Source organism: Drosophila grimshawi, unplaced genomic scaffold (genome assembly GCF_018153295.1).
Source record: "Drosophila grimshawi isolate 15287-2541.00 unplaced genomic scaffold, ASM1815329v1 contig_44, whole genome shotgun sequence".
NCBI lineage: Eukaryota > Metazoa > Arthropoda > Insecta > Diptera > Drosophilidae > Drosophila > Drosophila grimshawi.
In genome coordinates this window covers 21,864,940-22,009,118 of record NW_025063240.1, presented here as the reverse complement: position 1 = coordinate 22,009,118, position 144,179 = coordinate 21,864,940, and the positions used below count along the sequence as shown (strand labels likewise).

The window sequence follows — 144,179 nt, the reverse complement described above, 5'->3', positions numbered from 1 at the left end:
TTTAAGGGGGATTTGTTGTATGTGTTTGTGTGAGTGTGTTGTGGTTGGCTGTGTTGTTGCCATCGCTTGTTGCTTCTGCTGCTGCTGCGGCTGCTGCTGCTTGCTGCTTGCTGCTTGCTTCTGTTTGTCGCACGTATTTTGTGATTTTGCGTGTGTTTGTGCGACTGTAAGTTGTGCCAGGATAACAGCTACAACAGCTGCTCCTTGCTGCCTGGCTGACTGGCTCCCTGCTAGCTGCTTGGCTGCTGACTGTATTCCCTTCTTGCTCCTTCTGCGTCTCCTGCTTCGTCGCCATCTTTGGCTACTTAAGCTTTTCTCTCTCTCTCTCTCTCTCTCTTTCGAGCTGGCTGCTGTCTGCTGTTTGCTGCTGCCTTGGTAAAATCTGTTTGCGTTGATTTCGGCATATTTTTGGCAATGTGTGCGTGTGCGTGTCTTCTTTTGCGCCTACTACGCAATGCACAGCAGCAGCAGCAGCAGCGACAACAACAACAACAACAACAACGGGGACAACCACAACAACAACAACAATAACACATAACAAATGGCAGCTGTTTGGGTTTTTGTTATTTTGGTTGTTGTTTGTGCCGCAAATATTTGTGGTTTCCGGCTTTTTGTGGCAAGCGCAACATGTTGCCGGACCTTTTTGGTCACACACCAACACACACACCAATACACACACTCCCACACACCAACACCAGCACACAGCATTCGCTTTGGCAACTTGTTGCTTGTCTCTGTGTGTGTCTGATTTTTTACTCCTCTCATTGCCAAATGCAATATTTTAATTTGTTGATTTACTGCTCCAACACTTCATTGACAAACACACACACACACACACCCATACACACCCACACACACACACACAAACATATGTTTTATAGGCCTTTTATTTAGCTCTATAAATATGTGTTTTTTTTGTGTGGTTTTTTTATTTTGGCCGTTTAAGTCGTGTTTTATGTTTTGCATTTTTAATGTTGTGTTTGTTTTTGTTGTTTTGTTTGTGCGTTTGTGCATTTTGTCACATTTGTGCGTTGCATGTGGCAAGTTGTTTGCATTGTTGCACGCACATAATCAAGTTTATTAATTTTGTAATCCAATGTTTTTGCGCATTTAGCTAATTGCTCTCACAATTCCAAATCTGTGTTTTTTTGTTGCCAACTCATTTTTTTTTCGATTTTGTTTTTTGTGTTGCATTTTGATTTTGTGGCGTTTTAATATTTTAAGGCCAATTTATCATAGATTGTGGCAGTTTTTAATGGAATTTGTTAAGCATTTGTGAAGTGTAATTAATTGAAACTGTTTACCGATTTTGATTAAGTACATTTTTGTAATTCATTTGGTTGCAGTAATTGGAATTTTTAATTAGTTGCATTAAAGGTGTTTACCAGCGTGTCAAACCGAAACGTATTTCGTTTCCGCTTCCGTTCTGTGAAGTGTTGTGAAGGATTGTGGTAAAGGTTACGAGTTGGTGTCATTCTATGAACTAATCATATAGATTGATGCATTTTGGATGCAGAGGCGTTTCTAAGAGGACTAGAAACTAGAATGCGACAGCAACTATCAAACGAAGAGAGAGAGTGGCAATTGAGGCGGGCAGAGGCAACAGGTTGCAAGATCTTAGGCAACTATAATCAAAAATGCTTTAAGCTAGCAATATTCTTGGGGAAGAGTATGATTAGAATAGACTAAGCAGTTTCATAATTAAACTAGGGCACAACAGATAAAACAGGTCGCAGTACAAGAAGCCTCGTCAATAATGACAATATTAACTGGTTCCTTAACCATATACGATTCTTCGGATACGATTCCGTTTCGTGAATTTCAATCGGTTCAGGTTTCGTTTTGACATCTCAGTGAAGAGTCATAGACTAAATAGTCAAATGAAATTTAGATACTCAAATCTTTTTCTTGCCTGACAATCCAATATTCTCAACAAAAGAAATGAGTAAAATATAACTCATGAGTAATTCAAGAAGTGGCAGCTGTTTTTATGGCTACAGGGTATCTCACATCAAGGAAAAACTCAGCTGGTGTGCCACCTAGCCGCCTTGCCACATTGTCTTTAATCAAAATGTGGCACTTAAGTTGGACGAAACTAACAATTGCTGGACCGTTAAAACAAAACCATTAATAATAAAAAAAGAGGCAGGAAATCAACGGAGGCTTTTTAAGAGCAGCAGCCCACAACTAAAACTATATTTTTGTATTTTGTATTATAATAATAAAGTGGCAATGTCGCAAGTGGCAAGCGGCAAGCGGCAAGCGGCGTCAAGTGTAGCAAGTGTGGCATAAGTGGCAAGTGGCAAGTGGCATAAATTGCAGCCTCATTCAAGCGACTGTGTGGCGGAAGCAGAAGTCGTAGGTAGGCCAAAGTGAATTGCGTAGAGGAGAGAGAGATACCCTCCCCCTCCTCGCAACCCCCTCTCCAGATATTTATCTGCATATATAAGTAAAGAGTACGAGTTTTACTATATATATAAATATATATACGTGTAGATCTGTAATCAGTAGCAGCAGCAGCAGCAGCAAAGCGCCAGGCGAGGAAAGCAACATGAAAAGCGAAAAAACAAAGAAAAAACAACTACAACTACAACATGTGTAATGTGCTCTGTGTTGCGGCAATAATCACTCCATGTTGTTGTTGCTGCTTGGTGTGCCACATATGAATGAATGCCTCTTTATTGTTGTTGTTGTTGCTGCTGCTGTTGTTGCTACACGCCACTATGTGTCGGCATTTAACTTCTCAACTTTTTTTCACTTTTTTTTATTTCTATTTTGCATTGTCCGTTTGACGTGGGTGTTGGCGGTGCGGAAAGGGAAGGGGAAGGGGAAGGGGGCAGGCGCTAGGGGTAGCGGCAGTGGTTGGGGAGAGGAGCTCGCTTGGCAAAGCAAGTGCAGGAAACTACTTTGCATTTAATTGTCTGTAATGACGTGCAATATAAAATGTTAAAATCTAAAAATGTAAAAATCCAACACACACACACACACAGACACACACACACAGAGTGGCAAAAAAACAATGTCGACACACACAGATACAAGTGGAAACGTGTTTTACAGTTTTCATTTTGCATCGGCCTTGCCGTTACACACAAACACACACACACTCAAATGTGTGCTGTTGTTTGATGTTTAATATGCATTAAAAGTCAGCTGCTTCACTTTTTTTATGCACATCCAAGATTGGCACTGCGAGATATTATTGCTTGGTCTCATTTTGAATGTAGCCAGAGAGAGATAGAAAGATTATAAGGAAATATATTCATATAATATTATTATGTGTTTCTTCTCCACCTGTAATTTGAGTTGGCTTTCTTCAACCTCAAAAAGCGAAAAGGTTTTGTCTGAATTTGAGCGTTTTTTATTTAGCGTAACTGACTACTATTTGTGAATTTAGGCTCAAAGATCTGTTATGGCTTTGATGTGTTAACTAAGGCCTTCATTCACTAACTAATTATGATTAATAAACTATTTATTCAACTAATTCCGTCACATCGTAACATTCAAATCCTAAAGTTTGTTACCCATAAGGCATATATATTCTCAGTCGAGTCGATATATTCATGTTTGTCTGTTCTGATTTCGTATACCCTTTTTCTCGACTTCGACGATTCCTTCTTGTTTATGTACAATGACTTGCTTTTTTTTGTATATTCTGTGTCCTTACACCTAAGCGATGCTTTTTGTAAGCTGCTGCTCCCTGTTCGTTGCTGCCACACTTGCTGCCACAGAGTTGCTGCTGCTTAAACTTAAACTAAAAACATTGTGACAGGTTGTGTTTCTTTTGGTGGTGCATGCCACACACACTTCTTGCTTTGGGGGGCTTCTTTACTGCGTCGTTTTTCCTTTGAGGTCCGTCCACAACTTATTTATTTGCTGACAGACTTTGGCGAGTTGTTCGAGGGTTTTTGCTGCTGCCTTTTGATTTATGGGTAACGACTTCTAGCTGGGTAAAATGTGAAATGTGCATTGATTGCTCCACATTTTGCAGCACTTAATTATGGCAACAAATTATCGTAAATTAGCTTCGCTTCTGGCCACTAAAACTGTGCATTTTATTAACTGGTCGTGAGTAAAGTAAAGGTTACTTTTTTACATCATATGCGAATTCTATGAATAATGCAAGCAAAACCGACCCAACCGAAAGCCTCAGCCTCAACCTCAACCACAGCCATTTCCAAAAGAGTTCAACTCAAGCCACAAGGCGTTGCGAGTCCCCGCCTCCCCCTGCAAACCCTGTCCACTCCCCACCCCGATTTACAGGGGCTTACGTGCGCAATTGTGCGCTAAAACCAAACATGCATATTTTCACTTATTATTTTCATACATCGAAAAAAGAAAATAAAGAACGTGAAGCAGATTTGAAGTATTCGACTATGCAGTTACCAAGTATTGGCACTTTTCTTAATGAACATGCATATTGGAAAAGTTGTTCAATTATAAAATAGACCTTCAGATGCTGTTATTCTTCGTTGCTTGTCAAATCAACATTTCAGAACCTCTTTAGCATCCTAGGAATGCATGTTGTGAGTTTCAAAGGATTGTTGGAGGAGCTATAGACCCAGTAAGAGGTACAACAGATCTAGTAAGTCGCAGTGCAGGCATCCCAATTATAATATAAACCTTTTTATTTTAATTCTTTAATAATATATTTAATTCACATTATGGTTTAAGCCCTCTAGTCTAGTTGCTATACCCTTTGGCCTTTATTTATGCAGGGCATTCGAGTTAGAAAAAAAAACACACACAGGAAATCGACGCACACACACTCATCAAGTTTTCCGCCTATATATATATATAAAAATATATATATATATATATGACGACTCTGGTCGATCTATTGAGCCGTGAATATGTTGGAATATATAATCAAGTGTAACGCAACACGCCCTCTGTCAGCAGTAGCAGCAGCAGCAGCAGCAGCAGCAGCAGCATCAGCAGCACCCCTCTGTCTGTCACGAGGGAAGCGGGTTAGGGGTTGGGGGGATGGGCATGACACCCTTTACTCGTGACGGGTCGCACATGACTGAGTCTCAAGTTGAGTCAATCACCGCAGCAGCAGCGAGAGTCGATTCGAGTCAACTCGAGTTGATTCACAAGGCAACATCACTTGCTTCGTTTGCCGCACAAGTGAATCATAATAATATTAAATTTGATTTTTAGCCGGCTGCTGTGGTAGGCAAAGGCAAAGGCAACAAAAAACCAGCTAGAATGTGCGTGTCGAGAGTGCTCGACCGGTAGATACCCTTGAGTACAGAGGATCAATTATATGTCTAGCTATATAATAAATATCAATTGGTAGGCTATATCCTTGCATTAACTCATATAGTCTCTGAGCTTGACTCGACATGACTAAATTGGTTATGTTGATGTCTGTTGATGCAGATCAAGAATATATATATAAATTTCTCGTGCATGTTACATGCATACGCACAACTTCATTATATCTTTTTGCACCATTTTTAATGGGCTTAGAGTATTAAAAGAAAGGACGATGTCGTCGCGTAGAAATTGCGCTGATTGCGCAAAAGTATCGATGGCTTCTTGAACGCGTCTCTTCCCCCACTCCATTCCCGCCACACGCCCCCTTCTTGTGGGCGTGTCGAGAGTGTAACTGAGTGCCTGCCTCTGCTGCTTAATCAAATTTGATGGGAGAGCGAGAGAGTAAAATGTTCGACTTGGGCATACAAATAATGCAATTTGCCAGCAAAGAAACAGAAGTGCCCAGCAACATTGTTGTTTAAAATAATTTTATACATCTATATATATATATATATATATATATGTTTGTATGTATGTATTATGCATGTAGCATACATACACACAAAATAGTTAAATAAATAAAAGGCAAAAAGCGTTGGCTGCCAACCATTTGGCGTCTGCATTTTTATGGTTACTGCTGCGTTCTTCGGGCGATGCATTTTATATAGTTGTGGCTGCCTTTTATGGCTACGCCGCCAGCACCTGCCCAGAACTTGATGCAGCTACCAGTTACAGCCAGCTACCACCATCACCACCAACGCCATCAACACCACCTGCACCACCCACAGTGGTTGTAAATTTTATTTGTCGGCTGCCTCTCCTTGGCCTTGGCAACATTCTCAGCCGCTTTGGCAACAATCTTGCCAACGTTAGTATTTTACGACTGATTCCCCAGAGTTTATCTAGCACTCATGTGTGTAAATTACACACTTTGCCAAATTCCTTTTCGAAACTAATACAATAGCTGCAACAAAGCTGCCAAATATTGCTTCACTATGTGTTGCCCACCTACAGGTGGTTTTCAACTAGCTGAAAGAAGAGAATGAAGCGAAGTGAGTCAAGTATTCCGCTGAGTGTACAAATGGAATCAGCTTCTGGTGTGTCAGACTTGCCAGACCTGGCAAGGTTTATGGCAAAGGCATTTCCCGAAAATGCGTATGTTTTCTGAGAAATGCGGAGTAATTGCTGAGTGGGTCTTGATACCATTTCTAATTTACTTCTTCCTCAAACGATGATAATATCGAACACAATCTTAATTTTATAAATATTTGTAAAGTGAAGATCTGTGAGAACTTTGAGATGAGTTGACAGATCAAGGTTAATTGCTGTTTAATTGATTAGACCAATAGCTATAACTGCTTATATCCTGTAGCTGTGGTTAGATATTTTTTATACTCTTACAGTTGGTATTGTCTACCTTTCTCTCCGAACATTTGAACCACAAATCATCAAAAGTGATCTACTAAATCATATAGCTTTCAATTCGAATTTTTCGAATTGTTTTTGAATTGACAGTTTGAATTCAATCTGTAAGAGTTGTAGTCCTCCTTCTGGTGCAACATCAGATTTATGCTGTCTGCCAAATAAACTTTAAATAGAATATTTTACATTTAAAGCAATTATATTCCTGCGTGCTGTTAAAATAAATCACAGCTTTTTACAGCTTTCTAAATGAAATCAAACTGACGCATACTAAACTGTCAGATGAGTGCGATTATTTATTGCTGGCACTGTCTGCCTTCTTGTGTCTTGTGTGTTGTGTCTTTTGGTTTTTTCCTACTGCTGCAGTTGCTCGGCATTTGAAAATTTGATTACTTAGCGGATGTTTAATTGCACCTATTTAATTTTCGCATGTGGTACGCGGGCTAATTAGTATTTCTATGTTTTCATTTTCATTTGCAATTGTCATTTGTCATGTGTATTTTATTGCAACAACAACAACAACTGCTTGTGCGCTCAGCACCGGAGAATAACAATTAAACTAAATTTAAATTATATATATGTGTAATACTTGCTGCTGCTGTCTGCTATCTGATGTTGCTGCTGCTGCTGCTGCTGTTCTCCCCGAAAACCTGTCTGCCTCCCCTTGGTGGTGCTGCCGCCATAATTATATCTACTACATATAAAAACTATAGCAGAGGAGGCGGCAATCGTCAGTCGCAACATTCGTCATCGTCAACGTTGCTGCTGCAGTTGTACTTATTGTTGCTGCTGTTGCATATTTATTTATTATTATTTTTGTAATGCGTTGCTTTGCCGCTTGTTCGTTTGTTCGCTTGTTCGTTCGGTCTTTTGTTGGCTTTTTATTGTTGCATTATAATTTCTACTTAGCAAAACTGAGGATGTGATGCAACAACTGTTGCTGCTGTGTTTCTGCTGCTGTTGCTGTGGCTGCTGCCTTAATTTCATTACAATTTTTTGCTGTTGCTGTTGCTGCTGCTGTTTGTAGTTATTTCTCAAATAAATCGCACACATTTTGTATGCAATTATTTATTTTTTTTTGCGCTGACAAAAGGCCGCCGTAAGTCAATGCAAAGAAAAGTTGTTGTTATTATTATTGTTGTTGTTGTTGTTGTTATACCCTGAACCCATTAAAAATGGTTAAAAGGTATGATGAAGTTGGGTAAGAGAATGTAACAGGCAGAAGAAAGCAGTTTCCTGAATATCGATGTGAGTCGAGACACAAAAGTTATGGGAAGTAAATTATTGATCTACTGTAAAACGCAGATCTTAATAATCAAAACGTATTTTCATATTGAACAAACTATCTATTATTATTTCCATATTGAACAAACTATCTATTATTATTATCCATTATTACCAGGGTATCTCCTATTCGAGCTGTCTCGTCTGGCGCATTCTAACTTTTTATTGTTACTGTTTGAGAAAAGTCATTTGCATTATGCAGCCCCGCCGGAAATTGTTATTAGTAGTTAAGTATTTTTTTTTCTATTTTTTTTTGGCCCATGAATTGGACTTTTAAATGCTGCCTTTGACTTGGCATATTTTTGCCATACAATCGTTTTTATGTGTGTTTTTTTTCATTGTAATCACATGAAATTTATTTATATGCAAATGGAATTTAGACAATCAAATGTGCCAGCAGATTGTTTCACATGTGATTACAAATACAATTAACAACGCGTATATATTGTATTCCATATTATATATATATATATTTAGATATTTATGCAAAACTATGCTGAGCAAAACTTAATGATACTTAATGGTTGACTTCCTGCACGTGTTTGAAAATAATCGACTCGAATGCAACAATATGCAAGTTTATCGCCAGCAACGCCACTTTGTCACATGCCACGGCCAACACGGCGTTAACAAAAGTTTAAATAAACTGCCAGCATAAAAATCTATACAGCCAGCCAGGCAGCCAGGCAGTCAACCAGTTAACCAGGCAGCCAGCCAGCCAGCCAGCCAGCCAGCCAGTCTGTTGGCCAAGTTAGCTGCGCCCTTGCCAATGGCGTCATTCTCGTCGTCGACGTCATGAAGTTCGCGGCAAAGACTTAACCAGGCACGAGCCAGCAGCCAGCCAAGAGCCAGCAGCGAACAGCCACGAGCCGGGTTAACGCAAAAAGAAGGAAAGAAAAATACAAAAAGTGGCTAAAGTAAAAAGCTGTGAACAAAGCTTTAACTTTACAGCTTTCAACTAAATTAATTTACTTTTATGGCTGGAGCCTTGTGGCCGAGGACAACGTGCTCTATGCTTACCGAGTGCATTGTGCCTGCCGTCTCTCTCTCTCCCCCTCTCCCTCTCTCTCTCTGGCTAACCATGGGTTAAGTATTGTTAGCCAAACACTCTACAAGTGGGCTTAGTTCATTTGCTGGCTACTTTAGATTCTGTTGCTGTTTTAAGTTGTACATGATCTAAACAAATATTTATAAAGCTCTAAGCTATAATTGGATAGATCTATAACTTTATCAGAAGAGATCCGATTTTGAAAAGAAAGAGCTTTTTGATCATTGCTGCATATTTAGAAAATGGGTCAAACTTCCTTAGCCATAACTCTTTCAAACTCATTTTGGTTATTGGTTGTTCTCCAGATTAATTCTACACTTAAAGTTGAAAACGTGAAGCTTTAGTTGCAACTATTTTCATTATTATTTGATTTACTACAGTCAAGAATATTTCAAACTAATCATGTTATCAATTGAACTCCTATCAAGCAAGGGTATTTCTACTGGCTGCACTTTACCAATTACGCCACACTTTCCCTTCAGTTGCTATTGAGGTGGTCAAGTTTGGTTCTTGTTGTTGATTTTGGCTTTGCACAAATTGTTATAAATGTAATACAATTAAATATTTTTTGGGTGGCAGTTTTGGAGTCTTCAATGCGCGATTACGTATACGCCTCGTTGAGCCGGCGCCAAATCAATGCTATATTGTGGCAGCTGCTGTAGCCGGCTGGCTAGCTGAGGCCACAACTAATTCAAGCCGGCAATAAGTCAGCGGGGCAAACAAACGCTGACCGCAACAAAAGCCGCAAAGTGTCCGCAGTCGACGACCAGCGGCAACAAGGGAAAAACCCAGTGGAGTAGGGGAAGGGGTGCGGGAAGGGGAAACAGGAGCAGGAGCAGCTAAGTGCGAACTGCAAGGACTGACTCCTATTTTTATTATTTACTAAATTGGCGACAAATGCAAAGCAACAAAAAAAAAGAAGAAACAACCAAACAATGCAAAGAGGAGAGAGCAAAAAAAAGTCCATTTAACTGTAGTTTCTCTAGGGGGTTTTTGCGGTAAGTGTGTGTGTGTGTGTGTGTGTCAATAAATACAAGCATAATAAAAAATGCCAAGGAAATTGCAGAGGAAAGCAAATAAAATTAATTGAATTCCAATCAACTAGAAATGCAAGCAAGCCAACAACAACTACAAAACCAGCAACAACATTGCAAACTTGTAAAGGTGACCGGAAGAAAAAATATTAAAAAAAACCCGGCTACCAGAATAAAAAAGAAAAGTATATAAAAAAAAATGTCAAATACGGCAGGGAGAACAAAACAAAAATAATTCCATTTAATTGTAAAGCAGAAGGCGGCAACAGCGACTCTCCAAGCAGACCTGATGGCTATTTATGGTATACCCTGTAAATAGAAAGTGGCATACATCTGGAGATACTCGATCACGATTCTAGCTGAGTACTGGGTATCTGCTCGGGCAGCATTGCCAGCCTACCGCCAAAATCTACTTGCTTATTATAATGTAATTTTATGATTTCGACGCCATTTTCTTGCTAAATTATAGCATAAATAGAAATAGAAAAAGAAAAAAAAATCATAATAAAAACGGGCCAAGAAAAGACGAGAGGTGTGGGCCAGAGGGGGAGGGTCTGCGGGCGCTACAAGCGAGAGGAGGGCGAGGGAGGGGGTTGTGGGGTCCGGGGGCAGAGTGTTGGGCAACGCGCAGTCAATTTGCATAAAACCGATCGATATTTTTGATTACATTTACAATACATAGAAAAAGAGACAGCGCACCGGTTTCTAGTCGAGGTCGAGCTTCGATTCGGCAGGGTATAGGACAAGGGAGGGGGCAGAGAGTATAGGAAGAGGGGAAGGGGGGGGGGGAGGGCAGCACTAAATATATAATTTTGTCATTTAAATTGCCCTGTCGTCGTCGTCGTCGTCATCGTCATTGTTGTTGCTGCTGCTGCTGCTGCTGCTGCTGCTTTTGCTGCTGGCTTTCAGCGTCTCTTCTTTAGATTTAAAATGCGCTTAAATTCAAAATAAATATAATTATGAGTACCTACAGTGAAATGCAAAATTAAAGGACAAAGCTGACGGCATATTAATTATTACACAAGGCACAATTTACCCGAGAGTAGGGAGAAAAAAACGCGGAACACAGAACTCTGTGCCACCCTGCCGCCTGGATGCTGGGCACAATTTTTTATATTTTCTTTTATTATAAATATACAATTATAATTTGATCCTTGGGCTCAGGAGTCAACGCCGGAGCCCAGCACGAGGAATACCCTCAAAAAACCCTCCTCAGCTCAGCGAAAGACAATAGAATGCGTAAGCAATCAAAAATTGACTAACAAAAGTTTTCAGGTTCAGTACTAAATGCGCTCCACTTCCTCTCTCTCTCTCTCTCTCTTTCTCTCTCGCACTTCTCCCTGTCTCTCTCACTCCCTTCATATTTGTGAAGGACGGGTCAACAATTGTCATAACTTTGTCAAAACTAAAGCAAAAGTTTGAGCTCTAGATTAATTCGACATTTTGATTCGAGTCGAAACTCATGTGAAAATTCTAGTTTAAAAAAAACCGAACTTTGTCAAAACTGATCCAATTTTCTTGGTCATGGCTTGCCCAGATTAATCCTACATATAGTCAGCCAAAAAGTCAGCTCGTGTGTTTATACAAATAATCATCCTTACGTCAGAGAGTATAATATGAATTTTATTTAATTTTGTGGCCTTTAACGAGGAGCAATCGAAGTAATTGTCATATGACGGAATGGGAATGGATTATGACCAAAAGTGCGTGTTGTGTGTTGTGTGTGCGACAAACATATAAATATCTTTGATTGTGTGTAACTCGTGTGTGTGTGTGTGTGTGTTGCGTGCTATAATTATACATATTTGTGTTTCCAATTACGTTCGGTGCAGCGAAACAATTTTAAAAATTCAATATAATGAAATTTACTTAATTGTATAACGCTCGTAATTAATTCACTTTGTATGCTAATTCGTGCCTAAGTGGCGTATTAAACTTTAAAATGTCTTCAATATTTATGTGCTATGCACGTGTCGATTATTACACGCAACAATCCCACTGACTGTGTGAGTGTGTGTGTGTGTGTGTGTGTGAGTGTGTGCAAGTTCAATTCAAGGTACATTTTGGCATACATCACTAGGATGAGTAGGGGTGGGTTGGTGCCATCTCAGAATATGCCATTGTTTCTTATAATGGTTATTGGTGAAATTATTCAACGCTTAATTGAGTCAATAAAGCTTCAAAAACATTTCGAGTCAACTTCATTGATAATGAAATGTGATAAGATTAAAATTGAATGCTCGTATTAAGTGGCAGCTTAGTCGAATCAACCGAAGAGCAAAACATCTGTTTATATAGAATCTTTACTGATTGCAATCAACTGCAATTGCAGTTGATACTCATTCGTAGATATGTTTAAGGATATGTGTGAGTACTGAGAGAAATTTTGTATATGTATTATCATTTTATAGTGGAGTTTGTAAGATATTAAAGGAGTCTTCTCTGAATCCATATTATCTCATCACAATCACTTAAGTAATAAATTCTTTTATAAACACCTGTTTGGTTTGCCAAGTTATGCAAGGCAAAGGCAACAGCAACAATTGAACGATAATTAAACAGCAACGGCTTACTATATCTAATAGCTCCCCTAAGAACAATCGGTTTCTTTATTAAATATAAAGCGCAATTGAAATGTTTGCAGTTTGACTCCGTTCTGCAAGGGTATCTTCTCTTCGGCGCATCTAATCTAATCGTTCTTTACTCTGTTCTAGTGCAGTTGTATATATATGTATATATATAGTCTATATATTTATATGGTATGTATTGGTATGCAGGCAGTTCATGTTCATGTCGCCGACTCCGAGTTGGAGGTGAGCACAATTCCAAGCACCGTAAAACAGTAAAATTTACAACAGAACTACTCAAGTCTGAAGCGTAATAAAATATTTGCGTTTTTGCCAACTGCACAGCACAGACACACACACACACACACACACACACACAGACACACACACACACAGTCACCCACACTTGAGCACACACACATACAAAGTCGCCGCACTGACATTTTAAGGACTCTGGCCACCTTTTGGCAGACAAGCCCAAGCCCAAGTCCAACTCCAAGACCAAGTCGTCGTCCAAGCCCATTGGCGACCAGGCTCGGCCCCGGCCAGGCTATGACTCAGGCCTGGTCCGTTTCCGTTGGGCGCTCCCCTTCACTACCCCCCTCGCCTGCCCCCAGCCCCTTTCACCCTCCTGCCATCGCTTGTCAGCCAGTTTACAATGTAAACGCGAAAATGCGACAGCAGTGCATAAAACTCCTTGGCCCTTTGGACGCTTGGCCATGGCAATGGTGATTTTTATGCGTTTAAACATTTTCATTACAAAAATTGCATTGACTGTTGTGCGAGGAATGGTGAGAGGGGGGTGCGAGGGGCTGGTGAGGGCTGATGGGTGGGGGTGGGGGTAAGCAAGTGTTTCGTTGTCATTAAATCTGCAGCGATAAAATCAATTTATGTCAATTTCCACTTTTGATTATAACAGCAATCCAAGCCCCCTCCCCCCAAAACCACCACCAATAACAGCAACAATGACAATAACAACAACAACAGCAACAACAATATCAGAAAGAAGAAGAAGCAGCAGCAGCAGCAGCAGCAGCAGAGCCAGTGTCATTGCTTTTTAATTAAAAGCGAAAAGCTCGAGTGTCCAAACAAAACATTGTCCAGATGCAACAAACAAACAAACAAGCACATAACGCTTACCCCTCCACTCCCCTAATCCCTCCAACAACCCCTCCTCTCTTCACTTGGTATTGCTGTGCCCTCATCTTTCATCAATTTATGCAATTTATAAAATAAATATAAAAATAAAATGAGAGCTCCTCGCCACTGCTCAGGCTCGAAAATTATATATATGTAGTCAAATGCACGGCAAGGAATTTATTAATAATGCAAATACATAAAAACACAGAAATCAACCCCTGATTATACAGATACGAGTATATACGAACCAACGCAGCAGTCTACCACCCGCCAGTAAAGCAGTATAACCCCCCTCCCCACACTTCTCTCTTCCCTCTCCTCTTCGCTGCTCGCACAACCCACAACCTACAAGCCAGCAAACACCCAGTGAGCACAGTATACAGTTCTCACAATGCCGAGTCCCGGCTGCCTGCCTTAATTTATTATTTAAATATGAAAAAAAAGACGTCGAAATATATGAAAATAAAATAAGTTATAAGACTTGATGGGCACCGCAGCCAATATACTCTATTGGCTGGAGACAATCACGAGATGAGCAACTGAATACTGATGATGATGAGATGATGAGTATGAAAAGGGCCAAGTTTCTTTTTGGTTTTTTAATATATTTTCTATATTTCTACTCGATACACCAAAGCTACGAAATACCATATAGCATTCAAAAGATTTGTAAATAATCAAAACGCCGAAATCAGAACTGGAACTGGATACGAAGGTGTGTCTAGCAATACAAAGCTGCAATCGGAATTGGTATTCAAACTCAACATTCTTTTATGAAGCAGTTATCGGAACTGATGGTCTCAAAAATACGCAAGAAGGTTTCTAATACGGAAACATACCATAATCTTCTCGATATTCTAATCGATATCTTTGCATTTTATCATCATCTTTGTTCCTTCAAAATATTCCTATCTATGCATTTTACAATAAAAGAGAAGAAATGACTACACAATTCCAGTAATACGATACTCTTTATGATTACTCTTAAAGGTTAAGGAATTATTTTATTTCAAAGATGGCAATCAAGTCAATTCAGACTGATTTTCGAGAAAAGGGTATGCGAAAAGGGAATACTTCTGGCAGCTACTTACTAACTGTGGCACCCGTTCAACGGAGGGCTTAACAATGAACAATTTTTGCGACTTTGGCATCATCTAATATTTATACTTATATATGTAATATAAATATAATGATGCTATATAACGATGGGAGGGGGAGTAGCTGCTGATGCTGGCAACGCGGCAAATATTCAATAATTTATAATTTAAATAATACCCACTAGAAAATGGGGCAAGCGCTTGCTGCATAGGACAAAAGCAGTTCAGTTCAGGTCAGAGTCAGAGTCAGACAGTTTTGTTGGGGAAAGGGGTGGGGCGGTGAGGGCCTCAAGGTGAACTATGCAGGCGAGCATTTGAATTTGAATATTAAACACGCAGACGCAAGCAGCGACGTCAGCGTCGCTGTCGATGCCAGCGTTGCCGCCTTTTATAATTTTTCATTAAACTTGGCAATAAAAGTTTTTTTCCAGCGCTTTCCCCAATGCGGGCGCCTTCAAAAAGAAAATGTATAAAAAAAATAAAAAACGTATATAATAAATGACATTATGGCATATTTATGACTGCTAATAATTTATATGCAGCCATTGCTCGCGACCTCTGCCGCTGCCGCTGCCGCTACCGCTGCCACTTCCACTGCCCCTCCCACTGCCGGCGTCGCTGTTACCGCACTCGCCACAGTTGCGAAAGTTTATTATTATTTTTTTTTGGTTTAGCTCAAAAAATGGCAGACGGGCCGAAAAAATGTAATTTTAGCACACATTGCAGATAGAAACCACTTTCAAAATATATATTTTGATTCGCAAGTAAATGCAAATTCCGTGATCGGGGTTGTAAAAAATTCAGGCAGCTGGCGAAGGGTGTCGTTAAGATTGGAAACACCCATTATAATCTATTTAAAATAAGAAGTGGAAGCCGAAAATACATCTATAGCTATATAATATTGGGGGTGATATGTGCTTAAAGTTGCTTGTGATGAAAATAGATAAAATAGTAGAAGACAGAAGAAAGCATTCCTGATTTCTGTATTTCTGTATACATATTCTTGATCAGCATCAACAGCAGAGTCAAGATAGCCTTGTCCATCTACCAATCTCAGAGGTCATTGGAGGTAAAGACTGACATTTGAAATATAAGTTTATATTGATATAAATCAATTGGTTATAGCAATAAATTGTTACACAATTGTTAAGATAAAGCCTTCTGCTTCATAGATGATATACCTATTTTTTATCAGCTGTAAGAATTTCATTAGGATTGAATAAGAAACGCAGATAAGAAACGTCAAGCAAGACGCATTTGCGTTTCACAATATTTCAAAGGGGTATCACCTCGTCGAGCTGTCTTAGCTAGAGTATTCTAATGTATTATTCCATTATTTATATTATTCTGGTTTTGTTTTATTATAAAAATTGTCTAACATGACTTTGAGTTGAGCCATTTTCCACTTTTGAGTTTTGAAACAATTTTTGATTGTACATGCAGCTTATGCTGATAATTGTTGGCTATCATTGCTTTGTTTGTCACCGCAATTTCTTTTAATATTTTATGGTATTCATTTTTATTTTTTATTGTTGTGTGCAATTCATATAAATGCCTTGTTGCCTGCCTGCCTGCCTTCCTGCCTGACTGTGTGTATTTAAATGCAAACATAAAATTTATGTCAAATGTCTGCTTGACACGAAATATTTAAGTCAAATGCGCGCTGCCAGCTCAGCCAGACAGCGCAAATACAATATTAAATATAGATAAAAACAACGACAACAAGTAGAGTAAACAGAAACAAAAAAGGACTTGATAAAAACGCGAAGGAAAATGCGATACGACGAGGAACACTCTGCTGCACAATCTGCTCGTAAATATAAATAATGATACAGCGCCGTGTGGCATGCTTAATAATTTATTGTAATTTGTGGCAAGCAATGAATAGAAAAAATATCACAATAAAATAAATATACAAATATATATATCTGTGTATATATATATATATATATATATATATATAGATATATATATATGTTTATATATAAAAGCGTTACCAGTTAATTAAGTCTTCCTCTTGTCGATCCAAAGTTTATTTGTATACCCTGTGACCATTAAATATGGTTAAATTAGTGGGTATGCCAGAAGTGTGTGATGGTATGTGACAGGCAGAGGAAGTCATCTCAAAAAGTTAATGGGTATGTTAATCAGAGATCATTTGAGAGATATATATATTATGCAGTATTTCAAACCGAATCGAATTTAAGTTCAAGCAGAGGAATTCTTCCTAATAAATAAGTGGGTATTTCAAACTAGTCGATCAGATCTCTGAAACTAGAATAGCTATGTTACCTCCAGTTAAGTTATGGTGTTTTTTGTGTCAATTCGGTTTCCTATTCCGATTGCGTTAGTGGATTGACAACTGATTCTACCTTATATAATTATTACATAAACCTTACTCTTTAAGTTGATCAAACTTATCTCTCTGCTCTTGAAATGCAATACATTACAATTATAAAGAAATAGAGATTGTTAGGTGCCACAGGGCATCTCTTAGTCGAGCATTTACAACCAATTTTTGGCTGCGCTTACTTGGCTTGATTGTCATTTAGTTGCTGTTCTTGTTGCTGCATTATAATTAACTCAAATATGTGTATAATGTTTATAGTTATGAGTCGCAGTTGAGCGTGAGGTTGATGAGGGGAAAGGGGAAAGCAGTTTGCCCTGCCCCCATATTTAAACTAAATGCACAAAAAAAAGAAACCATAACTTAACTGCTGGCTTTTTGTATTCCATCTTTTTCTATCATTGTCATTTCAGTTGAATATTTCCCTTAGTGATTGTGTGGCTTGTTGTTTTGTTGTATTTTTTTGAAAGGGGAGGGTTGCTTTTACTATATTCCATTTATTTTTCTATTTTCTGTGCTTTTCGGCTGTAATTGTTTGTTGTAATTAAGGCTGAGCAAATAAAGTGCTTCCGTTGATTTCTTTCAACGCAAATAGTTAATTGCTAGCCATAGGCAACGCCAAACTCATTTCGACAATGCAGCATTGATTATTGTTATTCTTGTTATTGTTTTATTGTTGTTACAATTTTTGTTGTTATTTTAGTTATGTTTGCTGCATGTACTTTTCGGCTGGGGGATGGGCCTGCAACGGCAGCTTAAACGAATAACAAATTCAAAGTGAAATTAAATGAAGTGTTGACTTGATAAAAGATCAGTTTGAAAACCTTCTTTGAACATTTTTGAGGCAGTTGGTTGTAAGTTAAATAGTTAAATATTAAGCGTGTCAAATCGAATCGTATTTTTTAGTTAATAGAAATCGAATAGAGTATCCTGATTCGATGTGTTTTTCAGCTTTGTTGCTATGGTTATTGTTGTCTAGGTATAAAAACTAAAAGACCAAATAAATGCAAACTTCAACTATAAAATAAACATTAAGCAAGCTAGAAATGCTTTTATGGCCGCCCAGACGAACACAGCGAGCGGTGAAGATGAAGATGCTGATGGAGCGGAGAAATAGAATTGAAGGATGAGGTGGCATGCAACTGAAGCAGGGTTAAGTGTAGGGGAGCAGGGTGAGGAGGGTGAGAAAGGGGTGTGCCTGATGCAGTATTTACAGTAGGAATATTTTGTTGCAAGCCTTAAAAAGAGTTGAGAGCCAAAAGCGGACGCCGAAAGCTGCAAGTGCAGCTGCAACAAACACGTACACACACACACACACACACACACACAAAGAGATAGAGTCACACACACAAACATAGCCCCAAACTACAATTACAACTTTTATAGTTTAATGAAGACGGCGGTGCAATAAAATTTAATTAAATATAATTCAGCAACAAAGTCAGTTTTATAGTTGCAACAACTCGGCAACAACAACGGCAACGGCAACGGCAACAGAAACGACGACGATGGCATTAGAAGTTGCAGAAAACCCATTCAATGCGCTGTAAAACTTTAATTGTCATGACTGTTGTGGAGCAGGGTGTATCCAGCCGATGGGGTGTGTTGAGGCACTTGTGGCAGGTGCATAGTCACAATAAAATATTTTGCTCCATTTGGATGAGCAAAAAGCACTCAAGCAACAATACATTGTAAACGACATTTCACATCGCACTGGAAAAGAGTCCAATAACTTAACAAATATATATGTATATATGTATATATATGTACATGCCCCCTACTTCCCCCTACCCTCATACAAGCCAGCATAATTAGATGCAGAGTCATCAGCAGTTGTTGTTGCTGCTGCTGCTGCTGCTGCCTTGAAATGAGAATTTATTTTAATATTGCTGCGCAATTTATTTTAATTGGAATAATTTTATTTGTCTTTATGTTTATTCATTATGCGGACTAATGAATTTTCCCAACCAATACCAACGCAGGCAATTCCACATGCGTTATCTATACATGGACACTCACACTCACACACGCACACACGCACATCTATATAGACATAGGGCTATGGATATTAGTGGGTCTGGGTAGGTTCGTGAATCCTGCTCCTGCGACTGGGGTGCCTGGCATTTGAATAATTAACGAGGGTGTCACTCAGCCCTTGCTGTGCATGTGTGTGTGTGTGTGTGTACACGCTCATAATATTATTATATGTTATTTACCAAGAAAATGCTTAGTCAGCCTTATACAAATGTCTATGAATGTTCAAAATATAATTATAATAATAATTGAATTAGATTTATTGATTATTTGTACAGGGCAATAGCAACACCAACAACAAAACAGACCTTGCAACACACGCACGACAACAACAGGAACAGCAACAACAGCAACAACAGCAACAACAACAGCGACAGCGACAACATTATTCATGAATAAATCCATTTACGAAGGGTAGTTGAGAGTCAAATAATAACGACAAAGAAACACAAGTCAAATTATGTTAAATTAGTGGGCAATATGGCAATAGACTAGAACATAACCTAGAAATGATTTGTAGGAGCTGGAAAAACAAAATTAAAAATACTACAAATTAATAATCAGCATAAATAACTATATGTTGTCAGTAAATAGTATAAATTTTGACAGTTTAAAATATGGATTATTTTTAAAATCGCGAATAACTTTTAGTTAACGGCAACTGCAAAAGTTCCTTACAGTTGAAGAATATTAGCCTCCAATTCGCAGCCTTGAAGGGAACGCTTACACTTTACACACGTACCGGAAGCGGAAACGAAATGCGATTCGGTTTGACACCCTGGCCACACAGGGTATATAAATTAACAAACCCATCTGATGGCAGCCACAAAACTGATGACGAAAGTCAACTAATTTAAGTATTGTCTGTAATAGTTGCTTTTGTTGTTGTTGTAATTGTTGTTGTTGTTGCAAGTGCGTCGCGAGCAAACGCAAGCAGCCCTCGAGCCAAAAACCGAAAGCCATTCAAAGAAACTAGAGACTGAAACTAGAGACGATGGCGTCATAAACTGTCTCAAACACACATACTGACACACACACACACACTGACACACTAATACCCTGCCACACTCACTAACACACACACACACACACAAATACAAGCGCTAAATTTTGCGCGCGCTTTTCTTAAGCGAACATCTTCGTCGGCGACTTTGAGTTCGACTTCGACTTCGAGTGCGACTGCGATTGCGTGAGAGTGGGAGAGGGATGGAGGGAGTGGAGGGTGGCAACGGCACTGGTGGGGGATTATGGGGCAACTGTAAGCTGCAAACTGAGACTTGTGACTGTGACTGCATTTTGCTGTTGGGTCGACCTCGACATCGGCAAAGATTTCAATGCTGCTCTGCTGCACATTGGCGGACGGTTGGCAGCTGAGTTTGCTGGTCGCCTGGTTTTGGCGCAATGTCTGCATTCAACTGCATTTTTGTGTTTGCGGCTGCTGCCTGCTCCACTAGAAAAAACTGCAGCGCCAAATGCAGCACGCACCAAAAATCTCGCGAGGGGGTTTGCAAAAGTAGCTATTTTCTTATTTTCGTGGCACGTTGCAGCAAGCTTGGCTGCCTCAAAAGTTCGATGCATTTTCGCATCGATTTTGTCAGCTGTTTTTTGGCCTTACTTGAGTAGCCATTTTTTCCCAGTACTAATCATTTGGGGGGGGTTGGGAATTCTTTTCCACATGGGAAATTTGCGCTCGCTGCAAAGTTTCGGTGTGCTGCAAGAAAAGAGCGCAACGTGCCACTTGCAACGTGCAACGTGTGAAAAAGTTTTGTGCAGTTGCTGAACGCAGTTTTCATCTTTTCTTTGTTTACTTTTTATATGCTTTTGGCGTGTCGTTGTTATTGTTGGAAAACAATTTCAGTTTGTTTTAGTTGAATTATTATATTTGTAAAAGTTCTGCTTATGAATTATGGTTTACTAGCTGTAAATGTGTGTGTGTGTGTTTGTGTATGTGTGTGTGTGTGTGTGTTACCGATGGCAATGCACTTGCTCATGGGTTCATTGCAGTTCAATGCTTTGTCTAAGTACAGATGTCGATAATATATCATTCTCTATAAGCATCGTAAAAACAACTTTTGTTTTATGTGTTTTCTGTATTTTCAAAATTTCAGATAGAGAAGGAGACATATCCAAAGCCATATCATATATATTATTTATGAAGGAAGCACCTCGCATCGCATAAAATTCAAATTGCCAGTTGATATGGTTATGTTCGTCTATCCCTCTGTATGAACAAGCCGATCTCTGAGATTATAAGAACTATACACTTTACAATTTTAACTAATCGGGAGAGAAAAGTAAATAAATTTTGCTGCATTGTGTTATCCTGAATATCTGAGATTTGTACACCTTGTGGATTGGTTGGTTTGAGAGTTGAGCTCTCTCGACTAGAGTTTCCTTACTGGCTTTCCTTTACAATAGATAAAATCAGAAATATGTAATAAATGTTGACAAACTTGAAACCCCTTCTGCATTCTATATGCTTTAATAACTGCCAACAAGTCAGCCTTTCTATTTATTCTTTTTGTGTAATCAGCAACTTTTCATCTCTTTATAATTATCAGTCGGCAACAATTGAGTGCAAACGAAATGTTGACCAACTGTGGCAAATGCTGGTTGAATTGGGTTGTTGTTGGTTTTTTTTTTTTCATTTTTTGTGGCACGCACTTTTCACTGATGAGATATGAAACACATTTAAATATATGAATATATGTAAATAGTGTGCGTGTGTGTGTGTGTGTAGTAGGGCATTGCTGCCCCAGTCCCTGGTTTTAAGTGCCGCCCTCGGTTTTTGCTGGGTGCGCATATCAACAGCAAATCTCACTCAGCCATCTGCATTCATCTTGCCTGCTTTGATGCCGATTATTATGTGCGTCATGAAATACTTTATTTGTTTAATGTGGATTTATATATATACCTAAAGATATATATATGTATATGTATATATGTACATTTATATATATTATATTTTTATGCTAAATACGTAGCTAAATCCCTCAAGGGCTTTGACAAGGGCAGTTTTTTATTATATTTTAAGGGTTGCACTTTTGCTTGAATAACTGTTGTGTCAACTTTTCTTTTTTGTTGTATTTTGTAACCAGTGTAACAGAGCCAAATGTGCTTGGCTTATTTGCGATTTGTGATTTGCATATTTCATGTGTTGCTCTTGTCCCTCTCCCTCTCTCTCTCCATCTCCCTCTCGCTCACTCTCTCTCTCTCTCTCTCTCGCTCTGTGTGAAACCCTTTTGACATGTAATCGCTGCCCCAAACACACAATTAGTTTTTTTTGTAGTGTTGTTGTAGTTGGCAACGTTGAAATGAGAATTACAAATTACAAATTGCATCTACATAGATTATGGATTTCTTAGAGTTTTGGTGTATAATCATCTACCGGATATGAATTAATTTCTCTCTCTCTCTTTCTCTCTCTCTCTCTCTTCACACTCTGTGTTTTTTATTATCATATTTCTCGCGCTTTTGGCTTTGCTTCCAGCTGTTATACTCTTTCGGAAAAGTAATTTAGTTTTTTTGGTTATGTAAATAAATAAAATAAATATTAGTTGGAAATTTGAATGCTGTCAGTTGGTTTACAGTAAGGTTAAGTTAAGGGCCTGCTCATCTGGCTAGTTTAAATCAGTTTTGGTTGAGGAATGCCATGCTTTAAAGTCTGTTATTTAGTTTGTTAACATTTAAAAGCACTTTTAAAAAGTTAGAGAAAATAGTACCTTATCTATAAGTATCTTAAAATGGAATGTTGAACTGTATCTTTGAATTTTATTTGGTCAAGCTTAGAGATAGTCAGAAGTTTCTGTTGTGTTGCAATAAATAAGGTATCTCATAAGGATTATTAGCTTTTGGCTTCACACTTAACTGAAAGGTTAATTATTAATTTTTTTGTTCTCTTAAAAGCTATAGAGTATTCGGTATTCGTTGTAATCTTTGCTTAGTCAGCTCAGCTGTGTTGCCTTTTTGCTTTGGCCATTTGTCGTAATTTGTTATTAGTTTTCTGTATTTTTTTCATTCCTTTCGCTTAGTTGGGTTCGTTGTGGCTGCTTTCCATTGAAATCATTTACATATTGCAAAAGTCAATTGTAGAATGCACAAGCACATATATATATATTCAGTTAAGAGGGGGTGGTGGGGTGAGGGGAGGGGTACAATCAGCTGACTTGTGTGCCCTGCATTATTTGCTTTGGCCATTACTTAAGACCTGGCCAACGATTTGTTATTATTATTATTGTTGCAAGTGTTGTACGTGTTACTGTTTTGTGCAGCTGCTGTTGCTGTTGTTGCTTTGTGCTCTGCAGCCAGTGTTGATTAATTTGCGCTGAAAACCCCCTTTTTTGAACACCTTGTATTCTTCATAATTGGACTGAGCCATATTTCATCAGAGTTGAGTTGTTGCACTTGCAGCCTTGGCAAATTGCGACTGAAAATTGTTTTTTGAAAAGTGACTCAAATGTCAATTAAAGTTGCTTGTGATTACAGTGTGTGCCTTGGCAAGGGGTGTGCGTGTGTGTGTTGTGGGTGCTGAGATTGTAAAAATGATTGCTGCATAGTTGGAGGCGCACATTCTGTGCAATTCTGCGTATACGCAATGCCAACTTGGCGCATACAGCCAAAATCAATGTGTGCGTGTGTGTGTGTGTGGGTGGGTATATATACTATTATACACTCCAGACAGAGACGACTCCACACACACTTCTGTTGCTCAACGATATCCATAACATTTTTGGGGCACCGTTTGCGCATTCTGCCGAAAGGCCAGGCTCGTCTGCTGGCTTCTAACGGTAAAACAACAGCGAGTCAAATGCATTTTCCCAACGTACGAGATATACATATATATATATATATATTTAGATATATATATATATATTATGTGGCAAATCTGTGTATATATGTCTGTGCAGATATAGAGAAAACGCGTTGCTAACGGCGACCGCAGCAGACACACGGCTCTCAATATGGTTTAGGCAGTGCCTGCCCCAACCTCGCTGCCCCTAACAGCACCTACCTCGAACCACAGCACACCGCACTCCCTCTCCTCTTTTGGCTGCGTCTGCGTCTGCTGTTTGCATATTAGGTGCTGCAAGCCTCATGCTGCATATGCAACTCGAGTCTCTGCTGCTGCTGCTGCTGCTGCTGGTGCTGCTGCTGCCATCGAAAGGAGTCGTAGGCTGGGCAATAGCTGTTGGTCATGTTCAAATACACACCAACACACACACACTTGCGTGCGTGGCAGTTGCCAATAACAGGCGCAACGTTATATCCGTTGAGCTTGCTTTTTTCCTTTGACCAGCACCCTGGCGCCCTACAACATACAGCTGCACATTTGTGGCAGATCTCTTTAGGCACCCAGCCAGCCAGACGCATTCATTTGTAAAGTTAAAATACATGGAGGGGTTTGGGGTCTGGAGGCAAACCTATTTGCTGCTCAGGCTTTTTAACGCACCTTTTGGGAACCGAGAACCCGAAAGTGTTAATGAATCACATTTGAGACCATAAAACGCACAACTCACTGTTGCACTTCAATAGCAATTTTATGGCCATAAGTTCTAACGGATAATGTATGCAATTCTAAATTAAACAAACCATCTTTGCGAGTGAAGGAGTCTATGCAAATATCTATTTGTAAGCTGCACACTACTTATTACTTATGCGCAAAAGTAATTTGAGCAGACTTGGAATAGACTAAGAAGTCACCCAACTAAACTGGTTATAGTCAGTTGGAGAATCTTGCTGATTTTGTGAGGATAATCCTCTTAGGCAGAAAAAGATGGAGTATCTCAACGAAACTTGTTATCAACTCGGAAGAGATAGAAAACCTCAGCTCCGAACAAAGTTTCTTGCATTGGTTAAAGAATTAGTATTGATGGAAGAACTATAGGCAATAATAACAACAACTAACAATAAAAGAACTAATAAAATATACCAAAATCTAGTCTTATATCTTATTTCTAATCTCGCCATTTTTCTTTTGTAAAAAGCTATCAGCCTTAAGAGGCATCTAGCCGATGAGGCAAGGTAAGTGGCAACAAATAGAAAGACATTGACTGAGATAATGACTCTTTTTTTTGTTGAATTTTTTAATTATAAAATATAGTAAAATATACAATTATTTAGAATCTATGTAGAAGGCATCTGGTGTCTATAATAATGCACAGTTATCGAAGAACATATCTTCATTAGTAAGTTTTATATCGGGATAATGTTAAATTGGCCATTAGCAGCAGTCTTAGGCTGAAGTATTGTATCTGCAAGTTGCAAGTATTCTTCGATTGTAATTGCCTTTTTTATATACATTTTTTCTTTATTTCAGTGAGATTTTGTAATTTCCCCGCTTAAAATGTTATTATTGGCACTTTTGCTTTGTCTGTCGAGTCTGGCCAGGATATATGCCGTACCCGCTGCCATATAATTTCATTAGTATTTATATTTCTAAATATAGCGCCAGGCGTCAGTTTGTCATATCTTTTTTTTTCCATTTTTTGTTTTTTTTTTTTTTGTTTCGTTGTTGTCGAAAGGCAGACAAGAAAAACGTTTGCGTCGTTCACATTTCTTCTTGGCCTACACACAGCCTGGCAGTTATTGCTTTTCCTATGCCAGTGTGTGTGTGTGTGTCTCTGTGTGTGTGCAACATTCCAGTGTCGTTTCCCGGTTCCCGACGTTCATTGGCAAAACGCGGCATAGAAATCGAATTAGATTTTTCCGATTGAATTTTCTACATTTTTAATTGCTTTCGACGTTTCAACTTGTCGACATACAGCCCTCTTCCCAACCCCTCCCGCCCCTCCTCCGGTTGCCACCTATTTCTACGCCCCCCAAAACTGACCCATGCATTTTCCAAACTCATTCCCATTCCCAGAGTTTCGCAGCTGGTTCGGCTTTTCAGCCAATTTGTGACGTCGCTGACATTTATGGCCATGTTGGCCAGTTATTCATGTGTTCGTCATTCATTCGAATATTAAATGCAAGCAAGTAAATCAAATATCTGCTCATCGGCTAATTTACTTTGGGCTCAGTTGCATTTTTGCCAGCTCTGATCAGTGACATTCATTCACAGACTAAGTCAGCTTAACTAAATAAATAAAATAATAATAAGAAAGAAATAGACTTAAAGACATATTAATCCGTCGATGCTGGAGACGTCTAAAGTTGAATGTATTTTTGATCTTAGTTAAGAGTTATTCGCATAAGTTTTTTGTGTTGCAAGCGTTGCCAATCCACAATGCCAATTTATTTGTTGAAACCCAAACAGAAATAACTGCCACAACTTTTGCCACTTGTACTTAATTTATTTTTTACTCGTGCACTGTGTGTATCTATATCTGCATCTGTATCCCAGTCTGACTGGCAAAATAAATAGTTAGCTGAAGGAGCACTCACTTATTCCCCAACAGAGATTTCTCATGCATTTAAAATGAATTCAACACAAAAAAAAAAAAACGAAACAAAATGCAAGAAAGAAATATAAAGTAAATAATTGCGGCTGGCTGCAATGGGAAATGAAATCGAAAGATATTTATCTAAAAATAATAAAGTTGCGTTCGAGGCCATCTGCAACTGTCCGACTGTCTCTCCGTCCATCCGTCCATCTGTCCATCTGTCGGTCTGTCCGTTTGTCTGGGAATACTACTCGGATACTGTGTTACTTCGCAATGAGGCAGCTGCCTTAATTTGTAAATCATTTTCGAAAACGAAACGAAGATGAAAAATTCATATTTACTTTTTAATATCAAAATCAGCTTATAAATACTTTTTGGCTTTCCCACTTTTTCCAGTCCATCTATCTATCTTTTATGGCTCCGAAGCAGCAGCAGCAGCAGCAGCATCTTCCGCATTTGTTTGTAATTTACTTTTATGCTTTACTTAATTGCATTTAGATGCATTTTTATAAATTACAGCACATGTTGCCGCCGTCTGTCCGTCCGTCCGTCCGTCCGTCCGCTGTCTGTCCGGCTCTGCTCCCATGAAAAATGTGTGTGTTTGTCCCCTTTTCCCCCATCTGCCTACATCAAAGTTGAAGTAAACATTAAAAACAGCATTCACATCAATTCGTTGCCGACACTGCACTTATGAATTTTATTATTATATTACCACAAAAAAAATGTATCTTTTTTTTTTTTGTAAAAGCGGCTTTTGAGAAAAAATTCAATTAAATATTACAACAATTTGAGTCGTTCTCTCTCTCTCTCTCTCTCTCACTCCACGCCAGCATTAATTACGCCAAATGTAACTTGCTGTATCTCTCTCGATTTATATATATATATATGTGTGTGCGTGTGCGTATCTGTATCTGTATCTGTATCTTTGCATCGCAGCAGCAAACATGCTGCATAATATTAGTTTGTAAGAAGGCCAACAGCGGGGCCATATAATAACCATATAATGAAGCAAATAAATGAGCTAAGAACAGCAACAACAACAACAACATTATGCTCTCCTCTTCTGCTTCTTCTTTCAGCACTTTTTTTTGAGTATGTTTGTACTTGCATCTACAAGATACAGATACACATGGCTCTCCTACAACAAAAACAATTAGCCTACTTTAGTTTCTTGCCTGACAAGTAGAAATAAAATTAAATACAATATGAAAACAGAAAAAAAAAAAACGGGAACGTGCGTGTGTGTGTGTGTGTGTGTGTGTGGTACTTAGTTAAATGCAGCTACAGCAACATATACTTTTATATCTGCAGATACATTATGTTTATACATGTATCTATGAGTCTATGAGTGTGTGTTTGTGTGTGAAGCAAACTGTGTTCCTGATATTTGTTTAAATGAAGCAACGGCAACAACAACAACTAGTAGGAATTCGTAGAAGAGCACGACTAGGAGATATCATGTACTGAAGTCTGCAGCTATCCATAAGCTTACAAGGATTAGATATTGTTTGTAATTAAATTTGAACAGGTTATCGATTGTAGAGAATTATCTTTCAGAAAGTGTCTATCGTTCATCGATTATCGATCACATTAAATACATTCCAGATGTGTGTGGTATAGAAGAACTTATATTCCAAATAGCCAGCTTTTATAGTCATCACTGATATCACTTTTTTGATAGGAATATGTATCATTTATTAAGATCTCCTGCTGTCTGTTACATACTCACACACAAGTGCATTATACCCAATTTGTACACGTTTTCATTGGGTTCAGGGTATAGCAAAACACACGAATTTAATTACAGCCTTTTGTCTGTAGTCGTCATATCTTTTTATCTGATGCGATGCATTTGTATCTGTATCTGTTGCTGTTGTTGCTGTTGCTGCTGTTGCTGTTGCTGCTGGTCGTCGTTGTTGCTGTTCGTCTGCTTCTTCTTCTCCATTTGTACTCAAGTAGTTTTTAGTTATTATTGTTATTATTTTTCCATTTCTACATACGTGTGTTGACGACGACGACGAGTGCTGCGAGATATTGAAATTTATCGCCGCTATTTTGTAGCAAATGCTCGTAATAATTGTCTACCCCACCTCCCCACCTCCCCCCCATTCGTACCCTGCACCACTCCCCCTGCCAATATGCCTGTTTGCTCTGTTTGCTTTCCTGCGAGTCATCGTTGTATAGTTCAATAGATAGATATATATATATACATATACATATACATTATACTTTTGTCTTTTCCATGAATTTATCTCACACTCGCACACACACACACTGGCACACACAGACACACAGATACACACTCACGTATCATCATTTGGCATGTTTTTATTTTTGCTTCATCTTTGGCAATGCATCTTATTATAATTTTAATTACACGCTGTTATGAGGAAATGTTAATTGCTTCCGTTTACGAAAGCCGATAGTTATAGACCCGCATATATATATATATATATATATTGAATACATGCCTAAGCGTATTGCCTTATATATATTTAAATACATTTTACTGCTCTGCGATTGTAAATTGTTAAGTGTAAAGTTTTAATGGGTGTTTTTTGTGTGAGCCCTTTGCCACTTAATATATATAAGTTATTGAATGGATAATAGCCAAAGCTGATCAAAGCAGATTAATGTGCATATATGTTCAAGAGAGTGTCTATAACAGGCTGAAGAAAGCATCTGCGATCCAGGAAAGAATATATACTCTCGATCGGGATCAGCAGCCGAGTCGACTTCATTTACTCGATTTAGCTAGGCTAAAAGCTATCTCAGGGATATCGATAGATATAGATATAACCACCTATCATATATAGTTCTTAGAAACCTTATTAGCCGCAGAGATTCCTGAGAAAACTTTACTATTATTCCACTGCTAATATAAAGATAAATTTAAACTATACTTTTATAATAATTTAAGTAACAAAAGATGTGTAAGGCTTACATCTGGATCGATTGTGATAAATATAAGATAAGATAAGATTTATAGATAGTTCAGGGTATCTGCCAGTCGATCTCATTCTCTCACGTGCCTTATTAAGTAGACAATAATTAAATCAAACAACATGCACATTATTTTATTTAATAGTTGTCATATTTACGATGCAATCACTCCATCCATCATACTGCGATATGGCGATTTGATGCAGTTAGTAATCAGCTGGAATTGCATTCATTATGAATTTCCTGTTTGTGGAACCCTTCTTTTCTTGGCCATTCGTCAATCTGTTGGCATTAAGATCTTTGGGTTTTTATCGTGGCTTTCTCAGTCAGCCATCCAGCCAGCCAGCCAGCTAATGCAGGCAGCATCATCAATTAGACAAATGCTAAGCTAAGCCCTCCTCGCACCCCCTCCGCGGCGCTCTTCGGCCCGCAACCTACTTCTCCCTTGCCACGACTATGTAGGCCAACTATTTGCCGCTTTCTCGCCCATTGCTATTGCTGTTGCAACACATAAAAATCAGCAACAAAGTTGCGGCTCATAAAAAATTGCGCACAAATAAAAAAAAATAAAAAAATAACAACAACAACAAGAACAAGAACAACATAAATGGCATGAAATAAAATTTATATGAATAACAAAAGCAACAAAAAGCAAGAACAACTACAAGAAGAAGAAGATGGAGAAGAAGAAGATGAAAAACAGTTTACTGCTCTGCACTCTCGGAGAATGCAATGCGAAACGTTCGTTGCAACAAACAACGTGCAACGTGCGTCCGGCATAAAAATTGTGTTTATGCGTGTTTGGTAATTTTATAAAAGTTAAATTAGTTTTAAGACCATAAATTGTGCTGTTGCCTTTGCTCTGTTTATGCTCTACCTACCCCCTCCCCCTCCCCCTCTCCATCCCCATCCATCAACCTTTGCTGCCCATTTTAACTTTTATTACTTTTAATATAAAAAAGCTGGCGCTGTTGCAAGCAAGAGGAGCCGCTAGCCAGCTGAGCTGTAAAACTGCACGCTGCCATAAAAAGTTGCAAGCAGCATTTTCACATGTTGCTCGGCAACATAGCCTACAACTACTACTACTTGCAACATTGCATCAAGAAGCAATTGCAGCAGCAGCAGCAGCAGCAATCGTAAAATGACTCAAATGCTCTGCGTTTTGTTCTGCAATTTTATTTTTTAATACTCTTGCCGAAGGTTCTATTGAGAAGTCTACGACTGCATAAGACATAAGACTATATATATATATATATAAATCATCTGATAGATTCTGCTGTGCATCTCAGAGCATCAACTTTGACTTGAAATTTCTCATCGATTTTTTGATTTCATTTTGGAATTAGCCTTGGCTGCAGAGTATCGCAAAGTCGACTTGCATTGAGTTGGACACTGTTAATTGTGATGATAGCCGCTTGCCACACAATGTTGCATCGCACACACTTGTGCAAATGATTATCACATTTTAATGATTAATTCTAATGATATGCGACATGAAAATGAAATGGCTATCAATAAAATCAGACATTTGCTTTAGTTTTTTTCTCCTTCTGCCATCTCACTTTGTTTTTTATTTTTTCTGTTCTTTTTTTCCATTCGTTGTTTGTGGCGCCACAGGCAGCGTTCGCCATTTGGGGGCCCAAGTTAATTGTGGTAGTTATTTCTGTTATTATTCCAAAGAGTTTTGCTCTACACACAGCGGGGCTGTGTGTGTGTGTGTGTGTGTGTGCAACAATGTTGCAAGTTGCATTTGACGCTTTTACGAGCCATTTTTATATGCTTACTTAGTTGATTAAGGGCGTGGCCCCAATGGGCAGATGTTTAGATTTCGCACACAGCTATTACTACAATAACAACAATATCAAAAGCAACAACAACAACAACAACAACAACTATGGCGTGCTAACGCCGCCAATGAGTTTTATGGCCAACAAATACAAATACAACAAAAGAAAAAAAAAACTTTATTTTCAAAATGTTGCAGCAGAAATATTTTTATTACACCTCCTCTAATACATTTCTCACTCACACATGTACATATTTATATATATATATATATATGTTTATATATATATATTCACATATCGTATACCTGGCCGTGACTTACACATTTGTAATTTATGAGTGAAGCCATCATAAACCGATATACAAAGAGAAACCATATAGGAAGGTACCAGAAGGGCAAAGAATTGATGTGCAACTAAAACGAATAAATAAAAAACTTGAGCAACAACTTAAAGGGGTAAAATACACTAAAAATTCAATTATAGAATAGATGCAACAAATAATAAAGTTTTTCTTGTAATTTGAAATAAGTAAATTTAATATATTCAGAAGAGGAACCTACCCCAAAAATATGTTAACTCTAGCTTGAAAATTGTGAGAGATACAATTGGTCTTATCGATTTGCACTTATCGATGTAATCAATTTCCCAGACCCACACATGTTAAAACTTTATCTGATCTGGACATAGTCGAATATATATTAAAAGTTTCAAGTTCTGTTTTACCTTCCATGGAAGAGTAATAAAAACAAAACAAAGCTTTCTTCAATATTTACTTAAGTTTCATATTAATTACCAAAGAATCACTTGGTCTTCGCATTGATTCAATATACGCTGCAGCTAACTATTCTAGGGTATGTTAAATGCCATTTGGGATTGTTTGTTTTATTGTGGCACGAAAATAAGACTCCTCATAAAGTGTTTGCAATAAAATATATGCATATATATTGTGAAATTTATATATATATATATATTATACATATATCTAAATAAATATTAGGCCAACTGTTTATTGCCATTGTGTAGATGTGTGTGTGTGTGTGTGTTTAAGTAGATATGGGAAATGAGAATGAGAATGTATCGTAATTTGTTTTTATGCGCAGTTTTGTTGACGACTTTGTCGCTGGCGAACTGAGCAATAAAACTTTATGCATTTAGTTATAAATATAAATAATTATTATCTACAGACTTGTATTGGATTTCTAAACACAGCTACAGATACAGATACAGATACAAAAGGGGTGGGGGAGAGAGAGAGAGGAGATAGCAAACAAATTCATTCATTGTATTTGCTTTTGCTTTTGCTTTTACGACTTGCCCCTGTGCGACAGCTAAAAGCCAAAACCGAACCGAAAGCCAAACCCAAACCCAAACTCAAACCCAAACTGAAACCGAAACCCAAACCAAACTAAAGCTAAAACCGAACCGAAACCAAGTCGAGTTCGGGCCATTATAATAATAACAACGTCAATAATGTTATTGTTATAATAATAATTTGAAATTCGTAACTTTTGTCGTTTTATTAATGGGTCGAACGTGTGCGAGACAATTCCACTCTATACATATACATAAATAAATATATACATATATATATATACTATAAGTGTTACCGTTACATGGCCAGACCATTGACGTTGACTTCCTCTACTCCAACTCCACCTCCAACTCCGCTTCCTCATCCTCCTCTGCTATAACCATTGCACTTACTTCAATATTTACATTTCACTCTATTTAAATAATAGCTTTAAAGTTTTAAACGCTTCAAGTCACAAATATTTACTCAGCCCCAAAGACTTAGGCAGCCAAGACAATGCACAAACACTTGCCAAAGACGGTTAACAGGCAGAGAGAGTGAGTGAGAGAGAGAGAGAGAGCGGAAGAGACACTTGCATTGCTTGCTCGACTTTGCATACCCTGTAACCATAAGATGGAACAGATAAGCAGTTGGAGCTGTACAATATGCCATGATAATGGCTAAGATGTGCGACTTAAAGTCATGTTAACTTCTTATACCCTGTAATCGCACGGCTACGAACGATAAGTTCAAGGGATATCAAATATCTGTGTAGATTCTTATGATTCATGACGATAACAAACCCACTCGAAAATCAAAAATTATAAATATTTTCCAACAAATTCTTTTTCCATGATCAAAGGGTATTTGCCAGTCGATCAAATGCACTACTCCATCAGCATTTTTACTTTGTTTTAGCACATTTTATTTGTATTTAAGTATATTTATTCGAACACAGGCCAAGCTGTTATGGACTTTATTTAGTTAAGTTCTGTTTTTCGTCTTTCAATGGAAATTTTTCATTGCTGTTGTCAATGTTGTCGAAGTTGTGAAGGGAAAAGCATAATGATTGACTTCTTTGAACTATTTTTGAAAATGTGGCATATTCAAAGCTAAATTCTTAAATAGTTAGTTAACCTTGTGGTTGTTGTTTTATCTTGGCTGCTTTTCGAATAAATTTTGAGCACTTCAGTGTCTATATGTATGAATTGCTTTGTTATTTCCTTGGTAAAATGGCGCCTGCCATAAATTGAGCTCATAATTTTTCATTGCATTTTCTGGCGTTCTCAATTTTTCCCATTGCAAAAACATAATAAATAAAATATAAGTATAAGTAAGTCGTAAAAAATCGCATATAAAATTTAATGCGCTTGAAAATTATGCGCAAACTATTTCAGGCATTACACACACACACCCCCTCCACCCCCTCCACCAGTACCAACACATTCTACCCATCTTCTACTTATTTGTAGAGTACACAGTTCCCCAAAAAAAAAAAAAGAAAAAAAAGTGCGCACGTTCAGCGTATGCGTAATTTATTTGATAAGCGCATAAATAAAAATTCTATCCAACGGCCTCACCCCCCTCAAAAACTAAATGCAATAAAAATGCGGAACGAAGAACCGAAAATACATATTTAAAATAACAAGCAATTGCGCAAAAGTAATAACTTATAAAATATTAAAAATGGAAAGAAGCGAGAAGAGCGAAGAAGAGCAACAGAGAAGTAGCAGCAGCAGCAGCCGCAGCAGCAGCAGCAGCAGCAACAGCAGCAGCCACAAAATTTATTGGCCCACGTATTTTGTTTGTATTTGGCCAGCAGGAAAAAAGGTAGCCGCGTTTCTAGTCAAAACTTTTGCGGCTCACAGCAACAAACCCAAAGCTGCAGCTACACTGAGCAAAAATCAAGAACATATCGCATCAAAAGTAAACAGAGGAATACAAATCTTTAAATATTTATTTCATTTTATAGATTACTTTAAGCATATCGAATTCTGATGGTAATCTAAAATATATATCTTTCTTTTCAAGAATATACATATCTTGATAAGGATATCGTATTGTCATATTCAATTACACAGTAGTAAAAGTTTCTGATATCTCTCAGTCGATCGCTCTCTCGACACATATTCATGACTTAAGATTATATAAATCTTAATTAAAGGCTCAGAGTTTTATCATTCTTCAAGCTTTGCAATTTGGTTTTTTCTCTCTGCATGCAGCTTCAGTTATAGCTACAGATACAGCTACAGCTACAGATACATTTGGAAAAAGTTGTATTCACAAAACAAATCGTACGGCATCGAAAATTGCCAGCCAACAACAGCAACAACAACAGCAGCAATAAGAATAACAACAGCAACAACAATAATATTGGCATCGTGTCCTGCACCTTGAATTGACTGGCTGCCTTCGCTTGGCGTATGGATAATAATTTCTGAATTCCTTCTCATTTTGATTGCGCCTAATAACTGAGTACTGGATGCCGCCTCTGCCTTTGCCTTCGTCTGTCTGCCAATTTGTGTGAGCCAACTCTGCCAGCTCGCCTCGATTCGACTCCACTCGATTCGTATTCGATTTCAACTCTAACGCCGCCTGGCCGCAAAAGGCCAAGACATCAGCAGAGAGGAGAGGGTGAGGGAGGAGTGAGGAGGGGGTGCGAGAGGAGGCAAGATTGCCGTCTGTCTTGGCCAAGTTTGCTGCGAGTCTGCCGCGCGTTATTTTTGTTACAAATATTTTATTCCAATGCCATATATTTTATTTACCGTGCCTCTCTCTCTCTCTCTCGCTCCCACTGCGTCGCTCTCTTTCGCTCCGACTATCTGTGGCCTGCCTGCTCGCATCGGTTCTTTTATTTTATTGCATTGTTTATGCAGCCGAAAGTAAATTATGTTTTGTCCGCGGCTTCGCGCTGCAAACTCGAAACAAAACTCGAAACTCTCAAAGTCGTCGTTGTCGCTGCAGCTTTTGTCTTCATTGTACAATGTCCGCCAAAAGGATAGATTGGCTAAGATGAGCGATTTGCCATCCTAGCGGAAGAAGCTACAAATCATATTTTACTTGGCAAATAATCATTGAAGTTATCAGAGATTGGAGCAACCTCTCCCATCTTAGAAACACAAATATAGCCTAAGCTTTATCCACTCGAATTTGTTTCGAGTTAGAGAAAATTCAACTTGGGACAGTTTTGAGCTAGTAAATAAACCAATAAAACTTTTGATATTAAGAATTAAGAATTTTGTTTGGTATTCGGTTTTATATTGGAGCCTTTTACCGGCTCTGATTCTGATTTAAGAATCCTGTTTGTACCAAGGCAATATTACAACTTGTAAAGCTTCTGTAAAGGTTTCTGCAAGTGTTTCTTAACTTTATTATATCTTTTACTTAGTTTTCTTCACTGTGCAACTGTGTTGCACTAAAGAGCATTTCAAGTGCGTTGTGGCACGACGCTAAATTGTTTTTGCAGCAGTTTGTTGGCTGTCATTTTGCACAAGTTATTGTGCCAGGTGGTTGTCGCTGTTGTTGCTGTTGTTGTCGCTGTTGTTGCTGTTGTTGTTAGTGTATTGCGTATGTTTTGTTGCTTTTTGTGGATAATACTTGTACAGACGTACTACAGTTAGTCGAGTTCTGTTTCTGTTTCTGTTTCAGTTTCAGTTGCTCCGTTGCGACTGTGCCACATTTCAGCAATTGCTTTGCATATTTTATTGCTAAATAATAAATGCCCATTAAGTTAATTGGCAAATTAGGCAACCACACACACACTCGCACACACACACACACACACACACACACACACTCACTCACACACACAATATGCAATGTGCACAAAGTTTTTTAATTGGATCGAAGACAGGGCATTATACACTCGAAAAAAACACACACAGAGAATAAACGATTAGTTGATCGAAGTTGTTAACCCATTTTTAAACGTTTTGCATATGAAAATTACAAATAAACAATAAATGAAAAAGTAAAAAAGAAAAAAATGAAATATTTAGGCGCCAACACACAACAAAATCGATAAACAGCGCCTTGGACAGGCGACCACGCCCCCTCCATCCCCCTCCATCCACACCTCCCACCATCAGTGCAATTTGATACAATTTGTGAAGTGCGCATGAAAAATGTTCATTTTTCTAAATGACAAGGCACAAAATGCGTTTTGCGTTTTGCAGCGAAAATGGGAAAATGGGAAAAACCGGCCGGGGGAAGAGTAGAGGGAAAATGGGGAAAATGCTAAATACGAAATACGAAATTCGAAATGTGCCCCGCTGCTGTCGTCTGACAAGCAAACACAATTAAATGTTATGCAGATGCAATCTAAAATGTCATTATATCAAATTCATTAATCCCCAATACAGAGCACAGCACAGCACCAAACCCCCAAAGGCAACTGACAACAGCAACAACAACAGCTTGAAGAAATGCAGCCAAAGGCAACAACAACAACAACGGCAACAGCAACAATGACAACAACAACGATAACAACAACAACTATGACAACGACAACGACAACGTTGTTGCGCCTGCATCTGCACTCATTTATATTTTCTTCTTCTTTTTCTTTTTTATGTTAAACTCACACTCATAGATACACTTACACACACACACTTACACACACACACACACATTTACACACGCACACTCATATGTTTTTAATAATAATTATTTCTTCTTTTCTTTTTTTTTTTGCATAGCGATTTTGAGAGCAGCAAAAATGAAAAAAAAATAATCAAGCAAAAATGCAATTGCTGAGAGGGATACGCACTTTAAAAATACCCTTTAAAATTGATTTTATAATAATAATATTAACAGTCACAAGAGTATTACTCCTTCTTGAAGAAAATAAGAAACTGGAAGTGGAAGTAGAATCAAAACATTTGGCTATTTTATCTCGTCGTTCCTATTTGTACCATACTTAAGAGTTGCGATTCACAGCTAATGATTTGTCTATATCCCAAAGTGTAAAATTATAAATATACTTCTTAAAAATGCATGCCAGACTTTAATATACCTCTTGCTTACAGGGTATATGGTAAAAAATGCACTGCGCCCCGCTTTTTGCTAGCGATTAAAATCGCTGCACGTGAATATTTTAACGTCAGTCAATCAAATGGCTTAAAAATGCTTTGTCATAGCTTCGCAGCGGTGCACTGCATGCACCACTCCCCTCCCATCTCCCCGCTCCACTCTCCCTCCTATCTTTGGCCCTGGGTCTGGCCCTGCCTCTGCCTCTGACTCTGACTTACAGATACTTCAGATACAAGCGGCGTGGAGCACTTCATATGGCGGTCTCCTCTGTGTGTGCAGCTAAATCGCCTTTGATTTGATTTCGTTTGATTTGATTAATCGCACAACGTCGACGTCGTCGGCGTCGGCGTCGTCGTCGTCGACGCTGACGCTGCCTGATAATGAGATACGAGGCTAAGGCAGCAACACCAACAGCAAACAGCAACAGCGGCTGAGGCAGCGACAGAGGCAGAGGCAGCGACTTGCACGCAATTAAGCCAAATTAAACTCAAAGCTAGCAACCTACAAGTAAATACGTGTTAAGATACTTATGTGTGTGTGTGTGTGTGTGTGTTTGAGGAAGTGTGTGTGTGTGTGCGTGTGTGTGTGTGTGTGTGTGTACAATACATGGGCAAAGTTCAATGCGCTTCGCCACAGAACTTAAGTTTACAGCTTTAAAATTATTGTTTACAATATTAATATAAATGATTGCATGTTAACACACACTCACAAACACACACAAACACACACACACACACTCGCACACACACACAAACGAGTGAATAAAAAAGAATTATTCCATTCATCGTCATAAACTTCAATTTTCGAAAATCATTTCCTTAACAGCTGCGTGTATAAAAATAAAAATATATATATATGTATATACAACGGCAAAACAAAAAAACCCCGAAAAAACAGAGAAAAAGTATAATAATAAATAATAAAAATAAGAATAATAAAAATGAATTAAGATTCACAGTGGAAATGAGTTGCCACAAAGTTGAGGCCCGAACTAGATTGCCGTTGCTGTCGTAAAAGCGATTAAAAATTAAATAAACCGGGTAATTTCAAAGTCAACGCGCATTAAGTTAATCATTTGATCAGTCATCACCTCAAACTAAATGAAGATTAATAGATTAGATACTTAGCAAAGTTACATCAGTAAGTATAATTAAATCTACATTTAACTACAGCTGCATTCATTTCCACATTGTATTCTATCTGTGGCGATAAAAGTATCTGTGTTTGATGCAGCTATTTTAATACCCTGAACCAATTCAATTCAACTAATAAAGTTAACCAAAAAGGAAGCGAATATTTTTATATATATTTCAATATATTCCATTCCATATCGGCAAAGATACACGAATAGGAAACTTGTATATACATTTATTCTTTACTTAAGGTTAGGGTTATCTTCTCGTCGGGTATTCTCTCTTGCTTACTTTGTCTTTTGTTATATATTTTTATGTGTATATTTTTCTTATCTTGTATCTTTTTCTGTATTTGGATACATATTAAAGTCTTATATCCATTGTCATAGCTACACTTCTCGCAGGCTATCTTTTTCCATTTCTATAATTGTATCTTATATAAATATATATATTTTTTATTACTCTACGACATTGTGTGTGCACTTGTGGGGCTAATGCCGAGTCGTCTTCTGCACTTTGCCGCTAGTTTTGCTAATCGGCCCCACTGTGCAACGTGTGCGCAGTTTGTGCCCTTTGCACATCGTTAAGGAATATTATAAATTACTACAACAGCAGCAACAAAGTTGTGTCGGGGGGTTCTTGAAATATTTATTTTATATTACGTTTTTCGTTTTCCCTTTTTTTATTTTTATTTATTTTTATTTCATTTTTGTTTTTATTTTTGTTTTGGTTTTTTTTTGTTTTGTTGACTCTCCTCCTTCTCCGCAGATGCGGGGCCCGGTCTAAATTAAAGAATATTTCTTTTCGCTGCTGCCTTTACTGCTTCATCTTCTTGAGTTTTGTATTTTATTCCGTTGCGTTATTTTATTTATTATTATTTTTTGTTGCCCCACCCCCCTCACTGCCTGCTGCCTGCTGCCCGCCCTTCTGCTGCGCTCTGCTTCTTGTTGGGCAAGAGTAGCCCCGTCTTTCGTTTAAAGTGCGGTTTCTTGTCTTTCTCCATATATATTCATTATTATTGCTGCGACTGCCGCTGCACATAACTTCAACTTTGTATCTGTATCTTTGTATCTGCCAAGCGCGGCTGTGTGTGTGTGTGTGTGTGTGTGTGTGTGTGTGTGTGTGTGTGTGTGTGCCATGTATTTAAGGAAAAAGAATGATGCAAAGACGATAAAATATAATTTCGGCTTTATATTTTATTTTAATGATGAAAAATGTTGAAACTTTATTACGAACTCATAAAAAATTTAAACGTAGGTACACACACACGCAACCCGGGAGACACTGAGGGAGATCAACACACACACACACACACACACACACACAACATTCTTCTTCTTGTGCTTCTTTGCTTTGTGCCCGCCTCATAAATAAGCAGAGAGAGAGAGGAGAAATGCGCTGTGTGTGCACAATGTTAAATGTTATAAAAATCCAAAAAGAAGTATTTATTTTTATTGCACAATGCTTGCAGCACAAACGTTGTATCTTATACAGATACAGATACAGATACAGCTGCCGCCGCGGCCGCTGCTGCCTTTGATGACTGCGCACAACAACTCGCAACAATTAAAGGTGTGAAAATTTATGTCATAAGATACAAAATGTATCTAATTGAATTGAATGAAAGCAGCAAGCGGCCACTCGAGCAGAGCAAAGCAAAACAAAGCAAAGCAAAGCAAAGCAAAGCACAGCAAAGTAAACCCAAGCAAAATAAAGCAAGGCGAAAGAATGATTTGTTCTTAACACGCAGACTGCCCCAACCTGCCCCTAACCGCCCACCTGCCGCCTCGCACCTCCCACTATCAGCACCACGCGCTACTAGTGGAGCGTGAGATTTGCACACCTCCCTTTCCATCATCTGCATCTCTCTCCCTCTCTTTCCCTCCCCCTCTCTCTATCCCTCTCTCGCTCGCGCTTTGGGGCCTGCCTGTCCATTTGGCAAGGCGTGCAGGCAACGCATCAAAGTCAAAGTCGACATCATTGAGAGCATTTTGCTGTTGTTGTTGTTGTTGCCGTTTTTCGCTGATTCATTAACTGCCTTTTTGGGGCACTTCAGCTATGCCTTGACATATAATATACATCTATAAATATCTGTAATGTATTATTATAATTATTTTATATATATTGCATCAGTACTAAGCGATCTGTAATAATCAGCTCAGCAACATCTTCACATCTATATCTTAGCTTAATAGTTTGCTTGCCACTTACACAGCTCACTGAAAGAGGTTTATTTTTGGTATGCCATCTATTTAAAGTAATAAATTATTTCAGATTCCTATTTTTGCTCATCTATTTTCTGCGTGCTGTATTTTCATCAGTTTAAAGGGCATTCAAAATTCGCTCTGTGATTTTTTTGTCTGCGGGTTTTTTCTCTTTATGCTGCTTGTTGCCACACGCGTTTTGTTCAATGTTGCGGCAGGTTATGGCTCGACACAGACAACAGCAACAACAGCAACAACAGCAATAACAACAAGAACAACACGCACACACAATAGCCCAAAGCTTGCGACAACAGACGTTTAAGGATGATGATGATGATAAAGTTAACAAAATGAGCACACAACTGTGAACTATAAACTGGAGTCGAGTATCTTTTGTCGTGCGATTTCGTATCTTTCGGCAGTGCATTTCTAATCTGCTAGAATTACGAAATAGTTTTTATTTTTTGGGTCGCGATAAGCAGTGCTAAACCATATCTGAAGGCCCCAATCAATTATTGGCTAATTTAAAGTTTGCTTTATGTTAACCTTTATTTTATATAACATTAATTTGTGTGCGTAGATTACGCCAATCGTCTTAAAGCAATCTTATCGCCTACAATAAATAAAAGAAAAATTATATTTCGCAAGCAACTTTGATCGATTTCTGATGGCTATCACGATTCTGTGTGTGTGTGTGTGTGCTCTGTAAAGAAATAATAACAATTAATACTGCGACAGCAATTGTATTGTAAATAAACAAACGTAATTACAAAAATTGCTGCTGCACTGACTCAGCTGACAGTGAAGAGTTCGTTGTAAAGCAAGAATGCTCGAGTCAAGAGAGCTCGACTGGGAAATACCCTCAACCCGAATCCTTATCGTTCATAAGTCTTAATCTGAATACAGAATATGCTTTATTTGCTAAAGATTATGCAATTTTTACTGACGATCAATGTTCCTGGTCAGACAGATCTATCTTTTTAAGTGTGGCTTTCAATTGGAAATCGATTAATATCGATAAAATTAAATACTTTACTTACTAAACTTTACTTTATGAGATCACCGATGCCTTCTTGCTCCTTCAACTCCATCATACCCTTTTTACTCAATGTTTTTAATGGGTGCAGTGTATAAAAATCTTACGTCATTCGCTTAACTCCCACTCTACCCCTGACCCCTGATCCCTCCCCCCTGCATCCCTCTGCTGGTGAGCCTTTGTCTGTCTTTCTTTGATTTGCTCGCCTGCATTTTTAATTAATTTATTTTTGTCGATATATGTTTTGCAGGCGCAGTCACAAAGCCAATGCACAAAGACAAAAGCCAACTCAAAACTTGCATCTTGAAGATACACACACACACACACACACACACTTATATCTTTTCTGTTGTTGTTTTTTATGTGCTGTTGTCGCTGTCCTCGTTACTTGCCATAGCTCTGCCATTAATTTATTTATTTAATACTCTCCTCCCCCTTCCGCCTGCTGGGTTGTTGTGCGTGTGTGTGATTAATCGGCTGCTCATTGTAAATATTTGTCTTTAGTTTGTTGCACTGTTGCATCGCGAACCTGCCTTTTTGTCTCTCTTCTCAGATAAACTCCCCGTGCCCATCTTTTTCTTGCTTTTGTTGTTGTTCTTGCTTCCTCAGCGACTGCCAGCGTCTTGAACGCATTTCAAATGCAAACTGATGCCAATCGAAAGCAGGCATTAACTAACAATCTGTCGGGGGATAATGTGCCAGTTATTATTGATACCCATTAAATCCATTGAATATGTTAAAGAGTTGAATGTGTCCAATGCAGATACGCCAAAGTATGTGCAACAGACAGAAAAAGGTGTCTGCAACCCTAAAAATTATATATCTACATCTATATCTATATCTATATCTATATCTATATCTATATCTATATCTATATCTAACTGGAGTCTCCCTCCTGAGAACTAACATAACTAAAGATGCAGCTAACCTAAAGATACAGTTCCGCCTTCAAATAGATAGACTAAATTGAGTTTTAGAGTTTTTTCAGAGTCGAAAGCTTTCTGGGATGCAAAGTTTATTTGATATTTATCGGTTTAGTTTGCTAGAATTTCAACAGGAAATAATGAACGAAATCACTTGCCACTTGGCTTGCATCCCGACCGCGCCCCAAAAATATCTATTTTGGGCCTGGACCGTAACTTAAGTTGCCCAAAACGCTGCTTATTGTGGTTTGTTTCTTTATTTTTTGTGGAGTTTTCAATTTTGTTGCGCTGAGACTTTGTTATATTTGTGAACCGTAATTTATAATAAGCTATTTTCTTTACGCACCTTTTTTGCCTGTGCCACAGTCTCAGCCTGTAACTGTGTGTGTGTGTGTGTGTCTGCAACTGAGACTGTTTGCTGTGGCAGTGGCTGTAGCTGTGGCTGTGGCTACCCCCTGCCCACGCTCACCAAAAAAAGACAGGCAACAATAACCGAAACAACAACAATCTCAAGACAAGCCAGAGAATTCTTGGCATGAGGCTGCGTTGGAGGCTGACTTACAACTAATGCAATATAATAAATTTATACAAAGTTACAAATAAATGCCTGCTTGTGTCTCTCTCAGTGTGTGTCTGTGTGTCTCTCTCTCTGTGTGTGTGTGTGTGGGTCGAAAAATAAATAAATAAATATTTTTAGAAGGATATACATACATTTGAGAGCGTAGACAAACTTACAACAAGGCAGACGTATGAAAAAAGATTTGATTGCCGCCCAACCCTTCTTCTTCTGATTTTCAAGCCTTCCCCTCCCCCACTCGTTGCTGCCCCCTTGCCCCTTGCTGGTCCCTGTCAGTTGGTTGCCTTTGCTTTATGATGGCTTTGCTTGGGTCTCTCTCTCTCCCCCTATCTCTCTCTCTCTCGCTCCGCAGTCAGAGTCGGAGTCGACTCTTGTAACTGTGGGGCGCCCCTTGGTGCTTTATTTTTTTTATTTTTCGGTTTTGGGTTATTTATCTGCATAAATTATTTATGCCGCATTACAAGCATAAAAATAAATAAAATAAATGAAGCCCGAACCAACTAAATCCGATTAGAATATACAGAAGAGGCAACAACAACAACAACAACTGGCAACTGGGAACTGGCAACAACAAGAGGTAACAGATACAAATGTATTTCTATAGATTAATCAATCTGTATTTACTTGCCACTTGCCACTTGCCGCTCGCCGCTTGCAGCTGCTGCTGCTGCAACTTTACCTACTTACAGATACACATATATAAATACAGGCATACATATAAAGATATAGATAGATAGACACATTATATACAACATTTATTTAGCTTAGCCATCAAATTTAAATTGCGCAAATATTCCAAGTTTTTCTTCTTCTCATTTTTGTTGTACAAATATAAACACAACCTATTTTTTTTATGGGATTTTCCTTTTAAATTAAATGTTTATAGAAATGGAAACTAAATTAATGTATCTGCAGCTGCTGCGGCTGCTGCTGCTGCTCTGTATCTGTATCTGTACCTCAGCTAAAAGGCGTAAAATGTAAAATTACTTCAATTTGAATTTGGGCGGCTCCTCCACCTTCCATCCATATGTGGCTTTTGAATATAAACATGGCAGAGACCAGCCAATGTTGGCAAGCCGAATTTGGAATACCCCTGCTGTTTTCTCCTAACTGTAGAGAGTAGCCAGAGTTTAGACTTATCAACTTAAAGTAAGTAAAACCGATATTAAAGTTTAGAAACTGCTTTACAAGGAATACTAATTATAAATGATATGTTTGGTCAGATGCAGCTAGAAACGGACCCAATTGGAAACCTTTATCTGTTATTAGTTTAGATTAAATTATGTTTTAAGAACGATCTTAAAGTAGTTTCGTGTTGAAATTTGTAATAAGGAATAAACAATACTATATATTTAATTATTATCATATTAACTTGATTAGTGTTTGTCAGAAATGAAATATGGAAATGATTTCTAGTCATTTATATTTATAGTTATTCAACTACTGTTCGTAACTACTAACTGGGTGCGATTAGTCAATGTTGAGTACAATATCAATCAAATCACAGACAATACATAGATTCAAATACTTGTATTGATTTATGCATAAATATACATATATAAATATATAAGAAAGCTGCAGCATTCGTTTGACTGGCTCTTTCTTCATATTTTTTAACATTTTTCACTTTTTTAGCCAATGTGTTTTTTAAGCTCTAGCGACTTTCGATGTTTACCTGTCTCAAGTATTGATTGCTCGTGTTTAAATAAATTGTTGATCATTTTTAACTATTATCCAAAACATATGTGTGTTACTATTATTCTAACCGCAGCTGTGCACACAGAAATATACACAATAACAGATACATATATATATATATATATATATATATATATATAAATACATTTGTGGCTTTGGCCAGATATTAATTATACCCGTGTCTCAGTTAGGGTATAGAATAAAATATGCCTGAATAATATAAAACAGAAGGCGATACATCAAAGCGGATTATACAATTTATATTTGCTCTTATTTTTATCCGTTGCTGTCGCCGTCGCCGTTGCCGTTGCCGCCGCCGTTGCTGTTGCCGCTGCCGTCGTGCCACAGATTGTTGCCTATTTCTTCTTCTTTGGCTGCTCCTTCTGCTGCTGCTTGTTTTGTGTGTATTGCTTTTCGTATTTTATTTTATTTATTTATTTTTCATTAAGCGGCAATGTGCAGCAAGAGCAACACGCTTGTATACAATAGCGCACAGCCAGCCAGCAGATGCAAGCACAGATACACAGATACACAGACACACAGATACTCAGATACTCAGATACATTAGTTAGATATAAAGGAGAAGAAGCAGCAGCAGCAGCAGAGAAGAAAAAAAACACACGCTGCGCTTGTAATAAATTATATTATTTATTATATTTTATTCAATACACACACACAGACACACAGACAGACAGACGGGAGAGGGGGGAGAAGCAGAGAATCGGGTCTTGAGTCTCGAGGTCTTTTCTGCCACTTGAGGCCAATTTAGTCAGCAAAGATCAGTTGCAGTCGGCGTCGCTGCCGACGCACAGCGGAAGCGTCGAGCAATGAGAAGCAAACAAAAAAAAAAAAAAAAAAGGGAAAGAAGCTGTGCAGCAGCAGAAGGAGAAGAAGCAGAGAAGGTGCAGGATGAGCAGGGGGCAGGCAGCAGCAGAGAATGACGAGTGTAATGACTTTTGTCGATTGGGTTAAGTGGCTTGTTGGCTTCCTTTGCGCACCTACACAGATACAGATGCAGATACACACACACACACACTCACACACACACACACACACACAGCTACAAATTCAAATGCACCGTGCGAGATTCCTTCAACTTGTTGTCTTACTTTTTTTTTTGTTGTATTTTTTATTTTTTGAGTTGCATCTTTTTCAATTTTTATGCATGCCACACATTTTGTTCTCTGCTGCTTTTGCCTTTTTGATTGCTGTCTTTTTGTTGTTTTTTTTTTCTTCACCTTTTTTTGCTGTTTGTTGCTGTTGAAGTAGTTTGAATGTGGCACGTTTGTCTCTTCTTCTTGTTTTACTTTTCTTTCTTTTTTTTGCTTTTTTTGCATTGTGTATCTTGCAGCTTGTATCTCAATGTATCCAGCTGAGGTAATTTGTCTACACAACTTTTTGTAAGCGACACTCGCTTATTATTATATGTTTTAGGTTCGGTGTTCGAGGTTCGATTTCCAGGGTGGATATGCGTGAGGCATTGGGGATGTGCCACATCAGCAAAATTGAGCAGCCAACCTCTTATTTCTTTTTTTTCTGCTTTTGGCTTGCTTGCCACTGCTTGGGAATTAAATGCGCTGCTTCTTCTTCTGAATGTTGAGCAATTAAAAATATGCGGGTTGTTTCCGAATTATTTTCAACTGAGGATTAAATTGTTAAACTTGCTTGAAGAACTTTTTATTCTTGCAAGCAAAAAGTGGCCTAGAAATGGCTTTAATTATCTGAAAAGTAGTTTTGCGGCAGTGTAAATGCTAAGTTGGCGAACTTTAGACTTAAAATTGAGAAAGATATAGCCTAATACATATATATATATACATATACTCGTATATTGGAATATCTATATACATATACGGACTATATAGCTATGCCGATCTGTGCTGTGTGTTCCCAGCAACCTATCAACAGAATTTTATGACTCTATCTTCAAAACTGTTCTATAAACTGTTTTTATGAATTTGCGATTATTGATTTTATTTTGCAATTTTTTCACTTTGTCTGACGCGTGCAGAGATCAATATATATTCCAATTTTCATATGGAAATACTCTTTCTACTCATTTTTTCTGCATTTCCCTGTATACTCTTACTTCATCAATCGGATTATAAAAAGTTTGTGTTTTTAAAGGCTTTGCTGATTACGTTCTTTTTAGACTCTTTACCTCAATGATGCTGCACTTTAAATAAATAAACAGTTGCCTCCTCAGCATATCTCTGGCCCAGCATTAATATTTATGTTTTTCTTTTTCAACATAAATCAATTAAAATTTAATTAACCCTCATCACCTACACCTCCAACCCCTGCTTCCCTCCTATTTCTCCTTGATCTGAGCGATCTCTGCTAGAAGTTCACTGAACTGAGAGAGAGAGAGAGAGAGAGATGGAAAATTGTGGAGAATAATAAAAATAAAATATTTACTCTAATGATGCACACACGAATAAAATGCAGCCGCAATAAAATATGAAAAAATAACAAGCCTAAGAAACCAAAAAAAAAAAAAAAAGAAAAAACAAAATAATAAAAAACAAAACTAACAAAAGAGGGAAAAATGAGAGAATATCATAAAAAGTGCAATTAATCACCAGAAACCGAAGCGGCTGCGAAAGATCATCAAAAGACATCGATGTGGGGAGAGATACAGGAGAGAGTGGTTGGGAAGGGGGCGAGGGGAGGTTTAAGGTAACTGGTGATGGAGACAAAGGCTGACACTTATCGCCTTTATCTGCTTATGTGTGGCAATGTGGCACAAGAAGAGCGAGCGAGGCAGAGAGAAGAGAAACAACTTATAAATAAATGGACATAAAGAATTAAAAGTATGGGAATTGATTATTTTGCATCTCGAACTGCGGATGCTGGCTGTCAATATTTGATTTTTATATATGGCAATGTCTGACAGGCGCACAGAGTGGTGAAAGGGAGGGGCAGGTTGCAGGGGTGGGGCAAGAAGCGATCGCAGCGAGAAATGCATCGATTTTTAATAATAAATGAAATGTGTAAATAAACGCCTCGGGCACAAAAGCAAGCAGAAGCTGGGAGCTGGAGGAATTGGGTAGGCAAACAGCAGGAAAGCATAAACATGGCCAACACACACACAACACACACACACACACACACACTAATACCGATGCAAACAAACAAAGATGCAGATGCATTTCCAAAGAATTTCTAAGCACATGAAAACAAAAACCAAAAAGAAAAAAATCGAAAAAAATCAAAGCCAGCGGTCAGCGTTGAAAAAATATTTAAAAATGCATAAAAACAAAATATTTATTGAACAAGAGCGCTGGAGTGGGTGAAAAGGGAGGGGGGAGTGCCAGTGGGAGTGGGAGAGAGAAAGGTAGATGCTAACAAGCAAACGTGAATGCACTGTGCGAAATGGGCAGTTCGAAATGATTTTAATGATTTTAATTCAATAAATATAAATATAAGAAATAAATATAAATATAAATATACAAATATCTTGTCATTATTAACACGAGAACGTGAAACATGAAGATGCCTTATAGCTTAAAATATATATATTCTTGATCCGGATGCACAGCGGCGTCCATCTGACTACATCTCAGAGTCTATGATAGCTATATACTTCAAATTTGGAAAATTATTTCTCGTCTACTTAAAGCAGCTCAAGTTTATTTCATTCAATCGATAACTGTCTACGCTTCGCGCTTATCGATACAAATCTATATCGGATAGCCTTCCAATTGATATATGATGAACCTAAATTTATGATTTATCAGCTGTAAATATGCCTTTAATATTGTATAATCACATCGAATTAAATATCAGATATTAGCAGACATATTTAATAGCTCAGCTTGGAGTATCTTTTCATCGAGGTCTCTTTATCTCAGCCTGCTTTAATAAATTTCTAGCTGTGTATGAGAAATATGAAATGCGCTGAGCAAACAACAAGCAACAAACAACAAACAACAACAAGAAAACAATTTGAAATGCGAACAGAGATGAGCACGCTAATGCGCCCAAAGAAAAAAGAAAGAAAAAACCAGTCAAGAGCAAGTCTCTGATCTTGGTGCTTGGAGCTTGGAGCTTGGAGCTCTTAGCCATGTCCCTTTTATTTGATTAATGCACTCGACAAGCGACAATAAACAAGAACAAACGCACATATCTAGCTGTGGCAACTCTGGATTGGGTTTGGGTTTCGGATGGCGATTGGAGTCGACTCGAGTTGAGGCGAGCCGAGTTGAGTTGAGTCGAGTCGAGTGGCAGATCGCGACAGACAAACAAATATCGCATTCCACACAACAAAATCGAATCTGAATGTTGAATGTTGAATGCTCAATTGGAAAGAGCCCTCTGCACTCGGGGCTCGAAGACGCAGATGATGATGATGATGATGATGCTGATGACGACGATGTCTATTAGATAAATAAATATAAATCGTCTTTTATTAAAGTGCGAATTCTGCGGTGCGCTTAATGTGTTGATGCAACTTGAGGCACTTGGGGCAAGGCATTAAGGCACCATGCAGCAGCAGCAGCATCAGCAGCAGCAGGCAGATGATAACCGGTTTGGGGCAACTGTCACTCCAAGATAGGGTTATGGGGCATCATCATCAAATTTGATAAACGCAAGGCAAACAAAATATTTTCTACAGAATATTTTCATAAAATCTGATTTGTTTTGCATCTTTCTTAATTTATCTAAAATATGTGCATTTTATTTCTAATTATGCTGTTCACAATTACAAACCATTAAAGCAACTATTGTTGCTCTGAGGCATTTTAAAATAATATTGAAACAGCCTCCAAGTGATTGTGGCATGGGAAAGCTTCTTCAAAACTGTTTTCTATTTAAATAATTCCTTGATTAATTTGCATTTTAATCTTTCTATTTGTGTCTCTAGCTTGAGAGGCAGATTAAAATGTAAATCATTAAAATGTAAATTTTTGAATTGATTTTTAAATTAATTTATCTATCAATTAATCTTATATCATTTTAGTGTTAAGATAAGCTGACTGCTTGCTCTTACTTGCATTGTTAATTATATATTAAATTATATTTTTTATATATTGTAAAAGTATTTCTAAAATATGTTTACTGATCTCTGGTTTGACCTGAAGTCAGTTGTTTTTTTGTTTTATATTTTATATAGAGTATAAATATATTCTTATATTTATCTATTAAAATATGTCAAGAAACAAAAATGTATTATAAATATAATAAATAAAGTTGTTGGTCATTTTTTCATTCTGACTCGATACTTTTAAATATATTTAAGTAATTTTATTTACATAAACAACACTTAATACGAATATAAACTTAGTTAACCGATCAAGGACATAGCTAGACTTAACTTTAAGCTGATTAAGAAATTATGATGTTAAAATGTGATTGACTATGCGTTCAATCAATCAATCAACAAAACATGAATACTTGCAGTTAATTTTTCGACTTGGTTTAAATCGCAACTGATTAACAAACTAGCAAGAAATAAATGATTATGTTCAATCAATCAATCAATCAAATTCTAAACAATTTTCAGTTAATTTTTCAATGCAAAGCATTTTTTAATAGCTTAATGCACATTTCTCAGTGGCCTATTTAAACTCAATTAATGTTGTGTGTGTGTGTGCCTGTCTGTCTGTTTGTGTGTGTAGAAATCCAGAACGGAACCTACGACAATAAAAAAATGTTTGAATGGGGTCCCCCCAAAGCAACAACAACAACAACAACAACGAATGATCGCGAGCCAAGCAGCAGCAGTAGCAGAAGCAGCATCGGCGGCAAACACGTCGCGACACGTTGCCAGCCACAACAAAGAGAAGCAGAAAGCAGACGACGTGAAGCACGTGAATGCTGTCAATCATTGGCGAGGCGAGGCGAAGCCAACGCAACATTCCATTCGAGCAACAGTCGCGATGACAAGCCTATTCTGTGACGTCACGCGGCGAAATGCCGACGGCAAAAAAAAGTAGCCAGCAGCAGCAGCGGGGCAAAGTCAATGCCGAAGCCGAAACAAAATGAAGATCGCAAACAGTTCGCGCGCGCCAAACGTAAATCATAACAAAGCAGAGAGCGCGCCAGAGAGCAAGAGAGCGTGCTAGCGAGAGAGCGCTGCTGCTGCTGCCGGTGCGTAGCAAGTGAGAGAGAGAGAGCGACGCGTTGATCGCGCTGCATGAATGAAACTTGCACAAGAGAAATGAGCTGCGCTAAAAAGAGAGCGCAGATATGAACGTCAAAGAGCGGGCAACTGATCCATAACAGAGAGACAATTAAAGAGAACAGTGATCGATGACAGTTGATCAGCGATCAATAAACGATTAAAGAGTAAGTCTCAATAAATAAAGAGCTAATTTAACTCACCCGTTCCTCTTCGCGTATCATTTCCGCAATGCCCGGCTTGATCTCCATGTCGTCCGCCAGCGACGCTGACGACGACGCCGCAGCGACGCTGTGATGATGATGATGATGATGTGGCGGCGGTGGCGGCAGCGGCAAACGTTGCTCTGCCGATGCAGCGGCGGCAGCGACGCTTAACTCCATGGCGGCAGCGGCGGCCATTGCGGCAGCAGAGCCCAAAGGAAAACGCGTCTCGGCAGCAGCAGCGCCGGAAGCGGAAGTAGCAGAGTGATGCTGTTGTTGTTGTTGTTGCAGGTGGTGCAAGTGTTGCTGTTGCTGTTGTTGTTGTTGCTGCTGCTGCTGCTGCGGACTGGGCAGCGAGCGTGGGCAGCGACTCGCCACTGCTGATGCTGCTGCTGATGTCGGCGTCGGCGTCGCTGCTGGCGATGGCATTGCGCTGCCGCCGCTGCCTGCGCTGGAGAGGGGCAGCGGCAGCGCCAACGTTTTCAACTCTCTGTCTCTGTCTCTGTCTCTATCTCTGTCTCGCTCTCGCTCCCGTTCGCGTTCTCTTTCGCGCTCCTTTTGCTCCTGCTCCAAGCGCTCGGCGGCAATTAAACTGCTTAACGGACTTGCGGGCGGATTAAAAATGGCGTCCGCCGATGGCCAGCGACGCTTGCGCACATTCCGATTTCGCTCCAGCGGCGACAAACGCAATTCGCCGCAATCCCAATCGCAGCGCAGCTTGGGCGAATTTGTCGCTGTCGCCGCTGCCGCAGCTGCTGACTCCGTCTCTGTATCTGCTGTTGACGCCTCAGCCTGCGCCTCTGCCGCTGCCGCCGCCGCCGCCTCTGCCGCCGCCGTATTTAACTCCTCCATTTGGGTGACATCCGCCAAGCCGCGCACCTTGAGCAGCTCAGCGATGCGCAGCAGCGGCCCAATTTGCTCCTGGCTCACATTGATCTCGCCGCGATACATAAACTCAACGATCGCCTTCAGATCGCACCAGCTGACGTCACGCATTATCACAATCGGATGCTGGCAGGGCGTCTCGGCGAGCAGCGTCTGAAAGTACGGCGAACAAGCCGATAAAACCATTTTGTGCGCTTTCATCGAGCGTCCGTCGCAGGCCAAGGTGACGTCGACGAAGGACTCGTTTTGCAGCAGCTGATCGAAAATTGTTGTCAGATTCGATTGATAATTGTTCCAGCGCAAGCAGAATTGTTGTTGTTGTTGCTGCTGCTGCTGCTGCTGTGTTTGTTGTTGTTGTTGCTGGTGCTGGTGCGGCGAATTGCTGCTGGGCGTTGTGTTTGGCGAACGGCCGCCAGGTGGCGTTGCTGCCGGCGTTACGTTCTTATCTTTGTCGTCGCTGTTATCCTGCTGCGTCGGCGTAGCAGCGCCGCAGCCGCCGCCACTGCGCTGTCGCTGCGCCGCCTGCGCCTGCTCCGTTTCGCCGCTGTCCGTTTGCAGTTCGGCAGCGGCAGTTGCTTCGCTGCTGGCGCTGCTGCTGCTGCGATCGTTGGCGCTGCTCGGCGGCTGCTGCTGCTGCTGCGACGTCTCCGCGGACGCCATTTTGTTGCCCAAGCAGCGAGTGTGCGAGTGAGAGAGAGAAGGAGATAGCGAGCACACACACGTTATCAAAGTCTATTGATCTTCTTGCTGTTCTTCTTCTGCTTCCTCTTCTTTTAACTTATGCATGTGTGCGTGTTTTTCTCTCTCGTTGTGTGTGTGTGTTTGGGTCAACGTAAACACTGCAATTTTAAGTCGCGTCGCGTAACGAGTTACGTATTAGAAATTAACGCTATACGTATGTGTGTGTGTGTGTGTGAGAGGAGTATTTAATTGAATTCGTGTCTTTGTGCATGTGTAGCTTGCGTTACGTTATGTTACATTACGTATGTGTGTGTTGCTTACGTTACGTTACGCGCACAACGTATGGATATGTGTAGCTTTTGTTACGTTACGTTAAGCTTAGTACGTAAGTGTGTGTTGCTTACGTTACGTTACGCGCACTACGTATGTGTGTAAGTGAGCGACTTACGTTCGTTTCGTTACGTCACGTTACGTTACGCGCACTAGGTGTCAGTGTATGTAGCTTACGTTACTTTACGCGCACTACGTATGTGTGTCTGTGTGTGTGTGTGTGTGTGTGTGTGTGTGTGTGTATGGCTTACGTTATGTTACGTTACGTTACTTGCACTACGTAGCGTGCATTTTTAGGCAAAACTGACAAAATTGACAAACATAAATTAATTTTTGTTGTTGTTGTAACTGGAGTCTGTTTGTTTGTTTATTGGCCCAAAACTCTCGTCTGTGTCTCTGTGTGTGTGTGTGTGTGTGTGTGTTTTGTGTGTGTGAATGTGTGTGTTTTGTTTTGTTTTGTTTTTGCTTGTGGGCAAACGGAACGTGCCACAAAAGTCTTTTCAGCACGAGTGTCTGAATTAGACTGAAAACGTTTTGCACATTTTGATACGGAAAAACTCAAAACAAACTTGACGATGACGACGACGACGACGACGACGACGGCGGCGATGGCGATGGCGACGACGTCGATTGGGGCTACGAAAACGCAGAGGCGCCGCTGCTGCTGCTTTTGCTGTTGCTGCTGCTTGTAGTTGCCGCGAGAGTTTGCGAATGCGAATTCGCTGAGTCGTCGTCGCCATCGTCGTCGTCGTCGTCGTCGTTGTCGCGGCAGCGACCATCGCAAGTCGTAAATAGTGCGCTGCCGACGCGTCGCCGCTCGCTGCTCGCAGCTGGCAAATTGCAGTTTGCATTGCAATGCAAAAGGCAAAGAAGGAGCGAAAAATAGTGCGGAGAGCGCAAAAGCAGCGACGGCGACGGCGACGGCAACAGCGACGACGGCGACGGCGACAGCATTCAAATGCCGGCAAAATTCCTTTACTCGGATAACGCAAAACGACGAAACGAAACGCAAAACGAAACGAAACACAAACGAAACGAGACGAAACGAAGCGAAACGAAGTTCGCACGCTCGCTCGCCAAAATGCGACTTCGTGTTTACGCTGCTGCTCTCTCTCCCACACACACACACTCACAGACAGCCGGCTGTCGCGACTGCAACCCCCCACCTCTCAACCAAAAAAAAAAAGTAACGGCAAATGCATTTGCCGAAAATGCTGCGTGCAAGTAGAGTTTGGGCAGGGGTGTGGGAAATGGACTGCCCACATAGATAGGCAATAGGTGCGTGTAATGCGCCTGTGTGTGTGTGTGTGTGTGTGTGTGTGAGGAAAGGCAAGGAAAGAGTAAAGCAAAACCTGAGCTAATTAACAAAAACGAAGAGCATAAAGATCATCATCAATAAATGCCTAGTCATTCACGCACAAACACACACACTAACACTCTCTTCACTCTTACGCGCGCTCTCTCGCATAAGAAAAAACTTGACAGCAGCAGCAGCAGCAGCAAAAAGATTGTTCATTAATTAGTTCCGTTTGTGTGTTGTCTGCTGCTTGCTGCTGGCTGCTCTCAGTTGCTCAGTTGTTTCGAACCCAATTCGCCGCAATCTTTGGCTGTGGCGCTCTTCTGTTTTTAAGAGATGCCAAATTCCAAATGCGCTCTCTCCTTGCTGCTTTGCTTGCTAGCTTGCTTGCTCTTCGTTCGCACAAAAGTGCCTTGTGCAAAGACAAAGCGGGGAGGGAAGAGAGGCTGCTGCTGCTGGTGGTGGTGTGGGAACAAACATTGCACCTGCAGTTTGGAGCGAGGTTTCGTTTCGTTTTGTTTTTTTTTTTTGTTATCGTTGTTTCTGCTGCTGCTGCTGCTGCTGCTTACAACTGTTGTTGTTTTTTTCTCACTCGTTCGTTTGCTGCTGCCTTTTGGAACTGCCCACATTGGAGACTGGCCAACGTGTGTCTGTCTGTGTGTGTGAGTGAATAGTTTCGTGTGTGTGTGTGTGTGTGCGCCTTGCAGTTGTACGGTGCTTATTTGGCATATTATATGCATAAAATAAAGAAATACAAATCTAGCAAAAATAAAATTGCCCACACGCCAGAGCGAGACAGTCGCTTGCGAGTGAAGAGCGCCAGCGAGAGCGAGACAGACTGAGTTAGCCAGGCAGCCAGCCAGTCATAAATTATGCACAAATATATTTTGTGACTGGCAAATGGCGGTTGACTACATTATTTTAAATACATGCAGAAAGAGAGCCAAGCAGCAGAAGCAGCAGCAGCAGCAGAAGAAGAAGAAGCAGCAGCAAAAACAGATAATTAATTGTGCAATAAAAATGATCGAATGAAAAGCTGAGAATAGATTTTTTCAGAGAAGAATTGGCAAATGATTTCAGCAGCAGCTGTTTGCATTCATTTTACGATGACAAAGAAAAAGTCGAAAAACTTGCCAAGAAATGTTAAATATATGTTTAATTTTTAAATGATTTTTTAATGATTCTTGCCAATAAAAAAAAATTGATTTGACAGCGCAACACTAAAAATATTACGACATCTTAAAGTCTATGGCATAATTATACAACACACATTTAACAACGGACAGAACACTTTTCCACATTTATTTAATATATTAATCTTATGCTTTTGACAGAGAAATAAACGTTTTTATACTTTTTTCTAATGATTTTTGTATGATTTTCAATAAATCAACTAGTGGATTATAAAACTTTGATTTGATAGCGAATCTTTTAAATACCATTCACTTTGGCAAAATTATTAAAACATATTTAATAAAACTTGTTTACATTTATTTAGTTTCATTTATCAATCTTAAGAATTTTCATATTTGGAATAAGAGATTTCATTTACAATCCTGTTGCTTTCTGATTCTTTTCTAATTTGCATTTTCTTATGTTTTTCTAAGTAATTTTTGAAACGATTTCAGTATTTATATATTTTTCGTTAGGTGTTTTCCCTTCCAAACCCATTTGACCAATAACAAAACTTCACTTTTATTATTTTCTTATTTGTTTATATATTTTAAATAATTTAAACTTTTTCTTTACTTATTCTGACAAAGGACTTTAGTTTTTTTTAATCATTTTTACCACTGTGCGCGATTGCAAATGCAACAAATTTGGTTGCCACACTAAAACGCAGTACGCACTTTGTTGCACTTGCAACGATGAACGATTGTTGCAGTTGTTGCTGCTGCTGCTGCTGCTGTTATTGTTGTTGTTGTTGCAATACGCAATTGTAGAGAAATGTGCAGTCGCCAAAAATGAAAATAGGTTTTCCTCTATATCCGTGTGTGTGTGTGTGTGTGTGTGTGTGGTGGAGAGGGGGTGTATGGGGGAGGGAGACTCAAAACGCGTTTATACGAAAATTTATGTATTTAACTGTTGACGACGACGACGACTGACGAGCAAAACGATGACGCGGATCTGGTCACACTGGACACAACTGGCCACTAGTCAAGTGGGCAGTGGATGAAGGGGGATGGGCAGGGGGAGGGGAAGAGAGGGAACTGTGTGTGTGCTGGCCAAAAAAGCGACGAAAGGCGAAATGCGACACAAGGCGACAGCCGCCGCAGCGATTCCTCGTTGATCAAGGGGTGGGGGTTGAAGGGGAGGCCTTTTGGGGGGATGATGATGCCTATGGGGGCGGTGGGTGGGGCAGGGGAGGGGTTGGTTAGATTTCGGGAGAAAGACGACAACATTTGAACAAACGACAACGTCGGCAAAGAGGCAAACAGACAACGCATCATCTCTGAAAAAGGGATGTATGAGGGAGGGGAGGGGCAGAGGAAGGGGTTTGTGGCACACATGACTGAACGAACAAGCAAACAAACAAATAAAACCGTGTGTCCGAGTGTGCGAAGGTGACCAAATGGCACAGTGGTCACTCAAAAATATTGAAATTATGAACATATATGAAAAGACAGCAGATTATTAATAGTTAGATAGATGGAGAGATAGATAAATGATAGATAGAAAGATAGATAGATAGATAGATAGATAGATGTACGGATTGATTGATTGGTAGTTGGTAGTTATGCAGATAGATGGATGGAAAATTAATTAGTGGATCAAACATATATTTTAAATAATAAATTCAGAGCTATATATATATAGATATATAGATAAATAGATGGATTGATTGATTAATCAACCTTAGTTATAGCTTAATAGGTAGATAGATAAATAGATAAATAGTTAGATATATGGGTAAATAGATCGATTGATCAATTGATTGATTAGATAGTTAGATAGATGCGTAAAAAGATAGTTGGATAGATAAGCGGACAGGACTATATCGACTCGACTAGCTATGCTGATCGAATATTGGTATACTATATACACTCACAGATGTCTTCTTCTTCAAAATGATCACTCTATTAAAATCAGACTTGCAGATTGAAAGCTTTCGAAATGCATTCAAAATTTAAAATTGCAAATATTACAACATTTTAATTTCTGAATAATATTAAAAATATATTAAGTGAATAAAAAAATGCAAGTAAAAAGTATGAAATAAATCATGCTAAGAGTAAAAATCGAACATTAAAGTGAAGTTCTTGCTTAGGGTCAACTATGAATTGGCGATCAGCCACTGTGCAGGCATCTGCTGGGCCTTCATGTTCGGGGGGATGGATGGATGGGGCAAGAGATGGTCAAGGGGGTGTGTGTGGCAGTTGCAGGGTAGTGAGAAAAAATGGCGCATATTAAAACGCCAAATAGAAGAGTGCAACAGCGAGGATAACGACAACGCCGACGACGACGACGACGATGGCGACGATGGCGATGGCGACTGCAGCTTAGAATGCAAAGGGAGCAGCGGCTTACAAGCAGCTGGGGCCAAACTGGAGCAGGGGTTGGGGCGGGAGAGAGGGAGGGGGAGGGGATGGGTATGTGTGGCACTGGCTGGAACGCGTCTAAAGTTAGCTTACGCGCAACACAAAAGCGATGAGCGATGATGCCTCAAATATGCAAAAATGACTAGCGCAATAAAACGAAAACGGGGCAAGTTGGGGTTGGGGTTGGGGTTGGGCTTGGGGTTGGCGATGAGGGGGATGAGGGGGTTGTTGTCGTAGCAGAGGGCGCTCTAGCAATGAAAAAGGGCTTAACGTGGACGACGCAATGCTGAGTGTGTGTGTCGGGTGTGTGTGGCTGCCACACACGACTGCAGCAGCAGCAGCAGCAGCAGCAACCGTCGAGTTTTCTATATAAATCCAAAAACGAAGTTCGAATGCAGGCACAAAAGTTGCTGCTAACGATGCTCCAGCAAGGATTGAATGGCATCCTGAGGGTGGTGAGGTGGCTTGTCCAGGCAGACAAACACATAGATTGAGGGGGGAAGCGATGGGGGTGCGATGGGGCAGTGGGCCCGCATTGATGGACAGTTAACGCGGCAGCAAACGAAACGAAACGCGACGCAGAATGCTAAAGGAAAGGGGCAAGCAGAGAGGCATGAGGCAAGAGGCAAGAGGAATGAGTTGCTCTGTTGGCCAGCTAGCCAGCTAGGCCAGGCAGGCTGCTGCTGCTGGTTTTGGCTTAGACGACGACGCAACTGTACTCGCTGTGCCTCCTCTCTCTCTCTCTCTCTCTCTCTCTCTCTCTCTCAGTGAGGCTGTCTCTGTTGTGGTGTCCATGTCGTGCGCCCCCGAGGCAAAGATTTTCCGCGTGCGTTGCAAGTTGTGTGTGCGTGTGTGTGTTGCACATGTGTGTGTTGCACGTGTGTGTGTGTGTGTGTGTGGCGAGTCCTCCAGCGAGTCCTGTCTGTGTCTGTGCAGTTTTTGTACATTTTGCGCCATTTGATTGCATTGCCTAACTCCCCATGCCACATGCCGCATGCCACATGCCCCAGGTGCCCCTTGCCCCTTGCCCTTGCCACCCTCAATTGTCGCTTCTTTGGCGGTTCAGTCTCCACTCGCATTTATATACAAATGAACGCCTCCGCAACTGCCACCCACTGCCCACTCCCCACACTGCCGCCCCCTTGCCACGCCTACAAGTGCCGTCAAGTGCAGACGCAGGCAAATACAATTCTATGTTGCGTTTAATTTCTCTTTTTTTTCTAAAGCCTGCCTCGGTTTTGTTGTAGTTGCTGCTGTTGTATTGTAACAACATCGACAGCAACTGTCGTTTGTTGTTGCACGTTGCACGTTGCACGTTGCGGGTCCAGCGTGTGTCTGTTGTTGTTAGTGGTCAATGCTGCAGATGGTGGGCTTTCAAGGGTGTCTACGGGGCAGACTTGTGCTTGGGGTCACATCCGTTTTGTTGCGGATTAGTTGCAAGCATCAGGGGGCATATGTGAGCAGCTGCTGCTGCTGCTGCTGCCTGCCACAGCCCCTGCCCCTGTCCCTTCTTTAGCCACGACTTTAAGCGTTCAAGAATAATTTAAAATAAGCAAGCATGCGTTAGGCGAGAGAGCCAGACTAGCAGATACCCTGTACGCAAGTCTCCAGCAAAGCAACACTGAGAAATCCTGTAAATAAAAATATAGAAATCGCTTCCCAGTTTCTTAAACGATCTTAATGATATATTTTTGAATATATGTATATATTATATATTTATTTCTAATTAGAAAGGAATTTCTTTAAGACTAGGGCTATCGATAATCGATATATATCGATTAAATGAAATAAATAAACGAGAAGTTGTATTCCAGACTTGAAATATTCACTCTAATAGTCTCAGACAGACAGAAATGGATAAATTGTATCGGCTTTTGATGCTGATTAGGAATATATATTTTATGGAATCAGAAATGCTTAATCTCAACTTGATGATACCCTTTCTAGCCACTTGAAATGGATTCAAGGTGAGCGCTTAGACTTCACAGAGTATTCACTTCTAAATTGGAATGCTTTAATTCCACAACTGATTATAAATAATTTTAATAAGGATAGATTCACATCTTATGTATTATATTTGTTTAATTGTTCTGCAAGAATCAAGGATCCGCAAAAATATCTATTCGCATTTGAAGCTTAACTGGCAATAATAATTCAGCATAATTTGGATATTGCAAAGGTAAAAATTAGAGAGGGGAAGGAGTGGAAGGAAGGTGGAACTTGGGGTAACTGCTCTGATTGAAGTTGTCAAGGAATATGGTGATAAAAGAAAAGACCACAAGAAAAAAGCCGCAGACTAATTAAAACATTCACAATGACTGCAAAATATAAAAAAAAAACAAACAAACAAAAACCAACAAGAAATGAAAACAAGACAAAAATTCTTTGAATGAGCTGCGCAAATCTTTTGGCATCTTTTCAAGGAGAAAGAGAAGGATTTATTTAGATGTGTGTGTGTGTGTGTGTGTGTGTTTGCAAGGAATTCCTTTTAATTGCTGAAGAAATAGTGAAGGAGGCATTTGTTGTTTGTTTGGCTGTCGTCACAAAGCGCGATTATAATAAGCAAGCCAAACAAGTAATCCCACAAGGGGGTTGGGAAAAGGGGGAGAGAGCAATTGCAGAGGGGAGGCAGGAGTGGCAAGAACTGTGGGGGGTAATTACTTTGAAGTCAAGCGAACATTCTTCAGGTTGCAAGGGATGAGCAATGAGGATTAAAACATATGCAACAATAGCTTTGATTGTGCAACATTTATAAAAATGCAACAAACGAGTCCAAAGGCTTTATTTATGCCACATATATTGGAAAATGTTTGTAGCTGTGGAAAAACTGGATTGTGGGAGAAGGGATTGTTTAGTTGCAAGTGAGTAGTATGAGAGAGATGCGGCAGTTGAGGCTGGAATGAATGCCGGGGGAGTTGGTGGCAAGGCTTAGACAAGGAATTTTAGAATGTCAATCTAATCAGTGGTAAATAGATATAAGTATTGATATAGACATATGTATAGGCATAGGTACATATATATATTTATAGATGAAGATAAAGATACAGACACTGATAAATAGATCGAATTTGAATGTGCTTGGCTTGCAATATTCTGACAAAACTATATCTAGAAGGGAACCTGGAAAGAAACTCTCTGTTAAAAGTATGATTCATATTTGGAATGCCTCTTTTATTCTTTCTCTACTGGCAATCTTATGAATCTATCTTAACTTTAAATATCAACAGAGATCTTTGCAGTTCATGCCAAAAACCCATTTAATTCTTCAGACAAATAAACTTATTGCTGAGTGCCTCGTTCTAAAAAGAACATTTACATCAACAAATATTTTTTATTTTTATGTAAACAAGTTAAGTCTGTCTTTCTAACACATCTTTAAGTAGTACTTAAGATATTTTGATTATTACTTTTCCACATTAGAAACAGTTCTGTGGACTAAATCAACTTTTACTTTTGTAGTTATAAATTGCACTTATCAATTGCATTTCCATTGAGAGTTCTCAATGTAAAAGTGAATTTTAGCTCAACGCCAACAACATATACGATCTCGTATCTCTGCCCACCTGCCCACCTGCCCACCTGCCCCCTTCCCCACCGATTTGTGCCACATTTCGAGTGCCACATTTTCACGCAACAACACAAAGCATAACACAGCATACAGGTCATCAAAGAAAAGCAACAAAAAAAGCCAAAAAGAGGAAAAATCACAAAACTGATAAGCGGCAGTTGTGGTTGTTGCTGTTGTTGCAGTCAGCATTGCGTTCGTTGCAAGTTGCATGAATGAGCCGCTTTTCACATGCACCGAATCTGAATTCGAAAAACTGAATGAATTTGCCACACACACACACACACACAGCCAACACACACACAGTGGAAACGCATGAATGAAAATGCGCGTTGCATGTGTGACGTCGCCGCGACGCGAACAGCGCTGCCAGCAGCGACGCGTTGCAACAGCTGACAACAACAACAACAACGGCAACAACAACGAAAAAAAGTCGCGTCCATTGACGAGGCACGCGGCGCGTTTGTTTAATGGGCCACGCACGCAACACTCGAAGCAACACTCTTGCCACTCCCACCAGCCACCGCCAGCCAGCCTGCCCCCAAAATGCCCCAAAGTTGCTGCAGTTTGTTGTTGCTGCCTGGTTGCTGCCTGGTTGCTGCCTGGTTGCCGGTTGTCAATGCCATCGAAAAAAGCTGCGTCTCTATACGTGAGCTGTTTTGTTGCAACCAGCCCCGCGTGGCAGCAAAGTGCATTTTGGGTTTCACCCACTTCACTAAAAAAAAACTGAAAAAACCAACAAAAAAAAAGAGAAAAAGTGCCTCCCGCGCACACATGATAATGATGATGATGTTGCAACTGCCACCGATTCGATTGTTCAGCATGCGGCACACGCGTCAAGGTCAGCTTCTCCTCCCCTCCCCACGACCCCACACGAATTATGCGCCCCATCCCCGCAAGCCTCCACACAACCTCCAACACCCAACTGCAACTCCTCCTGCAACCTGCAAACTGCAACCGTGTCGCTGCTGCTCGCGTGCAACAATTGCCTAGCGAAAAAATCATCACAGCCAACTTTGACACCTCGAATATGGCATACCCTTTGCAGAATCGGAAGAAGATATGTGTTCATGGAGTAAAAGCTTGAACCAGTCATAAATTTCGTAAAATATATTCGATTTATATAAAATATATTTAGATTTAAATCTGAGCTCGAACATTCCTAGCTCAAAAAATAGCACTTGGACATGGGTTTCTCCAAGCCATAAATTTATCAAAACTCAGCCAATGTCCAAAAGCAAAGGCTTTTTGATCATTGCTTGACTTACAGATTAATCCTATATACAAAGTTGAAAACGTGATTCTGACTCAAAACTCATGTAAAATTCCCAACCAAAAACATATGATTTATACAGTGATAATCTTCGCTTAGCTATAACTCTGTCAAAACTCAACCGATTTTCAGAAAGTGAGTTTTGATCATCAATTCACCTCTAGATCACTCCTACATTTAAAGTTGAGAACGTTTCGTACATTCGTTTCTTCGTCGAAAATCTTGTAAAATTCCCAACCCAAAAAATATTCTAAACTTAAGCTTCTCTTAGCCATAATTGTGGCAAAACTCAACCGATTTTTAAGAACCCGGCGATTTTTTTATCATCTCGATTAATATTGCATCAATAATTGAAAGCCCGGTTTTTGGCTGGAATCCATGCCCCAAATAATGTAATCAGCGCATGCCAGGGTATAGCACAAGCCCCCACCACACACACAGACACACGTAAAAAACGTATGCCTCATGCTGCAGCACACACACACACACAAACACACACAGACACACATACATCTCATTGCTTTTTTGTCGTCGTCGTTTGGCATTGCACTTTGATTGCACTGGCCGCGATTATCCGCATGTTGCATATCAATGTCCTGCGCTGCCTGCCTGGGCTGCCTGCGTTCTGACTGCCCCGCCAATGCCCCCGCTGAAGGTCATGTGTAGGTGTTTCGCCTGTTGCACTGCATCACATCGAGAGCAGCACTCTGCCTCCTGCCTCCTGCCGCCTGCCGCCCAACCCCCCTTGTCAATTACGTCCATTTTTGGCTGCGCTTCGTTGCGCATTTTTGCATTTTTTCCAAACATTTGTGGCGCCTTTTTTGTTGTTGTTGTTGTTGCGGCTGCCACTGCTGCTGCTGCTGCGGCTGCGGCTGCTGCTGGAGTTGGGCAAGTGCATTCAGTGCGCGATTATTAGGGATTTCAATCGACGCTGCACTTGACTATCAACACCCCCGTGCCACCGTGCCACCGTGCCCCACGTCCCCATTGTGGCGCTTGTTTGCGGTTGATGTTGCGTTTTTTTCCCACGCTTCGCGTTTTGTTTTTGTTTGCGCTTTTTTGTCGCTCGCACGTCGCCGATTTTTGCATGAATTTTTGCAGTAGGCACAACGGACACGCCTGCCACGCCCACCTTGGCCCCCCAGCCCAATTGGTCATTTGAATTGTTGCACTTTTTATGCAACGGCCTGTCGCCTCTCCTGATGGAGCCTGCCACCATTGAAGTGCGAAAATGCAGCGTAAAATGGGAAAATCGAAAAAAAAAACAGAAAAACTCAAAATGAAAATGCAAATAAAAATAAAGGGAAAAAAAATAGGAAACGATTTTCGATGCTGGCTTTGGCTTTGGGCCTTTTTTTGTGTGTGGTTCGATGCGTTGATGCATTTTTGTTGCATGTGCAACATTGTGGCACACACACTCTGAGTGTGTGTGTGTTTATGTGTGTTATGTTGTGTTGATTGTTGCGGCAACAGCCAAAACACAATTGACCGCAAATTTGCGGCTTTTGTGATCAGATTTTTATTGGCCCATCTGGAATGGGCTCTCGTTCGGTTGTGTGTGGCAAGTGTGGCACACTTTCCGCATGCCACAGCATCAATATGCATATGTGTGAGCACATTCTATTATGCTGCATATTTAATAGCCGCACATATTGTTGACAGCTCATAGAAAACAGCAACAGCAACAGCAACAGCATCAGCAACAATAAAAACAACGCTGCCGTTTTATGTTAAATGTTAAACACTTAATTGCCGTCAATTGCAACACATTTTTTTTTATTATGCTACACTTAAGGGGAAAATGTGCTCGTTGCAACATGCGGATTGTTAACACCTGCCTTGTCATTATTCTCTTGTCAACTGAGTTTCTATTGCAGAGATTTTTCTCATTCCACAAATAACCTAGCCAAAAAATGAACTTATTTTGTCTGACTTTGTTTCACTGGTTTATGAATAACAGATATCTGATTTTAACTACTTTTTTTTACGTCTGTGGCTCTTCTCATATGTCCATAAGACAATACGAATAGCTGGCAAACATCTTGATAAAAAGCTTGGTTTTATAGTCTCTGAGATCAGCTGAGATCGACTCGACCATTGATGCTGATCAAGAATGCATATACTTTATAAGGTTGGATGTGCAACCTTTTGTTTGTTACATACTTTCGCAGATTTTATTATATCATGTATAATTTTGCACATTTTTAACTTGAGTTAAGAGTTAATGTTGTCTGGCGTTGTCCAGATTATAAATCCTCTGTGTCAAATACTACTAAATTGCTCTAATTTCTTATCACATACTCTGCAGTAAATTAAAATACTCTTCAGATTCTTTTTTAAAATCTGTTTTTGTCAATTTTGTTGCTGATTTATATTGCATTTCGATTTGTGTTCAATTTGTAGGCCTTCCTAACTGGACCCTCTTTCTATTCCTCACAGAGATATTTATTATTATCTAAGCTAAATCGATTTAAAACATTTATTAAATTTATGATAATCTTTTATTTTATTTGCTGCTGCAACTCAACCATTAATAGTTTAAACTATTAAAATTGCTCATGGTATTTATGAATTTATTAAATATTGATTTATGGCTATGAAATCCCTTTATATCCAATTGCACAGTAAATAAAATATCGTTTAATCTTTTTTGTTTGCCAACCAGACTCAATTCACATTTATTGCTGCTGCTGCTGTTGCTGCTGCTGCTGCTGTTGCCTCTGTTGCTGCAGTTGCTGCTGCTGCTGCTGCTTTTATTGTTGTTGTTTTGGGCATATTTCTTTTTCATTGGAAATTGAAAAAGAAATCATAATGGCGCCAAATGGTTGCAGCAATGCACAAAAAGATTGCTGACTGCATTGGTTGGCAGCAGCAATATAGGAGCTGTTGCTGTTGGGTGTTGCTAGTGGCTGTTGCTGGTGGGTTGACCACCAGACACCCATCTGTATGCCCTTGAGAACTGTTTGCTGAACCAAAAACAGTTTTAGCGACTCAGATCTATTGCTGCTGCTGTCGGCACAGATCGGCAGCAACATGTTGCAGCTACGCAATGCGTCTGCAATTTTATGAATGAAAACGTGGCGGCACGTGACAACTATTAGCAGCTTGCGGCTATTAAATGTCAATGCAAAAGCCAGCAGCAGCAACAACAAAAGCAACAACAACAACAACGCCAGCAGCAATAGCATGCCACAGCTGCAACGTTGATGCTGCTGCTGCTGCTGCAATTGTATGCTGCTGACATTGCTGCTGCACAAATTGTGTGTGAAAAAGTTCATACATCAACGCACAAATACACACGCACACACACACACACACAGACACACACACACAGAAGCAGAAAAGCGCATAAAAAGTGTTGCTGTCATGCGGTTGCTGTTGTTGTTGCTGCTGCTGCTGCTGCTGCTGCTGCTGCTACTACTATTGCAGGCAACAGTGCGTTTTGCTGCAGCACACACACACACACACGCTCAGTTCACACACCTCGACACAGACACCTCGACACACACACACACTCAGTGCAATCACATGCTTTTTTCGTTGTTGTTGCTGCTGCGTTTTGTGCTGATTTTTTTTTGCGCAATTCACGCGAAATGCGTTTGAAAGCGAAAGTGTTGGCAGGCACCCACCCACACACACATACACACACACACTCACGCTTTGATTGTTGCTGGTTAACAGCATGTTGCACGTGTCAATAGTGCATGTTGCAGGTGGGGGTCGACAACTGCCAATTGCCAATGGCCAATGGCCAATTGTCCGCCTCCCGTTTCACTTTTATAGCATCAATGGACAAAAATCGACGCATTTGCTAACTTTATCACACGCGAGCGAATTGTTGTTGTTGCTGCTGCTGTTGCAATTGCAGTTGATATTGTTGCAGCTGTGAAAACGTTTTATTTGCTTTTCAGTTAGTCATTAAACTGTTGCTGATGCACCTTTTTTTTGAGTGTGTGCTGTGTGCGTGTGTGTGTGTGTGGCTGTGGTCGATTTTGGCTTTAATTGTTGCCCACAATGGGAACATCGACAACAGCAACAACAATAATTGCTACTGTTGTGCAGCCAGCAATTAATTAGTGCACTGTCGACGGCTGATTAAGTCAAATAACATTGATGATATTCCCCAATCCCCAATCCCCGCATCCCCTCCACTCCACAGCACTCTCTTTTAGACCAATGCTCATCTTTTGGCAGCTATATTATGTAAGGTGTATGTGTGTGTGTGTGTGTGTGTGTGTGTGTGGTGTGTTGTCAATTTAAATCTAAACAAATACACATTTGAATCGCTGAATCGTTGAATGGCATTCAAGTGTGGCTAACCACAAAAACATTCCAATAAATTTCACACTTAAATTTGGCTGCCCAACTGCAAACAGCAACAAGTCAGGAAATGCAATAACACCAACAGCAACAGCAGCAACAACAGTAATAACAACAGCCAACATATTGTCAAGGGTGTTAAATTGAAATTCAAAAGTAAAATAATTGAAATATGTTTTTGTGACAACGCTTTTGCTGTGCAAGCATAGACTTTCCACCAACCAGGTAGTTGATAATTAATAGTGTTGTTATTTAAATACAACAATTACAACTTGATGGTTATTTTTTAGATGATTTGTGTTGGCAAAAGTCTACTTGAGACTTAAGTTTTCTGTTAGTTGGAGCAGGACAAACAGAATGTCTTCAATCAGGGTGTCAAACTTGATTTGGAACTGGAAGAGTTACTGGAGTCGATATGCCAAATTCATAACCTACTAAGAAATCATTACATTTTAGGCTTGCTTGATTTAAATTGGATTATATTGATTTATCTAACGTGTTTCACACGTTTTTAACTCTACAAACTCAACTCAAACTCAAAGTGGTTCAAAAACTGAATGTATTTTTTTCTCTCAAACATGTACTTAATTTTTGAAGTAGGTTGGATCCATTACCGATCCATTTGTGTAGAAGTTGAGACATAAGTTGGTTGCATTTGCTACAAAAGTATTTTGCCGTCAAAGAGAAATCGTGCAATGTAACCATTTTGGTCAAAAAGCCTCTGCCTGCCTCTATAGCTTTTACTGTTTGAGCCAAAAGCCGGCAGAGCCCAAGTGCCTTTGGTGCAGTTGGAATATATCCCTTTCTCTAAATTGACAGCCCTTGGACTAAATGCGTTTTTTGCTTAGTCTTATTGGCTCAGCAGCCAGCGCCAACCTCCGCCAGTGTTGTGAAACGCAGTGCGACGCATGCGGGAAAATCGACAGGCAAAAAAATAAAAAACAAAATTGCAGACAGGCGCTGGAAGGATGCAAAAAAACAGGATGAGTTTGCTGGCTTCAAGCTGAGTGCAGTAAAAATCAAGCGACTATATAGACACACACACACACACACACACACATGCTCTACATGTGTCTCTGTATATATATTGTGTGTATTTTCTTTTTCTGTCCGACTTTTTTTGTCTATTGAGTTTCAAATTTCCCGGACAGCAGCCACGTACAATGCGTTGCCTGTCCTATCCTGTCCTGTCCTGTCGCTCCTGCTCAGGATTTCTGCTGCTGCTGCTGCTGAAGCTGAAGGCTTTGATAAAAAATTTTTTGGCAAATGTTTTCTGAAATCCTTCAACGTGCCCCGCCCCCATCTCCCCCTGTGCCACAACGTAACAAGCCATTGCAACAACAGCCTCTCGCATATAAATGGCATGTTTGACACACAACAAGGCAGCAGAGGGCGGCGAGTCAGGGGAGTGGGGGTGGTGGCAACTGCGCCACTGCGTTGCAAACAAAATAATATGCAAAATGTTAAAAAATTAAATGAGTGGAGTGGGCAGCGTGGAGGCAGATTGCCATAAAACGTTCTTGTTGTTCCTGTTGCTGTTGCTGTTGTCCAGCAGCGAAAAATTCGCGAATTTTTAGTTGATTTTCTACATGCTTGTTGTGCGGGGGCTGTGTGTGTGTGTAAGAGAGGGTGTGGGTGTGTGTATGGGTGTGGGTGTGCACATGCCACTCTGTGGAGTAGTTGGGTGTGTGGGGTGCTGCATGCGTTTTTCTGTTTGATTTGTTGGCGCCTTGCAAAAGGGCAACGGAGTCCAGACACAGAAAACGAGAGAGAGAGAGTAAGAGATATGTATATGCAGAGAGAGAGAGAGAGAGAGAGAGGGAAGAGAACTTGGGAGTAGCTTTGACAAAACATTAAAAATAAATCAAATAAAATGAACACAACTACGCAGCATACACTTTACCCCAACCCGTATCTCTTTCTCTCTCTGCCCCACCCCTGGTGGCACATCAATTATTATTTTTTTCGACAGGGTTGCAAAACTCACGTTTTCGTTTCGAACATAACCAAAAAATTAATGAGAATTTGTTGACTTTTTCGGAAATTATATTTGTTTTGATTATATATAGCCGAAACTCGATCTGAGTCTAGCTTAGCTTCCCAAAACAACCCCTAACTTTTTGTTTGAGTGACATTTATTTTTATTTTTTATTTATTTTATTTATATTTTTTTTAATTCTTTATTTTGGGGCGCATTTAAATGAAAGTCAGTCGGTTGCAAGGTTTGAGGCGGCGCGTTCTAAAAATTGAAAACAACCGCCCAGCAGCAACTCAAATATTATGCAGGCCTGTGGCAACAACAACAGCAACCACAACAGCAGCAACTTATTGGCTTGCCGAACAAAGGCTATGCAAATGTCGTTATGCGAAATACCAGTAATATATTGAGTATAAAGCACCGAGTATAATAAACATAAGCGATTAAGCCAACGTTGCACAGTTGCAACTACAAAATTGTACAACAGCACGAGGCTGCCCTCTCAAGATAAGATAGATACCCAGTAGTCCAGCTGTGAAATATCAAATAAGGATTTTTGAGTAACTTTTGCAATTATTTTACGAATGTGGAAATTTCAGCAAACAAATAAGCAGATGTTTATCTAGCAATGTTTAAGAAATTAAATTAATTTATTTATCTTTGGTAATTCTTTGACTTCAGAATTGATGAAGGTATGATCATCTATTAATCTTATATATATTTTAATAATAATAAAAGAAATTGAAATGCACACAAAAGAAGAGCTTCTAAATAACAGGGTATGTTATTATGATACCACAAGAAAAAGCCACATATGACGATGCCGATTTAAACTTTGAAGTTAAAGTTGAGGAAGAGCAAGGAGAAGAAGAAGATAAATGAAGATGATGGCAACGATGCCAACAATTACAGAGCCGTTTTCCATAATATGCGAAATATAAACAATAAATGCTGATGGTCGCTGCTGCTGCAAGCAGCCTCAGAGAGGGGGAGAGAGAGAGAGACAGATGGAGAGACAGAGAGAAGGACAGAGAGAAAGATTGAGAGACAGACGGAACAACAACAAATCATGCACAAGACAATGGGCCACATTTTGTGAGTCGCTTTGCTGCAACTTATAACAAACAATTACACATATTTTGCATGTTGCGAGTGGGTGAAGTGGGGCGGGGAGGGGGGCGGAGTTGGGGTAGGGATAGGTTATGATGCTGGGCGCCAGGCCACCGGTAGCTCGAATTTTTGCGAACAATTGTTGGTCTCTGCAACAAGTTGCAGCAATGCACGCACACATGCACACAGCGTCTTTAGATGAACTGCAACTGCAACTGAAGAAGTTGTTGCAACAACAGCAACAACAGCAACGGTAACAGCAACAGTGCCCAACGATGCATGCAAAGCAGTCACAACAACAACAACAACAACAAGAACAGCTTGAGCTTGGCTACAGATTCGGATTGCTGCCTCTACGGTTGCTGTTGCTGTTGCTGCTGATGTTGCTGCCACAGTAGCAGCCAAAATAGTTGTTGGCGGGGTGCTTGAGCTGTGGCATGAGCTCCAAGCTCTGCCGGGCCGCTGTCGGTGGCTTCACATCGCCCACGAAGAAACACGACGCGTCGGCGGCACTATGAGAAAACGTGCACCGCCAAAAACTACCAGGCGGCGGCAGCAGCAGAAGCACAGTTGCAGCAGTTTGCTGCGGCAGCTACTGATGCTCCACTCTAACTATACTTACTACAAGCGACTACTGTGGCCAGCAACAACAACAGCAACAGCAACAGCAATTGCAACTGCAACGCAGATTTTCTATTTCTCTATGCAATTTAAGATACTCTAAAAATGTGTTGACTACAGCAAGCAACTTGTCGGGCTGTGAATAGATAGTCAAACGGAATGTGGATCGAACTATATGTTCGAGATGAGACTGAGAGAAAGAGAGAAGGCGGAAGAGAGAGAGAGAGAGAGAGAGAGAGAGAGGGAAGAATGTTGGTAGCAGTCTTCTAAGATCAATTAAAACTCATGAACAGATATATGATAAGAAGCACTGTTTTTTAAATTAAGATATACCTAAATAAAATCAGAGAAATGCCACAAAACTTCAAGGATTCTCTATTTTATATCTAGTAAGCACTCCATTAAAATTTAACAACAAATGACTTACATTTATTATTTTTATTTATGCTTAGAAATTAGTGTAAGGCATAAGCTGCAAGTACTTGTAATAATATCAAGATCGCTGAGATCAGAGATCAGTGCATATAATTCTCATAACTGCTCTTCAAATACGGGGTATAATTCTTTCATCAATCGTTATTATCATTATTTCAGGGTGCTCTAAATGCTTTAGAGCATTTGAGATTCGTTTGGCTTCAGCTCTTTTCACTTGCGTTGGCTGACTGGCTATAATGTCTTTCTTATGCGATGGTCCAAACCCCTGCCAAGCCTTTGCCCCTACCTGCCCAACCCGCCTGCCTCCCTCTCACTTTGCCACGTCCCCCCCCATAGTTGAACATCATATGCTGCTGTTTTGCGGCAGCTAAACATTTTTGCAGTAGCAATTGGCTTCATTTGAAATTGTCTTCGCATTGTTACTGTTGCCTCTTAAGTATATTCCTATCTGTGTGTGTGTGTGTGTGTTTGTGTGTGTGTGTGTGTGTGTGTGTGTGCGAAGCATTTTCCCCTTGGACAGGTTTAATAAATATGTTCAAGGAAATGCTGTTTGGTAATTGTTCGTTGGCGTCTTTTCTTCTTCTTCTTCTCCCTCTTCTTGGCTGCTGCAATTTTTGGGCAAGTTTCTTTTGCTTGGCTGCATCTCTTTCGATTTTTCCCTCTCTTTCCCTGCCCTACTGTCTCCATCTCCGTCTCCGTCTCTGTGTCTGTGTCTGTGTCTCTGTCTCTTGTTTGGCAACCGGAAATATGGCGCCGCAATGAACCTTTACTATCATTTATGAGATCTGCTCGCTTTGGTAATTTTTAAACAATATTTAAAACAGTTTGTCAGTTACAGTTGCATTAACTTCTTATGTAAACATTTGCATAAGCAAACAAGCCAAATTCGTGGCTGCCAAACTAATAATAAATTGGATACACACACACACATACACAAACACACACACACACACACACACACACACACACACACACACACACACACACACACACACACACACACACATATGAAGAGCAGAAATTGAAAATGAGTTTACGCAGTTGACAACAGCAACAAAAAAATTGTTTTCTGGCTGACATGTCGTATGCGCAATGTTGCTATTGCTGCTGCTGCTGCCAGTTTGCATTGCTGTTCGCCGTTGGCGCAGGTCAGTAAACCGCCAATAAAATCAACGTTGCAGCCAGGACACTCGTCTCTGCCTGGCATCCTAGTCGCACCCATTCCTTTTGCACGTTGGCCCAAAATGAAAATTGAACTCATATTTATTTAACTTGGGCTTGGGCTCGTTATTGTCGTTGTTACTGTTGTTGCAAGCTGCCTGCCTGCCAGCAAGCCAGCCCGCCTAGGCCCAATTCATCAACAGCCATCCAAGCATTAGCCGTCAGTCCGTCAGTTCGTCAGACGAGTCATTGGAGTCCTACTGCGGCTACTCCTGGGCTACTCCTGGGCGTGTGTATTCGGTATACTCTTTTGTCTACGAATTTTTGAGTTTTGAGTTTGCATACAAGATGAGTTCTGTCGAGGCACAAACACACACCACACACACACACACACACAGGCTAGCTGCTGCTGCTGCTGCTGCTGCTGGTGTGTCCTGTGCCCATGTCCATGTCCAGTGCGTGGTTGCCTTTGGGTGCCGTAATAAAATGTCATTCGTCATTTGGTTTTTGCGTGTGCGTTGCCCATCGCAACAACCCCAACCCCTGCTCCCTACAACCCCCTAACCCACCAGCCACCACCCACATCCTGCTGCTGCTGCTGCTGCTGCCAATAACTTTAGCAACTGCAGCAACGACGACTAATCGCATTGTCTGCACTTTTTGTGTATGCAGCACGCAGCTAGAATGCGAAACCGAAACAGAAACAGAAACAGAACCAGAAAACAGAACACACAGCTCCAAATCTGCAGCACTCCAACGTAATGTTGCATATTCGTTGCAATGCAACGCCCCCTCTCCAGTCACTCCCCCTCCACCCAGCACTCCACTCCACTCCCTGTGCAGTTGCCGCTCGCATTTAACAATTCTATTAATTTGTTTTGTTCAACATAAAGTGCACAGAAATCAAAAGCAAACGTGTTGCTCCATCTGTGTGCCTATCTACACTGACAAAAATACGCACAGCTTGACTAAAGATGGAGGGTATCTTTTGTACTTCACATAGATGATAAATCGATCTGTGATATGAATTTAATATAATTAGTTCTAATTTATCTTCTTTTACATATTTAGCTGGATATTAAAGAGTAATCTTAATAAGATAAATTCAGATCTAAGCTGATTGTTTTCCGGATTGACTTCAGCATATATAATATGGGTAAGTAACTGTTTATCAGTTTCAGTTGTTCCATAAATATTAACTATCCTTTGCTGATCACTATTAATGTTGCTAGATCGATGATCAATTAAAACTTTCTTAAAAGACCAACAAAGTTGCTAGCCAAGGCCTTTCATTGACCTTCCTTCGACTCTTTTTCTCCAAGTGTACATATAGATTTCTAAATTCAAATGTGCATATAGTATTTAGTATATTGTGTGTGCTGTAAAGCCGCATCCTTTCGGTGCTGTTGAATAAAGCAAAAATAGATTGCAACACAGCGTTTTATTATGCCAATTTCGAATTTAATTTCTTATAAAATTCTTTTAGTTGAGTTTTTGTTTCAATGGGTTTTGTTTCGATGCATTTCATTCAGCTTAGTTTATTTTGCTGTTTGCTTAGTTTTTCGTTCATTCATTTATATTCTGAATGCATGGACAGAGACATCTCGACTCGGCCATAAAACCATTCACACAGAGACTCATTGAGTGCGACATGTCCTTTCGTTCAGCAATGTTCAACGCGGCGAATGCATTTCATATGAACAACAACAACAACAGCAACAACAAGAACGTCATCTAATGCAGCTGCTCCTCCTCGCCACGCCTTCCCCGCCTCCTCCCTCTACGCATAGGGGTAAAGGACCCTTGCCAGAGATACATATATTCAGATATTGTCTTCGCTCCGTTGACGACGACGGCGATTTCACAATATCCCCAAATTCTACAAAACTAAAATATATCATTGTGTGCTTTGCCACCACCACGATGCCACCAACCCCCACCCCCTCCCCTCTTGTGGCTCAACCCCGCCCCCCATGCGTAATTTGCGTATGTTTGCAGAGTGAAAACGAGAAAGGGTTGCGTGAACCTCCGTCTGCTTCTAACTGAAAATAATGATAGGCGCTGCAAACAGCCTCCACATTGTCTGACTCCTTCAACCCCTCCCTCTTACGTGTGTGTGTGTGTGTGGAGAGGGGGGTGTCTTTTAATTGTCAATGCATATTTGGGTGTGCCAGCTCACAGCTCCGACCCGTCCCGCGCCGCCTCATTGGCTTGTGTTTGCTTTAATCCGGCCATTGTGGCTCGATTTATGATTTATTTTTTGGTGGGTCAAATGGGCGCAATTCCCTTTATGCTATATATGTATGGCTGGATATATGTATGTATGGATATATGCATGGGTTCAGTATCTTTCGAATAATGTTGCACTTTGATACGGCTTTCGAATATACCATATTAAATTAGCGTTTGCGAAACAGCAATTGCAATTACTTAATTGAGATTGCTGATTTATGAATAATAGCTTTTTATTTCAGAATTTAGTAGAAGCGATAAATATTTTGTATATATCATATAATAGTCATTTCTCATAAGTGCATATTAAAAGTATTTAATTAATCATTTGTTAATTTCTTGTTGCTTCTGATATCAGCAAATATAAGCTTAAGCCAACTAATTAACTTAAGTATTCTTTGACCGGTTAGATTTTACTCGTTGATTTTTAGGTCTTTCTTAAGTTATCTCTTCTATTTGTTTGCCAGGTTCAAGTTTTTTGATCCTGAATATACCCTTCAGATTATTCTCAGAGACATTCACAGACGAGTGTCGTAGTCGGAAGTCGTAAATTTGTTATCTTTGATCTCAATTCATACATATCTAAGCCACCCGTAACGACAATTGTCATCAGCTGCATTATCTGGCAAATGTAACTAACGCAGCCTGTTCAGTTGCGCCTGCTACGTAAAGGACCTGCTACCTGCAGGACCTCCAGGCAGACAGACACACAGGCACAGAGACACAAAGAGGAGCTGCTCCTCTCAAACAGCACTAGTGTCCTTTTGTTGTATTGTTATCGCATGGTTTGGTCCTGGCACCAGGACCCGACCAGACCTGAGCCTAAAACTGAGTCCAACCAGCGACCAAAACAACAGCAACAACAATGATGATAATTCGAATGGTCATTATTTATATTCTTTGAAAGTGTTTTGCGTATTCAAAAATTCTATTAAGGAAGTTCGAGCACAAAAGTTGTGTGGTTGCAGCACAAGCTTGTGCCTCGTTGTTGTGCCTCGTTGTTCATGCATGTCGAATGCATCACCAAAAAAGGGGGCTGTAGGAGGGGGGATGGGCTGACTAGGATTGAAAAATCGGGTGTGGATTGGTCGACTGCAGCTCTGCTGGTTGCTCTGCCTCTGCGGGTGGCTCTGCCATGTCGTCGCCAACGTCACACTCGTCATCGTCATTCTCGTCATCGTCATCATCATCGTCATCATCATCATCGTTATCGTCATCATAATCATCGTTGGCAGCGTCATCGTTTGTGTAGTTTTTGCGTTTATTGTTGCATTTCTGATGTGATTTTTAGTATTGTCCAGCGACGAATGCAATGTGCTCAGCATTTTTGAATGTGTCCTGCGTACGACTCTCTCTTCTGGCTCCCTCTACCACCCACTTTCCCCCCCTCCATCTCTCTCTCTCTCTCTCTCTCTCGCTCTCTCTCTCTCTCTGTATACACATGTGTGGCTGCGTCGTATGTTAAATTGTTTGCTTGATGCTCGATCAAAAATGACAAATGTATCCACAGTGAGCGCGAGCAGTATAGGCCTATACTCTACTATATATCTACAAACAATAGTTACGAGATGAAACTAATAATATAATTCTCAATAAAATAAAATAGGTAGATAATTTGACATATATATACATATATTTTAATATTTTAGAAACTTAAAAAATGAGTTAGCTAAACATATATATATATAAAATAAAATATTTGAACATTTAATTTAGTTGTGTTATGCAAACTCTTTAAATTATATTTCTTTCAAAGTTAACATTGTAAAACCTGCAAGTTACTCGAATGCATCAGCTACAAAATCATCTATCAGTATTCCAATTCGAACTGTATAAAATATTTATTGCTGCGCGTTAAATAAGTGCACACATTGCTGGGACTAACTGTGTGCATCATGTTGCAAACACACTGCTGCATTCTGCTAGAGTTGTTGTCGCCTGCATTTGCTGGCAAAATGTTAATTTGAATTTGTGAGCATGTCATTAACACACGCACACACACACACACACACACACACACACACACACACACACAGCAACAATGCTTCACGCTGGCGGTAGAAATGCATTTGACAAATGCGTTGTTAATGATGCAAAATGCAATTTTCGAAAATGCACAAGTTTTGTAGTTTGATTTGATGGCAGAGCGAAAAATAAAAAAATGAAAACAAATGCCGAGATGGAGATAGAACTGAACTTGTGACAGCCGCCCATGCCAACAAAAGTACACATTAGGCAGGTAGTACTGTACCGCACAGCGATTTAAATATAAATTATAAATACAAACAAAATGAGGCACATTTCTATATAAACAAAAAACTCAAGTTTGAAATAACTAAACAATGTGCCGCTTGCGCTTTAATCAGCGCCGCCTCAAAGCAAGCAACCTACAACAACAACAACAACAACAACATGAGTTGTTAGATCAACAACTCTGGCAACAACTCAATTACCAACAACAACAACAACAACAAAAGAAGGCGGCAACAAACGGCCGCTAACATTCATCACCACAAATTTAAATTGCTTTTGTTTATATAAATTTTCCAACACACACACACACACATACGCGCACACACACACACACACGCACACAGAGGGCATACAGCATAAGTAGAAGACAGTTGGAAAATTTAAAGAAATGCGCTGTTAAAAGCAATGGAAAATAATTTTTCAACACGCCGCATTTGTTTAATTATAAATTTCTGTCAAGATTGTTTTTCTTTTTTTCTTTTTTTTCTGTGTTTTTTTTGGTTTGTTTCTAGCTGCTCAAAGGAGCGCCGCCGACGTCAACATCGTCTTCATCGTCAACATGTTGCCATCGTCACTACTACACACTCACACACACACACACACACAACACACACTCAGACAGTTACAGCTAGTCAAACAAATAAACAATTACCGAGGGCTGCTCCTCCCCTCCGAGATTTCTTCCCATTCCCATTTTCAGTTGCATTTGCCAACGTTGTTGTTGTTGCTGTTGCTGTTGTTGCTGCTGCTGCTGTTGCGTTTTTGATGTTGTTCTGTTATTTTTGTGGTTGTTGTTGTTCTTGTTGTTGTTGTTGTAGTGTGTATGTAGCTTGTTGTCGATTGAAACAAACGCAACACGTTAAAGTCTTCCGATTCTTGATTTGTTTGCTCAACATTTATTGAAGATCAAAGCGAACACTGAGTTTCCAGCTTGTCAACTGTACCAGTAAAGCAAACTTTACTTGCCCCTCCCCCTTTCCCATCCCCCATCACCGTTCCCAAGGCATAAAATGCAATTTATAACAAAATAACAACAATATGAACGTGTGCTGTTTTTCAATAATTATATAAACATTCAAAATGCTGATGCATTTCATTGACTGCCCTTGCTCACAAAATGACAACTTTACAGATCGACGCTGAAATACTCTTAGTAGTCAGTGAACTCTTCTCCTGGTCTTACAAAATACCCTAGCAAATTAGCTACCATTTATTAATCTGCATCTACTTGTTTTTAAATTCAAATAAATGATGTCTTTTAATCATCATTTTATTTTTACAGCAGCTGTCGCAAAGGTCTTGAGAAGAGCAGCATTGCCGCAGTTTTTAATCAATTCATTCTCACAATATACAACATACAATGTTTGCGAGCTCCATGTGAATTATATACATATTGATATTCTCATAAGCTTTTAAGATCTCAGCGAAACAACAAATTATTAATATAATGTATTCAAGAGAATTATAAACAGATCTTGGCAGTATTTCGTTCACATCAGAATTCAGTTCTAAACACAATTAAAACCCGGGCAATACAATGAAGTCAAAAAGAAGTGAAGCGGATCGTTAAAGTTGTTATGCCCCCTCCTCTCCCCCTTAATACCCAGCATACCCTTTCCCCTCAATGCCCCCGCCCATTAATAGGGGGCAGTAGTCGTAGTTGTTGCCTTTTGGCTCGTTTCGCTTTGTCATCGTCGACGTCGTCGCCGTCGCCGTTGCCGTCGTCTCCAACGTCGTCGTATACAAAACAAAGTCGCCAACTATAAAAATTATAGTTAATGTATAAATTTAATGGCAACACGTTTATTAAAAATTTTATTTGAATTCTTTTATTTATACGTTTTATACGCTCTTTTGCGCACGCTCGCAGTTGCTGCAGACTGCTTTTGCAGTTGCAGGCAACAATGTTGCATAGTCGACGACAGCGATGACGACGACGACGTCGACGATAATAATGATGTTTGCTGCCGGCGATAATGATGTTGCCCCCGTTGCATTTCGCGCTGCCCCTGCAACGTCGCCTCAGCCATAAATCGAAAGAACAAATCGCTGCGGCAAAGGCAGTAAAAGCAAATAAACCCAAGTGCAGACGTAATAAACTCGCTGATGTTATGGACGCAACGCAAGAGTACTGAGCGCGGGGGGTGGACAGAGGGGTGGTGATGAGGGAAAGGGGGGGGGGGGGCAACCTGCATTCTGGAAGTTGTACTTCTATTACAACAAAGCCGCTGCAGTTGCGCGAAAATGGCAATGGAAATGGGGAAGGGAAGTGCGCAATTGGGCAACGAACTGAGGTCATTATTGCAACTATTGAAATAATTCGCGGTGCATGTGGGTGGCAGACTGCCTCAATGCTTCACTGACTCCAGGATTTGACCAGTGTGCGTGTGTGTGTGTGTGTGTGTGTGTTGCTGCCCCCTCCACTTTAAATTATGTTAAAAGCACCTCTTGTGCTTGCGCACATTTTATACATGTCATTTCCGGTTTACGCTTTTTTATATGCCACTGATTATGATCCACTAGCCACTTTGCCTTTTGCCTTCACACAATTTCAACTAAACGACCGACCGACCGACCAGCTGAAAGTTGCACTCATCTGTCATGGCATAGTTTTTTTCCTCTCTTTTTTTTTATTTTTGTTGCAACTACTTATTATGGTAGGATACGGGGTAACAATGTTGCCGAGACATGGATAAGAAATTGACTGGAAACAAGTAAGAACAGCTATATTCAGAACGCTAATGATGACATACCCTTGCCAATCGGAGTCCAACTGATATGATATGGCCTGGCCACAGAAATGATAATCAACATCATTCTCTAACCAGACCGGAACGAAAGAGACACAATTTTAATGCTGGTAATTAGTTGAAGTTTATCCTTGTGATGCTTCAACATTTTATTCACTGAAAGTCTAATCTATAACTTTATCAAAACTCTAAATTTGAGTATATGATTTTGGCTGATATTTTCATCTATTGTGAGAAAGCAGACATAGCTGCATATATCCCCATGCAACAAATGTGTGTCCACTTGCTCAGCTGGCATTCCTCATTAATTTTCATAGAGATGCGCTAAAGATTTCCATCTCATAACTGGATAAGTGTTGGAACGAAAGTCGTTCTTAACAACTAATTGCACTGCTGCCCCATCCACGTCCACATCCACATCCCCATTCCCCATCCCTCATCCCCTCTGGCTGTTTAGCTTACAGTTAAGCAACGTTGTCAGAAGCTTATGCAAGGCCAAATCACTCTCTCAATCATACGCACACTCGCACTCTTCTTCTGCCTCCTCTCCCCCTCTCCCCATCTCTCTCTCTGGCTATCTATCTCTTTCTATAAGTGCAACAAGCTTTGGAACGAGTTGAGAGACCAGACAGCAAGCAACGTGTTTGTTCTAGATTTGCCACAGACTCAACAGACTGGCAACAATGTTGCAGCAACTTGTTGTTGCTGTTGCTGTTGGGTTTGTCGACCGTCGACCGTCGACCAGACAACAAACTAATTCGTATTTCAATTTAGTAGCAAGTGCCGTTAGCCAAGCGTTTTGCATTAAGTTTAGTCGAATAAACTAGATGACTTTATACAAATGTGGCAATGTGACGACGACAACAACAACAACAGCAACAACAACAACTTGTCTCAAGTGGAGGCCACTCCTCAAACTTCTGGCGGCAGCCTTTGTGGAGAGAATGAAGTGCAGCTGTTATCATATCTTTCACTTAAAATAAATAAAATTACAATTTAATAATAATAACAACCTCCTCCCCGCCTCCCCCTTTGCTCTGCTCTTCACCTGAAGTGCGGGCGGCACAACAAAAGCAACAAAAGCAACAAATAGTCAATTAATTATTACCACAAGAGTTGTGAGCATTTCTTACGAAAGTGTTTTAGCTTCGCATTCTGTCCGATTGACATTTTTGTATTTTTTGTTTCCCAACTGAAGCACATAATTGAAACTTGTTGACTTCAGTGGGCGTCTTGCCCCCCATTTCTACTCTGATAATATTTGTTGTTTTACCTATTTTATGTTAAGTTTCATTTGCCGCACTCTGATATTGATAGCTTGAGTTGACTTGACTCGATTCGACTCGAGTCGACTCACTGCTGTTGCCGATGATAATAATAATAATTAGTAATTATATTGTTGTAAAATAAACTTGTTTTAATTGCTTGCCAATCGCTCTCTCAGATATGATATGAAAAGCAAACCAATCGTGAAATAACTCAAAATGCTAAAACATGATAACAAACAATGCAACAACAAACGATTGAAATTTATGTTCGCCATAAATAGAATGGAATTTCAGGCAGGCAGATAACATATTCATTCTCCTTATTCACTAATTATCAGAGCACTCGATAAACACTACAATTAATATACGTAAAATAATTAAATGGTTCCACTAGAAAAACATTTGGGACTCTTAAGACTAATAATGTTTACTACATATTGGGTTCTGTTGGGGTTGAATAATCGAATATATCAATGAAATCTTCAAACTCTGTAGGATACCTATAAAGAAAACTATCTTAACAAATTCCAACACATTTATATTATTTACGACTTATGCTAAGAAACCACTTAGGCAAATCTTTGCATTTATTTAAAGATTCTAAACATGATAATGCATATCAAATGTATTTTGCCAATGTCTTACAAAAGTTATCAATCAGTTGAACGATTGTAGAATTTGTTAGAGTTTTATCTCTTAAATAGCTGCAATTTGTTTAGTGGTTTATTAACTGTACACCAGACTTCATAAACACAGTAAAAAAATGCATTTTGGATACAAAAAATTGCGACAAGAAATGAATTATTTTAACTGCAATCTCCGCTGGAGTTTGAGAAGTGAACCGGCAACAAATTTGATGGATAGTTATTAATGGTTGACTGAAGATGCTGAATCATAAGTTGATATTCCTTTTCGCTCAGTGTAAGATATCCGTTAACAAATCGAATGTTGTTTAGTTGCAAATTTGCATCTGCTTTTGAAGGCGTTACAACATTTGGTGTTTGTGGTGTTTGCCACTTGAAATGTTACATTAACCCAAATGTTGTGGCAGCAACCACAGACAGTGGAGAGTTGCTTGATCTGCCTGCTGTGGTGGTGGTGGTGCAGTCAGTCGCCTCGACTTTGACAACGGTTTCGAACCACAGACGATATCGATATCGAAGCTAAGCTCGAAGCTCGAAACTGAAGTGGTTCTGCCCACATCATATACAAATCAAAGTTTGTTTTGCTCTTTGGAGGCGCTGGCAATGTTTGTCTCAATTAGTGGCATAATTCATGCTGTCGCTGCTGTCATTTGATGTTGTTGTTACTGTTGATGTTGTTGTTACTGTTGTTGTTGTTGTTGCAAGTCTGCGAGTTGTTTACACTCCGTACATATTTTGTCATTTAATTAAAGGCCAATCAAACTGCAGACGGCTGTGTCTCTATAAGTTTGACATTATGCATATTGTATATATCGATGTAAGCGATAAACAAAACTTTTCATTATATCCGTTTGCATCGTTTGGTCAATGAACGGTAAACTTTCCTTATATCACAATATAAATATCGCTTTTCCAATCAAAGTGCGTAGAAATTTATTGAATTGCAAATTGATAAATAAAATATCGCCGCAATAATGTAAAATGCATTTGACAGTTGTTTATGCATATGCATGTCAACTGATCTATCAGACAGAGAAAGGGGCAATGAGAGAGAGAGACAATGACAGAGAGAAAAACACAGAGAGAGAGAGAGAGAGAGAGACACACAAGCAACACTGTATGACGAACAAAAAAACTGGTTACTGCAACATAATAAAATATTTTATTTAGTGTTTAGTTTATTTTGTGCAGTCGCCAAAATTTATGTGCAACAAAGTTGCCACCAGACAGAGAGAGAGAGAGAGAGAGAGAGAAAGAAAGGAAGAGAGAGAGAGAGTGTGTGTGTGTGAGGGATATGCCTTGTTCTGGTGCTGGGTGCAAGTTTTGTTGCCCGTTGTTTGCTTTAGCTAAACATTGTAAAAATATCTGCCACACATCTGCGACTCGAACGATCAGCGATCAGCAATCAACGATCGACGTTTCTTCTTGGTCGTCTTCTTTTTGGTCATTAAAATTGCAACGTGCTGTTTACTGTTGTTGCTGCTGCTGCTGCTGCTGCTGCTGCCGCTAGCTGCTAGCTGCTAGCTGCTGCTTGTGGCAGCCACATTTATTGCACAGGCGTTGGCTTTGTGTTGCTCGTTTTTATTAAATCAACGAAGCAATTGCAATTTAATATTAAAAATAATAACAAACAGCAGCAGCAGCAGCAGCAGTAGCAGCAGCATGCCGCATGCCCCATGCAGCAGTAGCTGGCAAGCAGGCAGGCAACTGCAACTTCGCATTGCTCGTATTGCATTCTTGCAGTTAATTATTTGCCCCCTCTTCCGGGGGTGCAACAGAATCAAGAACAGAGACCACAGACCAGAGTTGCCTGTTTTCTGCAGTTCCATTGAAAATGTTTTACTGCACGCTTCGTCGGTCAATGCATGTCAGTTGTTGTTGCCGCTGCCACTGCTGCTGCTGCTGCTGCTGCTGCTGCTGTTGTTGCATCTGCGTCTGATCTTGCAACAACTTCCTACTTCTTGTGGCATTTGCGCAAATGTAAACAAATTAATTAATTGCCTTTTCTTACAATCTTTTAAGCTCTCTCTCTCTCTCTCTTGCTGTCTCTCTTTCTGTCTCTCTCTCCAGATCTCTCTCTCTCTCTCTTTCTCTCCCTCTCTCGACAAGGTGCAAAGCAAAAGAAATACAAAATGATGCTTGTAAAATATATAAATTTATTATGATAATCAGTCGACGTGCTTAGAAGATATTCAAGATGTGTTCTGATTGCACAGCTACAAATTATTGTATGTTCACTTAATGTATTCGACTCTTCTTCTTTTTTATTGTTGTGTGACTGCTGCTTCCACAGACCCTGGACTCTGGTCAAATGAGGAGAGAAATATAATGAAAATATTAATGAAAAGTTTGGTGAACCAAATGGAAAATCAAACCATTTTTCTTTTCACAAATCACGGTACATAAATCTTTGATTAAAGTCATATTGTTAATTAAAATTAAAATATTGTTGATAGTATTATTGTATTATATTTCGAGTTTTTTATATACCTGATACTAAAATCGGATTCTATTTAATAAATTCGCAGTGGATCAGCTGACGACAACTTTTTTATAGCATTTTATTGCTTTTTCCATCGATAACAATTAATACAATTCACACCGAATCCTTATCAGGCGTAAAATCAAATAGAAAATTCTTATGTTAGTTCAATATCGACAGTGATTAACTTGCATAATGCACCAAAATAGCATTCGAAGTCTCTTAATGGATTATGCATGGGAGGCACATAAATAATTGCTGCTCTTGTTCTTCATCATCCTGCTGTGCTGTCCTGTGCTGGGCTGTGCTCTGCCTGCTGGCTACACACGCATACAGCAACGAATACACTCCACATAAATAACGCATACGCCACGCTGGCCAGCCTGCAAAGGCAAAGCCAAAGACAAAGGCTCCAGCAACCACCCATAAGGCAATGGGCGCAACGCACATTTTACAGTCGACACTTGTGCTTAGGACACTCAACGACGAATATGCATATATATATATATATTTATATATATGTATATCTATATGAAATATATGTATAGGTGTGTGTGTGTGTGTGTGTGTATATAGAAGGCACCCACACAGCATGACGGGCTTTGCTCGCTCGAGATTGGCTGCGTCAGCCAACCAAAAATCTTTACTGTTGCGAAAAAGTTGAACATTTTCGCACAAAAAGGCGCGGCCGACGACGATGACGACGACGACGACGACAACAACGAAGACCATGACGATGAGTGGGTGATGGGGGTTGGTTGGGAGGCGGGTTAGGGTTAGCAGCAACCGCAGCAACGAATACGACGCACAAGGCAAAGGCAAAGCCAGGACATTAGATGACCATGTGTGTTTTTGTGCTGCTGCTGCTGCTGCTGAATTTGAAATTCAAAATGCCAGGCAGTCCTTACTGCACAACAGCTCCTCTTTGCGTACGAAGTGAAGCTGTGTGGCGTGGAGGAGGGTGGGTGGTGTGGAGCCGTCCGTCAATGTCCGACTGCTGGACGTTAACGCAGAAATGCGTCGAGCACAAGTAGAAGGCACAACTTTTTGGGTGCAACTTCCCCAAGCCAGCCAGCCAGGACCCAAAAAGTTCTGGGCAAATGAAATGAAAGCGCGCGCGCCTCGCCAGCCTCTGTGTGAGTGTGAGAAGGACGAAAAGGACACCCCACCGTACGAACTCAAACCCAGTAGCCCGCACGTTGGCTAGCTGGCTAGCTGACTGGCCATCAGATGCAGAGAGCGAGGTCCTTTTTCGTGGCTGGTGAAAGGCGAACTCGAGGCGGGCGATGGTCGGCAGCAAACAGCAATGGCTTCTAATGCGCAAGGATATTCGTAAAATGCAAATGTGCAGAAACGAGAAACGAGACACATACGCACACACACGCACACACACACACACAGAGAGGATACTCCATCTTTGTTGGTGGTGGTGCTGCTGCTGCTGGTCAGTGGAAAACAGAAAACTAACGGCACATCGTTAAGGTGGCGGTAATGGCATTTCGGGGCCACATTCGACGATTTTAAACACCTACGAGCTGGTGGCATCTACACACACACACACACACACAGACACGCATCTCTGCTGCAGCTTCGTCGTCTCCTGCGTGGTTTTTGTGCGTTTCCGCCAAGTCACAAAATGGCGGCTGCAGCAGTCGTCGGCAATTTGGCAACTTCACCCAACACCCCCCATTTTGTTCGACTATCGAATGTTGTTGATGGCCCAACGCCAACATGAAGCAACTTTGGCAGCGGCGCAAAAAGGCGGCGAATGAAATTTCGGCAAAAAGCCTTTGAAAATAGATTGCAGGCGGCAGCAAGTTGCGGATGCAGATGCAGATGTAGATGCTGATGCTGATGCAGATGCAGATGAAGTAGGTGGAGAGTACTCCCCCAGGGTCTGAGGCATTTGTGGCACAAGAATGCAATATGAGGCAGATTTCCGATAATATATCACTGATCTGTATTTCATTATTCAACGTATCAGGTGTAATCACTTGCTTAAAAATATAAGGAATATATTTAAGATTATATATGTCATTGACTTACATCTGATAATCCAACGCAGAAGAATTTTTTGAAATACTTATTTGACAGATTTTGAATAATAATAATAAATAATAATCTTAATAATAATAATAATATTAAAAATAATAATAATAATAAATGCTGATAGTTTTAATTTGTTGTACAAATTGTCAATATCAAAAGAATCCTTTTCAAATCTTGGCAAATTCTTTTTATTTCTATAATCCAAGCCTGTCAAATTTCATGCAGTGCTCACATAGTTTTTGCCCACTGTGCAGGAGCCTACTCGTACTGCCTTTTTATGCACTGCCCACTGTCCGTTGCACGTTCCATGTTTTCCCCGTGGCCTACCCACTCCCAACATTTGGGTTGCTGTTGTTGTTGCTCATCAGCGCTGTTTGCTGCGCCGTTATTTTTGCCTTTCCTGTGGCAGCCACACAGCCTTTGCCTGCAGCTCAGCTTCGCCTCTTCCTTTGTTGCTCCTTCTGCTCCTTCTGCTGCTGCTGCTGCTCCTGCTGCTGCTGCTGCTCCTGCTGTTGTCCATTGTTGTTGTTTTGTTCGCAGAATTTTCGTTTCCGTTTCCTGGCCAAGCGTGCGTGTGTGCACCTCCGTGTGTGTGCCTGAGTGTATGGGGAAAACAAAAGCAAAAATCTTTGAAAATTGGCAGAAACGGATGCAAGCTTGCACATTTGGACAACGTGGCCAGGCCCAGAATCTAAACCCCTAACCGAAAAACCTGCCCCCCTCACAAGCTCACAACCCTCTTCGAGTGTAGCCCCAAAGTCGCTGGAAATTTTCGTCGTAGTCGCTGTTATCGATGACGACGTTGACGACAACGATGACGACGTTGATGTTTTGGACCAACAACTGCACAAGGCAACAGCAACAGCAACAAGAACAACAACAACAACAATGGTTTAGGTGCACAACAGTTTCGATGCATAACATTTTTGGTTACCTCAACGCCGGAAATGACAAACGCAGCGCTGCAGTAACAAAAGCCCAAAAGCAAAGTTTAACAATCCAAAGAATTTACTGTCAACAGCCAACAAACTCACCCAGACCCTATAATTTTTAGTACGTGTTTAGCTTGGCGAATTATACTATTCCAAACACACACACACAGCTTATATATATTTGGTATATATATGTAGTCGAATAGCTCATTATCGATACCGCAACGCCATCGAAATTCGTTGCTCGTTGTGCCCACTGTACTGGTTGCCTGGCTCTAGCTCTGGGTCTGGGTCTGGGTCTGGGTCTGGGTCTTTTATGTTGTGCCTCGCCTGCACTTAATTATTATCAGCAAATATGCAGCCATGCCCGTTCCACATGCCTGCCTCACCCAGCTGAGCCTACTCCTTTTACTACACACACACACACACACACACACTCTCTGTTTCTCTCTCTCTCTCTCGCTCTCTTCAACTCTTTCTGTCTCCCGATGGCTGTGCAAATTTTCTCTAAAACAAAATTAATTCCGATTTTTGTTTTTGTAGAAAATGTTGGCGTTGCCCAACAGAAACAACAACAGCAACAACGACGACAATATCCTCGTCGCTGACAACAACAACAACAACAACAACAACGTTGACTTTGCCCAGGACTTTTCGGGCACGCACAATTTCTGTCCCAAAAATCCGCAAACTGCAATCTAGCTGCACCCCTCCGTGCAGCTCATCCCCCACTTTTCCAATATGCAATTTACGCCTGCAGGCCTCGAGGTCCGGTCAGCTGTATTTGTGTGTGTATACACACACGCACACACACACACACACACGCACATCCGGCCGAAAGTTTTCTAGGTGCCCAGACACTTTGCATGCGTATTTTGCACGCATTCTAGAATTTCAATTAAAAATAAATCACAAAAACGTTGCTAGCCTGGCCGCAAAAACCCCTCCCCCACCCATAAACTCCAACTGCAACTCTCTGTTGCACCCACTCGCTCTCAGTGTGTGTGTGTGTATGAGTTGCCCCCGTGTTGCATTTGCATCTCTGCATCTGCATCTCGCGTCGCTGTGTGTTAGAAAATGCATTGCATTTTGCACACGCATCCAATTTCTGCCTAGGCACCGAACCCGCCTTCCCCACCCTTTCAACTGCCTCTTGCTGCAGTTGCAGTTGCAGTTGCAGGAACAGCTAACGATGCCTCTGCCTCTGCTGTTGCCGTTGCCGTTGCCATTGCTGACCATCGCCATCGTTGCAACCATATCGATGATGCCGCTGACTTTGATTCGCCTCTGCTGTTGTTAATGTGCCTGTGTGTGTGTGCCTGTGTGTGTGCCTGTGTGTGTGCTTGCGTGTGTGTGTGTTTCCAGATCCTGTTCCCTTCATCGACGACTGCTGCTGCTGCTGCTGCTGCGCTTTCTTTGCCACCATATGCATGACTGTGCATTGGCAACAACAATGCGCTTGCAGAAAGCAGAAAGGCAGAAAACTTAATGTGCGTTTTTGTCCAGTGCCTAAACCCCTTTACCCTTTACCCTTGCCACTTACATCCCCCCTCAGTTCCTCTCTTGTGTTATATATCATTCGCCCTCTCTTTCTCTCTCGCACTCTCTCTCTCTCTCTTGTTCCGTTTGGGCTTTCGCCTATAGTTCTCTAATGCTCTCTTCAATTAAAATGCCGATTTGCAGTTTTTCCGAGGTGGCCGGCATCTGCATTTGAAGCGATAACAATAACGATAGCAAATGTAGTATATATATATATATATATATTTATATATATACAAATATTTACACATATTCTTATTAGTAGATTTGCATGTGAGAGTTATAATCTCAATAGATATTCAGAGTTGCATTTGAATTACTAACAATAAAATTTATTGAGGAATCAAGTAAAGAAAAATATTACTTTGAAAACTTGAACTAGAATTTATATATGATGAATTATTAAAAAGTCCAGTTCTTCAATGAAGAACGTATTTTAAAACTATTGACACATAATTACATATAAAGCTGTTCCAAATCTCGTTCTTGTCTATTAAAAACTTAATTCTTTAAAGTATTCCTGTCATTCAAATTATTGATGAACAATTTAGTATAGTAAATCTATTGGAATATGAATATAAAACAGATAAAATCGAAAATTCAAAATATTTCTATTATATTCCTATTGACGAAGATGCTGTATATCTTTTAGTATACCCCTTTCATGAAGAACTTATAGTAAATCTATTGGAATGTATATATATAATTGATAAATGGAATCAAATCTCTTTCTCAAGCAACAATTTTAATCTAAAATTCTATATATGAATTCAAAACTAATTGTGCAATGTACATCGATATATTTTCATATTTTAATAAATATTGACTCTTAAGGAACTCCTTGTTTTCTGAAAGCGACGACAATTTTTGAAAACACACGCAACTTGTTGCCGCAAGAGATAAATGTAGTTGCAAGACTTAATGCCCATATTTCATTCTGGAATAGTTTTAATCCATTTGAGGAACAGTGTGCTCCAAATCGTTTTTATGTTGAATTGAAAATCCTCTTCAGTGTCACGCAACGATCTCATTGCAACAACAACAGCAGCAGCAGCAGCAGCAGCAACAACAACTGCAACAACAACAGCTATAGTTGCTGTTGCAAGCATCTACAATAACAACAACAAATATATGCAGAACAGGCACGGGCAAAATCATGTATAATGGTCAACACAGGCACACACATGCACACACACACACACACACACACACACACACACACACTCACGCATACAGACGCACAAATACGCACAGCTATATACAACTAAACACACACGCGCAGACACAGAGGCAAACATCTATGTATGTACATATAATAGTCGTACTTAGAAATGCTGTAGAGTCGCCACCCACAGCGCCTAGAAGCGGCCACAGAGCGACAGAGGGTGTTTCGCCCCACCCTCGCAGCAATCCTGCCCCCTCTCAACCCGCTCTTCACGTAACCATGCCCCCCTCCCGCTCAGCTGAGCTGCTCTTCGTGTGCGCATTGCGCCTCGGCCTCGACGGCAATAGCAAATGCTGCAAATGCCACATAAGTGCCCGCTGGGTGGCGAGATTGGGGTTGGGGTTGAGGCTAGGACTGGGGTGGGGTGTGGGTTGTTGGCTGGGGGAGTGTGTGTGTGTTGCACCCACTCGCTCGATTGCATTAGGGGCGCGCGAGAGTGTCCAGAATGCGAGTGGCGAGAATTCGTTGGCTCGATTTGCCTATAATTATGTGTGTTATATAACAAACTGTATTTTGGCCGAAATACTCAGCACAGAGAGACAGACAGAGAGAGAGAGAGAGGGAGATAGAAAGAGAGGGAGTCGAGGTGGGGAGGTATTCAGCAATGCGCCTGCATGAATATTCAATAGCTCAAATAGAGCATACGCCGCATTGGACGTCGCCTGCATTACTTATATGCATTCATGCTGCTCGCAAAATTGTCGATAATAAATATTCAATTTGAAACACATTCCCCGAAAATTCGCTGACCACATTTTTAACGCCACTGCAGCATTCCGTTTTTTGTATTTATTTCTTTTTTTATTGTGCATTGTGGTATTATTATTTTAAATCGCAAAACATCAACTTGCTGATTTCCTAATGAGCGACGTGTCCGAATGTATTCCGATCGATGGAAGATCCCCATTAAATTTTATTCGATTTTTTGCATCCAGCTTCAATTTCAACTCCAACTGCTCTCGCATTACTGTAATTACACTCAATGCAAAACAATAAAAACAAGAGGAAAAAAAAACACAAAATAATTCTTAAGAAACTCATAAAAACCAAAACGAAGCGATTACAGTCACAGAGAGAGACTGTGTGGAATGGGTTGAAGGCGAACATATTCACATGCAAACCGAGTAAATTATAGAGAAAGAATTGAAAATTACGATCTGCGATTTGAATACGAGCAGCAGCACAATGCAAATGTTGAAAGGATCGATTATATCAGGTTTCCCCACAACGAGAAGCGGGCAGAATAATACTAATTACGAGACCTGCAAATTGTTTAAGTCAAATAATAAGACTCTGACTCGGCATGCTGAACCAATTAAAAATGAAATCAATTTGTGCGCAAGTTTCTAGCAGGCAGAAGAAGGCATCTTCGATCACATAAGGTATATACTTGATTAGCAGCAGTCGAGTCGATCTAGCCAATTTCATGTCCATCTGATATAAGTGAATATAAGTGCTAATTATTTACTGGTATGGAATACCAGCTCTCGTATTCTATATGAAGATAAGGTTTCTCATTATCGATATTGCCCCCATTTCACAATCGATTTCCGTCAGTATCAAAAGATACTATTGTAAAGATATAACATTCTCATTGATAAATATTATACTCTGAGATGTTATTTATCAACCGTAAATATTTCACTCAGATAAGAAACACAGATTTTGTTAATCAAAACGTATTTTCAAATTAAACAATCTAATCAATCAATAATCCTACTCAAATCCACTCTCGTCTGGCGCATTCTAACTTAAGTTTAGCTGAGACAGCTGAGCTTAGTCTTTAATTCGAAGTAACATTAAAAATAATAATATTTGATATTTGTGCAATTATTTAAATTCAGCGAGCTGCAAAAAAGATGATTGAGAAGAAGCTGCATGCAAAACAGCAGCTGACTTATGTTAAGCTCACGAGTTGTGAAAGAAACTCTCGCACACTAGATGCTTATTTACACACACACACACACACACACACACACACACACACACACACACACACACACACACACACACACACACACTCACACACACACAGCACAAATATATATTTTCATAATTTAGTTTTTTCTTTCTTTTTTTTTTTTGTTTTGCTTCTGCTGCTGTAGCCTCTCTTTGCTTATTTTTTTACCTTTCTTAAGCTGCAAATCGCGGCAATCGTTAAGATCACGAAAAACAATTCAAAATTAATGGTAATAAGCAGTTGCTGGCGCGCCAAAGCAAAACAAAGGCCGGACCTGGCTGCCACAACCCGACTGTGGGGCAAGAGAGCGGGAAGGGGTGCTGGGCGGGGGATGTGTGCAGCAGCTAGCTGTTGCTGCTGCTGTTGCTGCTGTTGCTGCTGCATGCCCCAGCGAAATTACTGCGTACAACAGAAGCCGTCTGACCGGGGCTTCTGACTTGAAGATGACTTGAAACGGCAGCTCATTTGCAGGCTCCGCTGCTCTCAGCCAAAACAGTAGTCCAGTTTTTTTTTCTTTTTTTTTTTCTTTTTTTGCTACCTTTTCTCTTTCCTCACTTTTTTTGGGCGTTGCGCTGGCGCTGAGCCTGGACCTGGTCGTGGAGCTGGACAGAAGCCACGGCCTCGGAAAGTTGATCGATCGCTGTTGGCAAACTTTAGTTTCTTTTGTTATGTTTTTGTTGTTAGAAGTCGTGTCGTGTATGCAGCCAGCCGGCAATCATACGATATTTTCAGCATCCAAATTATTATAATATATTATTATTAGCTGTTGCCTGCTGTTGTTGTTGTTGTTGTTGTTGTTGTTGCTGTTGTTGCTGTTGCTGTTGTTGTCTGTGCTTGTGTTGCATGTGGCTAGATAACGTGAAGTTTCCTTATGCCGCATGACTTAATAATGCTGTGTGAATATGGAGGTCTGTGAACTCGAAGAAAACACTCGGAGAAATCCCTAGAATGTTTAGAATGATAACTAAATCTGAAATCATGAATATCAGTTTTGTCAGTCAGTTTATTCTAAATAAAATAAAGAAAAAACCTAAATTTGCGCAAATATTTATTTCAGATTTTAAATTTGCATTTGTCATAAAACCTTAAAGAAAGATTTTCCAAAAGTGTAAAGTTCCCAAATCAATATTCGCAATTTGTTTTTAAGAGTTTGGGTTTCAAGTTTGATGGATAGTCAACTAAATGAATTTGCATGCGATGCTAAAAGACTCGGCCTGAAGTTTAGACCAGAAACGAAAATGCTAAAAAAAAGCACACAAACACAGTTATAGACATACAAACACACACACATACAAAGCCACGCACTTGCCAGTAGCTGGACCAATCGAAGCTCGTCGCGCCTTGGCCGTGTGTGTGTATGGGGAGAGTGTGGGTGTGTGTGTGTGTGTGTGTATGTGTGTGTGTGTTCGTCCAGTCTACCATCTCAAACCCTGCCCAGTAACGTTGTTTGCCTTGTACTTGCATTCTTTCTTTCTTTCTTTCTTTTTTTCTCCATATTTTTTATATACATTTTTTTTTAGTTTTTACTTTTTATATACCATACATCAGCTACAGCTACTGTGTGTGTGTGTGTGTGTCTTTGTGTGTGTGTGCATTTGTTGGCCATCGTCTCACACACGCATGCCTGGCAGCTTTGACCACGTCTCCTGTCTGAGCAGGGGGAGCAGGACACAGAGGCTTTATGTCAATGTCTGAGCTGCCATGTTGTAAGTTATGCCAGTTTACACTGTGGCGACAAAAAAGAACAAAAAAAGAAAACAACAAAAAAATCATGTGTAGGCAAGAAAATTGTTTTCCCGACCAACAGCCCCTGCTCCTGTTCCTGCCACCCCTTATTTAGTTGGAGGCGTGCTGGCTTGGCTCAAAGGGAAAGCAAATTTCCATTGAAAGCTGCAGCGTTGCGTGAAATGCTTTACGAGCTGAGCTGAGCTGAGCTGAGTTGAGCAGCAGAAGCAGAAGCAGCCTTCATCCTTCAGCCATCATGGTTGCTTCTTGAGTGCATTTGTCACACCTCGACAGCAGCAGCAGCAGCAACAACAACAACAGAAAGGAAAGGCAAATGGATTTTTATGGACTGACATGGCAGGTAATTGGTGCACTTCGTCGACTTCTCCCGCTCTTCATTTTCTAAAATGAATCTCTCCTGCTACTGCTGCAGGCTTTCTCTTACTCTTTCTCTTTCTCCCCATCCCCACTTGCGTATCTCTCTCTCTCTCAGTCTCTCGGCGTGTGTGATCCTTGCCGTAAAAGCCTCTGCTTAATTGGGCTTTTGTGCGTTTGGCCAAAGGCGCTGCTAATATGAAATTACCAATGTCAAGCAGCATCAGAGCAGGGGAAGGGGTGTGAAGGTGAACGCACTTAATTGCAAGCTGCATAGTTTTTTTCACTGCAATTTTTGTTGTGTTTGTGTAACTGGCCCCAGGAGCTGCTCAAAAGGTGCATCGTCGTAAAGTGCGTACTAAAAACTAAAAATACAACAAAAAAAAAAATAAAACTATACTTAATTTCGAAACAAAAAAAAATAAAGAGGCAGCCACAATTACTACCCCGAGCTGATCAAGGATGTAAGCGCCAAGAGCCGAACCGGTTTCTAGGCCAATCACAGAGATCACGTTTCATTATTTGAGACCAAGACTCGAGTCAATTGCTGTTACAATGTTGTATGGTTAACATTAATGAAACTGTCGTTTTACCTGACGAAATGTTGTTAAGAATAAAACCCGTTTTTAACTAGTCTATAGACTATAGTAATTACTTGCATTGCAATTGCACAGTTAACAAATTGCATAAATTATTACAATTCATTATTATCATTCAACTTTCTTGAATATATCTTAAAAACAGATTAAAAATACAATATCGTTAATTATTGTGTTGTTTATATGAAATATATTTAAGGGGCATGAAACCACTGTCAATTATCAGCAATTTCAATACAAGGTTTCTGTATGTCATAACTTGAGATTGTAAACATCTTATTTATAATTATCGCAAGCACCTTGCTTAATCGAACTACTTTAATTGTTGCAGCAATAGTATTATATATTATTTTATATATATATATATATATATATATATATATATACATATATATATATACATATATATATATATATATACATATATATATATACATCATTATAATTATTGCGTCTTTGAAAACAATTCTCCAAGTCGAGTGAAAAATGCTGTGCTATTTTATCAGTTTACAACAGAAGTGTTTCTTTTCTCTCTTTGAACTCTTTACATTTTTGGCATTTACATCTTGAGCATCCCAGGAGCTATGGCTGACCATATTTTTACCGTTCATGCATGCATATATCGGCTTATCAAAATCATGAAATATTGAATAACTACGAGCAGTAGAATTGAAAATTCGCACACAGTCGAGCATCTAAAAAACTAAATGAACGCAAATCCCATGGACAGTGGGCGTTACAGTCACCTACAGTTTGTGTCCGTGTGTGTGTGTGTGTGTGTGGTGTGTGTAACAAAATAGATGGGCCAATAGACGTGATGAACGCAGCAGCAACAACAACGAAAATGCATAAAAAAAACTAAAAGCGAAAAAGTATCAAAGGAAAGAAGAAAGCTGGCAATTTATATATAGTATGGAATCGTATATAGTATGCTTAAGCGACTTCACCTCTATACGTAATACACATGCACACATTTGCATACACATACATATAAATATGTGTGTGTGTGTGCTAAAATTTACTTGCAGTTATTTATGCAAAAAAGCGACACCCATCACAAAAGTGAATTGAAACAAAAGAAGCACAAGCAGAAAAAATAAAAAATGAAAACGAAAACGAAAAAACAAATATCGAAAGGATGTGGAATTGATTTCGCAACTGCTTTTGCCGGAGGAATCCTACTCCTCCTCCTCCTCCTCCTCGTCGTCGTCGGAAAGATATATTGTAATTAGTGTAGTTGGCATTTTCTTTCAATTTATGCATAGCCAAATCAATTTCAATAAAAAACCAACATCGTAGATTGACGTTGGCTCTGCTCGCTTCGACGATGTGATTTCTTGTTTCTAATTAAAACTACTGCATTCATCCTTCCATCCGGCCATCCTTGCATCCTTCCATCCTTTTCCTGCACTCTGCCACTTGTATGTGCGTGCGCTTAATTCCTCAAAAAGAATAAAAAAAGAAATATAGACAACCCTCATCCGGTCCTGCTTGTGCTTCATGTTATCATTTTGCTGCGCAGAAGAGCGCGCCATCTTTTTCTCGCACGCCTTCCGCATCCTTGGACGTCCTGGTCAGGCTCTATAGCAATTTAGTTTCGTGGTTTGCCCGTCAACTTCTGCTGCTACTCCTTGCTCCAATCGCCATTCCCCAACCCACGAACGCTAGTATATAACACCATCCCCCCCACCCGACTCCTATTCGATTCAGCCCATTTTGCTACAGGACACGGCGTTCTTCTTGTCAAAAGCCTGCGACTTGCTTCGAATTTGAAAGTTTGGTCGAGTGTGCCACGCCTAGAGGAGTCGCGTACACACACATATATCACACACAAACCCCCCTCAGCCTATTGTGGCTATGTGCTGCACCACCACAAGCCAAAAGACTGCACCAAAAACTGCATCAGCTCTGGACATTGCCTGCAATTCTGCTCATTGCACATGCATTGTTCTTGTTGTTATTGCTGCTGTTTGCTGTTTGTTGTTGTTTGTTGTTGTTGTCGCTTCGCTAGGCAAAAATATTTCATAGCCGAGGATCCATCAACAGCTTTCCCTCTCTCTCTCTCTCTCGCTCTCTTGCCCAGTCTATGGTTGCCATGCCAACGTTTCTAATTAAATTTTATTTTATGCCACCATTTCGGCGCCTTCCACTTGGACTGGACCTAGACTAGGCCCATACACTGAGCAAATTAATTGGTTCTAAGGTGTGCAGGCGTAGTAAAAACAAAACAAAAACAGACACAATCAGAAAGGGCAACACAAGTTTGAACACATTTTGCTTAATTTTTAACATTGATCAAATTTCATAGCAATCTTATTTTACCTTAAAAGTTTTCTGCCAGCTAAAAATAAGTTATTATTTTATTTATTTATTAATTTATTAAAAAATCATGCGTAGTAAATTTGTTGTTGTCTCTCAGTGTAGTCCGGCCGGCTGGCTGCCTCTCTGTCTGTATTTGTGTATCCTGTTGCAAATTTATAGCGCTGCATTTGCAGCATCTATCATGTAAGCAAGCCCTGCGGCAGCAACTTCAACTGCAACTGCAACTGCAACAGCAGTAGTGGAGCAAGAGTCCAAAAGCCGGACCTTCAATTTGCCGTGGTCCTTTAGCTCATCCAGCTGCTCATCCTTTTTGGCCAGGCTTTTAGTTAAGAACGCGCTCGGTGTGCAAAATTTCGCCTGATTGCACTTTGATGAAAACTCAATTATTGCGCAATGCGTGGACTTTTGACCCCCGCCATCGCCAGAGAGCTAGAGGGAGATAAAGAGAGAGAGAGAGGGAGAGGGAGGGTGTCTTTTCGCAGAATTGTGGTTCTGTTTCTGGTTTTGGAAAGTAATGCTGCCTGGCGCCTAATTGAAATGCTGGGCTGTGGCAGCAGCTCTGACATTAGCCACGCATTTGAGGGACCCATCCATCGATCAAAGGCCGCATCTCGTTATCTCCAGAGCATGGAAATCTTATACCCAACACCCTGCCCCTTCCCATCCCTCTTCCTCTCGCTCTCCGCCAACCCCGCCCAGCCTGCCTCTTTCACTCGCTGCATTAATGCAGCCAAGGTGATATGACGAATGGGTGATTAGGTTTTTGTCATTTGAGTACAGGCTCTCTCGTCTGCTGCGGCTCACTTTTCATGGCAGCCAAATCCACACACACACACCACACACACACACGCAGAGTGCATCCTTATGTGCGTTTCATCCTGCGCCTAGGCACAAAATTTGCCAATGCTCGGAATACAGTTGCTCGCCTTTGGCGGCGATTTCTTTGCCATACTTTTCAATCCTCACATATGTACACACACACACACACACACACACACACACACACGTATGTGTATGTGTGTATGTGCATATATCTGCAGTGTTGCCATTTTTCGTTTTTAGTTTGTTTTTCGCAATGTTCTGGTCCAGAATTCTTATGCCTACCAGTCACTCTCGCAGTTCCTCTCTCTCTTTCTCCCACTCCCGCCTACTCTCTCTCTCTCTCTCTCTCTCTCTCTCTCACTCTGTCTCTCTGCCTATCTCTGTCTCATCTCTTGTGTATGTCCTGTGGCCATACATACTAGTTTTCTCTATTGAACATTTTACATATTAGAAATTTTCGCAAATGGGCAACGCTGTGCTCTGCTGAGCTGTGCTGTGCTCTGCTGTGCCTACTGCCTAACCCAAAAGTTATGTGCCTGCACTTTTCCCATCCTTTTTCACACACACTCACACACACACACACAGACACAAAAGGGGAACGCACACGCGTCCGGAACTGAATTCGGCGTCGTTGTTGTTGCTTGCCTCGTAGTTGTAGTCAGTTGTTGCCGTCGTGAGTTCTCTCGTCTCCTCGTCAGTTTCTCTGCCCTCGGCCATCGTCGTCGCCGCCATCGCCATCGTCATCGTCGCCGTTGCCGTTGCCGTCGTCGTCATCATCATCAGGCCGCGTCGCTATGGCTATTACGACGGACAGCTGTGGCTCCCTGGTTGTTGTGGCACCCTCAAGCCCCTACCACTTGTTGTTGTTGCTGCTGTTGCTGCTGTTGCTGAAGCGGGTGCGGCTTTTGATGCTTTTGCATCAATGTGTCCTCTCACATACATATGTGTGTGTGTGGGTGGGTGTGTGTTGGTCTGTGTCTATTCTGGCTGCTGCTGCACTTAGCCAGCAGCAGGTATCGAAAGAGGCACAGGCACTGGGCACACACAGTCTCTGGACCCCAGCAACGAGCTCCTTCCTTCCCAAACAACTTTGTCCACATTGACGAGGAACAACACTCAGCATAACTAGTGTGTGTGTGTGTGTGTGTAGGTGTGTGTGTGTGTGTGCACACCCCTCATGCGTCGTCTATTGATAAAATGCACTGCACAAAATGTGACCATATAATTTACAAGCAGCATTGAATATTTAATTGGATTGATAAATGAATTTTCATTTTTTATATATTTATTTTGAATTTATAATGCTGTGTTCATCAAGGGAGTATATCGCTAAGAGGCAATATCACTCACAGATTTTGAGTTAAATCTGTCAAATCATATTCAGAGACTGTCTTTGGATTTCAACAAGTTTTTAAAGAGGTATCTCTAATCTATAATAAAATATTTATAATACTGTTATTCCAGCTGTAGCTGAATAATATTCTACTTAATTTGAACATTATTTAAATACGAGTAAATATGAAAAATGCGTTTCATATTTAGAGTTTCATAAATTTATACTATATTGTAATTAATTTTAATATAGTTATGAGTCGAAAATTATGGTCAATAAAGATTTCATATATAATATTTACACATATAATAATAATATATATTATTTTCTTGCTTCGCACTGGTCACAAAATGTTTCTGTAGCATTTAACCAGCCTTATACAACATATATAATTAATATTCTGTAGCTTGTAACTGGCCACCAAATTTGTAAGCCTGTACCACCTTAAATACATCCCCCCCACCTCCCCAGCCGACCGAAGGGAAGCACCTAAAGCGCTGGATGGCGCATTGTCGCCTGTACTTTTGCCTTTCTTCTGGTCGCTCTTGGTTAAGCCGCTGCCGCTACCGCGTCACTGTGCTATTTGATGCTGAGGAAGGAGTGGCTGTCCACAAACCAACCAACCAATACCCCAACCCACCAGTATGCTGCTGCTGCTGCTGCTGCTGCTGCTGCTGCTGCTGCTGCACCCACACACAATCACAATCACGGCCTAAACAACGTCGCCTGGGCTGCTGCCTTCTGGATACCTACTCCCAGTTTTGGTGGGTCAACAGTTGCCTCAGCTCCAATTCCAGTCGCTGCCCCCCCTTTCTATATTTGCATGTCTCTATCTGTGTATGTGTGTACAGTCCTGTGTGTGTGTTTGCTATTGTATGCATGCATATTAAATTCAATCGAATGTATTCTCTATACTCGATATTCCTCTATGCGCTGCGTTCCTCTTCTTTTTTTTACTTTTTTAACTCTGGCTCGTTCTCGTTCTCGTTTTGTTTTCTATATGGTTTTTTCATGCGACTCGAATCCTCGACTACTTCAGCATTACGTATACGTATACGAATACGGATACGTATACGTTAACGTAAAAGTAACGTAGTGGCGCACATTCGTTAGAAATAGGCGGAGTTATCAACGTTTTTCAAGTTATAATAAAAATGCAACACATTTTACAGACATGCCACTATGTGTATGTTTGTATATATATGTATATGCATATGTTGCCCATGTATTAGTGTCTCCTCACACACACACTAACACACACACACACACATACACTCACTTATGACCCTTGCTCTGGTTCTGGCTCTTCTGGCTACTTTCCATAGATTTTTTCCTTCGTTATTGGTTTGGAGTGGCGCAAAACTTTGTTGTTGTATTTTTTTCGTCATCGTGAATACTACAGTTTGTTGTTGTTGTTGCTGTTGTTGTTGTATATCCATATATACAACAGACGTTTTTTGTTTTTGCAATTTTCTTCTTCTTTTTTTATTATTTTTCAATGCTCAAACTCGACGTCGCATAAAACTTGTGTTTTTGCTGCCTTCTGCTGCTGCTGCTGCCGTTGCTGCTGCCGTTGCAGAGGATTGTACCCCCTTCACTCCCTGCAAACTGCACCATTCCCCCTTCCATCCCCTTTAAGCCCACATCCCCTTGTACCCAATGGATGCCGCTCGTTACAGTTTCCATTGCCAGCCAAAGAGCTGAGAGCGAGACATTTTGCTAATGCATTGATTAAAATTGAATTTTTAATTAAAATATTGTGCTGGTCTGTGTGTGTGTGTGTTTGAGTGTGTGTGTGTTACTTGTGTATGTGGATATATCTTTGTTTGTTTGTTTATTCTAGTGCTCTTGTAGTTTTAAACAGAACTCTCGCCATTTTTTTAAGCGACTTACTCTTTAAGCCAGAAAACTTAATTATTCCTAAAAAAAAAATAAATAAATAATACATGAAAGATTTAAAGCTTTAGTTGCTGATTACAGTTTAGCTTCGTTATGCAACGGATCCAAAAAAAAAAGACATCCATTATTCAAGAAGTCAACGTGTAAAATCATATATAAATATGTAATTAAAGAAACTTAACTATCAATAAACTTGTTGACACGGTTTTTATGTGCTTTTCACACATAAATATCGAACTGAAACTAAACTAAAGAGACGGCAACAATGAACAATAATTACCCAATAAATAACAAAAGCAAACAATAAAAATTCCTTGAGCATTTCACAGGCAAACATATTGAATTTAAATGCATTTATTTAAGAAATCAACAACTTCAAAAATACCTGGAAGCATTTAAAATGCCACACCAAAGTAATTTATTTACTATTTTCTATTTTCTGTTGCAAGTCCGGCCTGGACAAGATTTGTTCGAATTTCACTTTCGTATCAGATATTTGGATCCCTCACACTTTTCACTTCAGACCGTAAACTCAATAAATCACAGGCAATTATGCAAGCAAAAGCATCCTTAAGGAATATTCACACTTTCACACGTTGCCACAAGTGTCTCTCTTACAAGTGTGTGTGTGTGTGTGTGTGTGGTGTAGGATTAGTTCTTGGTATGCTGACCAAAAAGCCAAGCCACAAGTGTATTTGGCCATAAATCTCACAATTTGCTTTCTTATGCAAGAGAGCAATTGAAAGGCTATTTACAGAAAATATTTTCTTTGCATTTATTTGCCAACCAACAGACGCACAAGCAATGCCAATGTCCAACTGGACCAGGTATGAGGGATAAAGGATGAGAGATGAGGGATGTGTGGTGTGTGGTGTGCTTGGAATTTTAGAGATGATGACGACGACGACAATACAGTCTATAAGTGAGCCAATAAATAAACACAAATTTTCGACAGGCAAACATTGACTCAAGCAAAAGCATTCTCAAAGATGTTCGTACTACGACAAAAGGCAAAAGTCGGATGAATTTCCATGTGTCTGTGTCTACTTGTGTGTGTGTGTGTGTGTGTGTGTGTGTGTGTGCATGTCTGCTTCTGTGTGTGTGTGTGTGTGTGTGTGTGTGTGTGTGTGTGGTGTCAAGCCACAAACACCTTTTGCGTAAAATAAAGCAATCAAGCAAATAATGTTGCCACATTACACGACATATCAACAGCTTCCTGCTGAGCAGCACACACAGCACTGAGTGCAAGCGAGACAGCACACACAAACACACACACTCACACATACTTGCACACACTTGAGCACATTTCTTTAATAGAAGACACACACACACACACAGACACACTCGCATTGGGGGGCTAAAATAAAATTGAAATCATGTCGCAAGCAGCAGCAACCTTGAGGAATGCCGCCTCACAAACACACACATACACACACACACGCACACATACTGTGGCAGTTGTCTGGCAGAATGTCTCGACTCTCGACGCGACTCAATTCAAGTTGACTTCACTTGCTTGCTTGCCCCATGGATTTGTGTATGTGTGTGTGTGGCAGCAATAGCAGCACCAGACGAAGCTCCTGGTTGGCTTCCTCTGCCTGTCTCCCTCTCCCTCCCTTTCTCACTCTCTCTCTCTCTCTCTCTCTCTCTCTTTCTTTCTTACCCTTTTCGCTCTGTGTGTGTGCACTTTCACTTTTGCACCTCCGACCCACTCCCCAACCACCTCGCCATTCCCCCCTCGACTGCACATGCTGTGTGTGTGCCATATTTAACAAATTATCTGTAATTTCTCGAGCAGCGCCGCAACGACGCCATCTTTTGCCTTACTCCTTGCTCCCCTCTCTCTTTCTCTCTCTCTCTCTCTCTCTCTGGCCGTAGTAAACATTTAAGCGCCAAAGCCAAAAACCAGTAGACACACACACACACACACCCAAACATACACAGAGGCACATGTGAGACTCTCGGAGTCAAGCGGCAAGCCACTTGTCAAGATGGATAGGGCAGCAGTCCTCGTCCTCGCTCTCGTCCTCGCTCTCGTCCTCGTTCTTGTCCTTGCTCATTGTCTGAGAGGCAAGGCAACCCCGGGAATTTTGGGCTTCAAGCAGCCGCAAGTGCTTAACTTCAGACACACACACACACTCATACAGGCGGTCCTCAGAATCCCAGACAGGCAGGCAGGCAAAACCACAGCCGCATTGCTGGCAAGGACGTCCGGCAGACACCAGCAGCAGCTAGCAGGCAGTCTGTTGCAGCAGCAGCAGCAGCAGCAGCAGTCCTTGCGCCCAGCTCCCAACCAGAAGGAAGTTGTTTGTGGGTCGCATTCGCTCGCTTTGGCATTTAAGGCTGACCGACGACGACGACGACGATGACGACGACGACGTCCCTTTTGCCAGGGCGATTATTGTCCTTGTTGCTGTTGGTCATGACTGCCTGCCTCTGCTGCCTGTGCTGACTCTGACTTTGCCTCTGTGGGTGTCTCGCAAGATGAAAGCCACTTGCCATTCATTGCCGGCCAAGCGGCTGCCTTTTGCATTCAGCAGGCAAAGGACCTTGCTTCCGACTCCGACTCCGACTGCTGCTGCTGCTGCTTTTGTTGTTGCTGTTGCTGGCTGGCCCCAAAACTCCTTTTGACCAACCAAATGACCTTGAGCTTAACAGTTGAACGTTTGTCATGACCCGCTCTTTGGCTGTATGTCTGCTTGCCTCCTCCACCCAGTCATCCTTGAAGTTGCTGCTTGCAATGGCTTTCACTCTTCTGGGCGCACTCGACTTTGGCCACTCCCCATTTAGCTTGCATCTGTAGAGACAGACCAGGCCAAGACCCCCAGTTTTGCATCAGTGTAAACTGATGTGTTAAGCTGTTAAGTGCCTGAGTAATTGTTTTCTTTCAACAGCCAACAACAGCACCAACAACCACTTTGGCGTCCCTTTCACTTGCCACTTGACCTTGTGAGTTGTTTTTGGGGGCGTGCCAACACAGCAATGCAAGCAACACCAGCAACAGGCTGGTTACAGTTAACTCTGCTTCTGCTTCTGCTTCTGCTTCTGGTTTTGCCACTTGTCTGCTATTTCTGCTTCTTTGCGGACTTCTGTAAAGTAGGTCTTTTGTGTGGCCTCCAAGTTGTAGCTTTCATATTAACTGTTTTGATTAAGTTGGCAGCAGACATTCAACAAATGCCACCAGTGGAATGACAGCAGCTCAGATAAAACCAACAGCTGATTGCTCCTTGATAAGACCATTATCTCGAGCTTACAATAGATGAAGTTTGCTCCGAAGCACTCGCATCTCGTTGAGACGCTTCAACACATTTATCAACTCACAACTTTAGACTCTTAGCATTGTTGTGAGCAACCAACATGGAAATTAAGCCAGAATTGTGTTCAACTTTAAGTGTGGTATTAATCTAGAGCCAGAATCTCGTATTAAATGAGAAATCAAGCATCTTGCGGCATCTTCCGTCTAAAATCACAATGCTGAATACCTAAAACAAGAGTATTTCTCTTTGAATTCTCAGAGGAAACAGGACATCTGATAACCTGAATTTCACCTCTCATTCCACACAGAAATTGGCAATAAAATGGAGTAAGCTTATGTTCTAAGTCAATAGAAGTTCATTCTAAATGCTGCTCGAGCCTTAGGGTCTATTTTACTTGGGATAAACTGGCCAATTCACTGCTCCAACACCACAAATCTTGTTGAATTCCGGTTCCTCTTTCCATCCCGCTTTTGGTAACATCCAAATTCAAGCACTTAAGACTGAGTTGGGAATTCCTAATGAAAATTCAATGAGCAGACAGTTGAATAGATTCAGCATTCAGCTTCAGGCCGGCAGCGTCGTAAATTGCATTCCATTTGAAATTTCCTTGTCCTACAAATACTCACCATCCTAAATCATCGCTAACCATGGCTATAAATCACTTTTTCCATTGTTTATCTTTCAAGAGAAAATAAGAACACAATGCAAAGTTGTTTTTTACATTTACTTCTTCATTTTTATTTCTGTTTCTGTTTCAGTTGTATATATAATTTAGGTATAACTAAAATAATAATAATAATATGTAATAATTATAATAAATGTAATGATTTATGCACCATTATCATCATCATTATCATTATCATCCATGGGTAATTCCACTCATAAAGAACATCATACAATACATGTGCATTTAAATAGCTGTGTGTTCGTGTGTGTGTGTGTGTATGCTCACTGGGATTTGGTGTGTGTGTGTGTGTGTGAGTGGGTGTGTTTGTATTACATAAAATTAGCACACATACAAATACAAATACATATAATACGCATAATCGCATCCATGTATTTATTTATTGGGGAGGGGAGTGGGGTGCGGGGACTTTGCATTATTTACTTCCATCGAATTTGAGGAAGGAAGGGGGCAGGGGGGTTATTACAATATAGAGAAGAGTTGTGCGCTCGTAAGACTAAGTCCGATATAGCTAATATACCCTATAGCTATGGAAATTTGTACATTATTTACAGTTACATTTGGAAATACAATTGCTGTAGTTAGTTAGTAAATATTATATTATAATATTATGATGTACTAAATCTAATTAATTTATCTGAAAGACAACATTGCGTATGCGTAATGTGTGTATGAATATTTATGAGTGTGTGTGTGTGTGAATATGAGTGTGCTCATGTGTGTGCACATGTGTGCTTATGTGTGTGTGTGTGTGTGTGTGTGTGTGAGTAGCTAAACTAAACTCTAAACTACATTTAAGAAATGCACAAGTCTCTAATTGTAACTGTATTTCTATCAATATATATATATATATCTGTATCTGTATATATATATATATATATTTAAATATAAGCTGATTTTTACTTTTTGTGTGTGTTTTGCTTCTCTTTTGATATTGGCAAAGAATAAGGCGCATACAAAATGCAAATATATGTATATATATATAATATATATATATAAATAATAGGCGAGATCTTATCCTTACAGGAAAGTTCTGAAGTGCAAGTGTGTTGGGTGAAGGGGCTGATGATGGTTTGGGGCGGGGCGGGGCTTAGGGAACGTTTAATACTCGTACCGTTTACAAACTACAACTTACATTTATCAATAATAGAAAACCAGTTAGCAACTTAGTGGGGATGTGTGTCTGGCGGGGGTGTAGTTGGGGCGGGGGGAGTTGGCTATCATTTAAACACTAAAACGTTGGGCTTAAAATAGCAGTCCAAATGTATTACTACAGCTGTTGGTGGCCTCTTCAAAAGGGCCGCCCATCCAGTTCGGGGCCGGCGCTTGTGGCGCCGCCGTCGCCGTCACTCAATCCTCGTGGGGCAACTCTGTCGCCTGCTGCTGCTGCTCCAACTTGATCTTCATCAACGGTGATTCGCGCAACGCTGCCGGCGCATAGGCAGCGGCTGCTGCTGCTGCCGCCGCTGCTGCCGATGCAGAACCGGCACCAGCTCCGACAACTGCATCAGTGGCGCTGGCAAACAACTCACTCATATCCTGGCCGGGAAAGAAGTCCTCGAAGCGCGGACTCTTGTTCACCGACTTGTGCAGCAGTCCGTTGGCAATCGCCTCGAAGTCAATGCCCGCCGGCAGCGACTCCAGAAAGCGTTTGTTGTACGCGTAACTCGGATGCTCCTTGGCATGCTTCGCATAGAGCGTGGAGTAGGGGGATGCGGCGCCTGGACGACTCGAGGATCCAGCTGCCGATTTGCTGCCGCCGGAGGAGTTGGAGCCACGCGACTGATTGCCATACTGACGTGCATGCATCGCCTCCTTCAGCTCCCGATCCCGGGACATCTCGCGCTCTCGCTCACGCTCCCGCGACAACTCTCGCGCATAGCTGGCTGCACTGGGATGCATGGCAGCGCCTGCACTGCCCCCGTTACCTGCCCCGCCACCGCCGCCACCGCCTCCGCGCTGATGTGGCGCCTGCTGCGATGGCATCACATTCAGACCCGGCAACCCCATCAGACCCAATGCACTCAAGTCGGGCAGATTCTCGCTGCCGCGTCGCTCGCTGTGCTGATGCTTGGCTGCTGCTGCCGCTGCGGCAGACACCTGATCCTCAATCTCGGAGCGTTGCAAGTAGGCCGGCGACTTGTACATGTTCATCGAATGCACATGCGGCGATTGCTGTTGGTGCTGCTGCTGTTGCTGCTGGGAGAGTATCTGGCGGCGGAGGGTCTCCGTCATGCTGCTCAGGGCATTGCTGCCGTCTGGCGGGGCAAGTGCAGCATTCTGTGCCGCCATTTTGACTGCGGCACTATGATACCCATTGGCAGCTGCCGACGAGTTGCCAGAGCCAAAGTGCGCCTGTTTAACCAAAATCAAAAATGGAAACATTCAAAGGGGAAGAAAGATGCGTGTTAGGATTGCTTGATTGAATGCCAAAGTTTAAATATGAGTTTAAAATGCCAATCTAAATGCTCAAAAATATGCATCCCTTCGAGATTATTCTGGAAATGACCGAATTATAGCTTCAAAATTAATTTTCTGTTCTGAAAAACAAGTCTAACTCGGAAGGACATGTTGCGTTCAAGTCTGAAGGACCTCTCAATGACATCAGGCCGAAGTCAGTGCTTTCTCGGAAACTACAAAGACGCTTTGGCTGTCCTTTGGTTAGTTGGTAAACCTGGTCAAGGAAAAAGTTCTGAGCAGTTTTCTGTTCTTAAAAAGGTCCCTTCTTTCAAATAGTTTTTATATACGTCAAAATGAGTATTCTAAAGAAAGTAGTACTAGTTCCATAAAGACACCTTTGTTTATTTCTGATTGCTTATAAGTTAGAGTTGCTAAGTTGAATGGTTAACTTACGCCATGTGCCTGTCCATTGGCATACTGATGCGCATTGATGTCCTCTTTGATCTCGCGGTAGTCGCGGAAGACGACCGCCTTGATGACGCTGCGTATGAGTTCCTCGGGCCACATGCCAAGCAGAATGCGTTGGGGTCGGCCGCGTGCCTTGGGCCTGGGATCGGTGCCGCCGTCGAGCGAGGGTCCCAACATGTTGTGCACCCGATTGGCGTAGAGCACAAATGTCGGATAGGGTATATCGTATTTGCGTGCGGCCTGCGAGAGGGAGAGTCCCTCTTTTAGTACACTGAATATGGCCTCGGCCATGGCTTCGGGTCGCCAGGATTTGAGGGGTCCGCGTTCGCGAAATCGCAACTGTTGCACCAGATTCTGTTGGTTGGTGTTCCAGCACTTTTGCCACATGGACTGCAACTGGTACTGGTAGCTGTCTGCTGGAAGGGCGGCGCGGCGGCAATTCAAGAATAAAAGACAAAGGAAACACAGACATACATATATAAGTTAAGCTAAACTTAGTATGCTAATTGGTTAGCCTCGACAGAGGAAAAAGGACTGTCTGTGTGTCTGTCTGTCCTGGCCTGGCCTGTCGTATCGTGTCCTGCCAAGTCTGTCCTTACTTACCCGCCACAGATGCGCCTGTTGCCGGTGCGCCCATCCAGCCGTGTCCGCTCGTCTCAATCATTTTGGCCTGCAACGATGAAGGAAGAAGAGGAAGTCAGGAGCCGATAAGGAAAACTGTCGTTCTGCTTTTGCAGTTTACATTGAATTTACAGTTTACAGCTTACAGTTTACAGTATACAGTTTAAAGGCGACATTTGCACAAAGGCGGCCACTTTGGCCACTTGGCAAAATGCTGGCCATAAAAGTTTATTAATGCCATAAATGTGGCCCAAAGCGCTTTGGTATGCAAACGTCAAAGCGAATTAGTATACAAAGTTGGCGAAACGATTTTCGCATTTTGCCCACTTTTGTCTTACAGCATTTTTATGATGGCCAACAACCAACAACAACTATTTATTTATAGCCAGTATTAGGTATGCCCCCCTCCCCTACGGTCGCACCAACCTACCCTGCCACAGCTAATTGCAACAGCTTTTAATATTTATTAATAAAAACACGTCGTCGAAAGAAATGAAAAAAAAAAAAAGTGTTAAATAAATGAGGGAAAAGCCGCAGTTAATTTCACGACTTAGGCCCAGGATTCGACTGGGCGAAAAAGTTAAATTGATGCAGGCAGTGCAGGATTCATTGCTGACCGCCCACTTCGGGCCAGGCGCTGCTGGCCAGGCTAAGAGAGCTCGTCAGCGGCGGCGGCCCCAACTGCACAAAGCCATGCATTTTATATGGCCAAGAGGCAAAAGCAGCGCTATACAAATTATGTGCAGCGCCAACAAAAAAATAACAGCACATCTAATTTATATATATATATATAGTATATAGTATATATATGTATATGTATTGTATTGTTAGTGCAAGTCTTAAATATTTGAAACGAGGTGCTCGAAGGGTGGCGGGGCTCAGGCCATGTTTGGATTGGATTTGTTGGGACTGTTAGACCAGGCATGTTAAGGAAAAAGGTCATAAAATGTATGAATAATTGAAATTGAAAAGTCGGAAGCAATTTTTTTTCTTTTCTTTTTGTTGTTGTTGTTGTTGTTCTCTATACATTTCCACAGGCCACGTAAAATAGAGAAGCCGTCACCCCGCCTCCCCTTATCGTGTTACGTCAAAAACAAAATGGCGTTAAAAATGCTTTTTTATGTTAAGCATTTTGTTAATGATGGAGCGTCAGGGCAAGCTCAAGTTGCCATTGCTGGAGTTGTTGTAGTTGTAATGAGAACTGTTTGTGCCCTTTGTGGCAGCTACGTGAAACAAGTAATTAGGCTTTGACATGGTAGTTAACTAGCCTATGTGCACACACACCCAAGGGTGAAGATCACTTAAAATGAGTTACGAGTCTCTTACAAAGTGGTCAACTACTTAACACTTCTGACAAAACAAGAACTGGTTTTTTTCATCGAACATCTTCACTTAAGTTGTGTGGAAAAAACCAACCCTTGTATGATTATAGCTTCGAGGCAACTCTTGTCAGCTCGTGTTCATACTTTTATCTTTAAAAGTACATTAAATTATTTCAATTATTTGGCATCTGTCCATTTATATGAACACGCCGATCTCTGAGACTATAAAAGCTAGAGACTTCAAATTTGGTACAAAAGTTATCATCTATCATACGCAGATCATGTTTATTCCAGTTGTTAAATTCCATTTAGATCGGTAAGAAACACAGATTGGATTAACCAAAGCTTAATATCATATTCAACACTCTTTCATCAGCTAGGGTATCTGCTAGTCGAACCCTCTCTGCTTTATACTTGTGTGTCTGAATTTACTTGCATTTTAAGAACAAAGCTGTTAGTTTAAATCGCAAATAATATTTCGAATTATTCTCAAATTCTAGCGTCATTTATCAGGGGCTACAACAATAAGGGGCAACCATTAGTCACATTACATTGTAAATTTTGCCAGTCACTTGCCAATGCATTATGGCGACCTTTTAACCCGTCCTCTTCCACCCCATCCCCTTGGCCTGCTCCATTGCCAAGTGTAACAATTATAAGACTCGCCTAGTACAACATATATATATATACATATATAATAAAATATAGCTAGAATTGCTGCTGCTGCTGCTGCTGTTGCTGCTCTTGCTACTGTTGTGCTCAAAAATGTTTAATTAATTAAATTTTCAATTTCCTGCCAGCAGCAACAACAACAGCAACAACAACAAGTTGCTGCTCTTCTCATTCAACGGCAACAACAAATTTTGAAGCGTGCGCGCATTCAACTTTCTTTCAACTCATTTAATTTAATTTGCGGCGCTTCGCTGCTGCCGCTGCTGCTTCTGCCGCTGCTTCCTTCTCTGCTGAAGTCGCTGCCGCTGCTGCTGTTGCTGCTGCGGCTCATCGTCTTCTTGTTCTTGCCAATTACTCATCGTGTGCACGCCCCATTCACATAATAATTTATTTAATTACTTTTATGCGAGCGCCAACAACAAATATTTCTATAAAAAAAAAAAACATTTCTTATTGATTTCTGTTTCGCATCTTTATTTTTTTTCCAATATTTTGCTTAATATGCATTCCACAAATTTCACTGAGGGTTGGAATACCAAGCAATGGGAACTCGAAGAAGACAACAAACTTGATTCTATGCCATTGAATTCTGAATAATTAGCTTATGATTGTTTTTTATATTCACCATTTTTTCCCTGTGTACGCGTATCTATATATATATTTATACATATATCAATTATATATGTATATCACTCGGATACATGCTGCCCTTGCCCTTTCCTCCCTCACACACACACATCCCCTCCTTTCAACAGCCTTCAAGTTGTGCACCCGCCCCTGCTGCACGCCCCTTTTGGCACTCGCCATGAAAACCCGTTGGATTCTAATGCAATTTTAATTTTATTTTTCAAGCGAGCACATAAACTCAACACCAACCCAACACGAGCCCAGCCAAACCCACCACAGTGTTACCCGTGCAGGGAGGCAACACTATAAACTACGCCCGTCTCCCCGCTCCCGCTCCCCTGTTGCTGTTGCTGCCTCGAAGAACTTTGCCTGTAGTTTTTACTTCACTCCCATTTGGCTGCCTCTTCTCTTAGTCTCTTTTAGCTGTGCTAGTATATTTCTTATATTATATAACACTTTATTTATTATTCATTTTCGATTCGTGCTTTTACGGCGACTGCGACGCCGACGCCGATGCCGACGACGACTGCGCGGCGACTCAAGTTTGTTATTTCTCTTGTCTGCAACTTGCTCACCACAATCCAAGCCCCCTCTGCCACTGCCACTGACCCTGCTCGCAACCACCACCATCACCATCACCATCACCAAACACCACCTGCTCTATTGCCATTTTACTTCCTTGGCAATTCCTTGCGAGTTCGGGTTTCTTTCGGCTTGCTGATTTTGCTGTGCGCCTGCTGCTTCGTAGCCTTCACTACTACAACTAGCAACTACTGTTGCTGCTGCTACCCCTGTTCGACTATCCACACACACACACCCCGCCCACCCCCCTGCCAACAGTTACCTCCTTAGATCCTGCCGCTTTCGTCGCTCATTCATTCATTCATTTATTTATATTACTCAAGCAACCGCACGCACACGCCTTGCCCCCAGCCGCTGCCCCAGCACACCCCCCAGCCGAACAGAGTGCCGCACCCGCCACTCTTCTGATCCTGCCGCATATTGTCTATCTGTGACTGGGTCTGGTTGCTTGTGGCTGGCAGTCGCGCGTCTTTTATCCGCGTCCTGCGCCCGGTTTTATAGTTTTTGCGCTCATGCCATTCATTAATTTTATAAGAAGCAATGCTTGGCATAATAAATAATTAATTTAAATGGCAACTGCCTTCTTCGAATGCCTTCGACAAACACTCGCTCCAAAAACATCCTGAGGTCTCTTGTCTCTTCTAGCTCGCTCTCTCTCTCTCTCTCCCTCTAAAGTGCCTCAAGTTGTTGTCGCCATTCTGTCGGCGAGACACAGTGAATAACCGTTACGCGCAACTAAATATATACCACACACAAAATCAATGGCCATAAACTTTATATACTTTTCATTAATCATCAAATTTTGTAGTTAATTACATCTTCGGAATAGCGATATTATTACAAATACCACAATTTTAGTGCCGATTTTTATATTTTCATATTACAATTCGACCATTGAAAAAGCGAAATAGGCTTTAACTATAACTATAACTTTTGTCTAAAATCAATCAATTTTCAATAAGTATTTGATTCACAATTATTTTATTTATTTTTTAAATAAAAATTCGATTATAGAAAAAGAGAATTAGGCATAGATTAAACTATAACTTCTGATCAATCTGTTTTCATATTCTAGATAATCAGTACTGTTTTCAAGTATTAATATGACTAGAATTGATGTCATTTCCTTTTCAAATAAGTTAGGCATATTAAAATGGGACAGCTTCGGGTTTTCCATATGCAATATATATGTTTAATTAAGGCTTCTAATCTTATTTGTTTATGGGGCGTCTTCGACTTTCGATACCCTAACTATTTATAGCATTTGTCCGGTTGTTCAGGTTTCTCAAAAATTGAATAGCCCGGCGTTTAGCCGGCAACTGGGTGTGTGGGCCCAGCTGCTGTTCATCTTTGGCGCTGCTTAACTATGCAACTCCTTGGTGTATCCGCGAGACGGAGTTCACGTTGGTGGCAGCAGTCGTAGGGACAGTGGCAGTGGCAGTGGCAGCGTCGTCGTCGGTGGCGACAGAGGCGCTGGCAACAACTAAATATTTAATAGTATTTTATTGCACGAATTTCACATAAAATATGCATATTAGCCCAATGCATTATTCATGAAATAATGTGAAAAACACATTTCGCGCAGGGTGAAGCCGCAAAAGGACAGCAGCATGACTAAGGAGAGGGATATGGAGGGGTCGGGGAGTTACTACGACTCTAGCTATGTATATATAAATATATATATTCATGCTATGTCTTGCATTTTACACAAGTCTATATATATTTATATGTGCAGCTTGAATTGTGTATGGAAATGCAGAGAAGAAGGCAGCAAAATACAATTGCAGTGGCAATTTCTGAGTAAAGGAGTTGTACTTGGACGCAATGTGTCAGCACTAAATGCAACTGCTACAACAACAACAACAACAGCAACAGCAACACCAACACCAGCAACAACTGCTACAATGGCAAACAATAATTGTAGTAATCATAAAATCAAGTGCGAATGCATGAAGCTCACTCTACGCTTCTGTATTTTTGTATTTTTGTATTTCAGTTTCTGTTTCTGTTTCTCTGTCTGTGTCTGTGTCGAGTACTTGCAATGAAAGTTACATTTTGTTTGAGCACAACAACAGCAACAACAAAAAACAACAAACAGAAAATACAAAATACAACACACAACAATAATTTAAATGCAATAAATAATTATACAGCAAGTGTTGAGTGGAGCGCGCATTGAGGTGTGTCAGGTGTTGCCAACTGGCAGCAGCAGCAGCAGCAGCAGCAGCAGCAGCGGCAGCCAACAACCAACAACTAAAATTACAATAAAACATTCAAAATGGGGGCAGGCATTCGAGTGCGAGTGCGAGTGTGAGTGCGAGTGTGAGTGTGAGTGCGAGTGTGAGTGTGAATGCCAGTTCAAATGCTTCGTCTGCGAGGGCCAAGCCCAAAAAAATACCACAAGCTAGGTGCCCTTACACTTGTATTCCTTCAAGTCTATCTACCCCTCTTAACTTGGGACTCGGACTCGGACTCGGACTCAGACTCGGACTCGCACTCGAATTCAGACTGGGGCTGAACTCAATGAAAAACAGCATAGAAATTAAAATGTTTCAGCTTAGTGATGGTATTATGTAGTTGAAACTAAAGTGGAAAGTCGAAACATTTATAGGACCTGCTCATATTTTATTTAGAGCAATTACGAGGTAATGAATAACAGCAATGAAATTATAAGGTTGCAACTTGTTAGTGGAAACTAAAATTAGTAACTTTGTTTCTAATGAATTATTTAGTTTCGAACAATTAAGAAATGATTAATAACTAAAATAACTTGCTATACTTATAAGATCTTTACATATTTTATATATTTTGTATTAAATATTTCTTATTTTAGTGAATTGACAAATTAAAATAGGAAGTCAAAATATTTATTAGACTTTCACATATTTTATACAAACTGAATTAATTATTTATTATTTATGAATTCTGTGAATTTGGAACAGTTCAAAATAAAGTTCAAACAGCAAATAAGCAGTTTTCAAAATATATTCGAAGTCAGATAAATTAATTCGAATGTAAGCCACAAGCATTAATAATCTTAATTTACTGCTTATAAGCTTGAACATCATTAACAGCCTCGTTGAACTCTCGACCTTCGCGATCTCATAGTGAATACTGAAAAGCTGAGGCAAATAGTTTCTCGTTTCTGTCTATGCTTTGTGTATCTTTTACAGAGTACTTTTTAGTCGAGCATTAGTTGTGTTGGGCATTGTTTTTGTCACGCTCACTTTGCCATCTCTAAGGGCAAGTCTTGCAACATTACAATGTTGCAATGTGTTGCTGTTTATTATGGTTGTTTTTATATTTTCTTTTTGTTGTTGCGCTATTTACTTTAGCTATTGTTGTTGTTATTGTTCTCAACTGTCGTTATTGCTGATTGTTGCTGTTGTTGCAAATTGCAACTTTTTCTCCCTCCACGTTTCTTTTTCATGTAATTTTTTTTCGCTTGCCACTTTTGATGGCGCCTCGCTTATTGTTGCTGTTGCTGTTGCTGTTTGTAGCTTGCTGTTTGTTTCAAAGTAAAAATTAACGTTTTGCAAATAGTAATTTATTGTTTTTAACATGCAGGATAATGAGGATATATGGTCGACAGTCGGGCTGCCCCATCCACAAGCCCAATCCCCACCCGCAGTTAGCTGCACGCTTAAAGCTTACACATTGTTTGTAATTGTAATGGCCAAAGCCTTGCGTGTCCTTTCAACTGATTGCAAACGCAAGCAACTGAGACAGAGACAGCAAGAGAGGGAGAGAGAGAGAGAGGAAGAGAGAGAGAGTAAATGAGAGGGGGAGAATGAGTTGACGAGCTGTCTACAAAGTGTTAAAACGCCTGCACACAATCATTAAATATTAATTCAATATGTAAGTATGCTATGCCCGACTAGAAGCATGCCATAAAAAAGATAGATATATCCATACATATCTATATATATATAGCAGACCCACAGACTATAAAAAATATTTATATAGCCTCTTAGACGACATACACACAGATATATGCACAACCTAAGTCAACAACAGCATTAGGTCGCTTTTTAATTCTCGCAAGTTTAAATAATAGAGCGCAAAGGCAGAAGTGCCACTGCGGGGCATACATAAATATATATATATATATATATATATAGATATAATATATATATATATGTGTATATGGTTGCATGTGTTTTCGCGCTATGAATAAGCGAGCTTGAATGTAAATACCGAGGCACGGGACAAAGACACAGGATGGGGGACGACATGGCACATTGTCAGAGACAAAGGACAAAGGCGAAATGCCAAAGCAGGAAACGGCTGCATTTCGGTCAAGCGCACAAATGTATGCTATGTCATTTAGACGTGATCTCACGCATTCACACACACATTAACACACACATACAGATACGCATAGCTAATGCATATTTGAAAGTCTGCCTAAAGGCGCTGCTACTGCTGCTGCTGCGGCCAATCGAATACACCATAAGCCAAAAGCCAAAAGCCTCTTCCTTAAATGGCCCAAGCAGCGAGCAGCACACACAAAAACTGCATGCATATGTATAAGTAATACACACACACACACACACACACACTCGCACACACACACACAATGTGCAGTCGCATAAAGCCTTGAAATAATATTTAATATTTAGAGAGACATAAATATTAAATGAATGCCGCTATGTTACTTAGCAAAATCCAATGCTATGCAAAAAGGTAACACAACTTTGCAGCAACAACCCATCCCTCACCCCCCCACCCACAATCCGCAACCCACTCACACTCCCACTCCCACTCCCACTTGCAGTCCCACCCCACCCCACCCACAAACCCATTGCCCATATATTGTATAAAACAAGAATTACAGCTAACACATTCCAAGCGTTATTATTTCTCTGCCATTTTTTCTACTTTCTATTCATGCACTAAGCAAAAGACGTTGCAACTTTGCTAAACAAAAAAACAGTTCCTGAGTTGCATAAATATTCATATAAACTCATTATAAAAACTCAAATTTATTTGTGAATATTCATCTTGACAGCAAAGTAGGTATAAATTAATTAATTTTTCTTATAGTCTGTACACGTTTTTGTGTTTTAATTGCATTCTGCTTGATTATTTCTTCAGGTGTATATGCTGTATTGCCTGGCTCGCAGCTGTAGGCTAAAGAAAAAAATGAACTGCAGTCCAACTTATATTATATAGAGTATTTTATAGCCATGGCACGATTTTCTTTACCCGCCTGTTCGGCGAGGAGTCGCGCACACATTTTTAGTTTTTGTTTCTATTGCTGTTGCTGTTGTTGTTGTTGCTATTTCAGTTTCTGTTTCAGTTCAGTTTTCAGTTTGAGTTGCTGTTTTGTATTTGATACCTTTGGGAAAGTCCCAGCTAGGCTAGGTGAGCCATAGCCATAGCCATAGCCATAGTCATAGTCAGAGTCAGAGTCGAACTCTCGAGCTGCCAACGTCGAACATTCTGCCGGAGCCCATACGAAAATCTTATGAAATATGCACGGCCTCTGTAATTTCTTATTTAAAATGCCATTAAATTTTTTGAATAGCCTAGAGAGAGAGCGAGAGAGAGAGAGAGAGCAACGGAGAAAGAGAGAGAAGAGTATAGTCTCTAAAACAGAGCGCAGCATGCACTCGGGCCCTGGGTAAATAGAGGGGCGCACCTGTGTTAGTGTGTTAAAGTGTGTGTGTGTGTGTGTGTGTGTGTCGAGCGACGAGGTTAGACAAATATGGTTGGTCTGCTGCTGTTTGAGGTGCATGCCACATGGGGGCAGCAGAGTCACATCTCTCGACTCGACTCGACTCGAGCCGAGCCGAGCCTCGACTCGCCAACTTTTAAAATGCATATTTGATTGTTTTTTCGTCGCTGCGCCTAAATGCATGCAATAGCTGAGCAACCCCATGCCACCCACTTTTTGCTGAGTGCGTATGCAGCTCATTAAAGTGCGTTGCAAAGCGCATCATGCATCTTTTATACGCACACACACAGAACTCTCTATCAGCTGTCATTTGGTATCTATAAGTATTCCATATGCCATTTGTGGCGTTTGCAATCGCATCTATAGATACAGATACAGATAAATATGTATCTGCATCTGTATCTGTATCTGTATCTGCATCTGCATCTGTATCTGCATCGGCATCTGCATTTGTATCCATGTTAATATTGATTTGGTCAAGCGTGTGTTGCGCTCGCGCGCTTTGCTTAAGCTAATTAATACACATACATAAACTAAATGTACACGAGTATATATATATATATATATATACTACTTATAAACATATATATATCTGTTATATATATATATTGTATATACATATTGTTGATGCATGTCTGGCCACAAAGCTCGATTGTCTCTGTCTCGGTAGCTGTCAGTTTGATTTGCAGGACGGTTTTCGCAAAATAATTACAAATACACACGAATTAAATTTGCATTAGAGCCGCAACCAATTAGCCACTGGTAGCAAAGCTTTTGGCCCGGTCAACCAACTAAGCAAGTTGCTGGGCAGGGCTTAGTGTTTGCCGCTGAGTGCTGTGATTGGAGCTAAAACTTGACTACACTGTGCATAATATTTGTTCCTTACGGAAGATAAACTAGTTAGAATGTTCAGTGAGATACAGCTCGAGGAGCAGATACCCTGTTAACTACTGTGTTCAATATGATAACTTGTTTTGATCTATATTTCATATAGTCTCAAATGCCCGCCTCGTCTCTTAATGCTGATCCAGAATTGCTTTTATATATTTCTTTTCATTATACAAATTTGCACATTTTTAATAGGTTCAAAGAAGGAAATATTCTGGCATCAGGAACTGCTTTGTTCTAAGAAAATTCATAAGAATTTTGGTTTCTTAACAAAGTATCAGTTGAGTAATTGAACTGACTAAGTTAAGGGAAGCCTTTATCACATGTATATGTAAGCAGGTCTTATTCTATTTCGATCTTGTATACGCCAGATTGCTTAGTCATTATTATCTTCATCTTCATCTTCATCTAGCATATGAAATTCACAAAATTATACGCCCATATAGACATCTTGTTTAAATACTGCCCATAAACAAGCTCGCATTCAGTTGAATTTCATTTTCTAGCAATTAAAATAAAAATTGCCTTTTTGCGAGAACGATAAAATAATTTTCTCAACGCGTTATATATGGCTTATACAGCATTAGCTGATGTTTGCATTTCAATAAAGATTTGTGCCTCAATATTATGTACATATACTTATTTATATATATATATAAATATATATACATATATATTTGTATGTGTGTGTGTGTGTACACACAGCAACAAGGCTGTAGAGACAACAACAACAAGAAAAGGCTGCGTCATTTTTATTGGTTTCGCTTCAAGTGCAGGAAATTGTCTGTAGCCCATTTAAAAATAAACAATAATAAAATAAATAATTAAGAAATACGCTTTTTGTGCTTAATTATAAACAAAAGCGAGCAGAGGGTGCCGGGGGAGGGGATGGGCTTGCAGGCATTGTGTTGAACAATTTGTTGAGAAACGGAGGAGAAGCATTACATAAACGCTCGAAATAAATAATATTAATATAAATGGCAACGATTAATAAGTGAATCACACACATTCAATGAACACCAACACCAACAACAACAACAACAATAACTACAACTCAACACGCGCAGCTCAAATTAATAATATAAATATAAATGCCAAAAATAAGTTGGTAATTTTTGTCTTTCTTTCTTTTTTTTCTTTTTTTTTTTTTTGATATTTACGTTTTTTATTTTTGGCCACGCACGAAATAAATCAAATACAATTTGCTTTATTCTCCTTTACGTTATTGTTGTTGCAAGATCTCAAATTAGGCACAAAAAGCTTAGATACATACTATTGTGATAGAGGGCGTGGCACAATCGGGCGCCTAAGTTGGCTTTAGAAATTTACAGGTCTCTATTTACAGCCAGGTCTCGACTTTGTAGCAGTCGCGTCTTTAAAATGTTGTACTTAATATACACCTTTTTATATATGTGCATATATATATATATCTTATATGACCATATCTATTCACTTATACAATATGTGTGTGTATCTTTATTGACTTAACATTGTTTGTTCAACAAACAAAATGCTCGATTGTTTTTAGTCTGACTTTTTATTTATTTTTAATGAGCCCCCCAGCCACAGCCACAGCAGATTCAAAGAGAAGAGGCGGATGAGGCGCTGGAGAAGGCGGAGGAGGAGGAGGAGGAGGAGGCGGAGCTGGAGGATGAGGCAACAATGTTGTAATAGTGTTTGCTGTGGGTGTTGTTGTTGTTGCTGTTGTTGTTGCTTAAATATCTTTTAGTATCTATTTGTCTAAAAACTGTGTGTTGTCTCTCTGTCCACATGGCCTGGCCTGGCCTGGCCTCAAAGCTCATGCGTATTTTATTTTATTATGGATTTGCGTAGATCTTCACATTTTCCTTCTCGCCTCTCCTTACGTTTATTTTCTTTATAAAATTTTATTTATTTTTTTTTTTTTGTTTATGGCACACCAATTACAGAGAATGCGTCAAAAGCACTCGGCAATGGGGAATAGGAATTGAAATAATAGTGGCTTTTAAGCTGGCCATAAAACCAATAAAATTCATAATAAATAACAGATGCTTGCATTTATTTATTTATTTCGTATTGTCATGAAATTTTCCCTCGCATTTGAAATAACAAGTTTTAGATATTTGCTTGCTCCACTTTTATTATACCCTGAACCCATTCGAAATATATTCGAAATAACACCTGGGTTCAAGGTATTTCACAGTCGAGTTCTCTCTAAAATAGCATTCTAGCTTGTTATAGTTTTAGTATTTACTTCAAATTTGACTAGGTTTTGTGTTCTTTTATTATCATCTTCTAATCGGATAAGAGAATTATAATCTTTTGTTTCAGCTAAGCTTTTCGGTTATCCTTATAGTTATTCATCGATTTGAATTCACATTCACAATGTGAATACAAATAATGAAAAGGTTATAAAAATAAACCTGAAATACATATTTCGGATTCGGTGATCAGCTTTGTCTTCGTCTGTGTTTCGTATTCGTATTCGAATTCGAGTTCATCTTTGAGATCGCCTTCGTATTGAGAGATTCGAGTTTGAAATTGACTTATTAATTAATTTATGCAGACACGTTTTAGTTTTATTATTTATAAATTTTGTGTAATTTGCCTTTATGCTTATGTTTATTATTTGTTTCACAACAAAAATGCCTAGCCAATGAGCAAGAAGAAGTTGTCGGAAAAGAAGAAATATCTCTTATTGTATTTGTATTTGTTGTGGCTCATTTCGATATAGACAATTTATATTTATATTTCATGTCTCTTTTGGCCATTGGAATCGGGCATAAATTATTTTGCTCTTATTTTATATTTCGCTTTATTTAGAAATGCCTTTTTGTTGGTGTTTGCATTTTTTCCTCAACATTTTTTTTTCTTTTTTGCATGAGATTTGCCTTTATGACGACAGCAGTTGTGCTCTATCTGCATGTATATGTAAGTTTTTATTATTTTAAATTTAAATAAATTAAATTTTATGAGTAAACATTGACGAAAATATGCCACGCACTCCAACAAACAGCAGCAGCAGCAACAATAATAAAATAGATACAATAACAAGATAGTTTTGATTAATGTAAATACGCCATGGCGACTATGTTTAGATACATTTTATGCGCCCAGCGTCAGCTGCGAATCCAATTTCTATATATATATATACACACTGACATTTTAATGTGCCCCCAATCTTGAATATATCTTCTTTTTATTATTTTATTAATATTTGCATCTGCGTCAAATGGATCGTAAAAAATTATGAAGAGCTTGCAGCTGGCCCTTTTGTTAAAAGAAATATAATTTCCAGAGTTATGAGAAAGAAGAAAACAATTGAAAAGCTTTCATTTGGGGTTGAAGGGGAATAAAAAGTGTGGCTTGAAAGTGTGGTGCTGTTATTTTTTTTATAAACAGATCTCTTATGGCTCATTAGGTCAGTGCGCACCCCCCGAAGTTATATAATTAGCTCAACACTTACACACACTCATACACACATAGATCTGAACAACAATCCCAAAAGCGTATCAATCAAAATGCCGCTATTTTCAAGCTCCACGAAGTTTGATTTGATTAGACAGCCGCCACACGCCGTCGCCAATGCAAATAAGCACAACAACAATAGCAGCAGACAACAGGCAACAACAACAACTACAACAATACAACTAATTCTCACTAATAGAAGTGAATATCAACAAAAGCAAAAAGGCAACACATTCCCAGATCTCTCCTCTAGCCACAGGCAAAAATTTGTATGTATATTAAAATAAATTTTAAACATTTCGTTGCCGTTTGTTATGTTTTTTGTTTTTTGTTTTTTTTTTTATTTATTTTTTTTATATACCATTTGCGCATGCGCGCAAACTGCCAAACGAGCAAATAAATAATTAATGCAAATAAAGACGCAAGCGAGCCTTTAACTCGACCATTTAATGCCCTGTAATATGTAAAATGTGTGCAGACTTAAGCCCATTAACTATCTTTAACACTTGACTAGCAGGAAGATTAGTAGATCAACGTTAAGTGACAACTTAAAGGCAGACTTTCTTCATGGAAATATACCCTAACTTAGTTCAAATTAGCAAGCTGGCATACTCCACTCTGCAGTCCTATATACCCTGTTTTAATCATCTTGTTGGTAGATATGAAAACGTGCCGCAAACAAACACCAATACATATATAAGTATCGAAGGGCAATATATGGATAAGAACACATGTAAATCAAATTTGATTTATAATATCAAAAAGTAGATAAATATTTATAAATAAAGCACGAGAAAAAAATGCCAAATTAAAATTAATGATAATATAATCTGCCACTGGCACCAACTGTGTTTAAAAATAGCATATATGCATCAGAAAAATGAGAACTAACTAACATAAATAATGAATTTGGGTAGGGGAGGGGAGGCGAATAGCAAACAGAAACCAAGCCAAATGTAACACCTAGAACAGCATCTAAAGGCGCCAAGTCATCATGACGCAGAACAAAAAAGAACCCCAAGTTGATACATAAAGTGCCCATATGCATAAGTACAATGAAAGTAATTACAAATGTAATTCAACTGACCGACAAAAGGAAAAGAAAAACACAGACAAAGTTGGAGGGAAAATTGGAAAACACATTAGACACACACAACAAAGTGTGTGTGTGTGTGTGTTTGTGAGTGTGAGTGTGTGAAATGACGCACCCCAGAAAGAAACACCACAACAACAAAACAGCAATAAAAACCATTAATTAAAACTATAAAAATTACAAAGAAAAACTCATATTTTATTATTTATTGTACTTCGTATATTTTATTATAGTATAGTATTTAATTACAGAGCGGGGCAGTCTTCAAAAGTTTTTCCCACTTTATATTATTATTAAAATGTCTTGGCTTGTCATTGTCTTTTATCTTGCTTTGTAATACATATATTTAGTTACAAGGGGCACGGGGTTTTAATGACCCTGCCACAAGCGTTGGCTTTTAATTGAACTGAGCGGCTGTGTGTGCCACATACATAGTATATTCAAAATACAAAATACACTTAATTATACGTGTACATTTTTCTTTTTGTTATAATTAAATTATATTTTAACTTTCTTCGGCCAGCTAATTAGATGGTTTAGCATTTTAATGACAAGTTCTTTGTGATGATTTGTTTTTTGTCGTTATACCCTCAACCTGAACTGATACTGTGGCAAAGTATTAATAAGCAGAAGGAAGCAGCTGCAGATCAAAAAGACCATTCTTAATCAAGATCGATAGCCGAATCGATCTAACCATGTCATATATACTTCATAAATAAAGTTTATGTTACGCCAACTTTCCCTGTTTCATGGAAATGATTAAAATCGATTTCCGATAGCAATAAATGCCACATTTTTTGGCATATAGGAATGCTGATACCTTATGTTGATCATCTGCAGGAATATCAATAAGTTCTTATTAGAACTGAAGGGATTAAGGGTATCTGCTCTTCGAGCACCCTCGAATAGAACATTCTTAAATGCTTAATTCTTATTTTTTTTTGGTTTTTGGGTCAAATGCATGGCTCACACATATATCAATTGTATTCACGCCTCGCACGACATCTGCGAGTGCAATTTATTATATCATTATTTAAGACACCTCTTAACTCGACTGACTCATAATGCTCCCAAGAACCACACCCAGATATATGGCCATATATATCACTAATAAACCAATTTCATTATAAGTCGATGACATGAATCAGCAGCAGCAGCAGCAGCAGCAGCAGAAACAGCAGCAGCATCTCAAAAATTTACAAACAATCGTTCCCCATTCCTGGCTCCTTGCCTCGCTGCTGCCACCCACAACAAGTCAACAGATACATATATTATTTATTATTTTTTTTTTGTTTTTGTGTTCATTTTTCATTCGTCTCATTGCAAACTATAAATTTAGAATACAATTTGAAATAATTATGCACATTTACATAAAACTTTAATAACTCGTCCGTGCAAAGAGAGAGTGAGAGATACATTTGTATCTCAGCAGCAGCTGAAGGCGGCTCATTTCGGATTTTGTATCTTGTATCTTGTATCTGGCGCACATGCAAATACAGTTCAAAGACCTGTACGCTGTCAGAGCGAGCGAGCCGACAAATATGAAAAAAAAATCAGCAGCAGAGAATAATTAAAAATGCTATTTGAACAAAATGCAAGAATTGTGCTAAGTTTTTACTTATATCAGACAGTTGGCTTAATCGAAAATAGAATAAGACAAGAGAAATAAAATATATACATTTAAAATAAAAACTTAGTCATGTTAGATACGTGTGAATTAAAAATAAATACGAATACGAATACGAATAATTACGATGCTGCCGCCCAAAAGATACATTTGTATCTAAAGCGACAGCTAAATTACAGCGCGCTGACGCAGCGTTTTCTTAAATGCTCTCCAAACGACTTCATTGCATAAATATTTATATGAATAAGAAATACACTTATATAAATATAGTAAATGACATAGACACAGATATAGATATAGATGTAGATGTATAATCCATTGACCAAGTTGGCATTCGGCTGTATTCGAAGTGACTCAGGCACATAAATTTAATTATAGCTCTGCACAAACATTTATTTAGTTTTGCTCAGTCCGTTAATAATCGGCACATATACTATATACAGACACAGATGCAGATATAGATACAGATATATATATATATGTATCGTATATCTAATAAATATTTAATTAATTATAGCGAGCATGAAAAAACTACAATTTGTTCCTGGAAACTTTTGCGCTCTAAACAAATTACGCCAGCTTGCAAATTACTTAGAAAACATGTGTTCGATTGTGCGAGTGTGTGTGTGTGTGTGTGTGTGTGTGTGTGTGTGTGTGTGTGTGTGTGTGTGTGTATGTGTGTTTACACTGGTATAAAAATAACAAATTAAAACTGAACTTGAAGCTAGCCACTAAATTAAGCAAATTTAGCATTAATTTATCTGCTTTGTATTGTTTAAAATACTGTTTAAGCAATTTGCACTGACAGAAAAACATCCAAATACTTTACACATTCTTTGTCAAAGTACAGAATAGTGTTGAATGAGAAAGTTTTGGGTAATACCATGTGAAGTATGCTTAGTGTTATAGTATATTATATTAAGGTCTATGCTGATAGCATTAAAAGAGCAAAAATATAGATTAAAGCATCTTCGACCCAACAAAGAAGACATATTCTCAATTAGCATGAACTTGTCTGTCCATCCATCTGAGATCTGAAGACCTCAAATTTGGAATGCAAGTTACCCCAAACCATAGGCTGATATTTATATTCAATTTTATCGATAAACACACCTTTTTCGTTAATATCTTTAAAATAGATTTCCGCTTGCAATAAAAGGCACAATCGTAAAGATATAGTCTTCCAATCAATATATAATATATAATATACTCGGACGTATTATTGTCGATCTGTACAAAGTTCATTAAAATCGAACAAAATACTATCAGCAAGCCTGCATTTGGGTTAAGGTCATCTCCTGGAGCTGGAACCTGCAAAGAATATGTTTTCTAATCCTAAACCCTAAAAATTACCCACAATTTCCTTTCAGTACACAATTTTTCGCCAAGTGCAGATTGTCAGTCATTTGTTTTAGTCAAAATTGAATTATATCCAGGCCTGTTTGCCAGTTGTACGCTGTTGAGAAATATGTATACCAAAAAAAAAGCAAATAATAATAATAAACTCACACTATAGTTTCTAAGTATTTATAAAATACCATTTATTATGAATGTCTTGGTGATTTCGAAAAGCGATTTGTGCGTGTGGCACATTATGCCACATAATATGGCTGGCATTTAATTTTGTTTTTTTGGTTTTTGAATTTTGTGTGTGTTGATATATGTGCGGCACACACAAAAACATAAAACACACATTTGCAATAGATTTGGATTTATAGTCGACTGGCTGTTTGAAATTAATAAAGTAAATTTGACCTCACACACAAGGAACACGCGACAATATAATGAATGAATAGCGAATGCTAGCCACCGCAAGATAAAGATAAATTTGTATCTAAATAGAGAGAGAGAGAGAGAAAGAAAAAAAATAGGTAGAAGTGACAAACGGCAGCGGCTGCAATTAGCACGCTGAACGCCAAATGTTAAATGCTAAATGAAAAATACAAACTGAAAAATAAAAGATGAAAAATGCAAAATGTGCAACAGCGGACCTGGCTTGATAAATGCCTTTGGCAGCGGCAGCGGCAGCGGCAGCACAACAAACTGTGCAAATATTTGACAAAATACAACTATAAATATTGCCAAAGAATTAATGCGGCGTCGCACGTCGCCGCCAGACAAATAGTCTCGCATACTCAGCACACAGCATACAGTGACACCAAAAAGTGCGTTGACAGCCAGCAACGTGGCCAGCAACTGTTGCCCCGCACAGTAGACTGTACTCAGGTATGGGTCATGTTAACAGCATCTCTTAGCCAGCAGCAGCAGCATCAGCAGCAGCAGCAACAGCAGCTGGCTTTAAGAATCCATCATTTCTATTAACGGTGTCAATTCAGCAGCGAGGCATGTTCAAGTGTTGCTTGTTGTTGTTCTTGCTGTTGTTGTTGCTGTTGTCGCTTAGCGGTTGTTGTTGTTGTTGTTGTTGTTATTGCTCTCGGTTCTCTGTTCGTTTATCTCTTGTTTAAGCATTTTCCTTATTGACTTTGGCGTTACAGTTAAATAAATAACGACTAGAAAATGTATTCGTTAAGCAAATATTGTAAATGCGATAGTTTATTTCTGCTCTTTCTTCTCTCTTTCTCTCTGGTTTTTGTTTTTGTTTATCTGGGCGACGAGTGTATTTAGTCTTTGCATTTGCATTTTTGTGCACAGGTGAGCCTAGTCTATAGGGACAGCGACAGAGACTGGGAGAGGGAGAGGGGGAGGAGTGGGGCACAGGTGCTCTTGTGTGTAGATCTCACAAATAGTGTGGCTTTTATTTGTGTGGATATTTTCCACTCGACCCACTTGCTCTTGCTGCTAATGCGAGGGTGGTCTTTTAGCATTTACTTGCCAACGCCAGAAAAGGTTTCCACTTTTCTTGGAATGTATTTAAATAACCATTATTAAGTTTCTAGAAACTCTGTTAACTTTGTCTATGCTTAACCGATTTGATGGTGGGTTTTACCTAGTAACAATAATAGTTTCGCCCGTAGATTCAAAATAATTAACAAAATCAAATTTAAGCTTGAATATAAACAAAGAAATGATAAATATTTATGAGATTTATGAATAAAACTGCTTAGATCAACATTTTCCGATCAAAAGTTCTTAGTAAAAATAAATATCGATTACATTCCACAGATTCTGCACCAAAAATGTTGCAACGCAAAAGGGACCCTCAGTGAGAAATAATAGTATTTAAATAGCTGCCACATGCACAGTCCAAAGACTGGGGAAAAAATAAGGAAAATGCATTATAGAAATGGACTTTGAATTACTTTCTAAACAATTTCGAGTACAGCGCGCAACATTCAGAGTCAGAAGCCATAAAATGCACCCCCCGCCCACAACTAATAAAATACATAAATAACAAATGCAACAGCAGCAGCAGCAACAGCAGCAGCAGCAGCAGCAGCAATGAAAACAACAACAAATCGAAAAGAAGGAAAAGGCATTAAAAACCAAATAGGAACATATGTTTCGCTTTACAAATTATATATCCAGAATCGTAATAATTGCACCCAGCGAGGAAGCCAAGAGAAAAGACAGGCAATGTGTGTCTTAGTGTGTGTGTGTGTGTGTGTGTGTGTGTGTGTGTGAATGAGGCACACAGATGATTCGATTTATTTAACAGATCTCCGGCAGATCTCTGCTCTGCTGCTGACTGTGGCTGTTGGCGTTGCGGGGGTGCAGCGTGGAGAGACGAGGAGGAGATGAGAGCAGCCTAAATAAAGAAATGCATTCAAAAAGGCAGCAGCAGCAGCAGAGAATTAAAAACAAAGAGCGAGCGGCAAAAGTAAAAGAAATAAATAATGAAAACACAGAATTTACTAAGGCAAATGCTCGACGCTGTTGTTGTTGCAGTTGTTGTTGTTGTAGCGTAATAAATATTGATATGCGCACACAGATACAAAGATACACAGATACAAAGATACAAAGATACAAAGATACAAAGATACACAGTGAACTGGCCAAACATGCCTTTTACATGTGTTTGTTCTCCTCGATGGCTGTGCTCGCTGCACAAAGATGCATTTAATAATTTACAAATGCATTTGCAGCAGATGTGTTAAAATTCGTAAAGTAATAAAATAACAAATCAAACGTACACACACACACACACACACACACACACACACACAGAGAACACGCACTAGAACTAAATGCATCAAACGAACTTCAAAGGCAAACGGACGTCGTAGGTAGAAAAAGAAGAGAAAAACTAAAAACAAAAACAAAAACAAAAACTTGTATTTACAGATGCGACTAAACAAGCATAGATAAATAAACAGACCCACATTCCGTTAGTTAAACAGCAAAAATGGCAGATTCCACCTCTCTGTCTATCTCTCTCTCTCTCTCTCTCTCTCTCTCTCTCTCTCTCTCTGAGTCTCTCTCTCTCTCTCTCTGTCTGTCTCTGGCTGTTGCGCTACTTGAGCTCAAACGTAGCTGAATGAAAGTTAACTTGATTCCAAATTATACGCACACTTGGCGCCAGGCGAGCCTCAACAGCACAACACAAAAGGACATAAGCTGCATAGGCATAGCTAGACACACACACACACACCAACACACACTCACTTACACACACACACCAACACACACACACTCATAGGCAGCTTCGCAACTGGAACTGGAAAGCCCTCGTGCGAGTAGCGCACTGCCTCAAATCGAATATTTCCAGCAAATTGCTTTTGCATAAAGACAGCCGCCACTTGCCGGCTAACTGCAACTGCCACACTCACTCTCACACACACTCAAACTCACACACACGCCCACAAACACCCTTCACCTAAAGAAATTGCAGCTGCGAGTTACTTTAAAATTGAGGGTATGAGTAAAAAGAGTTAAGCTGAGAGCACAATTATGTGTGTGTGCTGATGTGTGTATGTGTGTGTGTTCAGGTGTGTGTGTGTGTGTGCTGTGAGCATTTTGGCTAATATGACGCCTAAGTGCAGTTAAAGGCTTTTTTAGTTAATGCCAAATTAGAGGCGTTTAAATTTGCATCTTTTCGTCCTTTTTTACGCAGGGTTCTCTGTTTGTTCTCTGCATGAGGAATGCGGGCTGATTACAGATGATGACTGATGAGTGTTGCATGACGAGCGAGAGAGAGAGAGAGATAGAGTTGAGAGTTGATAATGATGATGCAGTACAAAACCAAAACAATAAAAAAACATACCAAAATGAGGCATATTTAGAGTGCTACTTGCGAATGGAAAATAGAGCAAAACGTGCTCAACGGCAACTATCAAAATTACCCAGATAAACAGTTGGACAGAGAGAGAGAGAGAGAGAGAGAGAGAGAGAAATCTCAAGTCTATCCTTAACAGTCCTCTTTAATAGCCGACAATCTATCAGCTCTTTGTATATCTCGGCAATACTTAGACAAATTAGCTATGAATTTACCTACAGAGAGAGAAATCTCAAGTCCACGTTCAGGTAGCACGTATTTCAAATTTGTTAAATCATATTTTAAGACATTTGATAAATGTAGCTAGACAAAATACACTTATTATTTAAGCAAAACACATTTTGTACAACTCGGGCCAAATTAGTTATGCATTTCAAGGCACTCAAGGCAGACTAAACTAAGTAGATAGATAGATGGATAGATAGATGCACAAGGCAACGCCTTAAATGTGTAATATGCTCAACAGTTGCGTAAATTATAGCGCATTAAAATGCCATTTTCGTGGAGTTGGAAAAGAAAATTGCACGTGGAAAAGTGCGCAACAGCGGCAGCAATTTTCCATCATTGCTTTCATTTCAGGCTTCAATTTTTTGGACTGTGTGTGTCTTTAATTGTGCGCTGCAGCCGAAATAAAAAGTATCTATAAGATACATGAGGCGCAGCTCGCGCGCTGTGTGTGTGTAGCTGTAGCAAGGCAAGCGTCACCTGCTACTTCTTGCTGCCAGTTATAAATATTGTATTGCCAGAGCCGACTGCCTCATCTGCTCCTCTTTGTGGCAGTTGCAAGCAAGCCAGAGCTGCTCAGCACAGCACAGCACAGCTCAGCTCAGCACAGCTCGGGTTTATATTTCTCGTGTCTGTAGCTGTTGTTGATCTGTTTGTCTGTCGGTTTGTCGGTTTGTATGTTTATCTGTTTGTTTGTTTGTAATTGCGTAAACATACTCGTACATATTTTATTTTATATTTTATTGTTTCGCTTCGCTGCGCTGCGCCATAAGGGCAGATACCTATAATTTTCTTATGTCTTTCTCGTACAATGAAAACACACACAGATACACACACACACACACACACCGAACTACAACAGCGGACAACGGCAATAATAATAATAATAATCATCATTATCATCATCATCATCTTCGTCGTCGTCGTCGTCGTCGTCGTCGTCGTCGTCATAAAGACAACAAACGGCAAAAACAGTCACCGACGACGACGACGACAAAGTCGCCAACTGAACTAACGACATAGAAATGTGTGTACCCTGCAATAAATGTGGAATAAATAAATAAAATGTAATGAAAGCCAGTCAAATAATAAATGAAAATGAAAATATAAAACACAAATACACCACACACAACAAACACACAACAAATACACCACACACACTAAACACAAAACAAAACCAGGGAAAACAAAAAACTTTAAAAGCAGTCATCGCGATTCGAGATGTAAATGGATGTGAATGTGTCTTTGGAAATGTGAAATGTTTGTTATTGTTGTAGCTGTTGCTTTTACTATTGTTGTTGTTGTTGTTGTTGTTGTTGCTATTACTGTTGTTGTCTTCAATTTGCTGCCAATGGAAATTGTCTTTGTTGCTGCGGCCAACGACCCACAAATCCAGAACATCTTCAACTTATCGAGGGGAGTGTTTTATAGCAAAAAGAGCAAATTCAAATAATTGCAGATATATAGGAAATATCGTAGAAAATGACGAGTAATTAAACTTCCTCCAAGCTGCGAAAATTGATGCAAGTTGTGGAAGAGTATCTAACAGACAGATATGGCAACGTCTCATAACATCTCCCCATCAGGTACATATATCTATCAGGATTTATAGCCAAGTTGAGTTAGTCATAGCCGTCTATCAGTCAGTCACATATATTTTTCTATGCAAGAAAGTGTATACCAAGATATAAAATCATCTTTTAAAATGCAAATAAGATCGATTATGGAATAGCTTCCTCGTTGAAAGATGAGATAGATTGCGACTTGGCTTCCTGCCAGATTTGAAGCTAATCGAGAGATAAACAGCATTTTAAAATAGCACATCTAACGGTTTTTAAAACATTATTGATATAGTAAAGATATTCTCGGCTCAAAATAGACTTTCTAACTGAAATACTATATGGCATTTATGGTGCCGATAATAGATAGCTGGAAATAGCACGACAATGACGCAAATTCCAGAGAATTGTATTTATATAACTTTTATGATGGCACCGCATACGCATACAATATGCAATATAATAATCGGTTTTTATTTAAACAATCACCGTTGAGCTGTAAATTGTTGCGGTCTGCACATAAATTGTTCCAAGTCATTCACGTCGAATCTATGACAATGGAAATGTTTAAACTGGCTCTGTTTTAATGACTTATGATTAGCTTGTATCGTGTTAGCGAAACTATACGTACACACATACTATATGTACATATAATTATATATAGTATATATATATATACATATATATATATATATATATAGATGTAGGTACATTTACTTGTTGTTGGAATCTTATCAACAAAATTACTTTCAAAATTGAAATCGACACAAGAACCTAAAAAGATTACAAATTGCTTTTATTATTATTATATTGTGTATTAGTTCTGTCGCGATAAGATCTACGCAGGGTTTAACACACATCTGTTTTATTATGGTTGTTATTTTTTCTTCATTTTTTTATACCCTGTTTTTATTATTATATTTTTCTTGACTTTGCCTCGGTCCGCTTGCCTCCAATAAAATAAGTTAGTTATTTATTTCGAGTGTCGATTTCGACCAAAGCACTTTATAATATCACATTTTATGGGTTTTATTTTAACGAAGGGGCACAAACCTAATGCACCACAAATTATCGAAATTGTGCCATAAATTATAAGGGGGGTTTGTTTATTTCCTGCTTGCTTCTCTCATCGATTTTGAAAGATTTCTTTTTTTACTACACCGAAAAAGTAGTCGGCAAATAAGAATAAAACAAAAATACATAACTTGAGAAACTTGGCCTTAAATTTGATTAAGCCGATAAGAAGCAGAGGCTAAAGAGTAAACCCCGCCAAACAGTTGCTTTGGTTTTCACACTGTCACACACCGCCTGCGGTGGTCTCCTGGCGGCGCAGATCTTAAGGTTTTCCTTCTGGTTTTTCTGTTCTTCATTTTATGTAAAATCCCAAAAACATAAATTTGATTTATTTAGCCAGCGACTGCAAATCAATCAAAACGGCCTAATGAGCTCCCCCAAAACCCAATCCGTTCACAGTTCGACAATCCGGAAACAGTTGACATCGAACTTACTCCGACCAGATTCACACGATCCCCAAAAAACCGGGGTCTTTAGATAACATGCGCCGTTGTATTTAGCTAATGACCTCCGCTCTGAGCTTGGATTTCTTGTCTCTTGTCTTGTCTCTTGTCTGTTGTCTCCTGTCTCTTTCTCTGTTTACTCGTCTGGTCTCTCGGAGTTCAAGCAACCTGCTTTGCATAAATCGACGTCTTAGACGATGTCTAAGAACACAACTCGCAGACTCTGCGCTCACCACAATTATGACTAACGCGGAGACAAAGAGAAATGTGCTCTCTCTCTCTCTTTCTATCTCTCTCACTATCTCTCTCACTCCCTTTCTAACTGCTGCAAAACTTTTCAGCACTTGGCAATTTGCAGTAATTTCCTTACAGAAACAAAAGCAAAACCCAAGAGGTGCAGCTACCAAATATGGCTGACTTTGAGTTACCCCGCAAAATTACCAAAAAATCAAATAAATTAAAAAATCTAAAAAAAATAGATTAAAAATTTATAATAAATGATATTCATAATAAATGTTTTGTTAGCCCAACTCCAAGAGCAAGTTTCCTTTGTCTAAAAGAGAAAAAATCAACAACAGAAAAAATTGTAAATCGAGGTTAGATTTAATTTGTAATAAATTTTGTTAGCTCATTTCCAGCTCCAAGTTTTCTCAGATTAAAATTAGTCATATTTATAACAACAAATCCATTGTAAATTCTCATTTCCCATTTAAGGCCTGTCCAACAGAAACACCCTTTAAAACTACCCAGACAAGGTTGCAGAAACTAGCATCTACATTTAATAGAAAGTATATTGAAGTTGATTGTAAATTTTCTCAGCTTGCGCACACATAACTGCATATTATATACAAATCCAACTGATAAAGCCTTTATAAATTTATGTACAACATTATTCATACTTATATTTATAATATTACCATAACTATATATACCCCACCCCTGCACAAATAACATTTCCCTTGCCGTTTGGCCAGGAAAATCCGAGCGAGAAAGTCAAGGAACTCAAAATGAGCGTCAACCCAAAATGATGTGTAAACAAGAAGAGAGCAAGTAACAACGAGCAGTGTAGAGTAACGGGGGAGGGGGGGAGCAGCGAGGGTGTCAAGAAGTGGCTGCCCAAAATGTGCTACACACACACACACACACAGATATACACACAGCCCCCCCTCGCGACAAGCAGCTACTTATTTTCACAGCAGCCTTCGTCGACGACTTTTTGCAACTTTTGCTGACTGCTTGGTATTCAAGCGCTCTCAGCACTCTGTGTGTGTGTGTGCGAGTGTGTGCGTGTGTATGTGTGTGTGAATTTCTGTGAATGAAAAACTCAACTAAACATAGCAGAGCAGAGCAGAGCAGAGAGTGAGAGAGTATGAGAGAGCGAGAGAGAGTGTTGCCTTTGCCGGCAGCTTTATGCTCAGTGCTGGCAAAGTTGCGACTCTATTAAGTAATAGGCGCTCAGTTTTTTGGCCAACGACGCGACTCGACTCGACTCGACTCCAGGCAACTCAACTCAGCTCAACTCGACTTTTTTCCCACCTACTACTACTTACGCATTTCCGCATTTCCGCACATCCGCACATCCGCACGTCTGCCTGTCTGTCTGTCTGTCTGTCTGTATATATTTTGGAGGGGGCTGCCAGCTGGCGTCGCGGGGCTTTCCCCAATGACGATGACGACAAAAAGCAGGCGAGTTTTGGCTGCTTTTTTCTTTTTTTTGTTTTTGTTTTTTTTTTTGACTCCGTTGCCTTCCTCTTCTCCTGGTCCTCCTGCTTGGCTGTTCTCTTTTGCTGCCTGTGCTGTTTTTATTACAATTTTCTCTTGATTTCATTTCAATAAATTAACAAAGCAACAGTAAATTGCGAAGCACAAGATAATTAAGCGCAAAAATGAAGAAAATGGTTGCCATCGTTGCTGTTCCCCCCCCTTTCATCTCTTCTAGCAAGTCTCATTTATGCAGCAGCTGCTGCTTCAGCTGATACATATTGAATACTATGAATGTCTATCTATGAATATCTCCACAGCTCAGCATTCATATTCATAAGCCACACACACACACACACACTCACACACACTCACACACACACTCGTACACTCGGAGACAGCACTCATGGAGCAGCGACGACGCATTTATGCATTATTTATGCCACAAATAATACAAAAACAAATACAAATACAACACACAAACACACAAAATGCATACAAGTATTTCTTAAGTGCAAAAATAATATAGAAAAAATATTAAAAATACATGCATATACACAGATACATATGCATACACACATATAGATATATATATATATATATATATGCATATCTACATTCGAAACTCAATGTCAAGAGTTTGTTTTTTACATAGAAATCTTTGGTGGCAACAAAAAACGGCAGACAACTCAAGTTAGTAACTAACTCAAATATTATTAATTATGACAGTCGACAAAACAAGTATACACTCAGAGAAAGCACTGACTTCAAATCGGTTGTCAACTCAACTTTAACTATGAATTTTATTTAATTAATAAATGAACTGTCAATTAAATATTTTGAGAATGGCATATTGAAGTTGTGCAAAAGTTTGCAGCGGACAGAAGGAAACATCAACTATATATATATACATATGGGTATATATATTCTCGATCAGCATGATTATCGATTTGTTTATAAGGGATGGAGACTTCAAATTTATATTCCTCGTTTATCATAAACAGTTGAAGTTTACTTAGTATTATCAATAATTTCCCAACTCTTCCCAATCTCGATGTGAATTGATTTCAATTTGTAAAGATATAACCTTACAGTCATTATATTATACACCCCAACAGATGATAAATCAACTGTAAACATATCATTTTTATGAGATGTTAAACAAACTACAAACTATCAGCATTTTAACTACTTATTAATATAATTATAGAAGAAACTTCAACAAAAAAAATGTGAGCAGCTTTGATCATTAGTTATCGCTATCGTTTTCTCGCTGTGTAGACAAATGTTGCACACTTGAGAGTGCAATCAAAGTTGAATCAAAGTGGCATTAGTTGAAATTATAGAAAAACGCAAATGCAACTACTTGAGTTAAATGAAAAATGAAAATCGAGAAGCGAGAAGCGAGAAACGAGAAACACGAGACAAATATTTGCGCACTTTTGTTTGCATTGCCATCAATTTTTGTCATTTGTTTAACTAATTTTTTGTATTTTTTTAAGGCTTGTTGTTTTTCTGTGCCTATTTTCTTTGTATTTGGATTTGTATCTTTGCATTTGTATCTAGTATATGCGTGCATTGCGCAATTTGGCGTCATTAGCATTAAAAATGTTGAATTATTTTTCAAGTCGCTGACGCAGTTAATGCCGGAGACCCCTCGAGAGACCCCTTGTGGCCCTCTCATTTTATACAAATCCAATAGAAATAACAATCAAATGCAACACAAAATGCAAAAAGCTAAATACAACACTTTAATTTGTTGTTGTTGTGTAAATTTGGTTGTAATAGGAATGCATTTATGCACTTTTCCTACTTTGTTTGTTTTAGTCACACGCAACAAGCAACAACTCAACATGTGAGTGTCTATGTGTGTGTCTATGTGTGTGTGTGTGCGTATTTTTGCATTATGTAAAAATAATTTAACTCGATCTCATGGCCTTTGGCCAAAACCGAACAAATGTCCAATATGCTAAGCACTCGCCAAGGCAATATAAATAATTAAGCCAAGTTGAGCAACAACCAACTAAATACTTCAACAGTTGAAGATTGCTGTTCATTCTAATTAGCCAATTAGTTAATTATAATCTACATATTTCTATATATATATATATATATACACATATATAGATTAATCTATTTGCTGATATGCCGCTCTTCAAGTAGCCATAATGAAATAAATTTATACCATCGAGATTATGTATAATTTCAGCAATTATTTTATTGCCGTAATTTTCCCTAAGCAAATAAAAACCTAATCGAACTTTGAACAAAATAAACAATATATCAGATGACAAAAATTGTTAATCTACATTCAAATCAATTTAGTTTTCTGTGTAAAAGAACTACAAATAACAAATGTAATTGTATTTTTTAATTACCTGATAAATAATACTGATAACATTGATGTATTTGTATTTGTATTTGTATAGCCAAGAGCCAGAGCTGGCTATTTTCGATTGTTCAAAATATGTTTTCTATATTGTGCATATTATATATTATATCACTATATTCCTATCTATATTATATATTTGCCCATTATGAACTCAAGCTTAATTCTATTGACTCAAACAGCTGTTTAGTTTTAGATTACTTTTGAACTATGATCTCATATGTTGTTGTTTCGATTATTCATTTGTGAACTCATGTTTTAATTATTTATCTAAGTAATTGAGTAATTATTCGATCTTTCTGTGATCTGTTTCTTTCTCACTTCAGCTCCATCAAAGGGCAGTTTTATAGCTACAATTATTATCACGCTGCATTAATACATATCTAATTTGTTATTGAAGTTTTCTCAGATCTGTTCAATTTTACATTTTCCTCACTTTGGGTCTATGAAAAGGTTTTTTTATGGACAGTGATTATTGCTCAGATTAGTTTTACTTATCTAATTTATCATTCCATCCTTTCACAGATATATCTCTTATTTGTGATCTCCTTATTCGATTTTCCTCAATTTGGATCAACCAAAGATAGGTTTTGTTGCTCAAAGATTATTGCTGAGATTACTAAGATTATTATTATATATAATTTGATAATGATTCTACTCATTAAGATCTATCAAAGGGTTATAGATATAGATTGTCAAAAGTGAGACTCACCCTTTCCTCTTCGCGTATCATCTCCGCAATTTCCGGTTTGATTTCCATGTCATCGTGATGGGCACCCAGCGAGGATGCCACCGAGTTGCCCACACCTCCTCCGCCGCCTGCTCCACCATTGCCAGGAGCTGAGGCGCCGCCAGCAGCCGCAGCTGCCAGAGAGGCGCCCAGAGCACTGGCCATGGCGGCATGCGAGTGGGCCAACTGATGCTGGGCGGCCAGTTGTTGGGCAGCCGCAGCTGCCGCATGATGATGCAGCGAGGCGGCGCTTTGGGATGGCGGCGGTGGTGGTGGTGGTGCCACCGCCGAGCCAGAGCCCGACACAGAGGCAGACGCATGATGAGCAGCGGCGGCAACAGCGGCAGCCATATGCGGCGGCAGCTGAGACTGGCCCGATCCCCGATCCGAACTCTTGGGTGAGCTGAGCTGACTGGACGACGGCGGCGCCGATGGCGGCGGTGGAGGGGAGCAGCTGCGTGCATTGGAACGATAAGCAGCCGCAGCAGCCGAGGAGCTGGCATTGGCGCTGGAGCAGCTGGTGTTGCCGACTGTGGAGGAGCTGCTGCTCGAGCCAGAGGATTGCAGCGTCTGTGGATTTGGTGAGGCGAAGGGATTACGCACTATGGTCGAGGTGGTCATCGCCAGTGGCTGCCCCGCGCTGCTCGCCGAGGAGCTGGGCGTGGGCACATGTCCGCGCTGCGGAGACTCGCCACGCAGTGGGTGTGGCAGGGGCATGGGCAGGGCCAAGGGCAGACTGGGACTGGGCGTGGCATAGCTGCCATCGCGCGAACGCTTCCGCTGCCGCTGATTCAAGTCCAGGGCGGATTCCGCCTGCTGCAGCTTGGCCAGCAGACGTGCTCGCTTCGGCTTGAGCTCCTCGTCGTCTGCATCGCGTAGAATGGCCAGCTCCTCGTCCTCGTCCTCATCGTAGACGGTCATGCGTTGCTCCGACAACAGCGAGGCGCCACCGATCCCAGTGCCCGCTGTCGAACCGGCGCTCACCTCAGCCAGGCCACGTATCTTGAGCGTCTCTGCCACCTTGAGCAGTGGATTTATCTGATCCTGGCACACATTTATCTCACCCTTGTACATGAACTCAACGAGCGCCTTCAAATCACAAAAATTCACATCTCGCATTATGATTATCGGGTGCTGGCAGGGATTGTCATAGAACAGTGCCTGGAAGTAGGGCGAGCAGGCGGAGAGCACCATTTTGTGTGCCTTGATCGAGTGTCCCTCGCAGGCGAGTGTCACATCCACAAAGGATTCGCTTTGGAGCAGCTCATCGAACACGTTGGTCAGATTCGATTGGTAGTTGTTCCAGCGCAGGCAAAACTGTTGATTGTCCCCGGCACCAGCTCCACCAGAGGATTGCGGCTTGCGGTGACCAGCTGTGCTTGTTGGAGCTGATGGACCCAGTCCCAGGCCAAGTCCCAGTCCCTTCTGGGCCAGCCTGGGCTTATGTTCTGTGTGATTATTATTCGGTTTGCTCGATTGCCCAAACTCAAACAGGCCAATCGCTGTCAGATTGTGTGCCACCAGTGGCTGTGGGGAAACGGGCAAGGAACGGGATTTCTTGGCGCTTAACTGTACCCTCAGCTCTGGTTCGTCGGGCTCGGTGTGACCCACTACCTCACTGGAGGTGAGTGGGCGTGGCGGCGGCGTCAGTGGCTCTTCATTGAGCACCAAACGCCGCACATTTGGTTTCTCAGTGTTCTCCTCCTTAAGAAAGGACTCTTCCCGTTGCCGTTCTTGGTCCGGCTCTTGTTCAGGCTCCAGCTCCTGCTCCGGCTCCTTTGGATTCTCCTCCATCTGCTCAACTCTCTCTGTCTTGGCCGGCTCATAGGCCAAGTCTGTTTGGGTGTCTGTCGGCTCCACGTTCACCATTGTGTAATCATTGGGCTCATATTGCTCGTGGTCCAGTTTCCTCTCGAAATCCATAATGTCCTTGGTCATATCCATGGTTCCTTCTCTCTTTTCTCTTTCTCTCTCTCTGTATCTGCTCTTTCGCAGTGTTCTCCTTCTTACTTTGGGTGTTTTGGTTTTGAATTTGTTTTCACTTATCTAGCACATTTTAGGGCCTTCTGCTCTAGGCACTACTTCTGTGCCGGCAAATACTTTTCAGGCTGCAATTAAATGGTTCAAATGTAAATATATAAAATATAATCAAGTATGTCGAAAGAGAAGCAGTTCAAAATGTAATCTCAGATTTCATATGTATAGCTTCATTTTAATACTTAAACTTTTTATATATGTGTATTAATATATTTGTCAGGAAAGTCACCACAAATGGGATTTTTTATATTACACATTTTATGGTTGCATCAATTCCTACACATTATACTTATATATATATTAATATACAATATAGCGTATAATTTATCTACGTATATTGCATATTGATGTATTGTATATTATGCATGAAGCAAAATAAAAAGTTGGTGAATTTATTAATATATATTTCATAAAAGTTTCCACAAAGTTTATTGATTCTACTGCAAATTGTATGGCTGAACCACTTTCTAAAAAAAATACCCATTTATTTTATATGAAAATCAATTAATCCAAAACTGACAGATTTGATATATATTTTAATTAACATCTCCAACTGTCTTCAAATGTGAAAAATGTTATATTGAAGCTGTGCAAAGGTATGCAACAGCCGAAAGACCCCATAAGTTATATATATTCTTGATCAACTATAAACTATCTATGAAAATCGATTTCTGAGTTTGTATAAGAAACACAAATTAATTAGATTAATCGAAATGTAATTCAATCCACTCCGTGCTCAACAGTTGTGTACAGGGTATCTGCTCGTCGAGCAGTCTCTCGACTGAAACATTCTTACTTGTTTCAGAGAGATTTGTGTGATTCTGAGTCATAACTCTTCTAAATATGCCCATTAATCTATTTGCCCTTGCGAGCATTTTCAATTCTACTTATTTGTTGCCACTTCCCGTACCACCTCCTTCCCCCCTCGCACCCTTAATCACCACCCCCTTGGCATATTACTATTTCATTAGCTTAGCACACATTTATTAATGATTCAGTTTTGGTCTAATTTATTATAGAGATTTTCCAAACAATTATTGCGCTGTGGTCATACAAATATAAATATATATTTAATATGTATTATATATAAATATATCTATATACAACAGATATATGTTTTCTATATATGTCTATATATATATAGGTATTATCTTTTCATTTGTGTATCAGTTTCAGTTTGTGTGGCGACGAAACCGTTATAAATAAGTGAAAATACATTCATATTTAATTAAATATTATTATTTATGGCTGACGCGGTCTCTCGGCGCATTTGCGTAATTATATTTATTTAAATACCTATACATACATATATATATATATATATATATAAATATATCCAATATATATATATATATATATATATATATGCAAGTGTTTGTGTGTATTTATATTTTATATATAGCTGCGCATTTATATAAATTTATTGTGTTGAGCTGGCTGGGAGGTGTTGGGTAGGAGGGTGTAGGGGGGCTGCTCTTGTTGTCTAACGGCATTTGCTGTCTGTGTGTGTGTGTATGTGTGTGTGTGTGTTTTGGGTGGTCTGCAGAAATGTTTTACTTCGTCTGTGTATGGGTGTGTGTGTGTATGTGTGTGTGTGTGTGGGGCGCAATGCAAACACAGTCAGCCATTAAATTAATTTATTTTTATTATTATTGTTATTATGTTTCTGCTGCTGCTGCTGCTGCTTCTTCTTCTTCTACTTTTTAGCGACTCTTTTTTATGTTTATTATTTCATTCCAATTAAATCTTGTGAGTCACTGTTATTATTTTTATTATTTTTTATTATTGTTGTACGAACAACAACAACAGCAACAACAACAGCAGCAATTGCAATAAGAAATTATTCTATACGCAGCAAATTGGTTTTCTTCACGCTTCAAATGGGGTGTTTTAGTTTTGTGGTGAGTTCTGCGATGTCGTAAGATATATATCTAAATATATATATATATATATATACATTCAGAAGTGAAAGACTCTTAAGCAAAACTGAGAAAGTCAAAAATCATAATTTAATTCTCCGGGTTTCAGCCTATTTAGTGTAATTATTCACTGAAGAAAGATAACGAAAATATAATAATTAAACCAATTTTCGAATCTGCTTTTGATAATTCAGAAAATTAGAAATAAATATACAAGCTTCATTGCTCTTAGCTGATTGTCTGTTAAAATAAAGGTGTGCCTGATCATTATCAATATATATGTATATAAATGTGATCCTCTGACTTAGATTTGGGAATCAGAGCACTATATCCTATAGCAACAAAATGGATATGGAAATATGGAGACTCTGCTCTGTGAGGGTATTTTAGCATCTTCCTTTTTGTTTGCTGTTAGGCCAACTTTTGGTATTGGCTTATATTCTTGCAGTTATTACTTGTATTTATTGTTGTTTTTTATTTTTGTTTTTATTTTGTTTTTGTTTTTGTTGCTGTTGTTGTTGTTGTTGCTGGGCACGCATTAAATTTTATGCTTCTTTGGAAAAAATTTAACTCAAAGAGCGCTATAAAATAAATAAATAAACGTGCAAAAACAAAAATAAAAAAATAATATTTATACATTATTTTGTTTTTGTTTCTTTGGCATTTCCTGTTTGGGCTTTTCAAGTTTTTCGCCGACTCTCAAAGCGCTGAAACTCTCAAAACTTCAGAAACTGGGAGCAGCTTCAGGCAAAAGAGAGAGAGCCTTAATTCGCTTCCTTATCGTTGTTGTTGTTGATGTTTTTGTTGTTGTTGTTGTTGCTTTTTGATTAATTATTTATAATGCGCGCAGCTGTTGCGCGGCATAAAAATAAAAATTAAAATTGAAAGCAACAGCAAGTAAAATCATAATAATAATAAAAAAAAGAAAGAAATACGCTCTGCACATTAAAAATAAAAAGGCCGGCTGCCACAGCAAGAACAACACACACACACAACACACACACACAAAGGCTGGGCAAAAGTTGAGTTGTTGTTTTTGTTGTTGTTGGCATTATTTTAATATTTATTTTTATTTATTTAATTTACGAGTCCTGCGAAGTTTGCACAGCGAGTGGGTTGCGAGAGATATATAAATATATATAGATATTTATATATATGTGCAGGTATATATATACAGATATATATATATATATGTATTTGTATATGTTTTGTATTTATTTATTTACGCTTATTTATTATTTATGCAGGCAGCAATAAATTACACAAGTTGTTCTCGTTGCTGCTGCTGCCTGTCTGCCCTTTAACGACTGTGTGTGCTGTGTGTGTGTGTGTGTGTGTGTGTGTGTGTCTGTCTGTGTGTGTTTACAAGAGTGTTTTTGGCGCGCCAGGATGATAAAAGCAGCAGCAACAAGGAGCAAGCAGCAAGCAGCAAGGAGCAGTAGAAGAAGAAGACATCGTCGCGTAAGTTTTGCTGGGCGCCCAAAAATACAAAAACAACAAAAGCAGCAACAACAACAAACACTTTTACGAGCTAGACGTGGCCGGGGAGAGGGTGTGTTGTCTTGTGCGGGGGGTGGGGGTGGGGTTGTGGGTTGGGGGTTGAGGGTGTGTGTGTGTGTGTGTGTTTGCACACGTTATAAATTTATAAATTACAAATTTTGTTCGCAAGAAGTTGGGCAACTGCTGAGGCAAAGACAAATTTCACTTCTCCTAAATTATATGTGCATATATTTATGAGCATAAATATTTATATATAAATATCTATTAATATATATATTTAACATATTTGTGGCAACATTATTTCCATTATTGTCATTTGTCACTTACGGGCAATTATTTCAATGAGCATAATTATATTTAATACGCATTCACAAGTTGAACTGAGTTTTCCACGTTTGAGTTTTTCAAGGTTTTATTTTTTTGTTTTTATTTTTTGTTATTAGTTGTAGTTGTTGTTGTTGCTTTTGTTGTTGTTTGTGCAACACATTATGCCGCGTTTTTTATTTTATTAAGTTTTTCTCTGTTTTGTTTTTGTATTTTGGTTTGTTGTTGTTTCATTCACACGCACACACACTGACACAAACACTGATAGAGAGGGCAGCACAAACACACACGATGACGACAATGTTTACAGTTATTGTTGTTGTTTTTGTTGTTGTTGTTGTTGTGTGTTTCTTTTGACACGCTCTGCTGACAAACGTTGCGTTGCATTCACGACGAAAGTTAAATACGAACTGACTGCTCGGCAAAAGTATCTAACAGATACAATGAATGAAACTCGAAACTCAGCCACAACTGAGCTGCTGTCGCTGCCGGCGTCGCAGTCGCCGCGAGAGCCACTGCCAGCGAGAGAGAGAGAGAGCGAGAGCAAGCGCCCGCCAGAGATAGCGTC

The 144,179-nt window shown here is 39.8% G+C and overlaps 2 protein-coding genes across 3 annotated transcripts in view; both read right to left on the bottom strand.

Annotated features, from left to right (window-relative positions):
• The window catches only part of LOC6558634 (protein bric-a-brac 1), a 75,797-nt gene extending 22,688 nt beyond the window's left edge, over positions 1-53,109 (bottom strand). The window contains exon 1 of the mRNA XM_043215503.1: positions 51,565-53,109. Within this exon, the coding sequence (XP_043071438.1) occupies positions 51,565-53,109 (1,545 nt within the window). The remainder of the gene's footprint in view (positions 1-51,564) is intronic.
• Positions 53,110-106,004: 52,895 nt separating this feature from the next.
• LOC6558463 (protein bric-a-brac 2) lies at positions 106,005-143,716 on the bottom strand. 2 transcript variants are annotated; one of them, XM_001983258.2, is made up of 5 exons: positions 143,615-143,716; positions 137,814-139,939; positions 108,582-108,648; positions 107,964-108,394; positions 106,005-107,465 (listed from the first exon to the last, which is right to left on the bottom strand). In XM_001983258.2, the coding sequence occupies exons 2-5, from the start codon at positions 139,773-139,775 to the stop codon at positions 106,461-106,463; spliced, it is 3,465 nt and encodes a 1,154-aa protein (XP_001983294.2). In that variant the 5' UTR covers positions 139,776-139,939; positions 143,615-143,716; the 3' UTR covers positions 106,005-106,460. The 2 variants fall into 2 exon arrangements, with proteins under 2 accessions (XP_001983294.2, XP_032598893.1); XM_032743002.1 differs by having other exon boundaries at positions 107,964-108,391.
• Between the last annotated feature and the right edge of the window lie 463 nt (positions 143,717-144,179).

What these genes read in the sequence shown, in the direction of transcription:
- LOC6558463 (XM_001983258.2), bottom strand. Translation starts at nt 139,775, where the DNA reads ATGGATATGACCAAGGACATTATGGATTTCGAGAGGAAACTGGACCAC. An exon ending in TGATACGCGAAGAGGAAAGG is followed by an intron (nt 108,649 to 137,813) that starts GTGAGTCTCACT and finishes TCATCGTTGCAG; the next exon opens with GCCAAAATGATTGAGACGAG. An exon ending in AACAGGCGCATCTGTGGCGG is followed by an intron (nt 108,395 to 108,581) that starts GTAAGTAAGGAC and finishes CCGCCCTTCCAG; the next exon opens with CAGACAGCTACCAGTACCAG.